Here is a 137,415-nt window from a genome sequence, read left to right on the forward strand (position 1 = left end):
AAAAGCCGATAGATCGAGACCAGGCAAGCAAAAACATCCAATCTTTTGGTGTCACAAGGTTGAGTTTGATATTTCCCCAACAAAATCAAACTCACTAACCATCTATCCAATTACTACAACAGATGTTCGTACTTATGTGTAAATCAATATCTTGGAGATTGAATGAAATTATTTGGGCTAACATTTTTGCTAGTAAAGAATGAAACTTAAGATTATTGTTTGGATCGAAGGTTTAGCTTTATCGGTTCGCTATGATTACCGTCTAAATAATCCTTCAGATTGATGATTCATTAAGCATATATTACCCGAGCCAAATTGAACTACGTGTTGTATTCCGACCGGGGCTAAACAGTTTAGTTAGAGGAGTTGGCAATAGCCATTGACTCAACTAGAAGAACTTGTTGTAGACTTGTTTCTGAACTTTTTAAGTTAGACATGTCTCCCCACTTTGTTCACATAAGGGAAATTCGATTAATGGAGGAAAGCTTTCTCCTTGTTACTTGCTAGTTTGGAAAGTGTCAATCCCTCGTTTAAGGAGATCTCTTACAGCAGACTTGAATCGGTTTTGACTTAGGGAAAAACTTGCTCCGAGTGTTCTTCCAAAGGACATGAGGGGTAAATAGAATACGAAATAATTTTCAAAAAACCCCGCTAAAGCATAGCATGTTTTTCAAAAGAGAAACTTTGACGGACTCACGCGTATCTGTATGATATGCTTGTCAAAAGAAAGTTACTAAAACCCCACATCCCGAAATGTACGATCAGCGTGCATCCGTTAATTTGATGGACCGTCTTCCTAGCAAAACCACGGGTTTTGTCTCTAACACAATGCAGGTGGCAATACGAGTCCGAAACTATCTTTTTCCTACCTTATATTTCATGGGCCGAATGGTAAATGAGTCACCTAAAATTTTTTGAAAATGGGTTCAAATGGGCCCAACAAATGAAATGCCTAATCATGTATGGGCAGCAATGAAGTGTACACATGCCATTTGAAGCCCCTTTCTTATTGCAGCGCATTAACCCATGTCAGGACTTGGCTTTCCCCGTCCTCTCCGTTGATCCCTGCCTGTACCCACTTCTCGCCGCCGGTTTCCGATCAGCTTAAGGGTTCTTGTATATGAACGACATCCGGAGGTTCGTCGTTCGGTTAGCCAATTTTCTTTCGAAGGGCTTTTCTCGCTCTGTGGAGGAGATGGAAGGGGTGGCGCTTGTAAGCGAAAAGGGAGGTGCTTTAGTTTTTCCTAGTCTCAGGGCCTTTTAGGATAGTCACTCCCCTGTTATCAAGATATGATTAAGAAACCCTCCAGCGATCTAGTCTTGCGCCTTGTTTGTGATGTAACGAACGATAAAATTCCATGACATACTGGAAGAACTTTAGCTCGATTAGTCGGGAATTCGGGCTCCGATATTGATCGACAGCAGCTTCGACACCAATTTGGTGCAGGCACGGAAGCGAGCCCCCAGTTAGGAAAAGAAGAAGAAGAACTTGGGTGCTCCCGCCACCCCCATCAAGCCAAATCTGTCGACACGCCCTTTACTATCTCCCACGAGGCTTCTTGAGCTTGAATTCGACAGAGCAAAGCGCTCTTCGAATGAGCTCGGTGGGCTGTTTTGATGTTCAAAGCGATTACTTGTGCCAAGTATTTATCTATACGCTCTCGATTCCATCGCCGCGGCGGCGCCAATGCGGCGGTGGCAGCGAGCGGATCTTGGTGCCTGGCAAGGCCTGTCTGGGGACGTCAGCAATGACATTGGTACTAAAAGTTAGGTGGACCTAATAATGCCATAATGTTTACTAGAGGAAGGAGCACTAAGCTCTTTTATCGTATCTCTAATTTCAACACTTTACATAGTTGCACGCATGACTGGGAGCTCCTCTCCACATCCAAGTTCATCTGAGGGCCGCACTTCGCATTTTCCCTCTGCAAGCACCAACAAATTCAAGGGCTCTCACATGTCCTAAATCGTGTTGTTGGTGCTTCAAGATGAGCACGATCGATGGCCTCTATCTAATGGCCTCCATCGTCGGGGTAGGTAAGAAAGAATTCGATTCGAATTTTTTTTTTATTTAAAGATTTTTCTTGTTTGTCAACATACGAATTTCTTGACATTTACACTTCCATTGAACATGTCATAGAGTAGAAGCGATAAAACGAGCCACGCAGCCTTTTTACAAATCACTTTTATTGTGCTAAGTGGGATGTCGATAAATGCAATCCTTAATTGAATGCGCGTCTTAATGTGATTAGTACATACCCCTTTTTGACACAATTTGATCGATTAGGTGATTTTTTTTTTTTTTTGAAAAGACAAAAGGGAAAAACAAGAACTGGCCATAGTTAAAAGACTTTTTAAGTGAATTGAAGCGAGTCGTTCTTGGAAATTACATTGGCTACAGGCCAAAATTGCAATAATGGAGGAGTAGTGGCCACTGGCTAGTGGCACGCCACTTCCACTTCTCTTCGGCTCTTGCACGTACATAAGAATGTTGTGAGGCGAGGCCCAGAGGGCAGGTTTGGCAGATGCTAAACATCACATTCCATCGGCATGGAAGATCTCTCCACCCGCCACAATAGTCGCTCTCTCACATTCTCCTCACTACTTGCACTAGTCCTCCTGGCCTCCTCCCGGGCTTCACCGTCACAATCATGTGGCACCGGCGCCGCCGCCTCCGCCTTCCCTGCCTCATGCAACCACAGCCGCAGCCTCACTGGCAGCCGCCTCATCGCGGACGACATGGGGTTGGAGTATCTGATCGATTCCCCGCACGTTCCGACCCATATTCTCGCGTCCAATGATTACCCGACCAAAGACGCACTCAACCCAAACGATCCAGCTGGATGCGGTAGGCAACACCCGCCAGGAAAACCTTACCATTGCACTCCCCCACCGAACCCGGCTCCCCCTTGCAGAAGTACATACGACCGGAACTGCCACAAAACATGAAGATCCAAGCATCGTGCGCGTTCAGGTGGTCTCAGGGGTTGATATTGCGGTGAAATTTTAGTTTGCTCGATGAATCTGCGCGTGCTTATGTAAGTCCGGATCATATGACAATACTTTGGTATCTTGATGTTTGCCTATTTAGACCATGGAGGTTCAGGACGAGTTCCAGACGAGCTTTACGGTCCCATCAACGGAAAATCTGGAAAAAAAATTTCGTACTTGGTTCGTTTCCTAAAATTGCTGGTTAAAAAAAAAAAAAAACAAAAAGAGTATGACCGGTAATTTTTTAAATGAATTTACCTGCTACCCCAAAATTTTGCTGGGTGTTGTGAGTAAATTACCGACACTGAAACAAAGTTTACCGCCTTTCCAACGATATGATACGTTACCAACTCCGTTGAATTATTAGAAATATAGTTAGTAATAATATACCAACTGCATAAGGAATTTACCACCATCCAAATAAACTAGTAATTTACCAATGTCTTCCAAGTTTTGCGAGAGTTGCCAGTAAAATATCAGTACTACGAGGAGTTTACAACGTCTCAATAGTATTTAGTAAGTTACCAACCTTTTTAAATATATAATAAATTACCAGCCCAATTATGGAGGGAAAAGTACCAAAAATGTCCTAAACTTATCTTATCGATACCAATTCAATCTTAAACTTTTCAATTGAACTAGTTTAATCCTAAATCATTTTGTGTTGATACCAATTAAATTCATCCAGCCAATTTAGGTCGAAAATTGTTAATGTGGACATTGTTATATAGTTTTTAAACCTCTCAATTCAAAGAAGTAAGTAATTTAATAATTCACCAGGGTGTTGGTAAATTCATAAATGTGTCGGTAGTTTACGAGTCACGCTTGCAAAATTTGAAAGAAGTTGGAAACTTCCTAAATAATTAGGAGGTTAAGGTGCACATAGTAACACTTCTAGAAGGAGATTTATATTTTAGAAGTACTTCTGAAGCGTAACTCCCTTTGGTAAAAGTTTTTACTTCCGAAGTAAATTTTCACTTCTAAAGTTGTTTTCTCCCAATTTGAGAAGTTAAAAAAAATTGCCTCTCAACTCAAGAAGTACTTCTCGCCTCACTCTCTTTTCATTACGTCATCATCCTCTTTTCGATCACGCCCGCCTCCACCCGTAGCCGACCACCGCCCGTCGCCACCCACCGCCTCCTACAACCACCGCCCCCCATCCCCAACCGTTGATCGTCGACCACCGCAGACCTCCACCCATTGCCGCCCGTGACCACTACCGATCATCTCTCCCACCACCCACCGCAAACCTCTACCAAACGCCACCCACGGCCGCCACCCGCCGATCACCCCCCGCCACCAACAGCTGCCGGCCGCAACCATCGCCAACCACCATCCACCACCACCGCCGACCTCCGCCCGCAACAACCACCCTCCCACCAACCGTCGACTACTACGGCCACCGCCCACCCCCCGCCGCCAAGTCACCATCTCTGATTGTCGGAGTAAAAAATACATAATAATTTTTTATTTTTAAAAATTAAATAATATTTTTCGATTGCCGACAATAATTTTTCATGAAAGATTTTGTGTTAATAATGTTTCGGAAGTAAAAATTTTCAATTGTTGCCAAACTAATCTCTCTTATCAGAAATCAATTTCTAGAGCAGAAGTAGAAAAATCAACCTTCGCTTCTGAGTAGAAGTATAAAAATCAACTTCTGATCGGAAGTTCATTTATGAAGCAAAAGTGTTACCATGCGCGCCCTTAGTAAATTCGTTATTGGTTGGTTTGTGATAATCATGACTTGTGAAATTTCAAAAATGTCGGCATGTTAATAATTTGCTGGAATGCCGATTAATTTTGATAAGATGTTGGTAATGTGCTAACAACACTTGTAAAATTTATAAAAACAAAATAGTAATTTACCAAGTCGTTTGTACGGTGGTAAATCCTAATGATGTTGGTAACGAGTTCAAATGCACTAACCGATAACAGTGGACATGCGAGTGCCAGATATAAACCGCTTAGGACATCTTGGGTTTGTCCTGCAAATGATGAACAACTTGAAGAAGATGTCACCCACCATGACATTATACATGCAAGTTAGGAGGAGTTGAGCAACACGAGTAGGTTTTGAGCTATTCCTGAAGTCTAATTAAGCTTAATCACTTTTCTCTATCTTAGCGTATGCCGCATAGCTCTCCCAAATAAAGCAAAGTCGTAAATCGAATTAGCGACTGTCCTAGAGGAGAATAATCACCATTTGTTGCTTGTATAGACTTTAGATTCGGCAATACGTCTCACAATCTTTTTTATCCCATCTTCAGTGAAGCTTAATGTCGTGTTACTAATCAGATGAGAACGTCGAAAATCAAAGAGAGGGAAGGTTCCCTCAACGTGGAGCCGCGGTTTGATTCACCAACCGGGCCTAGAGCGTGAAGAGCTCCCTCGCGTCAGGGTCTCCCCCTCTCATGTGAACATGATCAATGGATTTGATCAAAAGATCGCTGCCTCCGGGGAATTCAGAAGTTGCTAAATGCAATGGCCATAACAAGACCACTCTAGAAGGCCCCCTTATCCTAACCCCTCTCACATTTCACAATCACACAAACATAAGGCCCTAATTCCTCCACATGTAGCCTCCGAACCTTCAAAAATATCTCATGTCGCCGAGCTCGTTTCCCCTTATAGCCGACATTCGAAGAACGAAAAACCATTCCGACTAGAAAACATTGAGGAACATCTTCACAGAGACCTCTTCACAATTCAGTCCCCTCCCCACATCTCTCCTCCACAATCGAAGAAACAACAAAAGACATGGTGAAGAAAGAATTGGAGGTGGTGAAGGGCGTGGACTTGGAGAGGTACATGGGAAGATGGTACGAGATCGCGTCGTTCCCGTCCTTCTTCGTGCCGAAGAACGGCGTGGACACGAGGGCGACGTACACTCTGAACCAGGACGGGACAGTGCAAGTGCTCAACGAGACATGGAGCGACGGCAAGAGAGTGGCCATCGAGGGCACGGCGTATAAGGCGGACCCGAAGAGCGACGAGGCCAAGCTCAAGGTCAAGTTCTTTGTCCCTCCGTTCTTGCCCATCATTCCTGTCGTTGGGAACTACTGGGTGTTGTACCTCGACGATGATTATCAGTATGCTCTCATCGGAGAGCCCACCAGAAAGTACCTCTGGGTATGTCGAACTCTTTTCCGTATTATTTGTCGTTCTCAGGTTCGCAAAAGCAGGACATGTTCGTGTGCGGATGTGTGAGTTTCCTTCTGATAAGGTTTCTGAGTTGTCCTGATGCTTGTCTTCGTGTTTCAGATATTATGTAGGAAGACTCGTCTGGAGGATGAGATTTATGAGATGCTGGTTCAGAAGGCCAAGAACGAAGGCTATGACCCAAGTAAACTCCGCAAGACTCCACAGAGCGACCCTCCGCCTGAAGGAGGTCCCCAAGACAATGGCACTTGGTGGCTCAAGTCCCTTATCGGTAAATAGGAGGCGCTCGGCGAAAGTGGCCTCCCAAACATTCCCCGGAAAATAAAAATAAAAAAAGAGAACCCTGTCTGTCTATGATGTTCTGGAGTTTGTGTGCTGTTAGAAACATGTAATTATAGCTCGTGCCGTGTAAAGTTGCTGTGATCTTTGCAAATGTTGAATTAGTGTTTAAGAATGAGATGAATAAAGATCGCTACGCGAAACTCCCTCTTTTGATGACTGATTTCGTAGGCTACCATCATTTTGATGCACGTCCAATGAGCTTGTTCTAACACACTCGACCACTGCTGAAGAGTCTGATCCATCTCCTATCCTTCTTGGGAAAGCAGGGGAACTCACGGCTGCCCCAGCTGGCACCAGACCACTAGATGGACACTACAAGGACTCATCAGCAAAATTTAATCCAATATGCATTATGCAAAACAAGAGTTACAAGTTCAAAGAAAATTTCAAAGTTGGGATTTGGAGAATAAAGAATCAGACAATAAATTCTTGGCTGGCAAAGTCCTCGCAGATCCGACCAAAAAAAAAAAAAAAAAAGAAGAGTCCTGGCAGTCTTCTCTCTTCTGTTCTTTAGCATGAACTAACAGTTCTTGTGGACTGTGAAGTTAGGAGTGCAAGATGATGCTCCTTTATGAGACCGGTTTTTTTTTTTTTTTGGGTCAATATGAGATTGATTTTAGACAAGGCAGACACCGTATCCATGAAAACCTAAGGAGCAAAGTTCAAGAACATGACCGAAAGGAAAAGAAAATGAGTAGGATCAAAAATGAACCGGCTGGACTGCTCATCACAACAGATCATTGTTTCAGTTGAGTAGTTAACAAGAAAATCAAACACAAATGGATGCCAAACAGCTTTTATACATATCTAAGACAGATTCAGTACACCAAAAACCACGAACCATACGTTTGCACTTATCAAGGCAGCAGAAAGAAGGTATATCACCATGATGGAATACACTGTGCCATATGCTCTACATTCCCCACACAGACATGCATCGACCACTATCGGAACCAAGTTACGTGGTATTCTCTTCAGTCTCCTCAAACCGTTACAGTAATGTGCAGCACTGGTTAGTTTTCTTGGCTTGTTTGTAAAACAACTGTTCCAGGAAACAAAAAGATTACTGCATCAGCAACTAAGTGTGGGTTCTGATACAGGTCGAACAGAAACTGTTACTGCTAAGTAGATCTTCCACCTCAAATTAGAGGCTCAACCAAACTAAGTGTGAAACTCAGATGTAGTATCACACCAATAAACTTCTCTTACATTATTGACACAGCTAATATTGTGATTCCTACCTTACAGTGATCTGTCAGAGATACACTCTAGCACAACAAGTAGTAGTCGCCAAAACGAAACAATTTTTTAGGTAAAAAGCATAGCTCAAGATCTGAGTATAATGGGTAAAGGATAAACTTCACGCCGAATATACCAGCCAAGAATCAAGTCAAAAAGGAGCGGCTATGTTTGAGATTATAAACTCCCAGACTTGATGTGGAAGAGTTATACTGTGGATTCTTCAAACTTTAAGCACACAAATTCGAGATATTTCGATCAAATCCAGCAGAAAATGACATCTGTTGCATTGTGACAGAAGATACTTAGCAGAAAATCTGCCTGCAAGTCGACAGTGGAAATGCATGTTCAGACAGGTAACTGAACACTGGACATGGGCAGAAAGAAATGAGGGTATTGAAACTTATGAATTCATGCTCAATGCAGATTACTAGTGGCAGAGAGAATACTTAAATGGCAAGTTTCTTCTTTCAATCATACATAGTACCTGTGATGATGCACTGAGATCTGAACTCTTCTCAACCAAACTGTCCAGCTTCTCGCCTCGTTCAAGCACGCTATCAATTGTTTTGTGCTGTATCAAAGATCTCAGAGATGAAGGAAAAGTGGAAGGCATACAGGAAAAGCCAAACCAGTCTTATGTAGCTAATGGAACACATTATGTCCTTTGAACATCTACATATGTTCTACGCAGCACTGATCTAAGAACAGGACACAGGACAGCACCCTCAAGGATCTGAAAACACTTTTACAAGGCAATGACATTTGGACATATGCTTAATTTTTCCCAAGGGCCAAAAAAATAAAGGAAACAGATTTAACAACAACTTCTCTAAATTGTAAATTGTAATAGGTATCCCTAAGTTAGCTCTGCAAGTAGATGCAACAATACCATGTATGCCCATAAATTAAACTGGAAGATCCCACTTCAAATTTTCACTACGATGCTACTAACTGAAAATTATGCCAGTTTCTTCACATGCACCATAATGAGATATCAAATTCACATATTTGTATTCCACACGAATTTACTGCAGAGAAATCAACTGTTCTATCACACAGACTAAATCACCAACGCAAAACAACGTCCCAAACTTCCCGATTTTTCTTTTTTTTCCTTCCTTTTTCTAGTGTCCACAGAAAAGCAGTTTTAAATAGAGCAAACTGTAAAAAAACTATGCAATTACATGACCAAACTAATGCTTATGGTCATAGAAGAGTACCTTGGAGGCTCTGATAGGCAGATACCACTTCTATCCAATAATCGATATCAAGGATTTCTTAGCAGACTTATGAGTACCGTAAGGGGAAATTCTCAAGCAAAAACATGCACGCGTGAATATGAGCCCGCATCAGAGTGGCAATTCATGCTTTTTTCGTTGTGTTCGTGTCAATGAGCGTTGCTGTTTCATGTCACTTGGTCGCTTAAATTTTGAACCACAATATAATAGAGAGACAATACTCACAAAAAAGGGGTCAAAACAAGTCATGTCATAGCAATTTTGATTTACTCGTGCTCCTGTAATATGAGATTCAAGTATCTGTCAATGATTTTCCTCATGCTTATGTTGCATTCCCATCCGTGCTTTTGCATTTACCATAATAAATTGCCACCCCAGGAATGTCGATGGAGACATGCATGGGGAGAAAGGGGGACACCTATGAAAATGCATATTACGTACCAGAATGATTTTTGTTTCGTCCAACTCCCTCTGAATTTTCAATAATTTATCAGCCTCAGCTGGATCCTGAAGATACATAGAAGGAAGCAAAAATAATCACAAAAGGAGGACATTGTCTTAAAGCTCCTGCCCAGAACTGCAGGAATAAAGTAAAACTCAAAGGTCCATCAATTTACGTTTCTTAGTATCACTTAATGTGATAGGGGAATGGACAGAACCTGAAATTTATTCAGAGCTTCATTCAAATATGGCCATGATTGAGTGCTATCCGAGTTTGCACTCCTCCATGAATCACCGAAATTCTTATGATACTCATCCAGCACCTGTTCCCAATAAAAGCATACATAATCCTCTTGTATCAATTGAGCAAGATAATAAATCATTGAAAGGTCAGAGAGCAGTTAAGTTTCAACTTTAGACACGCACATTTCTATGGACATGCAAAGATTTCTCTGGCTACAGCATCTGTGCTTAAAACCAAATGACCGGTCTGCTTTAAGTTGTGATCGATAAGTGAGAGTCCTTAAAGCTCCTTCTCCCTTGATTTCTTCAAGATTCATGTAGTCAAGTTTTCAATGAAATTTCTCAATAATCTGAAAAGTCATTAAAGAATTATTTTTTAATTTCTCCACTCAGTCATTTATAAAGGATTCAATTCTAAAGATTGTAATTTTAAGGAAGATTTTGGTACTTTATGTTACTATTAAATCCAATGAATAATAGTAGTCAGTCATCAATCCAGGAATCATTTTAAGTCAAAAAGTTGTCTCGAGTCGTCAGTTAAAAGAGTCCTCCAAGTACTTGAGAGTAATAGTCTTATCCCATCATTTATATTCTAATTCCCAGATGGCACTAATAAGAACAGTCCGGAGTTCTAAGAGTCTATAAGAATCCTCTTATCTGTACATGCAATATATTAGTTTCTCACATGGGCATCCAACAACCTATCCTTTTCAACGGACTGTTTGTAAAGAATATACTAATTTAAGGGGTGCAAAGCTCATGCAACCCTTCGGTTACCAGACTTGAAACGGGATTTCTATCTATCAGCATATTAGTAACGAATCATTAATATGTGCAAGCAGAAAAGGCCTCAAATAAGTAACAAATTGCGGGTTTCTACCTGATTCAGCAGAGAAAATGCACTTCGAACTGGATAATGATCGTCCATGAATCCCAATGCACAAAGGCCATTTCTATTGTAAGCGTGCACCTTGTACTCTGAGAAAAAGTACAGAAAAATGACCAAGCAGATGAGTTCACTGCTCAGACAACTTGCACACAGCATGAAAAGACTTTTGCACCCAGAGAAGATAGTGACCATACGCATATCATGCACAGTTGAATCTAATCAGGCTCTGGCGGCACTACTTCGCACAGATTTATATGCCCAGGAGTCAGAAGCGCACAGACACAAATCTAGTGTCAACTATTAACAGTCTCTTTGTCCAGATAAGGCAATAACACGAGTCATGACCAAATCACACAACGTACGAGAAGTCTACGGGCTCATAATTAGCAATTTACCAATTCAAGTTCGCCTGCTACGCAAATTCAACCTCACGGATTAAACAGGCAACATGCGCTCCTTTCACGCAACGCGATCAAACATCCATCAATCGACATCCAAACACAGCGAGACCTCGGTTTTCATCGGGAATGGAAAACAGTGTCGAATCGAAACGGAATCGAGACTGACCTTCGTGCTGCACGGATTGGCGCTGGCCCGGGGGCGTGCGCCTGGCGACGGTGCGGCCGACGAAGACGATGAACTCCTTGACGCTGGAGCGCTGGAAGAAGCCGAAATGGCTGACGTCGGTGGCGTTGGCCAGGATCACTGGATCGGAGCCGCCGGGATCGCATTTGAGGACCAACAGAGCCGTGATCTTCATCTCTCTCAAAAGCTAATCGAAATCCGCCGATCGATGGAGAAGAAGGATCGCCGAGAATGATTGCGTGCACCGACACGAAATGATAACGCAAGGGAAGAGGAAGACAGAGAATCGGATCCCTTTTTCATTCCCTCCACGAACGCTACCTAATTTTATTTAATTTTCTTTTTTCATTTTTTTGCCTTTTGTTACTCTAATTTCACATTCAAGTAGAAGGTTACCCGCGCTACATACATGTACATTCACACATATACATACATATATATTTGTACATACATGTATTTATTATCAATTGGAAATAAAGAGATAAGTAAATAATATGTATTTTTACTGACCATATAGTTATTTAGATCTTAGGATCAATTCCTTGAAGTTGTGATGAAACATTTCATTTTAAAAAATAATTTCGCACTATTTTAACTTTCAAATTGGGTTTTACTCCATTAAAGTTTCCAAAAAACAAAAAGTAAATAGTAAGTCATATTGAGGTAAATTACCTTTGCTAATCATAAATATTAGTTGCATCCATTCGCTTCTTTGGAGTTCAAATTGAGTTTCCCCATATTAAATTTTTCAAAAAAAAAAATGTATAGATAAGTCATATTAAAGGTAAACTCACAAAACTTTGCATTTTTCCCCTAATTCCTTTCATATTCAGATATCAATCTTCCATCCTTATATTCCCATTCAAATCCTCCTTTCCAAATACCATAAGCACATTCATGTGATTGCTCCCATTGATACCGGAGCTAGTGCATATGATATATCTTGGGATTATTATAGATCATATAACAAGACAAGAGAACCTATGCAAGAAGCCCTAGAGATTTTTCGTCAAACCCGATCATCAATGGACACGAATTCCCAAGATCCATGGGGAGGACCACTTGCTCAAGACCCTTATGCACAGAAGTACATTTGATCTTGTTCCGCAACTGCTTTCCACCAGTCTTTCAGAGAGTTTGTGAGTCTACTGGTAAATTCAAGGAGTACCTCATGCGTATTGTGCTCCGTGAGGTGCCTTGAGGTTAGCCAGGAATGAAACTCTTGAAGTCGATTAGGCCATTTATGGTAGAGAATATCATATAGGGTAAAGTATGCCTTGACAATTCTACAACATAGATAGGCAAAACCTTATATTTTATCAAACATTTTAGGCAAAGAATGTTGTTTTTATTTCTAAAACAAAAGAGCAAAGAGAGAGTTCTAAAGGTAAGTTATGTCTAACTAAATTATAAACCCATTAAATACTCATACTACTTTCAACTTCATCATTCCAAACACATTTACTGAGTATAACTAACTCACCTAGCAACCGAGCTCATCAAATATAAGTTAATAAATGAGTCTATACAAAGGTTTAGGACTTGCGATTGTGAAAAAAAGGTAGAAAACAAACCAAAAATTAGCAAATAAGTAAACGCGCTTCGAGTCACTTGTATTATCTTGTGTGTGTGTGTGTGTGTGATGTGATGTGATTCAATTTCATCGAATAATGTGATTGAAATTTGCAGATGAAAGGAAAATGTGACGGGCATAAATTATAATAGGGCACTAAGAAAAGATATGAATGATAAGCCAATGACCAAATTTTTAATCAATATCCTCCATTTTTTTTTTTTGAAAAAATTGTCAAAAAAGTCATAAATTTATTACATTTATGCCAATTCGGTCTTGATCCTTTCGATTGTGCCAAGTCAATTATAAACATTTTGACAACTTGCGAATTCGATCCTAAACCTTTTAACGCTTTGTTAATCTAGTCCTAAAAATTTTCACCAAAGTAATTCATAAAAAAAAATTAAGACTAAATTGACAAAATTTCAAAAGATTTATGACTAAATTGATATAATAAAAAGATTAAAAACTGAATTTGCAAGTTATCAAAAAGTTATGACTAAATTAATACAATTGTAAGATTTATAACTAGATCGGCGCAATACAATACATTTAAGACTTTATATATATACATATATATATATATATTGGATTGGGGGTTTGGTTTTTTTGTTTGTGGGCGGGCGGGTGGGTTTTGTCAAATTCAATCTAGGCAAGAGTCATCTTGCGAGTAAGCAAACTCTCTCCGGCTAATTAAACAATTCGAGCGCTTTCTCACGATACATTTTGCAACATTTTTTTAACCGAACCACCTAAAATGGACAACATTAACTTTTGTTTTTCCTCTCTTGCTCAATCTCGTTTTGTGCAAAAGCGACGTCGTTCTAGTTACCTTTCTTTCAATTTCGGGGAACGCAATTACTTTCTTAGCCAGCTCATGACAGAAAAAAACCTTCAAGAAACGCAGATTTCTGCAGGGCATCGTCACTCCACTCGTTTTGCATCATCTTCCCCAAATTTCTAAAGTCTAATCTCCTCCTGATGGTGTTGCCGAGAGCTCCAACTCCGGTGACCCTCAAATTCACGCGACAGTTCACCATGTCCGGCGAATGCATCATCGCCGGCTAAAGACCGAGACATATCTGCTGCAAGTAAAAGAGATCTTGGAAACTCCTCTTGAAGCAAATGATAAAAAGATGACCTTTCTAGTCGATGTAAAAGCCCAGAACTCAAACAAAGGGCAATATTTAAAAAAAAATGTGCAGAAAAGAGAACCCAGAATCTGTTAATGTAAAATCAAGACAACCAGAGCTCGAAAATTGAAAAATCAGAGAAGAACTGAGGAAAAAAGTTACCGAGAAAAAACGAAGAAGAGAAGGAACTGAAAATCAGGCACCGGCGAAAAGGGCTGAGAAAGAACCCACCTTCTTCTCACAGTAAAACACAAGACGAACTCGTCGTTAAACAAGATAAGCAGATCTGGGGAAAAAGGGAAATTCGGGGCGAAAATTGTTGGAAGATCGCGAGGCTCAGATTCGCTTAAGATCAGACAACTGAAAGGAACCCCGCCATGGCTGCGACCGGCTCTGGCCGCCCCGCCAAGATACGGCCGGTTCTCGGTGCCTGTCCGGTTCCATTTTCCCTCTCCTCCTTACACGTGCGAATCATCACAGCCTCGTCTCTTTTCTCTTTTGTACGGAACGCAATCTCGTTCGTTTCCACAGCGGAATCCGCAGTCATAGCTGGAGGAGGAGAAGGGCGTGTAGTCGTTTTTTTGGGAAGATGATGACGATGACGACGAAGAAGTTATGGAGCAGGAAGTGTTACCATGCGCGCCCGTACCTTCCTCGGCCTCGGCTTCTTCGTCGACTTTTCCTTTTTTTTTTTTTTTTTGGCTTTGTTTTGGATGGTAGATTATAGATGCAGAAAGATAAATACGTACACATGTGTACAAATAGTAAGTTCAGCAAGAAGGTCGCTGTTAGGGGTCGTGAAATCATCGGCTCCGCCGTCGACCGGAGAGGCGGCGACCACCGCCGACGGCGGGTCGCCCAGCACCCTCTCCGGGGGCAAAGCCTCCTGACACTAATCAGTGTGAGCCTGAGAAAGGCGCTCCATTTTCTACCTGCGGAGCTGTGGGATGGTGGAGGCTGTTATTACTCTTTTGCCCCTTCCTGATGGTACTTTTTCCTGGATTGCACGCAGCCGTGAAGCGGCAATGGTGGCAGGACAAAATGGTGAATTCGTCATCGGAGCTAATAGGGGTGGGGGTCATCTGATATAAGATCGGCGCGTGTATGCTAACGCTACGGTGTTCCCAATAAAATTTTTGCTAATTCCCCCCAAATAAAAAAAAATCTCGATTTTAGGTCCGATTCTGATTTTTCAAATGTTTCAGTCGCCGTCCAACTCTTAAAGTTAAAATGTTCCTGGTGCTGCTCCTGCTGCTTCTTCTTATTCTTCTTCTAATGTACACGACATTCCAAATGAAGTTTTTTTCACTCGCATCCCCTCCCAAATTAGATAATCGTAATGTCTCGCTCTTAAGTAATATTTGTGCATTTTAAGTTAGACAATTTTGGACGAACCCCGTATTTGTTTTTGTTAAATTACAAGTATATGATCCGAGAAAAAGATTTTTTTTTTTTATCAGTAGAAAAAGATGTTGTGTTTCATGTCATTGTTTTTGGATTTTAAAACATCTATACACAGCACAGCTCTCAATTAGGATTGGCTAAAGTAGTTCCCCATGGTATCATGCAAAAAGCTCTGAAAAAACGTTGGTTCGATGAAACCACAACCCTTGTCGAAAGGATCTCATAATTTAAAGTCAATTGCATTCCACACGCAAGAACACCATAATCTTCAAGAAAATGCAAATGTCTGCAGATTCATCACATTTGACCTGCTTCATGTTTTACCCTTTGTTGCTGAAGAGGTTACATACAATAATATGGTCGCTTTACTTTGGATCTGTCTTGCCCGAAATTTCTAATCCCCTCATCAAATAGTTGCAGAGAGCTCCAGCTACAACGAAAATCAAATTCTCGCCACAGTTCACTGTCTCCGGCAAAAGCTTCATTGCCAGCCGAAAACCAATTCATCTGCAAGCAAAGGAATCTTCGAGAAACTCCCTCAAGACAAATGCCATAAGAATATTATTTTGCTTTTTTTTTTTTCCGTTTCCAGTGAACTCTTCAGACTCGATCAATCTGGAAAATCATCCATGGTAGTTTCTGTGGAATCAAGTCAGTGCCAAAGGCAAACTTGGTACCGCAAGCAAACTAAGAGCAGCTAGAGAATGCCGCCTCTGCGGGAGCAGAGAAAGAAGAAAAGAGACGACCTGGGTCCTTTCTTTGTACATGTAGAAACCCAGAACCAAAACATAACTCCAAAACCTAAAAAGATAAAGTTTGAAAAATCATCTACAGAGAAGAGAACCAGAATTTCGCAGAACAAATTCAACACAACCACAGCTTGAACCAGAAAAAGGGCCATAAAAAACCCACCTTTTTGTCACGGTAAAACACAAGAAAGAACTGCTCATTCAGCAAGATCATCAGATCTGGGAAGAACGCAAGAAAGGAAAAGGAAATTCGGCACAAAAATTGTTGGAAGGTGGCGAGGCTCAGATTCGCCTTAGATCAGACAACTGAAAGGAACCCCGCCATGGCTGCGACCGGTTCTGGCCGCCCCGCCAAGATACGGCCGGTTCTCGGTGCCTGCCCGGTTTCATTTTCTCTCTCCTCCGTATTCATGCGAATCATCATGGCCTCTTCTCTTTTCTTTTTTTTTTCACGGACTCTCGTTCCTTTTCACACTGGAATCCACAATCATCGGCGGAGGAGGAGGAGGGTGTTGGTGTGCAAGTTCAGGGATTTTTTTTTTTTTTTTGGTCGGAGGAAGTTCGGAAAAGTCGTCCAAGAAGAAGATGGTGATGATGATTACGAGGACAATGGAAGCGATGCATAAGCAAAAGCAGAAGTATTTCCAACGATGGCAACACCTCTAGAGCTCTAGGGGCGCATGACAACACTTCATTTATAAATACAGATACATACACACACACATCTGAACGCACGAACGCTCGGCCAGAAGCCGACAACGACGACGTATGACGGCGTTCGGCGGTGGTGAAATCATCGGCGCCGCCGTCGACCGGAGAGGGGGGGCGACCAACGCCTACGGCGGGCCACCCAGGACACTCTCCGGGGGCAAAGCCTCCTTCCCACTAATCAGTCAAAGCCTGAGCAGAGGCTCACCATTTTCTTGTCAAGATGTGGGATGCAGTCTTATTACTCTTTTGCCCCTTCCGGACGGTACTATTTGCTGGACTGTCCACGGCCTTGGAATTGGCCATGTCAGGTGTCAGCCAACTTCTGTTCACCCCTTTTTTTGTATTCCATACTTATAGAATTCTCACGTAATTTTGCATTTTCCATTTTTTGTTAGTCATGTCCCTACATACTCATTTTTAATTAGTTTGCAAAATTTTCATCAATCCTCCATTTTTTTATTACGACCAACATCTTAACGGGCATTGACCAAAAAAAAAAAAAAACATGTTAATGGGCAAAATTGGGCCTCAAAACCTTCAAAACCAACTTGTAAATTTGTAATTACTCTGTTTTTTACATTGACCCGATTTGATTAATTAGAGTCGCATCGAGATTTGGCACTCGGATTCATTAAAGAGAAGAAAAGGAGAAACATTCGCCCAAAAAGGAAAACCACAAAAATCATCTTCCCCAAATTTCTAATCGCCTCCTGATGGTGTTGCCTTGCCGGGAGCTCCACCTACGGTGACCATCAAATTCACGCGACAGTTCACCGTCTCCGGCGAATGCATCATCGCCGGCTAAAGACCGAGGCATCTGCAAGTAAAAGAATTCTTGAAAACTCCTTAAAAGCAAATGATAAAAAGATGACCTTTCTTGTCGATTCAAAAGCCCAGAACTCAAACAAAGGGGTAATTTTGAAAAAAAAAAAAACAATGTGCAGAGAAGAGAACCCAGAATCAGTTAATGCAAAATCAAGACAACCACAGCTCGAACAAACGAAAAGGCGAAGAAACTACCCGTTGACGCGAGCGAAAACAGAGGGCAAAAATTACCCAGAGAAAAAAAGAAAAGAAGAACAGAAAATCAGGCACCGACGAAAAGGGCCCGAGAAAGAACCCACCTTCTTGTCCCAGTAAAACGCAGGAAGAACTCGTCATTTAACAAGATAAGCAGATCTTGGGAAAAAGGGTAATTCTGGGAAAGAATTGTTGGAAGATCGCGAGGCTCAGATTCGCTTAAGATCAGACAACTGAAAGGAACCCCGCCATGGCTGCGACCGGTTCTGGCCGCCCCGCCAAGATACGGCCGGTTCTCGGTGCCTGTCCAGTTTCATTTTCCCTCTCCTCCGTGAATGTGCGAATCATCACAGCCTCGTCTCCTTTTTTTCTTTTGTACGCGATCTCGTTCGTTTCCACAGCGGAATCTGCAGTCATAGGAGGAGGAGGAGGAGAAGGGCATGTGGTTGAATGTTTGGGAAGTTCGATGAAGATGACGATGATGAAGTTCGCGAGGAAAATGAAAGCTAAGCAGAAGCAGAAGCATTTCCGCTGATCTTTCACCTTTCTCGGCCTCGGCTTCTTCGTCTTCTTCTTCTTCGTTTTTTTTTTTTTTTTGTTTTGGGATGGTAGATAGATAGACACAGAAAGACATACATGCACACATATGTACACTGGTAAGTTCATCCAGAAGGTTCGTCGTTGGGGGTGGTGAAATCATCGACTCCGCCGTCGACCGGAGAGGGGGCGACCACCACCGACGGCGGGTCACCCAGACCCTCTCCGGGGGCAAAGCCTCCTTTACGTTAATCAGTGAAAACCCGAGAAGGCTCTCCATTTTCTAATACGTAAAGCTGTGGGATGGTGGAGGCTGTTATTACTCTTTTACCCCTTCCTGATGGTATTATTTGCTGGATTGCACATGGCCTTGGAGGGGACGGCGGGTGGCGGCATAATTCGTGTGAGAAAAATGAAATTGGATTGAACGAAGTAACGGGGGCAATTCCGTCATGTGAGATGAGATAGGCTCTTGTATTCTGTTTTTATGTAATTCCAGATAAAATTTGGACTAATTCCCAAAAAAAAAAAAAAAAAAACCTTGATTGTCCAATTTCAATTTTGTCCCTAACTTTTTTCTATCTAACAAAATCCTCAACTTTCATTCTATTCTTAAATTCGTTCACACGTCCAATAATGAAACTGTAACCGGCCTTAACGTTGTAATTTAAGAAACTAGTGCAATTATTGAACGCATGGACAAGTTTGATCTTAGATTGGAAGTTGTTAAAAAAGTTTGGAATGAAAAGTTTGCAAATTCAGAGTCCCATTCTTAAGTTAAATATATGTTTTTAATGTTACTCTTGTTAGGGGTGATTGGTTATAGAATGGGTAAAGTCCAGACCCGGAACCTACCATGTTATAGTCTGGTTCTCATTTTTTGGAATATTAAACCTACCTTATTTTTCTAAAATTTACCCACGTTTTTTCGATCCAATTTTAGGGTCTACCCCATAACCTTTTTTTCGTTTCTTTCTTTTTTTAATTCCATTTTTTATAACAAAATAATATAAGTAACAAAATGGCTCAAAACAAAAGATGATCAACATAAGTTCACATTTGCCAAACATGTGGTCGTATACAATTATAAACGATGGAAAAGTTCAAAAACGTAGCTGCATACAAATATCAACAATAAAAAGTTCGAATATGTAACATAAAACATAAATTATAAACTTCATTGTTCATTCATCAAAATAAAATTTTAAACTCCATTCTCCATTCATCCATAAAAATACTGCTCCAAAGAATAGAAAGAGAGAGGCGACAAAGGATGAAAAAAAAATAATAAATAAGGTGAGACAGAGTTAGACTCGACTTAGAGAAATTATGTTGTTTTTACTATAATTAAGAACCGGTTCCAAAATCGATATGGTTCTTGATTGGATCTTCATTTGAAATCATGAAACGAACCTATTCAAACCAATTCCAAACATTTGGGACCAAGAACCGGACCTATCCACATTGGAATCGAGAATCGGATTGACTTTTCGAGCAATCTAGTCCAATTATCGCTTCTACCATATCCGGTGGCACACTTCTAGATGCTGCTTCTTCTTTTAGTGATCATGACATTCCAAATGAAGTTTTTTTTTTTTTTTATCTCATCCCCTCCCAAATTAGATAATTGTAACATTTTTATCTCGTTCTTAAGATGCTTTTGTGCATTTTAAAGTTGACAGTTTTGAACCAACCTCATGTTTTCTTTCTTCCCCTACATTGCAAGACATGAACCGAGAAAAAGATGTTGTTTATCATGTAATTGTTTCTGAATTTTATAACATCTATAAATAGCACAACTCTCGATTAGGATTGGCTAAAGCACAACTCTATATATAACATCTATTAGTTTTGGGTCGATCTATTTCTCCACAGTATACATGCCAAAAAAAAAAAAAAAATTCTAAAAGCTCTCTTATTCAGATAATTGATTTTTGATATAGTACCAAGCGAAATTAATAGTTTACTCAATAGAAATTACTAGGTGAAATTGTACTGAAAGGATTTTGCACAATTTATGGGTGGCCCAAATTGATTCGACCCTAATCCAACGGTCGTCATTGATCTTAATATGACCTAATCTAATGGTCCTCATTGATCTCAATACGACCTAATCTAACGGTCCTCATTGATCTTAATACGAATAGTTTTTCATATAGATACTAGATAGCAAAGACCCTTTGTGCACCACAGAAAACAAATTATGAGCTATGGAATTGGCTAATTCGTTACGGGAAAAGAGCATTTTAAATCTTGGTCCAAATGATTTCATTACGCCTTTGGGAAAAAAGGATTCAGAAGTCAATCGAAACAATTGAAGGGTTTGGATTCAATTGCATTCCTATTATGTACGTGTCACGGGGTAATTTTCCTTCAAAAGAAAATATCTCCTCAAAGTCAATTACAGGTTATGAAATGCTCAGATATGATCACTTGACTTATTTTTGGACCGTCTTGCCCAAAATGTCTAATGCCCTCTTCGTATTGTTGCAGAGAGCTCCAACTACCATGAAAATCAAAATTCAGGCGACACTTCACCAGCGTCTCCGGCGAAAGCATCGTCGCTGGTCGAAAACCTATTCATCTGCAAGTAAAAACATCTTGAGAACCCTCTTTACCCTCTTCCAGAGATATTTCCGGTGAACCCTTCGGGCTAGAGCAATCTGGAAACTCATCCATGGCAGTTTTTGTCGAGTCAAGTCAGAAATTTTCCGAGTGCAAAGGGAAACTTGGCACCACAGAGTAAGAGCAGTTAGAGAAAGCCCCTTCTGCAGAGCACAGAAAGAAGAAGAGAGACGACCTTGGTCCTTCCTTGTCGACGCAGAAACCCAAAACCCCAACACAACTCAAGAAACCCAAATGACGATAAAGAGAACCCAGAATTTTCGCAGTGCAAAATCAAGACAAACGCAGCTCGAACAAGAAAAAGGGGCTACGGAAGTACCCACTTCTTTGTCACAGCAAAATACAAGGAGAACTCGTCATTCAGTTAAGATAATCAGATCTGGGAAAGTGGAAGAAAGGAAAAGGAAATTCGGGGCAAAAATTGTTGGAAGATGTCGAGGCTCAGATTCACCTTAGATCAGACAACTGAAAGGAACCCCGCCATGGCTGCGACCGGTTCTGGCCGCCCCGCCAAGATACGGTCGGCTCTCGGTGCCTGCCCGGTTTCATTTTCTCTCTCCTCCGTATTCTTGCGAATCATCACGGCCTCTTCTCTTTTTTTTTTTTTTCACGGGTTCTCGTTCTTTTTTCACACTGGAATCCGCAATCAATCGCGGAGGAGGAGGAGGATGTTGGTGTGGAAGTTCAGGGAAGTTGTCCAAGAAAGAACATGATGATGATGATGACGACGATGAAGATTAGGAGGAAAATGAAAGCGAAGCATGAGCAAAAGCAGAAGCATTTCCAATGATCTTTTAGGGCGCGCACGACAACACTTCTGAACTAGCATTTCCAGTTACCTTTCTCGGCCTCGGCTTCTCCTCTTCTTCCTTCTTTTTTTTTTTTCTCTCTTTATCAAAAACAAAGAGACCCGAAAGGCCAAAAACCCGGATCTGGGGGGATTTTGATTAGATGAGTGAGGCTCAGATGTGAATACGCTTCTTTGTCAGGCAAAAAAGAAGAAACTTGGAACCCCGCCATGGCTGCGACGCGCACGAGCTCCAGACGCGGTCGCTATGCCAAGATACGGACGGTTCTCTGAAGCCTGAAGATTGTTTTCTCTTTTCAGTAATCTTCATCGCCTCGCACAGCTTACCTTTTTTTTCTTTGATGTTTGGAGCAAAAGAATGTATCAAACCAGAGAAACGCATCTATCTCTCTGTCTGTATATATATATGTATGCATGCATGTATAAGCCAAGCGTAGATAGCCATGAAAGTGCATCCTTTCGGTCTTCATCCGAAAATGGTAGATGAAAACCCTTTTATCGAAACAAACGGAGCCTGAGTCTGGTACAGTATTTTCCCCGAGAAAAACACAGAGTGCGTGTGTTTGAGCGACCGAGAAGCGAAAGGGAAGAGATCGTCGACTTCGCTGCCGATCGGAGAAGGGGCAAACCTCCGGTCGGAGGCCGCCGTGCCTCTCCGAGAGCAAAGCCGAGTCTGCCTCGGCTTCATAACTCTCTCTCTCTCTCTCTCTCTCTGTCTTTGTTCCGATGTGTGGCATTGCCCATTTTGAGTTCCCAAATCACTGTACCCGAAATTACGAAAACAGCCCCAGCTACAGGAGTGGTTTTGGTGAACGCATGCAAGTTGGTTAGTGTCTCTTTTGAGAAAATCGTACGGTCCTATACCCCTTAGTGTAATTTCGAAACGGACAACCTCAAAAGCCGTGACCTTTCTTCATTTTCAAGGATTCCTCCGTCTCGTGCAGGTCAGAAACCCCACTCAATGTTCCCCACCCGGAGCCCATCAAGCATTTACTACTTCTGGTGTCTTCTTCAAAACAAGAAAGATAATTACTTTTTTTTTTTATGGAAAATGAAGAAAATCTTGTTTTACTTTTGAGTTTTGACAATTGAAGGACAATTTGTTGAAGAAATGATAATTTAACTCTTGAAAGAAAGCGAATCTGTCGATCCCAACAAAAATGGGAAAGAGACAGATGAATCCTCAAGATCCCGACCGCCGATCCAAGATGCCACGACCGGCGAAACAGATCAACCGGCAATCTCGAGGTCTCATACAGAGATCCCCCAAATCTCTGCCCGACCAAAACAGAAAGGTCGGCCAAAAACAAAAGGAGGACACCGCTTGATCTTCGAAGCAAGAAAAAGAACGGATCTTGGAGGCTCAGACAAGAGTTTCATAAATTATCAGGCAAAAACTGGACAAAAGTTGGAACCCCGCCATGGCTGCGACACGCCCCCAGAATCGCCATGCCAAGATACGGACAGTTCTCCAAGAAAAAAAGAAAAGCCTGAATCCGCACAACTCATTCCTCATCGCCTCATCATCACTTTACCTTTATGACATCGAATGTGCGGGGGCGATTTCTCGCGAAGATCGAGCAAATGTTTCTGGTTTCTCCTGCTGCAATGCAGTATTGCTGCGTGTGTATGTATATGTGTGTATGTATGTCTGTAGATACAGAGACAGAGAAGACTTTGGTCAGTATGACTCCCCAGACGGAGAAAGAGGGACAGATCCTTCACTTCACTGCCGATCGGAGAGGGGCAACCGCCGGCCGGCGGCCGCCGTGCCTCCCCGAGAGCAAAACCTCGATCTCCAGTCTCTCGAGTTCCATTATTATTGTTATTATTATCAAGTATTATATGAAGCGAGGTCAGAGAGAGAAAGGCTGAGAAATTGTTAAATGAGTATACATGGCTTTACCCTTTTGAGGTTTGGGCTTATGTAATATGATGGGCTGGGCTTTGTGTAAATTTATATAAATACAAACATTTTCCATTATGTATTGTAACGGGGAATATAAATTAAACCCCGTTTATTACAATTGTCGGGACTACATTTTTTTGGCTTTTGCCATCTATTTTTAGTTCAAGCTCCCTCTTAGAATGAAAAAAAGTTAGGAAATTTGTTCCTCCCAAAATGGGAAGGGGTTGAGGTCATGACTTTAATATGAATGATGGAGTCAATTTCATTAATATATGTTTGTTATATACCGGACTGGGTTGAGATAAGGTTATATACATTCTAATTATGAGAGCGGGTCGCTCATTATCAACTAAGTTTGCCTTACGTTGTGTCTCGACATTTGCTTCTAACGTCATTGCTTTCTTAAAAACAACTTCAAGTTAATATAGAACTCCCAATTTATTTGACTGTCATTTTTTAGAATTCTAATATTGTATTCATGACCTAAAGGTCAATGGACCGTCTTAGGTAGATAGTTTTCTATGGGGCGTAGGACCTTCAAAAGGTAACGGAGGTGTCAAAAGGTTTTCTCTTATCGGATGAAGATTGGCCCTCGAGTGCAAAGGCAGAAGATAGCTTGATTGTAAGACCCATTAGTCGAGTAGGGATGAAAGTTGTTGGCTTTAGCAATCAGACGGCGCAAAGTTCACATCGATTAGAAAGGTTTGGCACATTGAAGACGGCTTTTCGCCATCAAGAGCTATAATATATTTCGAGGATTGAGCTATTTCCCCTTAAAACGATACGTGAGTTGAATTCCCAATGTTGCAAGATTATTATGTAATTTTTTGCATGTTATTACAAATATTATCGAAAGAAAATAATCTAGGAGAGATTTAAATATTGATTTAACAATTTTATCCTTACCAAACAGCGGCATTTGATTTTGGTAACATGAAAATGACTCGAAAGAATCTTGTTGACTTGGAGTCAAAATAAAAGAAGGAAAAGTTAAAGTTTCTCGGACGGCCCAGCCTTTTTCTGAGTAAAAGAATAAATTCTCGCGTTAGCTTTACAATCTGAAAACGAAAAGCAGTCCCAAGCCCGAGGTCTTCGTCTTCCTCCAGCTAGGGTTGCGAATCATTTCCCTCAATCTCTTCCTCCGTCCTCTTCTTCGTTTTCTTTGACAGGATCGCCCGAGAACAAACGCCGCATCCGGCGATCCAAATCGCGGGCGAGCGGGCGATTTCGGCGACCCTGCTATTGAGTTCCCTGGTTGCCACCACTGCAGCAAGTCCGGGATCCTCTTTGCATTTGGCCGTCGCCTTGGTTGGGAGTGTCTTGACTTCCGGAGTAGTGATATTATGGTAAGTATACGCCACACGTCAAACTCGATTATCGTCTGTAGGTTCGCATGAGCAGCTTGATATGTTTCAAGGAGTTACTTAGATGCTCGGTGCTGCGATGATAGGATCACTCCCCCTTTAACGATTCTCTGGAGCTACTCGAAAATTTTTTTGTAGGAAATATGTCTTCTGTCGGAGTGGTTGTCCAGTTTGCAGCTCGTACACACTTTCGAAATCTGCTCTTTGAATGCTCAGATTTTGGAACCATAGGTCAATTAACAACACTTGGCACGATTTAAAGCCCCAATCGGTTTACAGCTTAGGGGAGAGTCTTGCAATCCAAAGGAACTAGCTACTCGTGCTACTAATCTGAATATCTAAAAGAGTCAGCACTGATGGCATTTCGTGGGTATTACACAATTTCTGAATAAGCGTCGGGCATGCTGAATGCTGATGGTTAGCTCTCCGTGGTTTTCCGTGTAGGCGAACAGGCACACTATCATTCTCATGCAGACTTCTCAAAACAGAGCGAGCAGGACTTTCATGGACTACGGCTCAGTGAGTCAAGCTATGGATGGTATGTATGATAGATATTGCAGTGATATTTCTTGATAGTTCTAACTGCCATTGCTCATCCTTTTATTAGATGAAGAAAAGTGAATAACCTTCCACGAGTTTTTTTTGGTATATTTTGCTTTCGCATCATCACAGAATCGGCTTTGTCTTGCCAGCATAGGTGTAGATTTTCTTCCGCAATCTCTTTACGAGCAAAGCACGTGCAAGGGATAAGAAACAATAATTTGATTTCGCTTGTCCTAGGATAGGACAAGGCATTGGCTTTACTTTTGCTAGTACTGGCTTATTTGTAATATGACTCTTTTTGTCATCGTTCATTCATCGGCAACTGATTTAATCAACGAGAAGTTCTGAGACTTGGAAAATCTTTTGTTCATACATTGAATGTCTATCATGCCAAGAGTGTGTATCTGCACTTAGAAGTAGAGCTGTGAGTTTGTTGAAACTTCTGGCAGATGGGTTATCTTCCAGCAAGTTAACAACCCATCAAGATGTTACATATTTCTCATACAAGTCGGAAAGATTAGGCTGAAAGATGCTTGTTAGAGCAGTATGATTTCAGGTTTTGTGTACTTCACTGTTCTAAGTGGTAAGTGGGCGAATTTCGCCATCTTGAGTGAAAAGATAAGAATGGCGGATACCTGATTGAAAGAAGGGTCAAGTTTGATCCATTGGTTGGTGTCTAGCATGGCCTGCCCCAGTATTTGCTACAGCCAAAAGAAATGCATGTAAGGATTTAACATGATTGAGAGCAATGCTTAGTGTCAGCTTCCATGATAGAGCTATATTAATTAAGCTTCCACTTTAACAGTTATGCACTGAGCCATAGTCAGTGGAAATATATAGTTTAAACTCACACAGACGTCCTCAAGGAAAGGGCCAATTCCTCTATTTTTTCTCCCAACCCCCCTCCCAACAGATAAAGAAAATTGAGAACATTTCATGACTGTCTATTTTGGTGCTCAAAAATGTGATTATATTGATGGGTTACTTGAGTTAATATCAGAGATATTAGAGGGTTATTCTATAGTTGAATTCTCTCATCATAGGCATTTTTGTGCAGGTATCTGCGGATTATATGAAAGAAAACTCAAGGAGCTAAATCCTGCCATCAGAAACATCACTTACGATATTGCAGATCTTTACAATTTCATAGATGGTCTCACGGACTTGAGTGCTTTAGTGTATATCTCTCTCTCTCTCTCTCTCTCCCCCACATTGTCTCATGCACACGTGCTGTATGCACCATGCAGTATGGTCTCTCATCTGCCTAAAAAAGGATTGAAAATACTTCTTCTGTTGCTGAATTGGGCTTACCTGCTGAAAAGAATTCAAGGATTTTGCATGGAGCAATAGAAGAATTTTAGCTATTACGATATTGTTGCTCCTTGATTTAAGTTTTCATTTAAATCTCTTTTCCTTATAACTTTAGAGGCAGACTTTCTTTTTGTGCTTGTCTTTTGTTTCACCGCTGTTAAGGGTTTTGCTTGTGGATACTTTACTATGTTGGGCCTTCTTTTAGAAGAACCTTCAATTGTGTGCATTGACTATGTGCTCTGCAATAGAAGTGATTGGTTTAATTTGACTTGTCTTGCTGTCCCCATTTTATCTCTGTGTCAGATTTAACATTCTGCCTCTTTCTCCAAGGAGCACAATGCCGCTTCTATTTCACGAATTTATCTTGAAAATTGTCTTCTTTGAAGACGTGCTGAAGTGCTGGCCACCAGTTAATTCTGAACTTTTGCTAAACTAGGCGAAGTGTTTTCTGGCGGAATACATCCTAGAAAATTTCTCAATTATGTTTACAGAAAGTAATGCAAAGAGGGTTCTGTGAATTTTTATTACTTAACCTCTTATGTTACCAGACTGCATGAGACAGGAACAGTAGATGTTGTGAGAATCCTATTATTTTATGTGATGAGGCCTTATTCTTTTGTCACAATGCTAATGCTCTATTCTTTTTGTTTGAACATGCAGTTACGATCATAATATCCAGGCATATCTGCCCTATGACAGAGAGTGGATTAAGCAACGCACCTTTCAACACCTGAAGAAGCTTGCACGATGAGAGGCTTGCTCCTTTTCGCAAAGCAATATTTGGTAGTCATCCGTGTAATATGTAGAATTTGGCTTCGGCAGAGATGGTCTCTGCATGAAGTTCATGGAAAAGTGTTACCCCAATCACAATTTCCTTTTCGACGGTTTATATCCAAGAATAGCAGGTGATGTGAGATCTGGTTGTTGCCTGAGGAGTTGGACCTTGGATCTGAAGATTGTAGACTTGTATTACTGGAAAAACTATTTTATGTTGTGAGGATACGGTTATCTCTCTCTCTCTCTTTCGGAGACTCCATTTATATGTTATATGTATATCAAGATATGATTGAACCATGTCCTTGGCATTACTGATGCAAAATGGCCTCAGCTCGGGAGAGGAGTATAATGAAGCTGTTCTTGCGGTAACAAGGCACTTAGTCTGCGGCTTGTGGGTGTTTTCGGATTGTCACATAGCTTGTGAGTTTTGCCTCGTCTGTGCTGCGAGCCTACTAGAAGCACCCGTAGTTGTATCCTTCATGCACGTTACTACTCAAGTACTACTTGAACATTCAGATTTTACAGACCAACTAATTGTACTATATCTCTAAATGATCTCTCCCCGCACCTACGATTATGCCAGTAATAGTGGTGATTCCCTCCTTGAACTGATGAAGTTGTCAGGATTATATGAAATGACCTCACTGATCTTATTTTTGGATCACCTATTTATTATCAGCCCCATGTGCAAAAATGAGAGGGTAAATTGTGCACCCTCCCCATACTTTGAGTTCATTACAGCTGTGAAACTGCATATCCCTTTGTACCATGCACGTGTATAGTGACCCTTGTAATAGCTTTTCATTGGTTTCAGGCTTGGAAATCCATGCCCCAAGACAAGTTTAACAAATTTCAAACAAAATCCACTGCCAGGCCCGCTCTTAATCATGAACAAATCAAGATGTTCGATAGAAATCATAAGCGTTGTAATCTGTGAAGCACGTATGCACCAGATAGTCAAAACTTGAGCGGAGCCTGCCGTATATACTTCCACCTCCGCCACATGAGCACTGACGAGAAATCATGTGCTAGATCAATTGCAATGTAATTCAAAACACATTTCATATCACGTTATCTGTATTGTGTTGTCATATAGCTTTGTCATTGCAGAATGAAATAATTGGAATTTAACCCTTTCAGCCCACGGTCAATGTCAATGCATGAATACGCGCTACAGTCCAGCTCCGAAGCCCCCATGTGGAGGTACGCCATATCTGCACAATATTAACATTACCATTATTGTCATGACGGGGAGGAATAATCATTTGCGTAACCATTTCATCAATCAAAACAGAACAGGCCGACCATCTTTAGGATAAGAAAGATGACCAAATTGGGTTACCTAAAAGAGTCGATGTATGTTTCAATAGTCTTCGCATCAATTCCACGTGTGGTAAGAAAATCAGGATAATAGATACACTCAGATCCTGATATGATCTCCTCGCCTGGGACACAAAAATACAAATTAGAACTTTGCAGTTGAATATATTTTTTTTTTTTTGGGGGTCAAAAGTTGAGTATGGTTTGAGTGCAAGGTATCTTGGTCATAAGAGTCATAGGCAACTGTCACAGTCAAAGGTTTCGAGGCTCAAAGGACCATGAATCATCCAAACGGATATCTCTCCTGAGTTCTCTAGAATACTCCTAGGGGCGGGCAATATCGCAAATGTACACTATTCTAAAGTATTCCTTGTAATCCGATTGGCCGATAAGGAGGTGCGCTCTCTTTAATAAATAAGGAGACGCAATCTCTACCATTGGATCCGCGATTGATCAGTTGTAATCGAGAGAATTTTTGATATATATATGGTACCCGTTCCCTCATTTGTATCACCTCGCAAGTTAGCAGAATCCAAAGTTTCTTTTTATAGTTTCTCTTTATAGTTTCTCTCTATAAAGAAAGGAGAGGCCTGAAAATAGCTCTAAACCATTTGAGAGTCAAAGAAGAAATGTCACTTCCATCCAATTCCTCTCAGGCTTTAAAAAATCTCAAGGCTAAATAATCAAGACAAAGGCATGGTTTCCACAACATCAGCGAATTTGCTGAAAGTATAATGCCCCAACCTTTAATAAAAACATCAAATGAATTACTATAGGCAGGATTGTTGTCGCATGGTGGCCTCCGTCACATAAAATTTGGTAAATTAGTCATACCCAAAAATAATTACAACAACAATCAAAACCTAACTTATTACTTCAATCACATCAAAGATTATACAAGTTATTACTTTTTTCTAGAACCAGCTTCCCCAGTTTTCTCTCTGTTTTTGTTTTCAAGTCGCCAAGAAGATCAATCTCAATATCAGCATCCTAATTTCCGAGCAACAAGGGAAAGATTAGCACATGAAGTCTTGTAGGTTTTGAGTCAGACTAACTACTACAAGAGCAGTCACCCACAAACATGTAACTGTTACCAAAAGGGGTGAAACCTCACCTTTAGCATTTGAACCCTTCTTGAAAAGTAAGCCGTGAGGTCTTTTATGCGAACGAGGCCTTTACGAGCATAGGGGACAACCTTGATGCATTTACCAATGCGAAACTCCACCATCCTTACCGTAAACAAACAAGAGAGACACCACCAAATCAGACACTGACAAGGCCAAACGAAAGAGCAAAAGAACGAACTTTGGTTGAAAGAAGAGGGATATCATTGCCGAAGCAATGCCGATTAGGGCTCAAATAGATTGAAGAGCGAATTTATTGTTGACATGAATACAAAGTTGCTTTGACTATAGAGCAACTCCAAAGTTTTTATGAATTAATGCATAGACAATTTTGTGGTGTGAGCAAGTGTTAGATTTATCAAAAGCCTCCTTCACATGTGGAATGATACTAAGTACCTGACCGATGACTCTTCCCCTTCAAAGAAAACTTATGAAATAATAATGATAAATTACGGTAGTTAATTATATTGCCCATGAGTTGCACTATGTTTTGTAAACATTTAGTACTATTCCAAGGATTGCAATAAAAAAATAGATCATATCATAACCCATCGTCTTCCATCATCTTCAAGTTCTTTCTTGCGACTTGAATTGAATGAATCGAATATTGTGACGAACGAGCTGTCAATGTCCTTTATCGGCAAATACACTTCTAGTTCACTGAACTAAACAGAATCACAAGATAATTGCAAAAATACCAAATCTCATTTCAGAAGAGTGCTTCCTAAGCTCAGTTTCAGCAACTAAGCCTACTAAATTCACACACATGTCTGTGTAGGAGTCATAAACAGCAAGGTACGAAGAACTTGGCCGCATGACAGCCAGAGCACCATACTCTTATTTTGTAAGAAATCGGACGATCAGTTACATGGAGATTGGAGACTATAAAAACAAGTCTACAGAAAAAACGGAAATAGACTTTCGCGTTTCTCCTATCCTTTCACTTCTTGCATTACAAAGCTCCACTATGTTTTCAAGCATATGCCACGTTTGCCATCTTTTACGGACCTTTTTGACCAAGTCTTCAAGCAATTATTTAACTTCAAATATAATCTTACCCTTAATCTCTTTTCCCGGGCCGGAGTCGTGTTCACGTTCTTTCGCTTCTCGGGCTTTTGAGTCAAAATCTCAGTAACTGTCGATAAATGGTGGGCTAATCTTCTTTTGCTCGTGCGACCTTATGTTCACGTCTTCCGTACTTTACGAACTCTTGGGCCGTATTTTCAGGAACTTACTCCATCTTTACCTGTCTAAAACTGCTCTCCCGCCAAGAAATTCAAGAAGAGGTTTTTGTCTTCTTTGGCGTTTCTAAAAAATTTCTTTGAATCTTTGGGGGGTTTCCTTTAATTGGCACCCATGTTAGTAGCTCGAACTTGAGGAAAAAAGTCATAAACCTATTGCATTAGTACCAATTCAGTCATAACCCTTTTGCATTGGTGCCAATTTAGTACTAAACTTTTTATTAGTGCCAATGTAGTCATAAACCTTTTGGATTGATGCTGATTCAATCCTAAACATTTTGCATTTGTATCAATTGAGTTAATTCAGTTATTTTTTTGGTCGAAAATCATTGACATATACGTCGGTTGTCCTATCCATGGCATGGGTTAACGCCGACGTGGATATTTTTAATATTATTTATTTTAAATAATTTTTATTTAAAAATATTTAAAAATATCCATGTTAGCGCTAGTTGTGCCATGTAGGACAACCAACGTCCACGTCAGCGATTTTCGGTCAAAATTGATATGATTGACTCAATTGGTACAAATGTAAAAAGTCTTAGGACTAAATTGGCACAAATGTAAAAGGTTGATGACTAAATTGGCACCAATAAAAAATTTAAGATTGAATTGGCACTAATGCAATATGTTTAGGATTTTTTGGACACTTTTCCCCTCAAACTTGTTTACTTGTCTTTGATGTGCTTCTACAACACAACATTATCCTTACTACTTGGACACGTGGATGTTTCTACCTAATAGTATCGATAGCTTGCTTGGCGCCTCCCATCAATCAACACTTATCAGCGTTCTCCTGCATTCTACAAGTGCCTTGTTCGTACTCTATCAAAATGCTTGCCCTCACGTGTTTATCACGTGTGTCGATTTCTCACATTGTAGGCACATGTCTCGACGGGCGGATTATTTTGAGTGCCAACATAACCTAAAAGTATTAATATGCAGTGGTCGCTTTGAGCTCCGCATAAGCTTCGAGTTATTGATAGAGGTGTCAAGATGGGCTGAAAACCCATTTTTAACCCTTATTCAATTAGATGGATCATATGTGGGTTAGTCAAGTTTCAATTAATGGGTTTGAGTTGTAAGCCTAGTTATACTTGGGTAGTAAATAGGTTTGTCTTTAAACTCATTTACAACCCATTTAGCTTATACAAGTTATTAACCGAGTTAATCCATTCATGAGAGGTCATCTTCTTGAACATTTTTTGTAATTTCTTTTAATTTATCAATTTTTTTGATTTTTTTTTAATTATTTCCTTTCTTTATAATTTTTTTCCTATGAAGTCTGGCGAGGCTCACCGGACTTCGAAGAAAAAAATGAAAAATAAAAAAGGAAAAGAAAAGTAAAAAAACAAAATTTTAATTTTTTTTACATTTTTTTAATTATAAAAATTTGTCCATTTAGCATTATAATTTTTTCAAAAAATTTATAAGAAACAAGTTTTCCTAAATTGAATTAAATATATAAGTGTTTTAACAATATGTGTCGGATCAAGTATGGGTTGATAAATTTACATTGCAGTAAATGGGTCATATGCGTCAATTTGAGTCGGACCATTTGTAACCCGACCCAATCTACTCGTTTGAGAGGTCTAATAGTTGAGTAAAACCCGAACATGGACTTTAAGGGTCTGTTTAGTAGTGATTCTGTTCCCAAAAAATGATTCTGATCAAAATCACTTTTTTTGATTTTATTTCTTGGATGATTTTTTAAGAATCAAAACGCGTTTGGTAGCTGTTTAAAATTTTTGTTCCTAGAACAGAAACGCGTTTGGTAGCTGCACAAAATTTCCGTTCCCAATTTTTCATTTAAATCAAATAATTATATAATCACATTTGATGGCAAAGAGGGAAAATAATCAAATAGTGATTATGGAGCAAAAAAAAAAAACGGTAACAAAATTTTCGTTCCCAATTCGTTTGTTGATTTTTCATGAGTATGCGGTCGTTTATATTGTTTGAAAAGTAATTCGTATTACATTTACAGAATTTGTCTAAATCATTTGTTTGTTATTATTTATCGTGACTTTTAGATTGATTACCCAAAAAAAATGAAAGAAAAGCTCCTCATTGTGCAACCGCCTATAGTTTTGCACTCTTGTAATTACACATCGTACAAGCTTACAAGACCTGCAACTCAACTACATTGATTTTTTCTTCACCCGACTCGACAAAATTTTTGTGCGGCTCGAAAAATGGAGAAAAAATGGAGATTTAGTTGACGACGTGGAGGGTTGGGTCCAATCTTTAATAAATAAAAAAAGATAAAAGTTGAAAAAACATAATAGGAAATAAAAAATAAAAATTAATTAGAATAAAAAACTAAAATAGCTAAAAATTTGAAAAAAAATGCGTATTAGAGGTCCCTTAATATAAAAAATAAATTAGATTTAAATTTTTTCTAAAAACTAATTTTTTAAATATAAATTTAAATTTAAATTGAATTTAAGAATAGGCTTAACATTTTACAAAACAAAACTAATTTTTTTTAAAAAAAAAAAGGAGGGGAGGGAGGGGAAGATATGATGGCGAGAATTTTTTTTCAAAATTTTAGCTATTTTCAATCTAATTTTTTTTAAATTATTTTTAAATTATTAAATTAAAAATCTAAATATTTTTTATTTCCCCCATTTCTTAAATTTTTAAATTTTTTAATTAAATTTTCCTTAAATAAAATTTTTAATTTAAGAAAATTAGTTTTAGCAATTTTTAAAATTGAATTTTAATTTATTTTAATTTATGTAAAGTTAAAAATCCACGTGGACTTTTTTAAAAAAATAATACCATTTTATATTAAAATTTTAATTATAAGTATGAGGGATAAGTCATAAATATATTGTGTAAAAAAGTGATCCCCAAAAGTGTTCCAAAACACCGGAATCATCTTTTTTTTGCTTCAAAAGTGGTCCAAAGTGTTCGGGAGAATCAAAATTATTTTTTTCCATTACCAAACATGTTTCTGATTCTTTTTTGTTTATGGGAACAAAAGCGGAGGATCAGAATCACCGCCAAACAAACCCTAACCCTATCGACCTTTTTTCACAAGCTAGATTATATTCCAGGCGCGACATTAATCAACCTCTAAAGTGGCCACTATCATAAGAATGTATCCCCAAGAGGTTTATGTATCTATACTCAACTGTCTTCAACCAAGCAGTGAACCACCGCTCCGGCAATTTCTTCTGTTGCGGGTTTTGATGGGAATCATCGTTGTTCTCGAACTAGAGATGTCGAGGACACATTCAAGGATGTCCGGGATACATTCAAGGACCGCCATGCCCGGTCGCTTTGGGAAGGAAAATCCATTTGTAAAAAGCCATTTTTCAATTCATTTTCAAGCAAAAACCAAAAATCGTTAATATTTTTCTTGAAAAATGAATCGTCAGGAAAAACACAAGCATTGAATCTTCTGTGAAACAAAAAGAGTTCGAAATCTTCGTGTGATTCTTTTGCCATCTTCGTTTGGCAATTGAAAAGGATGCCGAAAGAAACATGACATTCATCACTCAATCACGAGATTAAAATTGGACGCAAAAGGCCATAATCATCAATTTTAGGAGATTATCATGGATATTGATGTAATATAATGTATTTTAAACCATAATTGGAGGTCAAAAGGAGTGTTAAAACTGCTCGAATTGCTCTACGTCATCACATGAACCAAGACCGAGTCTAATCCAAAGATGAAGCAAGGGACAATAATATAAATGGTCTCTTGACTTTGATTCAATGTGCAATATAGTTCATGAATTTTTAATTTGATCAATATGCATCCTAAATTGTAACCCAACGTGGGATGTGATCCATGAGCTTTTAATTTGACCAATATGATTCATGAATTTTTAGAACATATTCAGCTTAATCCCTGAATTAAAAGAAAAAATATTCAATATAGTATTTCCGTTAATTCAAATTCAAGGATGACTTTGAATATTTCCTTATAGTTTAGGGACTAAGTTGAATATGCTCTAAAAGTTCGGGGATCACATTAAACAAATTAAAAGTTCAAGGATCAATTATACATTGGGCCAAAGTTAAGAATTCATATTGATCAAATTAAAATTCATATTGATCAAATTAAAATTTCAGAAATCACATTGCACATTAAGTCAAAATTCAGAGATCATTTTTATAATTGTAAATAATGATTTAACCGTAGACACTACTCATAAAATTTTTAAGGCTTTGTAATCTTCCATAGGTTCTATTGTTTTATAACGTTATATCGGTAAATGAAATTTAGATAAGTGAAATTATTAATACGTACGCTAGTGGGTAATTGAAGAAAAAGTCCCAGCCTTTCTCGATGATGAGCAAATTTATAATGCTTTAAAATCTGGAAACAGAGGAAGAGCCCAAACACGTGAGTTCTTCCTCTTCCTCTTCGGCTTCAGCTGGCTAGGGTTTCGAATCAGTGTCTTCCTTCGTCCTCTTCATTCTTTCTTCTTTCACCAGTCCAATCTCTGGAGAACGTCACACCGGGGCGATCCAGATTGCTCGAATTGCAGGCTGACGGACGATTGTGGGAACCCTGGTTCGGTCCGGCAGTGTGCGCCCAGGGCCTTCCAATTCGTCTTGCCCGCAGTGATATGTGATTTCAGCTGTTCAATGCGAAGATGAGCTCATTCTCCATAACCCGCAAGAAGACGCCTTTCCAGAAGCACCGAGAGGAGGAAGAGGCGAAGAAGAAGGTGACTCTCTACTGAACTCCGTAAACTTTTGAGTTTCCTGTACACGTGGTCGTTCGTTAGTAATCTGGTGTTGTTTACCTGTTTCCTGTTCCTCATCCGAAATTCTCCAGAGGGCTGAAGATGAGACGGCTCGCCTTTACGCTGAATTTGTGGAGTCCTTCCAAGGAGATAATGCACCTGGGTCGAAGGCTTTTGTTCGAGGAGGATTGATCAATCCAAATGATCGAGCGAAGGCTGATTCTGAAGGTGAGCTTGACAGTTTAATCTGGTTTTCACATTTTAGTCACAGAAAACTAGTGTTAAATGTTGTTTTATTACTTATCCATGCGATATAAGTAAATGAATGATTTTTTCATCTAATCTGGGGACAAATTAATAAAAGTATGGGCCTTTTTCATTCATTCACGGATGGCAGGTGAAAAGTCCAAAGATGGGATGCCTGTTCCAAAGAAGGGAAGTAGGTAAACAAGTACTTTTAACTGACCGTGCTACGATCCTCTATTGTTGAAGGCATCATAAGTAGGAAAGACACATGGAGATGACATTATCAATGTCTGCCTTTGTAATTTTTAGGTCCTCAAGTGTAAGAGTATTTATGAGTGACTTGGTTGATGTTATTTGCATTTATATGTAATTTTGTGCTCTTTCCTATGCTTACTGCCTTTTGCTTGTGCTGTTATTAAGTCATATATCTCAAGATTTGATTAGCTCGAACCCTCAGTGTTCAAGAAATAGTTCATGTGGTTGCATGTGAGCTTGACCAGCGCTACCTCTCGCGTTGGTGTCATTCTTGAGGGACTTTGGATTGCTATGATCAATTGCCGTGACTGCGATCTGATTGTGTATTGGCATGTAAAAGACGGGGGTTGATTGTGTTGGCTACTGGCATCACACAATTATTGGGTTAGGAATATCGACATTGAAGTTATTATTACATTATCTCTATTTAAGTATGCATGTGCATATCTAAGATATCTATACTCTTTGTGATATCTATACTGTATTTGGTGCTGTATCTATGGGTATATGTTCCTTGATCATTGGTAGTGTGCTACTTAGTCTCAATAGTTACTGGCATGGTTTAAACAAATACTTGAATTTTGAAGAAAATCTGCACATAGGGGAGAAACTTATTTGGGCCAAAAATGGATAGATGCGCGAGACTATTGAGCTTAAAAACTATTTCCGTCTGCTTTTTTTTTTTTCCTGTTCGAATCTGACATGATTTAGAATCCTTTCCTTGTTTTACTCTTGTACCATGTCCAGTTCTTTGAATAATTAGCCAATTCTAGGAAACTAATGGTTTAGACATTTTTAACAGGGTTCGCATTATTAGAGCTTTGTTTCAATGCTTGATCTGATCTGGAGAGGTTGCTAAGCCTCGAACTTCAGTTTGTTTGTCTTTTGGTGTAGAACTATAATCCATTAGGCTGTTGGCACTGCTACACAAATGTAAAAATTGTAGATATCTATAAAAACCATCCCTGGAACCTTCCTTTTCTGCTGTATTTTACACAAGTAATGATTGTTTACGCTTGCATTTGATTTCCTTTATTACAGCAATCTATGCTCTAGCTGTTGAAACTTGGTAAAATGGTTTAAGGTTAGGACCAATATTAACATAGTCTTTGACGCGGTGGCATGTAGAGAATCTCATTGTAAGTTAATGATGCACTGGTTCCATGTGTTTACTTCTAATAGTTGAATGCATGGTGTAGTATTTTTTTGCACAGTGCTTGATGTGACTTCATAAGCTGGTCAGGTATTTCCAAGTGCTTGATTTGGTTTTAGGACTGCCATTGAGTTTGGAAATTTGAAAATGGTCTGTTACTCTGGGTAGGTGGTGGATGGCAGTGTAGATTTTGTATGGCCTCATTTTCAAATATTAGAGGGCGTATTTTGGAAAAAGTGACTGCAATCTTTGCTTTGCATCCTCTTCTCTATCTAGTTTTGTGAATAATTTTAGATTCAGTCCTGAGCGGGCTTAGTAACCCTTAAATGGTTGGAATTATAGTACTCAAAGTGTAACTATGCGTCGGGTATGGAATGGAAAATATACTTTTGTTTTTGTTTGATTGAAAGAATAATTCCTGTATTTGATAAGAATTTCTTTTAGCTTTGGGCAATCTATGTCTTTCACCATTCTCTCGATGGTAGACACATGCCGTCTTATCTAGGTTTATGTGATGAACTGATGATTTGATGGAGTTGATAGTTAGAAAATGCACATTATGTGTTTAGTTTGCTCTTTCTTAATCGTGTGGTTATTGAACATACTCACTTCTTTCCTGGGAAGGGTTTATGTTACTTGTGCTTAGCAAAAGGAAAAAAAAAAGAAAAAAATAAAAAGAGACATTACTGTGTGGTCCTTTTTCGATGCATCAAGTTCATATGCAAGTGATAGTCTCCTTTCCTTTTGCTTTGCTATTATGCTGATTTTTCGTATTATATTTTGCACTTCAAAAGCTAATTCTAGCTGATGCAGTACACATGGAGAAATTCCCTTGAAATTAATTTTTTAACTGAGTCAGCATCCCACCAACTCCTCACAAATGATGTTGTTATTGTGATCTTCTGTTCTTCTCTTCTGCAATTGTTCTAATAAAGTGACAGAAATGTTTGAGTGGACATAGGTATTGATATATCCTTCTTCTCAGGTATGTTCCTTCTTTCATACCACCTCCTCTTTCATCCAAAGGAAAAGAAACTGAAAAGAAGGTATCTGTTGTGGAGACTCTTTTCGATTTTCTTGATTGTGTTGTTTAATGGACTTGATTTGAATATTCTGCATGAATATCTAATAGTTTTACATTGAACATTTTAGAAAGACGAGGAGAAGGCAAAAGAGAGAGAGAAAGGGAAGTCACGAAACATAGATCATTTCATGGAGGAGCTGAAGCATGAGCAAGAGTTGAGGGAGAGACGGAATCAAGACCGTGAACATTGGCGTGATGGCCGCCACAGTGAAAATTCTGCTGTATGTGCCTTTAATTTTGGATCCACTTTCTGGTTTTCTTTAGCTGCTACAGTAAAATTATCAGGATGGAGTGCGTACAAGAAAGAGGGGGATGAAAAAATTGTGCATTGCTCTCACATTCTTCATATGCTTGTATTTAGCTTGCCATTCTCTTTCTCTTTACAGCCATCTAGCCGATTTGATGAACTGCCTGATGATCTTGATCCAAGTGGAAGGTTTCCTGGATCATTTGATGATGGTGATCCGCAGACAACAAACCTCTATGTTGGTAACCTTTCACCTCAGGTATGATATATCGCCATGAGATGAATTGCTTGAACTTTCTCTGATACTCAGTGCTATATCTGGCTGAAGCTATTAGTGATTTAGCTTATATGTTGTGATAGGTTGATGAGAACTTCCTTTTACGGACTTTTGGAAGATTTGGTCCCATAGCAAGTGTAAAGATAATGTGGCCTCGGACAGAAGAAGAGAGAAGACGGCAGAGAAATTGTGGATTTGTGGCTTTCATGAACAGAGCTGATGCACAGGCTGCAAAGGACGAAATGCAAGGTCCGAAATTTGTAATTCTTGCTTATGATTGGTGTAAGTATGCAGAAGTTAGTATGCTAAGGAGTACGTTTTGGTGCTCTTCTATATGTTCTGTCCCCTTCTGCGCACTTTATTTGGCAAAATAGGACCCCATGGCAGTTTAAACGGCTACACAAGGGCGATCTAAGCGGCCATGGGCAACCTCCTGGACAAATTTGGTTCTGTCACACCACCAAATTGTCAAGTTTCTTTCCTTTAGATGGTGACCTCTTTCTTAAAAAATGACTTCTTCCATCATATAGTTCTTTGCTCCCTCATCTTTAAGTTTTGTTGCGACTATGCAAATGGACTTAAATAAATAAGTGTGCTTTGTATCAACCAGAAGGCTTATAAAGCAAACCAAATGTACCATTGGCAGCTATAACTAACCGTTAAAAGCTCCAGCATCTTCATGACGTATTATACTCTTTTAAAGAGCCTGAAGGCATGTTCATATTTGAGTTAGCTTTAGTATGCTTGGGAAAAGACAGGTTGAGCTTCATAGTTTTGCTGTTTACTAACCTATAATAACAAATTCTTATGCAGGTGTCATTGTTTATGAGTATGAATTGAAGATTGGATGGGGTAAATCCGTGGCTCTCCCATCACAAGCTCTTCCTGCTCCTCCCCCGGGGCACATGGCCATAAGGAGTAAGGAGGTCTGCTTTCTTACTTTTGCTTCAAAAGCAAACTGGTTGATTTGCTTGCTGGAGATTTGGTGCTGATTTTCCTCTTTGAGCTCGTACTTGAAGCCAACATTTTTCTTGACAGAAGTCTTGAAATTACGGAGTAACCTTATAGCTGAAATAGTTGACGAAGGCTGTGAATGAATAACGATATTATTTCATGTTTTACAGGGTGCAACAGTGATTTTGTCTGGTCCATCAGGTCCACCAGTTACCACAGTCCCTACTCAGAACTCCGAGTTGGTATGCTTTCATTATCCTATTCTTCAGTGTAGTTAAATCATTTGCAACTGTTGCGTAGGTCATGTAGGGAACTGCTATGCTCATTTGAGCCCTCTGGTTGTTTCGTACTTCAACATGGGAAAGTGCCTCATCTCCCATGTTCCTCTTTCATGTGATCGATTACGTTTTTTCCCCTTCCCTCCAGTAAAAAGACCAATGGACAATTTTAATCTCTTTTTGTGGTTTAATTTGCTTTTGTTGGCATTTCATGTTTGTAGTCTCTCTTGTATCGGGGTGGATTGTGCGTGCTCTTGACTGTTTCGTTTTATCCTTCTCACAATCAATTTCTTGTCGTGCTTCCTCTTCTGAGTTGGTGAAAACTGGACAGACTTCAAGTATTTTTTGACACTTTGATTTCTCTGCAGGTTTTGACTCCTAATATACCTGATATAACTGTTATTCCACCAGAGGATGATCATCTTCGGCATGTGATTGATACGATGGCCTTATATGTATTGGATGGCGGATGTGCGTTTGAACAGGCTATTATGGAGAGAGGTCGTGGGAATCAACTTTTCGGTTTCTTGTTTGAGCTTGGGTCTAAAGAGCATACCTATTATATCTGGAGGCTTTATTCGTTTGCTCAGGTGAAACTTCTTGATATGGTCTAGTTGGCATATTAAACTGGTGTTGAATTGAGAGGCAAAAGTTAGGCTTCACTTTTCTGCCCAATAGTAGAACTATAGTCATATTCTGTCTCGTTCTATTGCAGGGTGACACTCTTCAAAGATGGCGAACAGAACCTTTCATCATGATTACTGGTAGTGGAAGGTAAACTGCCATAAGTTGTGCTAGTTCATGCTACCACATGACTGCCTGGGATTTTTTGGTTGTTTGAGAGTAATGAACATCCCGGAATTTGATCGCATCATTTGTCTTATTCCCTAGATGGATACCTCCGCCCTTGCCTACTGTCCGAAGTCCTGAACATGAAAAAGAATCTGGCACGACTTTTGCTGCTGGGAGAAGCAGGGTATCATCTTTCTTTCCTGGGTCTCCAATCCTTCTCTCTCTCTCTCTCTCTTCTTTGCTTTGTTTGCATGCATGTAGTGCAATTGAGTGTGCAGGCAAACTGCCTCCTGCTTGTGATTGTCTGAATCCATTGAAAAGATACCTGGAATTGGAATATGTTCATGTTCTGGCGTTCAAAATAGTTCTAAATCTGAAATTGGTCATTGTCATTTTCTTCTCTTTGCAGCGTGTAGAGCCAGAACGTACACTAACTGATTCACAGAGGGATGAATTTGAGGACATGCTGCGTGCATTAACGTTGGAGAGAAACTTGATAAAGGAGGCAATGGGTTTTGCTTTAGACAATGCTGATGCTGCAGGAGAGGTGATACGTGATTTTGATGTTGACTAAGTGATTCATATTTCCTTTTCGTTTTTGACTCTCTGCCTAACTAATTAGTGGGATAAAGATTAATTGTTTATCGTTATTGTGCGGTATATGTGCCTTCAAAGGTCTTCACTCATTACAAAAATGCTGTTAAGTATCAATAACTTTTCAAATGATAATCTGTAAGAATTTCACTTCGTGGCGCATGAGCATACTATTCATTGCGTTCGTATTTTTCTCGAGTTACTTTTTGCTACCTCTTGTTTTTGAACTTGCTACTTTACCTCTGTTTATAGTCATGTATTACCTAAGATGGAGTTAGATATGCATCCTCCCTAGTTTGGAGTGGAGTTCATGATTATACATTTTGACTTGCCTATGATGATTGTTGGAATGCAGGTTGTCGAGGTTTTAACAGAATCTTTAACGCTTAAAGAGACACCTATCCCTACTAAGGTTGCGAGGCTTATGCTGGTTTCCGATGTCCTCCATAATAGTAGTGCTCCCGTAAAGAATGCTTCTGCATACCGCACTAAATTCGAAGCAACACTGCCCGACATAATGGAGAGCTTTAATGATTTGTATCGAAGTATAACTGGAAGGATCACTGCTGAGGCGCTTAAGGTAATTGTTATCGTTGCTTTGAACTTGTTTTTGAGGAAATTCTTGAACAATTCTCTTGGTGTGTTTCTTCGGGTGTTTTGCCTGTGTGATTCCTTTCGAAATCTGCAGGAGCGAGTCCTGAAGGTTTTGCAAGTATGGTCCGACTGGTTTCTGTTTTCTGATGCTTATGTGAATGGATTACGAGCTACTTTTGTGCGATCAAGTAATTCTGGGGTGGTCCCTTTTCACTCTTTATGTGGTGATACTCCTGAAATAGATAAGAAAGCAAACTCAGAAGAGTCAGGTGATGGAGTTAAAGTCAACCAAGATGCTGCTTTAGCAATGGGCAGAGGAGCTGCTACGCAAGAGTTAATGTCTCTTCCCCTCGCTGAGCTTGAAAGACGCTGTAGGCATAATGGATTATCTCTTGTTGGTGGTAGAGAAATGATGGTTGCAAGGTTGTTAAGTCTTGAAGAGGCAGAGAGACAGAGGGGCTATGAGTTAGATGAGGACTTGAAATTTAAGCAGAGTAGTGCGAGCTCTGGGAGGTATTCAAGTGGTCAAAGAGAAAATAATGTTGATGCTGGGCCTGTAGGATGGAATCGTTATGGGGAGGACGAGATGGCTTCAAAAGGAGAAGAATCTGTTACATTGGCTTCAACCATCCCAATTCCACCGCCTGAGCTGAAAGCCTTCACGAGAAAAGAGAAAAACGATCCTGTTTTGCCATCTTCAAAGTGGGCTCGAGAAAATGATGAAAGTGATGATGAACAGGAAAGAGGTTCTAGAGGCCTAGGGTTAGGCTATTCATCATCTGGAAGCGAGAATGCTGGGGATGCTCCTGGTGATGTTGATGGGATTGAGTTGGCGGCTGATTCAAGCATGCCCTTTCAGTCAGACAGCGGAATGAGTGAAGAGCAAAGGTTATCTCTCACCTTAACTAGGTTTGAGGTTCCATTAATAGCTTCTTTTGGAGAACTTGTTCTTGTATGTTTGCTTGAAAAGTCTTACCCTAAGGACCCTGTAACTGTCGATTGTAGACAGCAGCATAGCTTCTCTAGTTAATTTCTTTTACTACCACCAATTTTTTCCTCTGGCAAGTAGAAGATGTGCATCCACAAATAAAATTTAGGAACTGCTGTATGATGCTTAGAGAAGAAAGTAGGTGGATTTGTTTTGGGTACTATGGTGCATTGCTCTTGATAGGTCTTGGTTACATTTACATACCTTGCTTCGATCCATTCGTATTGGTTGATTAACTTCTCCTATAACAGACAAAAACTGAGGCGTCTAGAGGCTGCTTTGATAGAGTATCGTGAATCTCTGGAAGAACGTGGAATAAAAAATGTGGAAGAAATTGAGAAGAAAGTTGCCTTGCACAGGAAACGGCTGGAGGTGGAATATGGGTTATCAGGCTCTAGTGATGATGTTTCTGGGAACAGTAAGTCATAATGTCGATTTTTGCTTTTTTCTGTTTTATCCTCTGAACTGCCAATTAGCCCTTAACATGCATGCGTTCCTTCTCCTTTGCTCTATGTTCTTACTCTACTTGTCATTGTTCTATTGGAGAGAATTTTTGTAAGGATGTTGGGGTATTTGTTGAATATACTTTATTTGGAATAATTTTTTTGTTTTTTGGGGCACTGGTTGTGGATTACACTAGGACAATCAAATGGTATAGTTTTATTAATTGGTTGCTTAACAAGTGCCTTGTACTCTATAATAAAATCCTTATTGCAAAGCGTCCTTTATTGCAACTCCTTTGATTTTGGAAGAGCTACTTCTCTGTCCCCATCTAAAGTTGTCCTGCTTTGTTCACTTCAGGGAGATCTTCATCAGAGAGGAAGGACAGAAGAGACGATTTTCGCGATTCATCCAGAAAACGTCATCGCAGCCGAAGTCACAGCGCTAGTCCACCACGAAGATCATCTAACCGTGACAGAGATGGTAGGATTCATCACTTAGAGAGCGAAAGAAGTAGAGACCGTGAGAAGAGTGGCAGCAGAGAGAGGGATGATCATGACAAGGATAGAGGTAGAGAGCGAGAGCGTGATAGGAGGAGGCGGACGTGATCAATTGGTGATCTACGGGTGAACTGAAAAACGACAGTTTGGCCATTAATTATATGGGCTTGATTTCTGTCACAAAGCTGGAATGCAGAATCCAAGGGCAGTAGAGATAGGACTGCGTTCTCATCCGAGGTTGTTCCATATGTGGTCCATGTACAAGGAAAATGTTCAGTCTCTTTCCCTGCAGTTGTTTTGTTTGAGGAAGAATGGTTTGCCATTGACAATCCTGGTGTAGCCCTGGGATGAGATTATCGCATTTACTAATGAGCACAATTTAGTGAATCGAGTCAAATTTTTGAAATGTAAACTTCGGATGTTCCGTCTTTCCAACTAATGAATTGTTAGGATTCTACTTTTTAGTAGAATTGCTTAACATCTCATTCTTATTACTGCTTCTAATGCCAAAAAGATAATCCGGAGCATAAGAAGGAAACATTCCAATTGAAATTCGAAACCCCAATGTCGAAACGAGTTCTTTCCTGCCCTCGACACATCTTATACTTTGATGCTGGAAATCTCTGATTGTAATGGTAGCCTGTATAGGTATACTCTTATCAGCATGTACTCTATTCCATGTCGATCTGGGAAAACATAAAGGCACTCTTATCGAGTTATACAAATCAGTGCTTAGGCAATATTATCTAGAGCTATAAAGATTGAAAGAAGGTCAGTTCTTGTCACTCGACGGAAAAACAAGGGCAAAAATACGCGTAAAAATGAAAGGAAGTCAACGAGTGGACTTTAGCTTTTGCCGCTGTTGGTATGGAGGCTTCGAGCCTCTTGCCCTTTTAGCTTTCAGATATATCTTGCATAATGCAATTTCATTTCCTCCCGATATATATATATATATATCTATATCTATAGCCAATCACACCACATTAGGAATACCAATGAAGATGGCTACTATGGTATCTTATATCTCAAAAATCTCTCAGTCGATGGCGAATGAAACATGCATCGGTGGAAGGCAGCCTCCGTGAAAACTTATCACACCAATTGGGTGCAGAAAAAACAGACAGAAAGGAGTAAAAAAAGACAATCATAACAACAAAGAATCAAAAGAAGAATCCCGACGACAAAAGACACTCATGCCAGCAAAGAATCAGAAAGGCAATCACGTCAGCGAACCATAATATCGCATTGAATCGCGTATTATGCGGCACTCAAGGTCAATTGCACCGTAAACTAGCATGGACTCTTGCTTGTATCAATATATATTACAATCGTCTTTTAGCGGTCGCACTTGGTGTACTCCGATGCACCGTGAGTTTCTCACATTCATTTGCAATTTGTTAATATCTTATAAGCTACCAATCATGCATATATAGTGAACGGACGAGGAATGCTATTTGGGTGACGTGGTTTAAGTTCACTAGTTTTCATGCATTCTCATTTTTTTCCCTTTTGGTTAAGAGTTGGTAAGTAAAATTTCTTCATCGTTTTTGTCTTCTCTTTTCTTTTTGTTATGAGAGGTGTTGCGTGATTTTCAAAGACTATTGCTTTTATGTCCGATCCTTGAGCTATAGCAGGAATTTATCTCTTGCTATTGTTCTCCTTCTGTCAATCCCAAAACAAAGACTAAAAATTTGGTTCTTGTGAAAATTCTTCAAGTCTAGTATCTCCTGACTGGAACGATCAAATGATGGAACATAAGTCATTGTTTCCAAATGATTTTAAACATGATCATTGAGTTGAAGTCCCAAATTTTACTGGGTTAACTATATACGTATCGCATTTTATAGTTGATTTTATTTAACCAAACACAACAATATACACGTGATATGTGATTATAGCACAAGGGATGATTCTTTTTATATAGTCTCTTGACATGTTCTGCCACACAGCCCCGTTCTTCATCTCAAGTGATTTTCTTGACCCCATTGGCCTGGTCTTGTCTCACTAAAATCTATCATCATGAGCAACCAAAGCTTCAGAAAGCTTCAGCTTCCAAACATAGGCTCGCATCGTTCTATACAAACTGCAGGCAATGGTTAGTATGAGCTTCCCTATCTATTAACATTCCAGATCCTGTTCCTAGCAAAAGTCACCTCCAAAAAATTTTTGAGTATCAACCATTTCTGCCTTCATCTCCCTTAGTTCAGGACCATAAACCACATATAACACTTGAATTGAAGGGCAAGCGAGGACTATGGCCGCAGCTTTCTTAACAACCATTTCTTCCGCAGTGGAGCATCAAGTGCCAAGAAGGTCCTGGCTTTTCTTTCTTCCTCCAAAAGATCGCAAGCATCCAACAGGATGTCGTCGTCTATGTCCGGTATCTCTTGAAGCGCACTAATTGCTCCTTCAATGGTATAGCTCTTCGGCTCTCTCCAATTCACTGAAACAGGTAATTCGTCCACTGTAGCACCTTCATTGTTATTGCCTGAGAGAACTCCCTGCATTTCCTCGGTTCTCTGCAGTTTACTAGCAGGACCATTTTCATGGGATGGCGTGCCTGGTCGTTTTCTCAGTGGATGAGAAATGTGATAATCTGCTGATGGAGATTGAGCATCTGTACATCCAGCATCTCCCTCCAAATTTTGGGCATCGTGTATACATGTTCCGGGGTCCTCACTGATGAAGTTTCCCTCCACCATATTAGAGTAAATCTTGTGTGAACTGTCGTAGCAACATAAAACTTTATCTCTGTATACACAAGCATCTGGATCAACCTGCAAAATTCCACAACTCACAATTAAGTAGCTCAATACCTGTAAATTTCTACAGAAGTTTTCTCTGTTACTAATCATTTTGGCCGGACTGACAACGGTTTCAATTTCTATAAGTTAAACATACTATTCTAATTTTCAGTAGGGATGGTTAGATTTCCTCCCCATAGTTCCTGAATAGAAACCTTTGCATTTCACAATCTTCTGTGCTACATTCCTGAGATTTTTAGCATGAGATCATGCGAAGGACTGGGCCATAATTTGCTAAAAAAGAGATGTGACTAAAGCTGAATCATGGTGGAATGCTGGAACAGGAAGTCAAGTGATTTATATAAAAAAAAAAGAAAAAGGCCGATACGCTCAGAAAGGAACTTGACCTTCATATAAGCCTCCCAAACCTCACCATCTGCAATTAACATCTGCTGCATTTCATCCCATGCAAACCCACCATGACTAAGAAGTTTGCTGATGTCATCATGCTGCTTCATCAAGAACATATAGCGACTTTCTAAATCAGATCTGCCACATTGAAGTCCAAATCTTTTATTGAAAGATGTAATCATCCGAACCCATGCTACATCATCCAACGTCGAACCATTCTTATTCCCTCCATGCCCTATCTCTATCAAAAGGTCAGTAAAATAACGATCCATTTGTTCTGTCCATTCTACCACTGAAGATTCATTCCTCGGGGAGTATAAATGGTTAAGCTCGTCACCTACAAAGAATAAAAGAGGCATCATTTAGAAAATCTGATTTGATGATCCAAGTCATGTCGTGTTATTCTCATCACTAATAAAACATCAACGGTGAACCCACTCCAAATTCCCAAGAATTACGTACCGGCCATCAAGACGGATATTTCACAGCTGGGATCTATACTATCAGCCACACGGTTATATCTTGCATCAGAACTCCTTTCTCCAAAAATCACACAGAGTTTGTGATAGCTCGGGACTGTTCTGACTCTATAAGATCGAGCATCAGGGTGTTCCTATAATGATGCACATAAGAGACTGCATAACAGAAAAAAGACAATCTCATAAAATGAGGATTAAATTCACCTTGATATAAGCATCCCACAACCGATCATCAGCTGTTATCATTTCCTTTGATTCATCCCATGAAAACCCATCCTGTTTGAGAATATTTCTTATTTCATTGAATTGCTTCCTCAAGTATTTGTACCGGTTCTTGAGAACATCTTTCTCATAGTTAGATTGAAAATTTGCATTAAAATGTGCAACCATGACAGTCCAAGCCTGTGTTATAAACGTCTGACCAAGCTTATTTCCTCTGAGAGTCTGGTCCAGTAGCAAGTCAATGAGGTGGCGGTCCATAGGTGGTGTCCAGTACGTCCTTGTGCGGTCACCAGTACAGGATTTGTCTACCAGAAAATCAGAAGATGGGTCATATAGACATCCTACTAGTTACAAAACAAACCATGTACGCATCAATCAGATATTCAAGCCTTTTGATATGTATGAACTACACACAGGGAACAGACCAGAAAAAAATAGAGGCAGGGAATATCAATGAGGTTAGGTGCAACACATTGGCAATTGAAACTAGAAAACAAAATAGGCATAAGAGAAGAAGTAAGCTGTAAGACGACGAAATATAATAAGAGTATCCTTGAGTATTCATATGGAACAAAGAACAAACCTCATAATTACTCTGAAAGATGAGAGAAACTAATCAGAAAAAGATAATCCTTCTCACCAGACTTTCTTCCCGTGTTGTCATCTTCAGGGTTCTTTTGCTGATCAAGTCGACTCTGAGTCCCATTATCACATGCACTGCCGTAAATTAGGACCAGATCATCGTAGTTTGGTAGGACCTTGGTCCTATATGTTCGTGCATGCGGGTTCACCTATAGTCATTGTATGAACATCAATTATTTAAAAAAGAAGAAGAAGCAGTGAAGTAAGGAGAGAGAACCCTGTACTAATCTTGAAGACCGCATACCTTGATATAGGCATCCCAAACATCATCATCAGCAGTGATCATTTGGCGTGTTTTATCCCATGAAAATCCATCTTCTTGGAGAAGAAGGGTGGCATCGGAGTAGTATTTCCACAATTTCTTGTATCTATGCCTCAAAACCCTCTTTCCATACTGAGGACCAATTTTTTCATTGAACAAATGAAGCATATCCGTCCATGCCTGCTTGGTAAATGTATCACCAGACTTGTTGCCTCTCCCTACTTGGTCCAGCATAAGCTCAAGAAAGTATTGGTCCATTGATGGGGTCCACTCTGTCCTTGAACGTTCTTTATTTAATGGCACATGACTGCTTGCCCCATCTACTAAAGCTTGAGATTTAAAAGTTAGTATGAGTTTGACATATTCTACTAGCTGAAACAAGCCGAGAAAATAAACATCACATTGACAAGGCAATCTATTCACCAAGAGATGTTCTGTATTTGCTTAGAAAAATTATGGGATGTCTGGAATTTTTGTGGACTGCAAACTAAAAATTGCAAAACAAAAATACGTGGTATTTAATATTGAGACGAAAGGTTTGTCCAAATCACAAAATAACCAGTCCTAGGCATCCAAAGTTTCCTTGTGATGTTGATAACAGTTTACCCCTTCTAAAAGTAAATCACAACATAAACCATCGTCGCTCCTACACACTAAAAATTGGCCATAATCATGAGGCGTTAAAAAACCAACCCATATTTACTCTCTGGATTTCATCGTCAAAGTCCACATCATGACTTGACCGGCTGTATCTTCCATCGGCGGATGTATATCCATAAATTAAACATAAGTCACTAAAGTTCAGTACTGATTTTGTCTTGTAAGTGCGCGCTTCTGGGTGAACCTGCATCATTTGAATAAAGTTTCAAATCAAGGCATAGACACTTACTAAAAAGTAGCCGAGGTAATTCACCTTGAGATAAGTGTCCCAAGCATAGTCATTAGCAATCACCATCTCACGAGTTTCATCCCAAGAAAATCCATTCTGACCCAGAAGATTCTTTACATCGTTGAATTGCCTCCAGAGATTTGTATAACGAAGTTTGAGAACATCTTTATCATATTGAGATCCAAATTTGGCATTGAATACGGCAAGCATGTCTATCCAGGCTTCCTTATTAAAAGTATGACCAATCCGGTTTCCTCTGTGCATTTGCTCTATCATAAGGTCAACAAAATACCGTTCCATTATAGGTGTCCAATATGTCCTCGAACGATCACTGCTCACAGGGATTTGACTGTCCATTTATCTCCCTAGATATTGGATAGAAAATGAGAAATCTTATTAGAAGCAGAGAGAGGCAGACAGGCATATTTACAAATAAATTTTGAAAACAAGCATGGAGGAGACTGTGGCAAAAGAGTTTACTGTAATAAATCTCTTCTGCGTTAAGCTCTCTTGAAGGCAACCTCAACACAGGATGTTCAGGTGACAAAAGTGTAGTCGTTGTATGGATACAATACACCGAGATGCCTCAGGAAATAAAACCATAGAAGATTGTCCAACAAAATTTTGAGCGATACAAGAATCTTATTCTGGTCTTGTCATCGAAGAAGGCGCATAACTACACTCAGAAGCACATGGTTAAGGAAAATACATAAAAGTTGACTGCTAACCTCCTCCGAGACTACATGGAATTCACAGAACACCAGAACCACACCAACCCATCTTACAAGACATTCATATTTTAGATTGTAATAGCGTCACGAAACTAACAAGGAGAGCTAAGGAAATAAAGGGAAATTCTGCTTGACAAACACTCCGACGCTGCAAATTTTTCTGCTTTTACAGCTATGATAGGAGCATCACACATTGGAAGAACCAACTTTCTCTTAAAGGGGTATCGAGAAAGATTGGATTTTTTTTTTTTCGCACCCGGCAATGGCGAACGTTGAACATACTCAGACATGCAATGGCAAGCACGCGAAGCTTTGTGAATGCTCTGTTTCTTTACCTGTTTGTGACACTGTGGAAGGAGGAGGAAGAGGAGGTGGTGGTGATTGGTGAGTGGCACTTCCGTGGAGTTTGGCGCCTAAAGGAAATCTGCGAAAGCGAAGAAGAGTTAACCCTAATCCGGAATAACACCCCTCGACAGGTGTTTGGTTACAGACGCCATTCTCTCTCTCTCTCAGCTATCCCAAGTCTTTAGGGCATTGAAACAGTGCTGGGCCTGAAGCCCAACATGGAGGATGCATCTGTCAATCCCATATTTCATACTCTTCTTCCCTGTTCACCGTCTATTTCACCATTCAAGATGGAAAAGAACCAAAAAAGGAAAACCATCAAAGGCTTGAATTTTGGAAACCAAACCGAACCAAGATCTAGAATTGACAACGTGTGTCTGTAGATTAGTTGCATACCCACGTGGTAAGGCCATTTCCCCCAACTCATTTTGGGAAAAAATATGTGGACAGATGTGTATAGTTGGCGACAGTATGTAATGCACTAAGCGTTTGGCAAAGAGAAGCGGAACTTGAAAAAAGCAAGCGAAATGCTGTATGTTCGGATTTGAAGGCTTAAGAATGGTTGTTTTGTTTGGCCTGTAGCGGGATCGGAGTTTTCATTGCTGAGGTTAGTAAAATAGACGCTTTATGGAGGCTGATGCTGTGGCTCAGGTTGGAAGGCGCGGAAGCAGAAGCCCAAAACCGTGCGATGCGTGTGGGAGCGTGCACCCGCATGAGAGAGAGAGAGAGAGAGAGAGATCCATCTTCGATACATCAACAATCTGAAAGAAAGCGGATGAAACATTGAAGCCAAATGGACTTTTTCATAATGCTGCTGTGTATTAGTAGTGAGGACAGAGTACACTATACATGAATGAATCCCATAAAGAATACTAAGCACTTAACAGTGACTCTGATGATACTGTCCAAGCAGGGGATGCTCTAAAATTATCTTTGCATCTTTTTCCCATTTTGGGGTTCACCCCAATCACATAAACCTCCGTCTCTCCATCCTTATGTCAACCATCACATGCAATTTGTGTCGATCTCCATAACCACCCTATTGAAAACACCAATCAACAGGCCTTGCTCTAGCAGCAACCTACTACTGACATAAGCGAATCCCTCCGTGAGGAAGTTGGTGCACAACCAATTTCGTCATTGGCTTTGTGGTACAGCATCTTCTGCACGTAGAAGATCATGTAACATTGTGATGCTCGGACAGTCGCCTCATCGACCTCGGTTATCCAAGCATCATCGCATCTGTACCATTGATTTCTTAAGCGCAGATAAGTCACATAGTGTCCAGATTCCAGCATGCCAGAATGTGTAACAACAGCAAAGATCTCATATTCAGCTGAGATATCACATTCATCTCCCTCAAAAGAAAGGATTCTATTCCCAAGCCTCTTTCTGATAATCGAGGAGGACAAGTAGGGGCTCATGTCCAAAGAGAAAGGGAACTGTAAATGCCAATCTATTTTCCTCGATGTTTTCCTTACCAATGAGTGCTCAAACCTTTTTACCTGAAGACACAATGCCAAAGGGAGCCTCCCGATGGACAGTTGTTTCGAAGAATCTTGCCTTTCTTGACAATTTTGGCAGTGAAGTTTCTGGTCCGATCCCAACTTTTCCGGTTTAGTGAAAAGATCCAAACATCCAACAAGGGTGGATGTAGATATGCTTGTGCTTCCATTCAATTTAGAACCTTTATTAGTTGTCTCTGTTGAAAAACAATGACTCGGATCCAAGTGAAGTGAAATGTCCATAAAAGGGTCATAGGTCGTGGAAGTGAATCCACAAGTCAGACAGGTGACATCTGATCTCAACAGGCCAGAAAATACCCTGTGAGCTATACATGAACAATCTCCAGCACCTGAGAAAAAGAAAAGATATTGTTAGTACATGAGATAATACCTAAGCAACTTCATGAAAGTGCTGATTTATCTTCAGATCATTAGACTAAACTTTAGGTAAAGCTTATCTCTGCTTGCCACTAGTAATGTGCAAAACACAGCAGAGAACTTCATATGTGCAGTCCAGGATGTCATGCTAATTACTGCAGATCCAGGAATGTATGTAAGCACTTTCGTAAGACAATGTCCATATGGAATTGACATACATACACATGCACCCAGCTCAGATCCAAGAGCAAATTTAAACCATATGATCAGAAACTTCTTATATTGCCCCCACGATAGAGTGAACAAAATTAGAGAATTGTTAACTAAGAATAACACTACGTATTGATGCTCCCAAATGCTAGTGCAACTCGCATGGATATGCATTATGCACAGAAAAATAACAGATGGTATGACCAATCAAGCATGAGTGCTCAAAACTTCCATACCTTTGTTCATGTCCCTTAGTTTGTTCTCCGTTTCATGGATACCATCCAACAGCGAAATGAAAAACTCATGAGCATCTTGCTGCTCGTAACTAGCTAGATTTGCTGAATGCTGCCACCAGCTTCAAAACAACAGATCCAGTCATCAAACAGTAAACAATCTCATAATTACAACAATGTTAAAGAAAAAGACGCTATACATAAGCTGTGGAATCTGATGAGGAACACATTCGAAACACTACAATCAATCTTTCTAAACCAAAGTTGAACTGATGTATTCACATTCATCACAAAATGGCACCGCTACATTTCATTCAATCAGGGAACTAAATCTCCTCAGAGTGCTGCACACAATCAACGCTTCATCAAAATAACTGATTTTCAGCTTTTATCTTAAGTAAGTTGATTAACCTGATGAGACACAACCAAGAGTACTAATGTGAGGCACAAATGATGATATCACAATCATACACAAACACAAATGGCAAATCTATTTTCAAAGACTGATTCTCTATAAGCTGGAAAATTGAGCTAAATGCAAAGGATATCACCTGGAGATAAGAAGTACACACCTGCACAGAAATTGAGCTGGGCTATATGGGCCTCGATCACCCGAAAACATGGCCGAGAAGATAATGTCAATGTCACAAAGTAAACAGGATCGATCTAACGATCTCTTCTGGCAAGCTCCACGGTTATGCTTATCACTAAGGAAGTAATTCCTCAACGGAGGGGCATGTAACAATGCTTGCAACACAGAATTCATGAAACAGGTGTTCCCCAAATTATTCAATCCTCTCAAACCCATCGGATAACAAGACTTCGCCCTCTGATCTCTCATACAAGACAGCTCCTTCCACTTCTTCAAATCCAAATCTATCGCAGAACTCAATCTCCTCCTCTTACTCGATCTCTCCCCGATACTCTCAAAAGCATTTCTGTGAACTATCAGGTCCTTTTTATACTTACTGATCACAGCTGAGTCAAAATCAGGATCATAGACCTGATCACGACATCTCCCACAGTAAAGCTCGGATCTTTTGACGTCGACAGCTATGTCGTGTCCACAATCGGATTGGGTGTGCAAGAGGGTGTGATCCAAGCAAGAGACGGAAGAGCAAATCAAGCAAAGGTAAAGTCTTTCGTGATACCCATTGCAGAAAAAGCATGTGAGTATCTTCTTATCGGGCATACAAACTATGGTGTTCCCATTTGAGCCAGTTACAAAGTTGTTCCGGAGGGAATCATAGCCAGTCCGACCGTATTTGAGCTTGTAATCAGCCAAGTGATTGCAGGGTTTGGGGACAGAGCATCGAGCTTTGACTGAGCACAGGTCCATAGATAGAGATCCAAATCAGGGTCGTTCGCGAGAAGGATACGCACAGATTAATCGAAAAGGAAAAGGGTATCTTGAAGGTGTAATCTGCGGCGATAATGAACTTCAACAGCGGAGAAAAAAGTACAGAGAGGCGATTGAAACCAAACTAAGAAAGAATGATCCGATATGGATAGGAAGAGTTGAAATGGAATGGATTGGATTGGATTAGAACCGCAGTGTGGAGACTCTGTCGATTTGGGGAGAGAGAAGAGAGATTTCACCAACTGCTGGGGAATGACTTAATGGCGAGGAGAAGAAGGTTCTCTTTTAGATTGGTAGACCGACTTGCCATTCCTCTGTGTCCACACTGATGGAGCAGACCGGCCCTTTTGCTTTCCTTTGTCTCCCACTACAATGTCCAAAGGAAAATGCTTATGACACCTTATTATCGATACCGTATAATCTTAATTGTAAATTCACATATCATCGTCATCTATTTTACATAAAATACTCTTTGATTAAAAGGTCGTGTGGTAAAAAATAACTAACAGTCAAGCTAGCATCTTTCATGTCAAAAACGTTTCGTACCCACATAAAAAACGTCTCGTATCTATGTCACTATCACAGCTAGAAAACACCGATCAAAGTTATGAACACGATATCAAATTCAGAAACTATCAATCTTAGAATTTCAAACCGTGAATCACCGTAAAAATCATTTCTAGGATGAGTTACATGTCTCATGTTTCGGATCCTTTTGGGTATTCGGATCCAATATAAACGAACGCAACACGCATGTTTATCAACGACAGATTTGTACAAGATACTCCAATTTGAGACACTAGTATGTAAACAAAAAGCGCTAAGCTCGTTGAGTGCAAGAGTGCTAGGGCAATTACAAGACCGATAAATAACCTTTTCAGCTTTGTCTGCAATCTATGTGGGATATCAGTAGAAGAGATCGAATTTATAACTTTTGTTTCATTGTTGAATGCTGTCAACTCAATATAATTCGATTGTTTCAACAATGGCAATACAGGTAACCATCGAAGTGCCATATTTCATGAAATTTATGGGCTACAGATTCCGAAAGTTTCGTTGGAAAGAGACTTTAGAGCTCAACCCGATTGTTTCTCATGCCAATTCATGCCTTTTAACTTCAATTCGATATCTCCCTTGGAAAGTACTTGTATCGACTATACGATGTACCACAATGAAGCGTCGCCAAATGCTCAATATATGAGCATTGACGATTAACGGAGCCATGCTGTCACAACGTAATCTATCAGATGGACACCAAGTTGGAGAACAAAATCTGTTGAAAAGGCAAGAATTTGGCAATGGGGAGTCTCTCTCAGGCTTATAGTATGTGAGGCATTGATAAAGGTCCTCCGCGTGAGATGTTGGATTACCAAAAGCTCGAGACAACATTAAAGCTGAACAATCATGATGTCTCAACATGGAATTAATGTGCGGATGTGGATCTAGCTGTTGAAAAAGCAGAAATACAGGCAGTAGCGTCTTAAGTCAGCTCCGGCCAACAGAATCGATGAAGTCCATGTGCCTCATTGCAGAAAGAAACTGGAGATGGCACCATGGCGTAGTGATATTTGACGAATTCTGCACCAAGATGGTCGACCCAAAGTCGCGCGCCACATCTCAACCTCTACACACGCACTAGCAAAGGAGGTGAAACGAAACATTCGCCGCTCGACTTGTCTCAAAAGAAGTGCAATATCAGCAAAAATGATGCATCTCTGAATAAAACAGAAAATTGAAGATCAGAAAATGGATGAAAACAGCCAGAAATAGGCATCGATCGTCTGTAACAGGCAGACCCTTGTGTCGGAAGGCAAAGTCGAAGATGCAGAATTATGGCTCTGATTCGATCAATAAGTGAAAATGAAAAAGTTCATGGGAGATCCACTGAGAAATCAAATTCCAAACAGTCCTTCCATGGTAAAGTCATGTATAAAATACAGTACATGCAAGGGTGAGGTTGCTTACTCATCCATCACAAGAGTATACTGTGAAGGTAGGACATGTCATTGCTTCCCTCCAAATAATTGAACTGAATCAGGTGGAAAAAGTAGACACTAATCTGGCAAGGTTTTGGTTACCAACTCCCAACTCAAGATTTAAAAATGCTGTCAGATCCAACCAAATCAAGACATTGACTCCCAACTCTAGGACCAATCAAATCCCAATTGGACATCTAGCTTACACCCTATCCACAACCGAAACCTCATCATAGGTGCGCCCTTTATGGTAAAATTACTTTCCAGGCGTTCTTGGGGAGGGATCCCCGGACAGGTGAACATTTACTAGGACGAGGGTACCAAAGCATGCTTTGGCTGTATAGTAACAGGGATGTTTGATAATCCTCTTTGGAGCCTCAACAAGAGTATGATCTCCAACCTGGATGATGTACATGAAGATTCTGTCAAGCTCTTAACGCTCCTTGGTCACAGCAATACCTTTACAGGCGTGTGGCACATATCTATACTATCAAGTGTAACAGTCACTGGTCATCCAGTATGTGAGGTTAATGAGAGATCTATGGGAAGCTCCTCTCTTTTCTGGATAATCCCCTCCGACCTCATAGCAAGAATAAGAAAATGAGGTTAATGGCCAATGAATGACTAACTGACACGACTTCAGACAGTGTGCGGACATCTAAGAGTGCTCTTCCCTGAAAGGAGAAAAGACCTGAGCATGGATGGAAAAAACCTTAGCATGGACGGACTGCTGAAATACAGGTGACAGTGTGAGACAATCATTGCTTTTATAAAGAGATGAGGAAGATGAAGAACACAATCGAAGTTCCTCTGAATGAATAGAATCATTCTTTATAGCAGACTAACAGTGACAATAGCTAAAAGGAAGATTAATCCTCCTACCATACTTGTGCAAACTTATCTAAAAAGTTCCCTTTGGCACCTGAGACACTCATTATCATATGGATATGCGAAAGGCCAAATCTAATTTCTCGAGCCGTACGAGGAGAAAACTTCATATACATTTTTGTTCTTGATTCAACACACTTCCACTTTAGTGTCCGAGTAGGAAGATCCAACTAATACGAATCCTATTATATCAATTGAATTGAAGTAATGAGCCGCTCAAGTCTTGGATTAGAACAAATTACTATAATTCATCCCCTCCTATATATGCTTGTGAGAATAATTTGATAAGCCAATGATTTTTTTCCACGACCCCTAGATGCCAAAGGCATCCTTGTGGTGTAATGGGTGCTACTCTCCTATGCGCTATTCATGGTGCTACATGTCACCCCTCTTCCAGGTCCCCGGATCACACACACTTGAACAAGCATGATGCAATAGAACTCATCGATGTATTTGATAGCTTCTCTATGACATAATGGAGCCATTTCTGCTACCAACAGATAGGAATCATACAACATATTGCAATAACAATCTTAGAGCCACAGACCACATAAAAGGGCTTCAAATCTTTCAAAATCCAACAAAATCATTCATCTCGAGCTATACCATTAGTGCCTTTATGATGAGATGCCCAGAATCCCATCGACTACCGACAAAAATCATGATTCACCCGCCTACCGACACGGCGAAAGGATAGCACACTCGGGCACGATCAGACAATGGTGCATGGGAAAGCCTAGACCAGTGCAGAAGACAGTCTACCATACATCACCTTCTTTATTTTCCTACTAGCACAAATCGAAACAGTCGAAAGCCTAAGATTATTACAATCCTTATTCAATATCCATACACGATATCCACGTAATGTCTTGAGACATTTCCAGCATCAAAAGGCACAACAACCTTATAACACCACACGAGTAACTCCAGTAATAACAGGACAAGAGAATACATGATGCGGATTAACTAATTAATCAGAGATTAAGACTTAAGAGGCGACACGACCGACGACAGGGTACTTAGCTTCGAACTTCTTCTCCCAGTCGTTGAGGACGCCGATCTCCTTCTCGGAGAGGCCTTCGAGGGAAGGAGAGACGTCTTCGTCGTTCTTGCTCATCTTGGCAAGAGCCCGGCTTGCGTCTTTGCCCGCGAACATGGCGTACGCCCCGCCGGGGCCGTAGAACGACTTGCCGGTGGTGACGTCGAAGACCCGGCCCTTGATCGCCACGTAGATGGGCTTCGAGGGGTCCGTGCCGTTGAACTGGATCAGCTCGCTCGGTTTGAACTCCATAGCTCGACCTGACGATATGGTATGGCTTTGGTGTGGTAGGAGTGACCCTGTTCTTTAAGGAGAGAGAGTGAGAGATTGCTTGGATCCGTCACCAGTCACCTCATTAAGAAAATTGGGCCCACAGCAAAGAGAAAACTCCACAATGGAGCGGACAACATTATTACCTTTTCTTCTGTGGTCGAAGGACAATATTCTTACCTTAAAAAATATTTTTTTAATATAATAATTAATAAAAAAATATTTTTGTTTAGCAACAACTATTTGAGTCTAAATAATTGACTAAATATTTTCCATTCAATTTTTATCGATAATATATGTGATTATGTTTTAAAAAATATTTTCCTAAATTACCCATTTTTCTGCAAAATGAAGCAATCCAAAAACTCTGATAGTGAATGTATGCTGACATATGGGTCAGGAGCACAGCGACGTGAACACTCTTTGGTTTACGCATTAGGTGCGTGTAGATATTGGCCGCTAGAATTTCATCTATTCTATAGAAAAGCTACAGAAAAGTTGATTCCCACATGTCGTGACTTTCCCTATGACCCAGCCCATTTAAAACCGGATAACATATTTTTTTTCACATAAATAGAAAAGTCTCCCACTTTCTTCTTCTTTTCTTTCAGACCAACACACTGATTTACGAGAGCACTAAGCATTCAGTCACAACTCATTTCAGTTGCGCCGACAAATTTACCATGTTGGAATTCTATTGCCAGAACTCACAAGCCATCATGATCGGCATTTGCCAAGAACCACTCACAAAATGCACACATACCTGTATTTGCTTTTGCTTAGCCCATATATCGTGCTTGCTACAAGATCAATCATATGTTACTAGGAAATCAGAATCTGATGGATGCTTAATAAACTACAGTAATCAGAGTTCAACCATCCTGACAAAAAAGTCTTAAAGAAGTGACAATAGATGAAACAGTGGATGAACCATCATTTTCAGATGGTGCCTTCTTAATGCAAGAGTGGCATTAACTGGGGAACTAAGTTTAGCATCAGTAACCACCAACTCATTTTCTCGACAACTACAGCGATGCTGATGAGACCTTGGTAGATGATCAATCAAGACTGCACCACTCTGCCGAGGACGGATCCAAGGATAACAAAATGGCTAACGGAGAAAAATTCACACCAGCACTTCCTCCCATACTTGGAGATTGATCTCGAAATTGTAGGCACTGTTGCGTTAATGTAGAGGAATGCCCCCACCTGAGTATTCGACCTCCTGAAATACACAAAACATTTTTCACATTAGCCTTCATAACAGACTAATACCATGTAGCAGCCAAAAAGCAAAGGCATATCCTGCAGGAAATTTACATGCCCTTTGGCCATCTATGTTGAGTGATGAATTCATGGTAACATAAATAAGTAGAATAACAAGCTAAGTTTGCAAGAGTCAAATTTTAGGATATTCAAGCCCCAACATTTCTGGGGAAACAAAAAACCAATTCATGTCCTACTGAGTGTCTACTTGGTGTAGCCATGGTTGTGTAGACTGAAGCAATGCCGTGAATTGACATTACTTGTACGTATGGGGAGACATGTTCCAAAATTGCAATATCTCAAGGTTGGGGCAACACAGCTATCTAAAAAAGTATGTAAGCTAATGCAGCTGTGAGAAGTTTGCCCAACACCTCGTGAAAACTACAACACCTCTTTTGCAGCAACCTGCAGTTAGAAAACTGTACCAAACATGCTCTTAGTTAGGTTGCCTATGTGATCCTATGATTCCTACTACACCGGTACATGACAATTAATGTTATGCAAGGCTCCTTACACGAAGGAAATGAATTACAATCTAAAATGTTTTGAACTCCTATCATTTATACAGATATCTCTGCCACTGATTTCCTTTGAACAATACACTAGTTGAACAGACAATACAGGAGAAAGGTCGCAATTCATCCAAAATGAAATTTTCAGCCACAGTTTCCTAAGGAAGTGCAGCTTGCAGAAATAGTAGAATCAAACCTGTGCTGGAGGTAAGGATGATACCCAATCTGATGCGTGTGTAGGAAGTAGGCCAAGTGTATTAAGCTGCCAAGAAGAAACAAATTAACACAAGAAAACATACCCCAGATCTTTCTGTTCTCCAGATCTGCAGGGCCAAGAGAGAAGGACCCTCCTCAAGAAATGCTTCTGTGGGTAGAGGGAAGAAGTCCCTAATGTAAGCATCTCACCTTCCAAACACCAAGTGCTAAACCTCCCAGATTGAGGGCTATATAGAGTAACTTTGGCACAAGAAGTTCAACCTTATTGTCCTTGTATGGCTCAAAAACTGCCATGTGACAGAAAAAGAACTTTCCTGAGTATGACAACCGACTAAAATACAATACAACAAGCAGAATAGGTTAAGAACATTAAGGTCCCCTGCAAAAAGGTCCATCGAACAATCCACTTTCAAAATAGTTCCACAAATCATTCATGGACCTTTATTTATGTACTCAAGCAAACACCAACCAGATATCCACAAGTGTCAATTTGATACCCACACTTTTAGTAGCTTGAACTTGTATTGCTACTGCTTCACCTGCTATTGGATTCATGCCCCTCTGGCAACCATTCACAACCCCAAAAAAGCACCCAAAATAACAAAAAGGAAGGAGGGGAGGGGGGGACTCTGCTCAATTTTTATGACTACAGAGGCACTTCACTTCACAATATAGATGCCAGGGCAGATGAACCCCACCAGATGTTCTCAGGCACCTGACTCACTCTCACAGATTTCCACTAAGTCTCGTAACAATATTATCCAGATCTCCATTTAATTAAGCAATGGTAGCATAGCCAGGATATAATCACAACACATTCAGTGGTCAGAAAACCACATCAGCAACTCGCAAGAAGTTCACCTTTGTGATGCTGTTGGATCTCTAACTTAGCATGCGATTGAAACCTTATACACTCATTTTGGAGGCTATTGTTGTATGTTTTGATCAGGTACCAAACACATATTCAAGCAGATAGTACAATTTTGAGACAAACTAAAAAGAAAAAAACAGAGTCGAGCAGAACTTAAGCAAGATTCATTACTTGTACACCCTGCTAAGCCACAGATGTTAGGGCATCAGTTAATCACGTTCGATAGTCAACGCATCCCCCGGGTCAATGCGAACAAGCAAATGTCTATGCCAATCCACTACTCGAGATTTGTGCACGTTTAGTACTTCTTTCCACGAAGACAATAGATCGTAGTTGCAAATGTAACAGAAGTACTTCAAGCCATTAAAAAACCACAGGCCAATCTATCTACGAGGCATGTACTAAACGGATTCACAAACATGGAAACTTATAAAAGAAGAAGAAGAGGACATATACAGGATTAATACTAGCTATGTCTCAATTTCATGTTGGATTAGCAGTATTCTTCTCAAAGATTAATAGAGAAAAAACACACAATCTAGATCTAAGAGCATGCATCAAGCTAACCAATAAGGAGTGAATCATTCATGATCAGTAATTAGCTTACCCTTTCCAACTCCCTGAAGAGCACTTATTGGCTGCCAAAGGGCTGAAAACGTGATACCAATGCTAAAGAGATGGACAGTGCTTCCAGACATCCACATCATGAACCCCATCATCATCAAATTCTTGAACGGGGCTTGCGCCACCTCCCACGCTTTCTGTTTAGAAATCACAGGAGAACAATTCGCACCTTATCTTATTGATGCTCTGACTGAAACTCTTCCACCACATTGAATTACAACCCCCCCCACCCCCAAAAAAAAAAATAAAAAAAAAAACAACCTTTTGTTTGATTAAATTGTTTAAGACTAAATTACATGGACCTTTATATATCCAAACTATATGTTTTCTACATCCTGATGTTTAAACTGAGAAAAAAGGCCGAAAACGATAAGTATAGTGGTTAGAACTGAATCTTAACACTTACACAGGAAATAGGGGTCAAAACCACGTTCTTCTATATTCTTTGTTACGTTAGCTCAAACATATACAGTTTCAGATCCAAAGATCCTCACAAGACTAGTAATAGCAGTTCCGAAGAGGAAGGAGGAGTACCTGAGCTTTCCAATTAGCTTCAGCGTCCTTCTTTTGTCGAGTGACCGCAGAATCTTCCTGCCAACAAAAGGACAAGGAAAATGATTGAACAAACACCCGAATTCGATGCCCAACCAAACAAATCAAGAACGTGCGAACTCAACCGACGAGCGTACCTGATCGAGAGAGGCGCGAGAGAAACCGAGAGGATCGGGGATGTCGCGAGAGGCGAGCGAAGTCGAATTGTCGGTGAAATCGATCGCCCACCGTCTCCCCATACCCATCACCCCTTTCCCCTTCTCCATCTCCACCTCCTCTTTTCTTGGGTTTGGCTTTCACTTGCTCGCCGCCGGTTTTGGTCGCTCCGCGATCGATATCTGCTGATCTTGCTGGTCTTCTTCCTCTCCTCTTCCGCCCTTATCTCGCTGGTGGCTTTTTCCTCGAAAGAGAACTCAGAGCAGGCCTTTGCCGTTTTTGATAGGCCGAACGGAGAAGACGACGAAGAAATCGTTAAGGCCTTTTCCGGCCCAATACCACCCTCCTTTGTTCTCCCTTATTTTATCTTTTCTGATAAATAAGATTTTAAGATTTTCATTCTAGAAAAAAAAAAATTCATTGGCGAGTTATTTGGCTATTTGTTGAGCAATCAAAGAATAAAAATTTTGAAATTTCCCACGCTTTTGCCGTTACGTGTAAATAATTTTTTCGGAAATCGAGATATTCTCCGCTAAAATTGATTTAAAAAAAAAATGGAGGTTCGTTTATGTTGCCCAGACAGAATTCCGCCCGTTTGCTTTTATTTTTCAGGATAAAGTTGGGTGTACTATTTTTTTTCATATGACAAAACAGATTTTGTTAATTGATGATTCAGATTTGAAATGGGAATTCATGAAACATCGGCACATGTTATGCTATCAAATCAATTGGTACCGGAATTTTTAACAAAGGCTAGTACATAGATGAAAGAGACTGATATTGAAATCCCAAAGTAAAATATAGTATTCTATTAAATTAAAGTCCTTGAAGCTTAAGGCGAGAAGTAGAATCAACTTGGAACTGGAGAATTACATAATGTCCTTTATTTCCTAATGAATAGAAGAGTTTTCAAAGATGATGCTGAGAATCATTGGAATCTACATTTCGATTTTAATGTGTTCCTTTTTTTTTTTTTTTTTTGGGTTTGGGTCTATTTTATCATATTCTATTTTCCAAATCACAGTATGCGCGTTATGTGCTGTATGCAGATTGTGAAACCCTGCTTTCTCACTCATGCGTCCCCATCCCTAACTTTGTTGAGAAGCTGGGAAATCGAACTAACCACCTCCTCCTTCACAAGTGGGAAGGGTGGCCATTGGGGCCAGCGATTTTCTACTGTGTCCTTCGATGATGACATTCTGTGAGAATTTTGTACAAGAGGTTAGATTCTATTTCCCAGGTGAAAGACAAACATGAAATCCAAGAGGCCGGCCTCTTTGTAAGCCTAGCATTGTTTCCAGGTAGGTACGTTAGGATGACCCTGAAGGGTCTGATACCAGGACAAACCTTAAAAGTTCACCTAGTCAAGACAAAGATTTTCCTGCTTCTTCTCATTTAGTTCTTCAGTGTTGAGTGACAAATCTGCCTACAGTTATGATGGAAATGAGCTGTATCGAGCCAACTTGGCAAGTCGAAGCAGGTTCTTGCTGCTCTGCAAATTGCATGTATTAATACCAGGTACAAACCTTAAAAGAGATGAAATGTTCACCTAGTCAAGACAAAGATTTTCCTGCTTCTCCTCATTTAGTTCTTCAGTGTTGAGTGACAAATCTGCCTACGGTTAAGATGGAAATGCGCTTGCGCTACATCAAAGTAACTTGGCAGTAGAAGTAGGTTCTTGCTGCACAGTAAATAGCATGTATCCAATGCTTTTCTCTTTTTATTAGTAGGAGGATAACTCACTCCTCCCTGAAGGATTACACAGACCTACATTATGTATGATTCAGCGATGAATATGAAACCACTACTGTTACAAGGAATCAGTATCGTTGGAAAAATCTACATCATCAAAAAGCTTCTCACCCATGTTTCCATCAAACCATCCAGCCTAAAAGCTGGTCCAGGAGATCAAGCTATGTTGTTTTGTACTGAGGTACGAAGCTTCTTTGCTTGACCAACTCGTGGAGATCATGAACAATCTTGAACACCGCATCAGGCCTAGCCAGCTTCAATGCATTTTGTGACATGGCCTTGAGCTCATCCGCTTTCGGGCCGAACCATTCTGCCACGATGTTGGCTATCTCTTTTGGTGATTTCGAGAACTTTCCAAATCCATTTTCCACAACGTACGGCACATTTCCCACTTCCTGTCATCAGCGAAGTTAAAAATTAGTCGGAGAGGCATTACAGAATTCAGCCAGCAATCATTAGGAAAGTGCAGTGGAGATACACTCCCATAAATGGAGGGAAATAGATTAAGAAAAATTCACATTTTCCAGAAAGGCAAAAGACATAAGCCAGGTTTTCATGGAAAGCCAGGACCCAGCTCAATCCAAATTAGCCTACAGATCATCAACACCATTTGGTCCTCCCACAATGACCAACCATTTTCATGAGCGCTTCACAGTTGTTCCCTCACAAATGAAAACCACCTTAGGGTGCCCTCTCAATCTATTCCCAGTTGGAGCTACTTTCATTCCCTTGGCAGTGGCATGTGCGCACACATATATTTTTCAGTAGTTCCTTTACTCAAAGACAGCATTCTCATCTTTGTCATTAGATAAAAACCACAACGGCTTGGTTTTTTAGCTGCACTGATTTTCTGGAGATAGCTTTCCTTGAGCATGTGATATATCTAATCTCAAAGGTGATCAACTCAGCTTAGTGGCTCTAGAAAAGAGGTGCAAAACATAACATCTGAATGCTATATATAGTTCATGTTGTACAATGATCATCTGTGCCACTTCACAACCTCCAGTTGTTTATTCATAATTACGTCTTATATCCATGGACAACATAACAAACTCGGTAGATCCTTGCACATATTTTGAAAAATTACATATTCACGTTGTAACTTTATATCTAAAGGACAGCGAATTTTTCAGAAGAAAGTTTCAGCTCTCACTTTCATGATTCATTTGTCTACATAGAAATGCTACACCTATTCTGTGAAGTGACACGTTCCTTGGAGAGGACAATTGGGTACAACTTGTATCACCCACAATATGCACACAAATAAATCTAAAATGAGGATTCTTTGAAATGGTACTAAACTGAAAGAGGGCAAAAAGAACATTTTACTTCAAACCAAGAATTACCTGCCCTGCTATATAATTATTAAGAATGATAGGGAGACCTCGAATCATCGCCTCTGCAATGGTCCCAGGGCCCGCCTGAGAAGACACTTATCAGTAGACAGTTAACATACAACATGGGAATCACACGTTCAATGGTCCTAATAGGTTTACCTTTGTAATGATGCAATCACAAGCACCCATGCATTCCTCCATTTTGGTGACAAACCCCTTCACCTGGATAAACACATGGAAGAACAGAAGCATGCCAGTTAATTCATATTTCTTTCATTCTCAACAATCTTATTACTTGACTTTCTGCATAAGCATTGCAATCTTTGAAGTCATATTAACAGTGAACAAAAGCATCCACTGGTAGCATATAAAAAGGGAAAAGGGAAAGAAAAATGCAAAATTAAGCTTGCAGAAGGACATAGAAATAAGTCAAATTTGATGGACATTATTAGAAAATCAAAACCAGATATCCTTCATTTCAAAAATTAGATGTAAAAAGTTAAAAAAAAACAATCAGAGGCAGCTCTCATAGCATGTGAGGTTCATTTGCCTGATAGAAGTATGGCTACAAGCATGAAAAATGATGGTAAAAGTATGCTATGTTAGTATTTTCCTTTCAATTGTACGCAGGAAGCAACACATTGACAAAGGCAGATGTGATTGGGGCTGTAGTAGTGACTTCAAGGATAGACCCATCAAATACCTGAACAGGAATCTTCCAATCAATTGAAAGCAATCTATTGGCGAGCTTTTTGTTGCGGCCGCAAATAACAAGGATCTGACCAATTGGCTTCATAAGATCCTCATCATACAATGCATCACCTAGTGCACGAGCAGTGGCTTCAATTGGACCCATTCCTTCTCCTCCTCCCATCAACATGACAGCTGGAAGATCCTCATCCATACCCAGTTCTCTCCTTAGTTCATCCTATCATCAGAAATTGAAAATGGAGCTTAAGGTACATGGATCTTCCACAGGAATCAAAATTGTAGCGAAGCGGTTTAATGAAAAAGGCATGTACTCAACCCAATTTCAATTGATTGGTCATAGTTTAAAAAGAACAATAGCATATAATCAAAGTTCACAACTCCATTCTAATGTCAACAAATGCCCGTGCCGGAGCACATTCATATATGAATGTTCCTAAAATAATTAAATGCCATAATAAATTTTCTAAGACACAATCCAGATCCATAATATAATTACAGCTCCAGCTAAAAATGCTACATATCTGTCAAGGAGATAAGACAGCTTAACATATGGAACCAAGTCACCAACCTTTGGCCGGACAGGCTTAACGAATGAAGGTCTCACAGGAAGGCCATACACCTTAATCTGTGAAGGCTGCAATCCAGCTTTCAAGGCCCTCTTTGCTACCTCTGCTGAAGGGCAGTAACATCTAGTCACAAGCTTATGGAACCTGGGCATGGAGAAATCCAAATCAGAACCACACTGAAAATCTGAATTAACAAGAGCAACAATGTTTGACAGACCATGTAGGATGGCAAGTGCTTAAATCTGTGACAACCGTGGTAAAAACGATCTTCTTTAGAAGACCCTTCGCCCTTAGAATACGAAGCGGAACATGTTGCATAAGTGGATGCACACTAATAATAATATCAGGTTGGTACTTCATTAGTCCTTTGGCAACCTCTCTGCAAATAAGCAACAGGATAAGATGAGTATTCATCATTGTCACGACAGAGCCACAAAAGAACATATAATTAAATCAATAGAACCACTTTGCTAACATTATGCGAGCATTTGAAAAACAAAACAAATGTTTTGTCGTAATACATAACTGCTTGATCACCAAGCACATCTGATTATTGTTCTTCTCTTCTTTAACTGAGTTTGAACAGGTTTCCCTTGACATTCCAAGCCAAATAGGACTCCTCATTTGTGAGAAGTGACTTTGAGATCTGTCTTTGGTTACCATAATTCAGCCACATATTCAAGTTAACTGGCAGCAAATGATTCTATCAACTGACAGGACATGCTCTAAATGTAATTAACCTTGTCATCTTTAAAGAAAGATAATCCATGTTGTATATTTGTATTTGAAAGAAAGAGGTTGATCTCATTGATTCTATCATGATACAATCCTCTTCCTGCTGAGCACTTGCTCTCGTCCATACAGCCCTTGTAGCAGTACTTTCGAGCCGTAGTACAAGTTCCTCTATGGACAGTTGCAGGATAAGTCTTCTCATTCCCACTGCAAGTCACAGCCCCGGGGTAATAATAAGTCCTATTGTAAGCCATTGGCCGGCCTGTAGAAGTTGCGTCGGACAATGGGAGGATCCTCTTTAATTGATCTATTAATTTTGACCATCTTTCTTTGAAGACTTGCAACGAGTTACTTCAGCCAATGGTGACTGAATTATGGTAACCAAATAAACTAGTGCCGATTTTTATATAAACCTTTCTACTCTAGCTGATAAATGCAGTGGTAAAATTCGATTTACAATGCATCTTGCATAAACAACTCAGATGAAATTGGAGAGAAGCGGATATAGGAGAACTACTGTGCCTTACTTCTATGAAGCCAAAGAGTAGGACTACGAGACTTAATGACAAAATAAATTCCGCTAAAAGAATGCCATTTATATATTAAAGTGTGCATAAACGTGAATTCAATGTGGTAAACATATTAGCTACCATAGTTGCAGAAAATAAACCAACAGAAACTTGAGGTACATCCATAAAAGCAAAAGCTTGCAAGGCCGTAGTTACTAGTTCTACTCCTAGTACATCTAGATTTGGGCTTTCCCTGAGTATGAACAATATCTGCACATGCCTAGTAGTAGTGGCACCAAAGGCTCAGCAAGAGTAAGTTTTAGCACATATGAAAGAGATAAAGAGGGATAAAGTTGACGAAGGGAAGATTGGCAGCACATGCCTATGACAGAAGCTCACCGAGCTATAAAGGTTGAAGTTGCAGCAAAGTTCGATTGATGAATAATTCTTGGAGCACTAGCATAATAGGTCATCTTCCACAAGGGCCCGTGTTTCACTAAGAAGTTGTAGCTTCTAGGTAACTGGTTAAATGGCCAAGGTGTATGGTCTGCCCACAAATCAGTAACAAAAACCTGCAATAAGAACCTTTTAAACACAACATATTTTATCAACTAATCTGCCATTTGCGACACACATCACTTTCGCCAAAACTCATTTTGGTCCATGAATTTGCAAGTCAATGGAAGATTGTGGATATGAAGAGAGGAGAAAAACATAAAAACTTCTGTCCGCTTTTGACTTAAATCCCAAATGCAGCTTTTGTTGTCACAAAAGGATCTTTATTTCTTCTGTTTCCATCAGACATACGAAGTGCCCGCCACCTTGTTGAGCATTAGCCAAAATCTATAGTTGATTTTGGACCTCAGACTTGAAGACAAAAATCTAGAATCATGTCACTTCAGCAACTACTATACTCCAACAAAATGAATCTCATGTGTATGCTAAACTCCCATGATTTATTAGCCATATGTTTATCAACACTTTCCATGTAATAACTTAATCCAAATAAAATCATTGTAAGCAGAATTATATTTAACATTAACAGGAATAAACTTGACATGGCGTAACCTTTTTCCTATCATGGACTAGGGACAAAATTAGCCGGATGAGTGCATTAGCTTCACACCCGCTTATTCAGGACAAACAAGAAGTTGAGGCATTGTTCATGATCCCTCAGCAACCAAACAAAATCTGAATAATGAAACTAAGTCCTATGAGTTAATCCGCCAATATTGACCCAACCCGCTTATTCAGGACAAACAAGAAGTTTATCAGGCAAGGCATTGTTCGTGATCCCTTGGCAACCAAACAAAATCTGAATAATGAAACTAAGTCCTATGAGTTAATCCGCCAATACAAACCCAACCCGCTTATTCGGGACAAACAAGAAATTGATCAGGCAAGGCATTGTTCATGATCCCTCCGCAACCAAACAAAATCTGAATATTGAAACTAAGTCCTAAAAGTTAATCCACCGATACTGACCTGATAATCATCCCCAAATTCTTCATGAAAAGCTGCCTTGATAGCCTCTGCAGAAGCCCGATGGCCGCCGCCAGTATCACTCATTAAAATGAGAACTTTCTTAGGGGTATCAGCCTCAACACCATTGACATGTACCCCATCATCCACCAAAACACCGCAGCCATCATATCTCAACCCATTATCACAATCCCCATTATTACTACTATCGCCATTGCCGTTACCTGAATTAACCTGAACGGAAGCAAACCCAATTGGTATCCTCTCACAATGGAACCTAATAGCCTTATCGAAGTCGCTCAGGAACCTGCGAATGCTCGAAGCACTGCCTCTGGTGCTCAAACTCAAGGAAGAACAAAACTTTGGCCTCTTAGAACCGATCGAACCGTCAAAGTAGAGATAGTTAGACAAAAACGAAGGGTACCCTCCAGAATTTAAAGGGCGCGAGTTTGAGTTGAGCGCGAAGCGACCCAAGTGGGACACCAAATCAGAGAGAACACCGGGTTCTTGATGAACCGTCGAAGGGTGACTCATGGTCGGTCTTTCCAGCGATCCAACAGGCGTCAAAGCAGTAGCTTTTTCACTTGGGTTGATCAGTCCATGGTGGTCTTTATCAAATGGGAATTAGCCAAAGGCACGGAGAAATTGAGTGGAAGCGCGGTGGAGACCGAAAAAGAAGAGGGTCAAGCGAACGGAGGGATTTTTATAACTGGGACTTCAAGTTCAAGAAGAGAGTGAAATGACAGGAGGAAAAGAAAATTCAGCGAGGGGTTTGCAACCACAGAGAGAGGATTTAGGGGGAGAGAGCGAGAGAGAGCACATTCTGGGAATTGATGAGAAAAAAGAACACCTTTATTTAAGTGGGAGGTTGAGGAGCAACCAAGGCAAAAAGCAAAGAGCAAGATCAAAGAGCAGGCCGAATCGTGTAATGGATTGGGTTTGGTTGCGTTTTGGCTGGTATAGTCTTTTTGAGCCATTCAAAACTTATGTCTGAATTTTGGTGAGGGAGCCACCACAGTCTCGTCTCGGCCGTGGGAGCGAATGGGTGCACGCCAGGTCAGACACCGGCTTCTTTGGTCATTTCGACGAATGATGAAAATGAAGACGATGAGCAACGCGAAACGTTTTCTTGGTGTCTGATCGAATGAAGGTGGTGCGATTTTTGTTGCGCTTAATTATCACTTTCGGCCGGTCTGAAAATGAACCGACAGTGGAGAAAGAATGAATTCAATGCTCATGAACATCTCGCTCCGAGTGATGGACGTGTGACTTTCCGTTAAGAAGTTCAAAGGGAAAGGAAAAGTAGCTTTTGCCAACCATGTGTTCTGGCTTTTATTGGGAATTTTTGCAATCACCGACCTCGATATTGAATTTTCACAATGACCCGGTTGCTTGGAAGGTGGCGAGACCGGGTCGAGAGACTGGTCCGAATCCATTGGACACATGAGCCTAGCTTTGAACTCGACTCAAACTTGAAAGATGATCTTGTAAACCCAACTCATTCACATGCAAAACAAGGAGAAAGAAAAATCCGATCCAAACTCGATACAAACATGGATCCTCTTGCATGATGTTTTTCATTTCAATGATCAAATAAACAAGCAACACAAAATGATATTGTTCGAGCTCAACATTGGCGGTACTTTATTGACCTTTTTTTTTTTGTCCATGCGGTGTCGGACTCAATGTGGAAGGGGGAAAATTTTAAATAAGGGCCTAGTGTGCCCTCATTTTCTCAAATAAATACATGAAGTATATTTTATTTCAAATGAAGATTTAAAGTGCCCTCATTATTTCAAAGAAGGGTCCGATCAAGGGCATTTTCGTCATTTATTTTTTAAAAATAAGATTTATTTCAGATCTTTATTTGAAACAAAATACACTTCAGACCTTTATTTGAGAAAATGGAGCATTTCAAACTTTTATTTGAAATTTTCCTATGTGAAAGGTATGTCATTGTTAGGTAAAAGGGAAGTTCCAAGAATAACAAGTGACAGACTAAAGGTGCTTTTATACATCCTCGGTTCGTTAAAGCATACATTCTTTTGGTTTCTAGATTTGATTCGAGAGAGTTTTCCATAGTCATCTGCTTCAATAGGCCTAAGACTCCAATCCAGAAAGGCTATAAAGAACCAATCAGCATTAGGTCAACTCTTCCCCAGTCATGGTCATACGGTCGCGCTCTTGGACCCATCTCTTTTCTTCGAAGATGAATGCGCACATCGCCTGCTGATCCTTGACCAGCCAATAGTTTGGGAGAGTTAGGGTAAAAATTCTATATTTGTATTGAACAGAGCATCATGTGGTGCACGTTCCATGGACAGTGACTTGCAATTCGTGGGGATGTTTGAAAATCTAGAATGGGAAGGCTCACCGTCCATCGCATGGTCAAACGGAATTTGGCCTCTTGTCCACCGTCCAAAGGTTCTAAATTGTCGACCCTAGTTTTCATATATTTACTTAGAAAGAGTGATTTTCCTTTGCATGATAAGAGAATAAAACGAGACTCACGACCTCGTATCTTGCTTCTTTTAGTAGAAAAAGGGAAATGAAAGTTAATGAAGGCAAGTAATTGAGAGTCGAGACGCTCCTTTTGCTTTTGCTCTCTTGGAAACAGAAATAAACGAACGTCATAATCAAGAGATTGCTGAGGTCTCATTTTGATGAAATTAGCTCAAATAGGCATAATGACATTTCAAGTGTCAATATCTATGTACGACGCTCATTTTGATGTCAATATTTTTTTTTATCACTTAAATGTCAAATTGAAAAAAAAAATCGATCACTTTAGTGTCAATGGCGAGAAATTCTGGTCATCTCACCGGAGTTGACACTTAAATAATCGTTTTTAAAAAAAAATTGACTTTTAAGTGATCCAAATACCGATCCCTTTAGTACCAAATCGGAGAAAAAACGATCACTTTAGTGCCAAAGGCAAGAAATTCCGGCAACTTCACCAGAGTTGGCACTTAAATAATTGTTTTTAAAAAATATTGGTACTTAAGTGATAAAAAAATATTGCCATTAAAGTGAGCGTCGTACACAAATATTAGCACTTGAAGTGTCCTTTTAGCAATTGCTATATTTTAGAATATGTTGTATATAAGAAGTGTCAAATTCTTTTTCCTTTTTAATTATTATTATTATTTTATTTTTTAAAATTCTAATTTTTTACTTTTTTTTCTAATTTTTATATTTTCTTTTTTCTTCTTCTTCAGTCGATGAGCTCACCTCCGGCCAAAGAAGAGGGGAAAAGAAAAAAGGAAAAAAAAAGAAAAGAAAAAAAGAAAAGAGGGAAACAATGAAAAAAAATTAAATTTAAAATTAACAAATAAAATCAAATCCGTTTTTCCATATCGAATGGTGAAAAACATTTTCAGCTCATTTTCAAATTTCAGTCAAACACCGAAAAATATTGTCATCTTCTTGAAAAATGACTTTTTGAAAATACCTCATTTTTTCGTGAAACGAACGGAGTCTTGTTAGTGTCAATATGTAGAGATTTTCTTCTTGCTGATTTTATTTTTTTTTTTTGTAGGTGGAGTTAGTGGTTGGGGGAAGCTTTGCCAAAGTTTCCATGAATGATGTCCTCGAGTGGATTTGGACCACTTCAATGTGGCTGGGTCTGCATTCCACTATCCCATTCCTTTTTTAAGTCTCCAATGAAGATATGAAATAATAATAGTGGGCTTGAATCCATTGCCCAAATTCCGACCCAAAAAAATAAAAAATAAATTCCCATTGCCCAAACCTTTCAGCGATGGGCGTTGACTCCGGAGCTTCACTTAGAGGAAGGTGGAACAGTCCTTTATACAAGAAGTAATGTCACCCAAATCCAAAAGGGCAAAAAAGATTTGGCATAGCTTACATTCCAAGCGTGCAAATCTATATTATCTTTATGGAGTCACTTTCCGAGAAATAATTTTTCTAAATTTTGTACTATGCACAGTCCTTGTGAAGAAAATTGTACATCAACTATGCGAATTCACGACATATGTCATTGGCAACAACTTTCGGAATCATACCCGATACATGTCATGCATCTAACGCGGTACGAGTAGATTTTTATGGGTTGGAATGAGCAACCAGGGGGACTACTTTGTCGTAGCATTAGATTGTGCAAGAACGAGGAATCCTGGCTTGGATATTTGGTTCGGACATCGTGAATTTGCGACGGACATCGAGCAAATCCAATCTCAAAGCCCAAATTGAAGAAGTCCAAGATGGGCTGTGAAATGCGTGAGCAAAAAGCCCGAATTGTGGAAAAGAAAGATCGTCACCCGCAAAAAGCTTTGATTTTTCTCGGCGGTCCGGACAAACGTGATCCCGCGGACAACGTTTGCGGCCGCTCGCGGTTAAATCTTCTTTCTTCCGCAAGGAGAAACTAGCAAACATTCGTTAGGATTTCGCCTCGTTCGCCCACTGGAATCGTCCAAGCAAACCGCCGAAAGAGTCCTCAAATTTTGTTGCTATTCTCCGCTACAAATCGCCTTCCTCGAGCAAATTCTTCGGATTTCTTAGAGACCCGAATGATGAGCTGCGCCTGCTGTTGTAGTTGCAGACCCTTGAGTGTGCCCAAGTCATCCGTAGGTTGTGGGAGTTCACAAGCCCGTCGAAATGCCGTCGGCGTGATTTCACCTCACGGTTCGACGGGGAGGGGTAAGAGGTCTAGGTTCGTTGGCGTGAGAGCTTCAATGGTGGATTCGTCTGAGAGCTCCTCTGATTTCGTGAAGCGCATGGAGCAGGCCTGGTTGATTTCTCAGGTACCCTTTGGTTTTGTATGTCTTGATCGAGAATTCTTGTATGCCGGTATGTCTCTGTGTATGAACTTTTTGCGTTTATTGTTTGAATTTTTAGATTGATTGGGCATGTTAATTATGGGCCTTTGGTGTAAGATTGAATTTGTTGAGTAGAATATATCTCATCTTTTCTATGCTTGCTCAACTTTTTTGGATGCTACAATTGAGTGGGAATATCTTTCCATTGCATATTTCCTGGAAGATGTTAGAATAAGTCGGGATCCCTTACGTTTAGTCAAATTAATATCCTCATGAGCATGCTGAGACAATGAATTGAATTGACTGACTGCATGGGATGAATTGAGGATCGAGTCAACTCAAAATTGTTGTTTTTATTGCTTAGTGAGTAGTCTTAGTTGCGTAAATGTGGAACTTTTATTGTGGAGTATTGCTATGGTCTCCGGATGTGTAAGGGATGTGTTGGTGGTGTCTAGTGTGTTGAAGAATATTAAATATGTAAGAGGGCAACGCTGTATTAGCATTTAGCATGAGCAATTCTTAGTATGTTCGTTCATGTTGATGTCCTGGAGGAAGAGCTGTTCTATCGGCATCGAATTACCCTTGCATGAAGCCACATCTTGCTTTGCTCGAGCAGAAACCTCCTCAATAGAAGACCGGAAACTCCTTATCTCTTTGCTCCTCATAGATCCTGCTATGACAAGCTCTTCTTCGTTCACTTTGTAAGTTAGCAGTTGCTGGCAAGAATGCTTGAAGAACTGTTTAATGTTTCTCGAACACCATCTTTTCACTGCTGTTGCAGCACTACACGGTACATATAGCCATGACTCATACAAACATTTTATGATAGAAGAGAGCTGTCTTCTAATCTAACTTTGAATGGCCCTCGATGTATCTGTGAACAAGGTCATAGTTCCGGTCTCTTGTTTGTTTCACCAGCTAATTGCACATCATTTAATTGCTTGAGATTGGTTTTTGCACTTCAGGGTTACGCCATTTAATTATGCTTCTTGGACTTAGGGGATTCTACTTTTACTCTTTTGGCTTCATTTGTGCCCTTTTTTTGGATGAAAAATATCATAGGCTGAACTTGCTGCTTTCGGATATACTACATGCAGTAAAAATGTTACAAACTTGGTTGGACATTGGGTTCTTTCGGGAACACTTTTATTTGTGAGGGGCAAGGGATGCATTTTGTTAAAGAAGACTAGTACTCCATAACATTCAAAGCATATTAGAAACAAGTTTTCTGTGAGAAAGTTTGCTATATGTAAGAAAATGAGCTTAAAGCTTTTCTCGTTCTTTGGATGTTAGAGGATTTGATGGTTTATCTGAACAAATGCCGCTAAATGGGGTTATGGTGTTTCTTAATAGTTAATCAGATACATGTGATGTTTGACAGAATATAAGGACGAACAATGTCACCTTCAGACCTTATAATGTTGTTCAATAATGCATGCAGCAACCTAGGCCGGTAGCTTGTTCCTCTTGCAACTCAAAGGGGCATGTGGAATGCAAATGGTGTGCAGGTACCGGTTTCTTCATCCTTGGAGACAACATGCTCTGCCAAGTCCCTTCAAGAAACACAAGCTGCGTCATATGTGCTGGAAAGGTAAGTGCATGGCTTGATTCAAAAAACGCTTATGTTACATAATCTACTTCATGCAATCTATTATGGAGGGATAGTCAAGTACAGTTCTTAAGGGTGTGATCATGAACTTTATAGGGTTCAACGTGCTGCTCAGACTGTAAGGGGACGGGGTTTCGAGCCAAGTGGTTGGGAGAGCCTACCACTTCGAAGTAGTGATGTGCTACTTGGCGAATGTACCGTGGCTTTGTAAACTACCTCAGCTGTACCCTTTTATCTGTTTTATTTTCCCTTTTCGGTCTAAATTCAGATAGTTACGACACAATTTCATTGCTTCAAGAGCACACCATTCGTTTCGGGTTTCACACAGACGTGTATCCTGTAACACATTTCTTTGCAAGATCAGATGTATTATTCTTTCTCAGCGAATTCATTGTTGCCGGTGAATGGCCTGAAAAATTTGTCTTGGAGATTGAAACTGAAATTCTGTGTACCAGTGTGTGGAGCCTCTCAAGTAAAAGTGCTCATGTGGTGCGGACAAGCATAGATGATATGTTGGTGTAGGATCAGAATTCTGAATGAGGCATTGTGTTATCTTTCTTTAGAGGATGGATCGTGTGCCGGCTTCACATGATTTCTGAGCTCATGTAGAGGCATCTCCTGTGGACTTGCATGCTGTTGATTTCATCTCCCATTGAAAAATCATAGAGTTACCTCATGGGGAGTTAGCCGCACCCACCTTGAGCATTTCGAAATTCCAACAGTGCTCTCAATATCGTTACTAATTGGAGGTCATATCGGGCCACATATAAAAAGGAGAACTTTGGCACATTTTTGTGATGTTTACCATGACATAAGGTGGCACGCCTAAGAAGTAGCATAGAACGTACCTCATTTTTGCTTCTTGCAAATTGGATCCGTGAGACTTTAAAGGAACATTGTCAATTGTTCTAAAAGTCTAAACTTTAAATGAAGATGTGATTTACTATTTAAATATTTTAACTTTGGCCTAAGCATGAAAATACGTAATTGGGATGGCAAATAGGGATCTGAAAAGATTTAAAGTGAGGATCTTCCGATCTCATGAAATACTGTGAGATTGTTGTCAATTATTCTAAAAGCTTAAGCTTTTCAACGAATAACCTAGTTCAATATTTAATCTTTTAACAGGATGGAAAAATAAGGTATACAAAGCATCTTTAGCTGGCGCATTTACATTTTCAATGAGATAAACACGAAAGCATCAAACTTCTCCATCTAACATATCAAGATTGCAATGCATCATTTAGCGCAACCAACGTAAAACATAAAATCAAATGCCGTCTTCAAAATTTTCGTCACAAAAAAGAAACAAACTCTCACATTCTCTTATCATACTAATGGTAAAAGAATTTAAGTCTTCATAAATGGACGGCATGCCGATTAATATGAAACAGAAAGAACCTCGTCCCGACAATGTATCGTTGGTGCATTGAGACTACAAGAAGCTAAAAACAACGTCGTGTCAAGTTGTGTCGGTTTTTGACCCAAAAAAAAAAAAAAATTGTGTCGGTTGATGCCATCCTTGTCCAGAATGATTCTGAGTGTTAGAATTATAAGAAGGCAATGCCGATTCTTCTAAACATATTGCTCAGAAGCAGAAATCCGAAAACCATGGCATTTAATTTGGATTCATGTCATCAGCAGTTTCCATACAACTAGTTCCTGGCGCTCTATCAAGTAATGTCTCCACAATAAGCCGTTGTGATTATCTTCTTAACCCTTTGTGGGTTTCTTGATCTGGTCAACTCTCATGTGGGAAAGCTTGGCAATGCAACCATCTCATTTGTGATTGGAGGGCCACGGCGTTTGGTATAGAATTTGTAGGTGACGATTAAAAGGTCTTTAATTACGATGACTTGGGAAAGACCGTGGGAGATCAAGCATTCTTGGCCCACTTGATAATTTGAGCGAAATTCAAAAGCTGAGGGGCAAAAAAAAAAAAAACCAACTTCAGGAAAGGTGCGAAAGAAATAAATTATTTAAGGGTTCGTTGGCCGTCTCGTTATTAGGAGTGGGCGGTTTCAGATTCTGTGCGGGTTTCATCTTGAAACTAAAACCTAACCGTCGGAATATGTTCTTCATTTTCCGGAACCTGGAACCTATTATACGTACCTTGTAACCTGGAATCTATTCACTGCAATCTTTCAATTAAGAATCTGGAACTTGGAACCTTTAATGACCGTCATTTACTGCTACAAGCTATTGACCACAATCTATATTTAGATATACAATATAAAACACAACAAAATAAAAGTCTCAGTCATAAATATCGCAAAAAATGAAAAGTTCGGACAAGTAGTTCCAAATTATACACTCATCATTGAACGCTATGGAATACCGCGGGATCACACGAAGAGATACATAAAAAAAAAAAAATACAAAAACTTGTTACATGTTACATTATAGGTTTCGGGTTCCACCTACCCGTAACTTGAAACCTACCCGTTAAACTTGAGAAACCTACCATGCATATCTTGGAACTTGGAACCAGAAAAGTGTTGGGAAAAAAAATTGATATTTGCTGAGAAAGCCCCGGATAATTTTCCCACTACTGCTTTCGTGAGAATTAAATAGGATAAAAATATCGATAGAAAGTTATAAAGATAAAGAATAGAGAACACCAGAATTTTAACGTGGAAACCCCTCCAATGTGAAGGGAAAAACCACAGGACGGTAGTCCACTCCAAACCCAAGCTTCCACTATAGCAAATAATGGGATTACAACTTCACCCGAAGGTGGATCTCCCACTTTAATTTGTGGATCTAGATCTCTCACAAATTAGATAACTTGCTCAAAGAAAAACTTTCTTGGAAGAGTAAGAACTGTTTCTTCCGCTACGCTCCGAACTTCTTGCTGCAATATTATCTATTGAGAACGACTCCTATTTATAGGAGTAGATGCAATCTCAATTGCACAATTTGAAAGATCCCTTTGATAATCTTCCGATTCCGTAAGATTTTGGAAGATTATTTTATCTCCTAAGTTTTCCTGAATTCGTATCACTTGGAAGATCACATCTGATCATCTCCCGATATCTCTTGATTTTGTACGACTTGGAAGATTGCTTTGATTTTCCTCTCGATATCCCTTGATATTTTTTTCTTTTTCTTTTTCTCCCTTTTTTTTTCTTTTTCTTTTACGTCATCTACTACACATATTTTACATTGTCCTCTCTAATTGTGAGGGACTCAACAAAAAGTTTCCCACCAGTCTAATTCCGGGTTTCGGGTTCTATCTTGAAATCATGATCACCCCTACTTGTTATGGAAAATGATGAAAAAAAAAAGAATTCAGCCGATCTGATCATAAGACAAACTTTAATTCCTCTCAAGCTTTTTATGTCTAGGCCGAAACAACCTAGCTCTCAAAAGGACTTCATTAGTGCTTATACAAAGGTGTTATGCTGATTGTCGTATTACAACTTAGTCAAATTGTTTACAGTTTATCGAAGTTTTCATTGAGAAACAAGAATGACGGTACCTTCTCAGTGAAAACAACGTACTTGACTATGTAAACGACACCGCATTAGTCTTTTACAAGGTATGCTCGTCATTTCTACCTTTTATCTATTATTTTTACGCGAACCTCCTAGATTGCATTCAGTTATCTGATGAAATCAGCTACCATTGATTTCTATTTTCCACATTTGAGTTGCATTTAATACGGGTCAAACAAGGACGTTCATCCTAATCCAAGCTTTAATGAATTAGTGATGGTTTTTTTCCTCAGAAACTCATTTTCCTCAAGTCTTACTCGAGAGATCGAACGAACAATCAATTATTACTTAATAATAGCTTATGTTTACAACATAAGTCACGGAAAAACACTCACTCGATCCAGAAGGTCACAATCCATCCTTTGAATGAAGAGCTTTCTTGGCAGAATGTCATACCCGATATTATGGCACTGATGTGCGATCACTCCAATTAGGGACAAACCCTGAAGTTTGACGTCCGATTGAACCACTGGCATGCCAAGCATGTTTGGCTTTACTTGGAAAAACATGTTGTCTATGCCGAGGACTAGTTCAGCCCCGCTTTCGAAATGGAACGTCACGACCGGAAACTGTTGTAGATCCTTCGGCATCGATCGTCCCCACATAGCATAAGAACTCCAGATTGTGCCCGTATTTCGCCCGACGTAGGGGTGGGTCAAGCAACCTTCGAACTTCATTCTCTAGTGGACATGCCCATCTCCCTTAAGCCACATCAGTCCCGATCCTGAGTCTTAAGGCAACTCCGCCATGTCCGGAAGGCGCTCTTTTGAATTCTCCAGGATCGATCTTTAGCCTTGTCTCGCCGATGCTTATGCCTTGGATGTTCACGTAATATGACCCCCATACATGTCGAGGGTTGTGGAATGGCCTTCGAGCACTGAATCATCCTCGACGATGAGTTGATTATACTGATACTGCGGGTCATGAATGTCGCCTATGCAAATGGAAAAACGAACCTACCTGTTGAACAAGAGATGCGTAATAATGGTAACTTAACCCTAATATGCCCGTTACTTGCCCATTGATGTTGCCCTTATTCTCATGACCGCACCCAATCACTCTAATTGATATTACCATTGTTTCCTCATCAGATGTCTCGAAAGTCACGTTTTCATAATCAAGGTTACCACGTGTGCCGATTCTGTCAACATATGAAAAATGATAAGTACAATATTCCTTATCTCTATAACACCCGTTAGTAGAACGAGCACATGTGGTGGAGTTGCAACATATATTGGAATACAACAAGGATTTGGCGGGATCGAAGAGAGGAATGGGTTGTTTGAAGTAGGAGATGCAGGGTTTGCACTGAAACCAGAAGAGGTTGCTTCCGGTGTCGATAAGTAAGAGCTATGGTACCATGTTTATTTAAGTAACTTACGAACTTTTATTTGATTAAGTCATAAATTTTTTTTGTGTTACCCACTCTTATTTAAATTACATACTAATGCTTGTTTGCTGATTTTATTTCAATTTACTAACTTTTTCTTATACTTTGTTAAGTTCTATTTACATTGCCTACCAATTTTCGAAGTTTACCAACTTTATTTAGAAAACTACCAACCTCAATTAGAGTGATAGCCAACTAATTTTGCGTTGCAGCTCTTATTTGAGTTTGTTATAAAATGTTTAATTGTTTCTTTTTTATTGTTAATTTAACTTAAGCTTGACAAAATAAAAGTTTCTCTTATCTTTTAACAATTTTTAATTACCTTTGTTACCAACAACTTAATTTACCAACTGAATATGAAGTTACCGACATTTATTTGTTTGACTTGTTAAATAATCTTCAATTAAGTTACCACTTGTTTGGGGTTACCAACGCTTTCTTTGGTTGGTTACTAACTTCTATTCTATGACATATTCTGTTAAGTGACCACTTTTTTAATTTGTCCTGCTTACCAACTTTTCAGTTTGCCAAATTTTTAAAGAAATTACCAAGCTTAAGTAGAGTGATTACCAACTTTTCTCTGATTAAGTTATACCAACTTTTTTTTTTTTTTGTCATAATTACCAAAGTTTATTCGACTTTTTAAGATTACTAGCTCCTCATATTAGTGACTCAAAACTCATCCTATCTTTTACCCATGTCTTAAATTGACCCATTATTAACTGAAATTATGAACCCTATTGTGTGACTTATCAATCTTTCCCTAATTAAGTTACAAACTAGTTTTGGATTACCATCTTTGCTTTAATTTGCTAACCAATGTTACAATGATATTCTTCATATATTACCAACTTTTCTATTAAGGGCCTACATGATAACCATTCTCATTCTCTCGATTCTCATTCGATGCGAAAAAACCGATTCCGGTTCAAATGAATTTTTTAATTTCATTCTTGAATGAGTTTTAGAGAATCAGAACGTGTTTGATAACTGCACAAAATTTATGTTTCAAAAAAATGATTCTTTCCCTATTTTTTTTCATTTAAGTCAAATAACTATGCGGTTAACTTATAAAATTTCATCCTAAATTAAAGACTAATTTTCAATGCACACTCAAATAATTTAAAATACATTATTTTTTAGCATGTCATGAATGAAATACAAATTTTAATACATGATGTTTAAAGTTCTTTAAATGTTGCGTTTTCTAAATACATAGAAACATAGAAACATCTTGTGACGCACGGCTATCGGTATGCATGTTGGATGCCCTCATCCTCTGCAATATTCTTTGTAGGAGAGTGAAATCTATGAAATTTAGGCCCAACTTTATGAAAATAAGGTCAAACTAGCATAATCTAAGCTTTTTCTATTTTTTAGAATTTTCTAAATTTTTTGTTATTTTTTTTAAATTTTTATTTATTTATTTTTTATTTTTATTAGGTAGAGGGGAAAAAATGACGAGAAAATTACAAGGAAAAAGTGAGAGATGTGAGACTTCATTCTGTTTGCTATTTTCAAAAGTCATTCTTTTTTCCGAAGCAACTTTTTTTTGCTTCTGGATTTTACTCTAAAACCGATTCTGATTCTCAAAAATTGATTCTAAGAACGTAATCAGAATCAGAATTATTTACGTTACCAAACATCATTCTCATTTTTTACTGTTCCGGGATGAGAATCGGAGAATGAGAATGGTTACCATGCAGGCCCTAAGTAGCCACTTTTATTTGTCTTGCTTACCAAACCTTTTGGACAATTTAGTTACCAGCTAATTTTGCATTACTTACTTTTATTTGTCAAGAAAAGACGATCATAAAAAGAAAAATAAACTTGGTAAATAACCCAAAATGAGAATTGGCAACCCAAATCTTAGTAACTTAAGTGGAGAAAATTTGGTGAGTTACTCTAATTAATTCTGGTAATTTGTAAAAGGAGCTGGTAAATTTCAGGTTGCCAAGAAAGAAAAATAAACGGGTGTACACGGCAAGAAAAATTAGCAGTAAAAAGTAAATAAATTAGAAAGAGTTGGTAACCGAATATTTGGTGCTAGTTAAATGGGAAAGATGGTGAATCGCGCTAATTAAGGTTGGTAATCTCTAAAAGAGTTGACGAATTTAAGAGGTTGATATATCGAAAGCAAAGAAAAGTTGATAATTCACTTGAAAGGTAGCATGTTTATAACAGATTAGTTATTGGTACGTAACTCAGACATCATTTAATAATTCAATTTGACAAAAGTTGGTAAGTCAATTTTGTTTAGGTTTGAAATTGCACATAACAATTAGTAGGGGAAATTACCAAAAAAGTCCTAAACCTATTGCAATTGTGTCAATTTAGTCCTAAACTTTTTTTTTTTGTTGATTCAGTCCTAAACCATTTGCAATTGTGTCATTTCAGTCCATCCGGCGAATTTTGACCGGTCGGTGCTGACGTGGATGCCGGTTGGCCGGTGGGCGATCGATTTTTTTAATATTTTTTTGATTTTGATTTTTTCCTTTTTTTTTGCCCCCTCCCTTCCCCACCTCCAACCGATCACCGAATCGCCTCGCTTGGCGACGGTGAGGTCGGCCCTCGCCATGGCTAGGCGAGGCTTGGCCTCTCCGGCCGCGCCTCTAGCCGATCACCGGATTGTGGCGACCGGCTAGAGGTGGGAAGCAGAAAAAAAGAAGAAGAAAAAACACAAAATTATAAAAAAAAATCATAAAAAAATTCAAAAAAATGTTAAAATATTTGGTTGTCGGCCAGCCAAAATTCGCCGGATGGACTGAAATGGCATAATTGCAAAAGATTTAGGACTGAATTGACGAAAAGAAAAAGTTTAGGATTGAAATGGCACAATTGCAATAGGTTTAAGACTTTTTTGGTAATTTTCTCGAAATTAGTAAATTCTAAAAATAACATGTGCAAAGTCAATACAGAAATTGATGATTTATAAACTATAAAAAATGGTTGGTGATTTCATAAAAGTATTGATGCCAACGAAATACTTGAGAAAAAGGTCGTTGGTTTTTTTTTCTTTTTTTCTTTTTTATGAACAATTTACCATGAAGGTGCCACATGCTTCATGCAATATTCGATTCGAGGTATAACTACTCTGCATCACCTGTAACTTGAAGGTGTGAGATAAGCGAGCTCATCATCACAATCTCATTAAAATGCTACAATGGGGACATTTTTACCTAGGGGGTATGCTGCAGGTAGACAACACATTAGGGATGGTCTAAAGGTTGGCTCCCTACGTGAATTAAACTCGTAACCTTGAAAAGATAGACGATCCCTTTATCACTAGACCAACAACTTTAACGTATTAATTGACTTCTTATTATTTGAACACAATTTATCCACAAAGGAAAAGAAACTTTTTCTTTCTCAAAAGATTTTCACTCAAGAAAATGCGGTCTAAATCGATAACGTATAGTAGGATATGTTTTACTCACATGTGATCATACGAGTGATTCAAGAATACCAGAGTCAATCCTTTGGAAGAAAATGTAGCCCTGTCTGATGACATACCCTATGTTATAGGACTATTGTGCCATTACTCCGATCATCGATATGCCATTGTGTTCGCGAGTTAACTGAAGGACGGACATGCACAGGGCGTTCTCTTTAAATGGGAACAACATGATGTTGCTGGCTAAACCGAGTTGCGTGCTGCCAGAGAATTGCAAGGTGACGACCGGGTATCCTGTCAAATCTCTCTCCACGCTCCCTGCGTAGCACAAGAAGTGCGGATCACTCACCCTGTTCATAATTCCCGCCGTCAAACGCTCGACCTCGTCTCGCAACGGAACGTGCCCCTCTTCTTTCAGGTACGTGAAGGTGGTTCCCGCATCTATGATCACTCCTCCTTCACCGAAAGGCCCTCTATGGAATGCGCCGGGGTCAATCGGTAGCGTCTTCTCTCCGACACTTATATCTTGGATGTTCACGTGGTAGAGATTGTCAGGCAGCAGGGTCGTAGAATCGCCTTCCATGATCACGTCCCCCACGATGAGTTGATTGTATTGATACTGCGGGTCGGGCTTGTTGCCGATGCAGTAGGAAAATTTGGAGCCTCATTGTCTAACCAGCGTTGGGAACGTGCCATAACCTTTGTGGTACTTGGCAATCTTGTTTTTTACATACTTTTGTGATCTTGTTTTTTTGAATACTTTTCCATATTTACGTTTATCGTCATAAGCAATTTAAGTGCAAATTTCATGAAGCAGTATCACTGAGCTTATGTTCAATCCATCTTTACATGATCAGCACCACTATGGAGCAATCTAAGGGTTATTCAAACTTCTTTCATAAGCTAATTTAAGTGCAAATTGCCTATTAAGCTTATATTCTTTCTTAAGGATCTTGCAAATGTCTTCAAGTTCCACGAAATAAATAGACTAATTATGGATTATATATGATCTATATTCATTTTATTAGTTATGCTATATAGATTGACTTTATAGTGATAAGATGTAATTATTTCATTTAATTGAAAAAATTAGAAAGAGAAATTGTTCCCAAGAATCAAAATTTTGTGCAATTACCAAACGCGTTCTAATTCTCTAAAACTCGTCCATGAAACAAAATAAAAAAATCAATTATGAATAGAATTGATTTTTTTGAATTAGATTCTTTGCTAAATACACCCTTAATAATTGAAATAGGATTGGGTTGTTCTTATTTTGATGGACATTCTTCGGTTCCATGTTATTTGTACTCTTGGATTCTTTGTTATACGTGCATTTCTTTTTTCTTGGGACGAGTTTTATTACATCTTATCGATCCTCTTGCTCATTTGTACATGTATCAAACGGGGGGGGTGGGTCGGATCGGGTTGGGTTTAGGTTCGGTTTCAACCTATTTTCATACAGTACAAACTTAACCACTCACACCGACCCATATTACTTAAATACTTATATGTTCAATCAAATCATGGAATATTTTTTTATAATTTATTAAGAAAAATGATATTGTTAAAACACCGTTATGCATTTGAAATTTTTTATTTTATTAATTTATTAAAAAAATATTATTTATGATCTACTTTTAAAAAATAGTATTTATTTTTTAGAAAAGGATTTTTTTTATTTTTTATTTTTTATATTTTTTTCATTTTTCTCTGGCGGCGGTAGATGGCGATCTAGTGGCAGCGGTCGGGGGTGGTGGGTGGAAAAACAATTTTTGCATTTAATTTATTAAATGTGGTCCATTGACTTTTGATACATATTTCATTTAGTCCTTGGACTATATAAAAATGTACATTGTTATTCCTAAGGGATTAAATTAAACATGTATAAAAAATCAAGAGACCACATTTAATAAATTAAAAGTTCATAGACGACATAGTATATAGGATTAAAACTTAGGAACGTTTAGAGATCACATTATACATTGAGTCAAAGTTTATAATCATGTATGTCCTTCAAGCTATTTTCTCCACATAGAAAAAAAACTAAATCTGTAAAATCATCGAAAATCTAGACAGCCAAATAGAGGTGGCCACGGGCCGGTTTGGGCTCGAAATTGGACTAAGTCAAACCCGTAACTAGCCCGATGACCAAGCCCCGCCGATTCCAAACCGAAACCGACCCATGCCATAGGGGCTGGTTATGGGTCCCCATTTCATTGAACCAACAAACTAGCCGGTACAATACAAAAATAAAATAAAATAAAAAAGGGGAAAGAGTCGTGTGACTGTTGCCTTGCAATGGTCATACTTCCCCCCCTTTTCTTTCTTATTTAATTTATAAATTCTATCTAATTATTATAAATACCCCTTTCTATCTTTCATTTTTTCTCACAATTTCTCTCAAATTTTCTCAATCCGCTCAATTTCTTTGAATTCTCTCAATCAACTCAATTCTCTCAATTTTTTGAATCCTCTTTCCGCTCAATTCTCTCAAAAAATGGCAAGTGAAAGCAGAACTAGTGACGCAGGAAAGAACAAGATGGGGAAATCCGATTATCCTCATGATCCTCATGATTTTGCAGATTGTGGATTCGATGTTGATGATATCAACATTATTCCCAATGTGAAGCACGTCCCAACGCAAAAAAGTCTTTATTCTCTTGCCGGTATGAAAGAAATGTCAACAACAAATGTACCGGAACCGGAGGTTACATCCGACATATAGGAGCACTTCACGAAGAATGAAAGATTTGATTTAGGCTGAAAAAAGTATGAGGTAACTTATAAACATTGTAGGGCAACATACAAATATATAGGTGGACAAGGCTATGGAACATTCAAACGGCATCTTAGGGCGAAACATCCAACCCAAGCGGGAATTGACACCAGGCAACAACAAATTTTCGGGTACGTCAATCCTAACACTGCTTGTTTATTTTGTTATAATGAAAAAACTTATAAAGAAGAATTAATTAGATGTATTGCCGTTGAACATTTATCATTTAATTTTGGTGAAAATTTTGGTTTTAATCATTTTATACAAACCGCATGTACTCCACAAGTAAAACCTATTTCGAGAAATACATTTAAACGCCAAGTTTTTTTATCTTTATAAAAGAGGAAAAAAAGATTTACAAAACCTTTTTATGAATTTTAATGGACGTGTGCATATAGGTAGCAACATTTAGAGTAATCATTGACAAACTCATTCTTATATATGGGTGTCATATGCCATTAGATAGATGATGATTGAAACATTCAAAAAAGAGTTATTGCATTTAGAGTTTTTGATGATAGACATACGGCAAATAATATTTATAGAATAATTATGCAAGTTTTAGAAGAATATTATTTGCTTAATAAAATTTTTCAGTTGGTTTTGATAATGCCGCGACAAATACCGCTTCAATTCCCGAGTTAGAAAAGATTTGTAAATCCGTTTTTGGTGGACAATTTTTTCAGATTACATGTGCTTGTCATATTTTAAATTTATGTGTGCAAGATGGTTTAAAAAATTTTGATGTTTTTCTCAACCTAATAAAAATAACAGTTCAATTTTTATGGAAACATCTCCACATCATGAAAGAATGGGGCAAATTTTGTAAAATACATGGAAGAAAAGGAAAAAAATTTTCAAGAGATATTCCAACTCGTTGAAATTCTACGTACTAGTTATTTAATCAATTTTTGCATATAAAGATTTATTATGTGCATTTATTTTGGATAATGTTCCTTAAATTAATTTATACTCACAAGAGTGAGATATTTGCAAAAAAAAAAAAAATAGATTTTTTAAAAGTTTTTAATTATGCAACTTATACTTTATTCGGTATTTATTATCCTATTATGCATTTATTTTTAATATAGTGTATTAATATTGTTGGTATTTTTGAAGAACATGAAAAATATGATCAATTAGGTTAGACTATTATAGCAATGCGAACAAAATAGCTACATTAATATACCGAAATTTCTCTTATTTATTTGGTTGCTTCTGTTTTCAATCCATGTATTCAATTAGATTGTTTAGGTGATTATTTGACTACGTATTATGAATGTTTACATTTGATTGAAATGGTAAATGTTAGAGCTATACAAACAGTGGTTAAAAACGCAATAATAAAATTATATAATGAATTTTGTAGTAAATATAATCTAGGTGATAGTGGATCTTCCCAACCTAGTGACATACAAAGCGGGAACCTATTTAAAATCAGTAGAGGGCACAAACTTCTGATGAATAGGCAAAAATAAAATAAAATAAAAGGGAGCAATAAGAAATATTTCTAAAATAGAGACCTATTTAACCGTTTCTTTTGAGTTTGGTGAATCTGAAGTGGCACGGATTTCACAATTTTAGATTGGTAAAAGAGGCATTCAACCAAATTTTCAATTTTTGCTCTCATCGCAAAACAGGTTTTAGCAACCCCTTATTTATTTAGCGATGGATGCAACATTTTAGATGACCGACATTCAAGATTAGCTCTAGATTTGGTAGAGGCTCAAGCTTGTATCAATGATTGGACAAAACTCAATATCGACAACAAGAGATAGATCGCAGCAATGAATCGAAATTCTTTTATGATGGAGATAACACCACCATAAGTATTGATATTGAAACGGATAGCGACAATTGACGATGATGATAAGTATGAGGTTATCAAAGCTAAAAAAACTACATAAACTTTGATTCTTTTGTCCTCAAGAAAATATGTAGATACTTAATGATAATTTATTAAGTTCAAGCCCTTTCCTCTTCTTTTTTCCCCTCAAATTTGATTACAATTTACAATTTGATTATAATTTGTATTTGATATTTTATTATTTCATAATTTTATAATTCATAATTTTTTTATTTCCTAATTCATTATTTAAAAATTAAATTTAAAAATCATAATAGGAACCGAAATCGGTGGTTCTATTTTCGATTTTGAACCGGAACCGGGCTTTGTACCTTCCCGTAACCGCCCCTTAAGGTTCTGATTTCGGTTCCCCCATGGCCACGAATCGGAACTACCGGTTTGTGAACCGGAACCGGCCAGTTCCGCCTATGGCCATGACTATCGCAAAAAAATTGAAAAACGTTAATCACATTAAAATTGCGGAGACCTCAATGTGTGCATGGCAACACCTCTGCTTAAGAAATTAACTTCTAATCAGAACTTGATTTTTCTACTTCTACTTCTGAGTAGAAGTTGATTTTTGATTAGAGAAAAACGTTTGTGTTTGTTAACGGTTGAAAATTTCTACCTATGAAAAGTTATTAACACAAAATCTTTTACGAAAAATTATTTTCGATGGCTAAAAAATTTCTACTTCATTTTAAAAAATTTTAAATTTCTTTAAAAAATAATTAAAAAATATGATTTATTTTTTAAAAAATTATTATTTATTTTTTACTTTAGTGGCCGAAGACTATAACCCAACGGCGGCGGTGGTAGCGGTGGCATGTAGTAGCGGGCAATCGGCTATTGGTGGTGGTAATCGACAAAGGTCGGTGGTGGGTGGCAATAGCGAAGGCATGATTGTGAGAGGCGCATGAAAATGAAAAAAAGTCAAAGTGATAAAGATATTGATATTGAGAGATTTCTACTTCTGAAAGAAAAGTAACTATTTTTTTAACTTTTGAAATTGGCTCAAAAACAATTTCAAAAGTAGAAATTTACTTTAGAAATAAATATGATATTGCGGAATCAAATGGATTTTTGCTCCATAAATATTTCTTGAGCATAAATTCATTCTCAGGAGACCATTCGTGCCCTAGACGGCCCGTCGTTTCGTTCCTTTCTCCGTCGTCTGGCAATCCCTATGCTGGTGTTGAGTTCCATTTCATCCTCTCCAGAGGACTGACAAGGCAAAGCAAAAGCAAATGGCGAACGAGGAAGAAGAGAGAGTTCTAGAGATTCAGCTGGAGCTTCAATTGCAGGAGCAGAGAGACTCTCTTTCTTCACTCAAGGAAGCCCTTGTCTCTGACCCTGCCAATCCCGAGATCCTCGCCGTCCGTCCCCTTCTCCCTCGTTCATCTTCTTGGTCCTGTTTTTTCCTTTTCGAGCGCCATTTTTTGGTCCTTGGAATGGATCTCCTTCGGGTTTTTGAAAGCTTCTTATTCGCGTTCGATTGTTTATTGGCTAATATGCGTCTTGGCAAGTTGCTTGTAATCTGGGCCAGTTTATTTTGTGTACTCTATTGCTTTGCTTGTAATGTTTGATTGGTGCTGAGATTTGGGAAAGCTGCTGAGAACCCTAAGTAATGATTTAGAACATTTTTGGAAGAGACGCTTAAGAAAACTGAGAGTAACCCGGGAGCTATTGAATTATGTTGAGGTAGTATTATGTTGGCAGAGTAATGATCAGCTTATTTCTAGTTGCGAATTACAGATGGTTTTTGCATTTTGAGTTTTGTTCATATTGTACAAGGATACTTCTTGTTTGGTTCTAGTTTCTGCTGCATCAGTGAATCCTGCATTGGTGGTTGATACTTTGTGATGAAATTTGCATGTCTATGCATGTAAGGTCCTCATCAATAGAAAGTCAGTGCTAGTGGTATTTTCTTTTCGTGCGCATCCCAACATACTCTGCTTCCCCAGGTTCATGAAGAGCTGGTTTTGGCAATAAGAGATGCGGAGGAAGGGCTATTTCATCTTAAACGTGCACGTTTGTTACGGGAAGTTGATTCAGTGGCACAGAAGTCAGATTCTGCTGTTGAGGATGTTAAGGTGGAGTCTTTGGATCCAAATGATGTTGAAGCTGAGCCTCTGGAGGAGCAAAGGTACTCCATTGGGTCAAAATGTCGATTTCGCCACAGCGATGGTCGCTGGTATAATGGTCAGATAGTTGGATTGGAGGGTTCACAGTTGGCCAAAATCTCTTTCCTCATGCCGACCACTGAAAATATGCTGGTCAGTGCAGCTTTCTTTCTTTTCACCCCCATTACAATATGCATAGGCTTATGTATTTCGTTCATTTTAGCAAAATCAATTTTGGACAACTAAAAAAAATACGATTAGTAGTTCATGTCACGATTGAAGTCCTTGATTGAGATCCTGATAGTGATTTTAGCTTGGCCAGTCTGCCCTTGCCCTAATGTAGACTAGTAGGCTGTGAGAATGACATTGTAGGCGCTTCCGTTTTAAGATAATTCAAGCTGGTTAACTGCTGTCACTGGCCACAGTATGAAAGCAATGGGGGATTCTTAACCTAGCCTCTGAGTATCTTACGTGAAAAGTTCTTGAGCAAAATGTTTTTCTTATTTAGATCACATAAAACCAACTAATTGATTGTGAAGAATAAAGGGAAGCAAACTTCCATATGAGCAAATGTGGATAAATAAGACAGAGAGCATTAACCATACGTCAAAGCTATTGCACAACCTGTATAATCTTTGGGATACACAATATTATATTTGTACATTTTGTTCATTCCCTCTGTGCATGAAAGTTTGCTGCCGTTTTTTCGATCTTTGTGCAAATGGAAGTAACAGCCACTCTAGGTAGTGTTTCACCAGAAAGAAAATGAATTCTATCCTATCTCTTCTTTATCATTTATTGTGAGGGACTCCACAATTTGTTGTGCTTTTGTGACCTGTATTGTTTGGATCAGGTTGTACTATGAATAAAACTAGTTAGGTAAATGGAATATCTTGCCCACATCAAATCCTAAACATGATAAAAGTACATTAATTTGAATGAGAATATGGGCCAATTCCCAGTCCTGGTGAAATGTCTAGTGCTTCTTAACTTTTCTGAGGCTTTTGAATAACCTTTCCTGTTCATTGCGAAGATTATGATGTTAGGCACTGGTTGGAGATTCTATTAGCACCCAACTTGAAGTTCTTACTGGGAATATGCATGTCTTTTTATTGGACCTGACACTATTCTAATAACTGTGTTAATGATTCTCTCTTTTAGGTGTCTTCTCTATAAGTTTTCCTTTGACCTATCTATACAGCTTTCGGATGAAATATTTGCATGTTCTTTGGCAGATGTGCCAAAAGAACAATCTTTCATGTTTGCTCGACCGTGATTTGTGTCACATAGCGGATCAAAAGCTCTCAATTATGGTGTGAAATTTGACTAGTTATTATGAAACCACTAATGCTAGGCCACCAAAGTGCAGATATGCAAGTTCTTTCTACAGCAACGATGTCGGTTTGGTACTAGCTGCCGCTTATCACATGGTATGTTGCAACTAAAGGAACAAACACAACCTGCAAAGTGTCTGGAAGAATCATAAATATCCCATGTTTTCACCACAGATTCTTGTCACCATAGTCATCAGCATTTGTCTGGCAGTTTTTCCATGTTGCTTTTGGCAAGATATATAGTTCCTTCTCTTACCTTGTAGCTTTATCTTGTCCCACATACGGTACCAATATAAGCCCTGATAATCCATTACTTCTTTTTTGAGAGCATTTCCTACCTGACATATATGTATGTCTCAGGAGTAGATGTTCCATTATCATCCTTAAAGAAATTTGTCCCAACAAGTTGGGAGCAGTCATTGGTGGGGTCCAGTATATGGGCAACATCAGAGAGTAAAGCTGGTGTATGGAGAGAAGCTGAGCTTGAATCATGGGATGATGAATGTGGTCTTGGACAAGTTGTTTTCCGGGATGATGGAAGCTCTGCAAAGCTTGGCATGGATTATATAGCTCTATCTGAATACGCGGAAATCAGCGATGAAGAAGAGAGTGATTCAAGCTCAGAGCAATCTTACTCTAGTGACTATGAAGAAGAGGACCCTCAATGTCTAGGATTTCTTGAAAGTGCTGCAAATCAGAGGGGCATCCAGACAGAAACTGCCATTTTTGCTAAGTGGGAGAATCACACACGCGGAATAGCATCCAAGATGATGGCCAACATGGGCTATTGTGAAGGGATGGGTTTAGGCAGATCTGGGCAAGGAATGGTTGAACCCATTCCCGTGAAAGTCCTTCCACAAAAACAATCACTAGATGAGGCCCTAAAGTCTAATGAACACAACAAAGATCATGAAAGTCGGGCAAAGAAGCGCAGCAGAGGTGGAAAAAAGAAACGTGAGAAGAAGTTTGCTGCGGCAGCTCGGGCAGCAAAGGATGAAGAAGAAAGGAGACCAGATGTCTTTAGTCTGATCAATACACAACTTGCAATGCATGGGGAGGCGTTGAATGGTAAGTCTGCAAAGAAGCAGCAACTTAAAGATCCTGGGGAGAAGAAAATAGATAGGCAGGCTCTTGTTGCTTATGATGACGAGGTGAAGGAATTGCGAATGCGAGTGGAGAAGCTTGAAGAGATGGTCGTTAGGAACAAGAATGACAAGGTAGTGAGTGAGGCGGCCATGAGGAAGTTGGCTGAAACTCGCAAAGCTTTGGCTGAGGCTGAGGCAGCTCATGCTTCTGCATCTCATGCGATTATGTCCAAGGAGAAAGAAAAGAAATGGCTGAAGTTTTGATATCAGATACTGTGTTCTTGTATACTGCTTTTGTAATATGCTCTGTAAGATGTGGATTTGAAGGTTGGCCATGGTGCTTGTATTCATGCATCAAGGAGAGCTCGTCTTTTCCCCTCTTGAGAATGATTTATTCAGGTATATTCATCAAACTAATGATTAGATGATTATACACCTTTCTGCAGTGGTAAAATTTGATGAGAGACATGATCTGGCTACTGTTGGATGGTACAATTACAAAATCCTGCAAGAATACCCCGTAAAATCTGTGGAACCGGCAGGGGTCGAGTATATTCTGAATGGGCAGACCATAACGGTTGCGAACAGAAAATCAAGCAATTGCAATTTGCGAAGGTATCATTGTCAAAGGAAGAGCATTTCATTCAATATTCAACTAGATACAAATTTGCTACACCAACTACATTTTATATGAAAGTATTTCCTGCCATCCTGAAATACCTGGAAGCATAACGTGCAACGATCAAGGACTCACAATCTCCGGTGAGTCCTGACGAAGTTTGTAGTATTCATAGCAATAGCTGTCGAACACACATAAACTCCACCAAAGCATGCCGTTGCTGCCGCCAAGAGTATCACCTTCCACTGTCTAGCAGACGCTAAAATAGCCAATGCAGTCAATGCAGCAGCCAAAGCAAAAAGCCCATTCTTCCAAGCTTCAAACGCTTTCACAGCATTTCTGCATCCTTTGCAGTGAATCACATGCCTGAAGTATCTGTTGGCCCAATTAGGAGCGTGCATTGTCCCAACACCTCCCTTGGCAGGTGAGGACGCAGAGACTCTGGCGACTAAACCAGCCGGCGCGTGTTCCACCACAGCAGGCTCCTTCGGCAAGGAAATGGTGCTGTGCCCAAAATGATAAGGCATTCCGTGCCCCACTTTGTCCATCCACTTCCTGTACTCGGCTACCCATGTGTCTGAGGACCTCAAGCTAAGGTAGAGCTGCTTTGTGGGAACCTTTTCTCTTATCAAAACTTCATTTTGCGATGAAAGAAATCCCATATCTTGCTCGAATACTTTACTCGCATTCTGGTGGAAGTACCATTTAGGGAAGACTTTAGCCAAAGGAGATCTCATCGTCCCTCCAAACCTGACAATAAGCATGGACTTCCCTTGACCAGTTGGCCTACAGAGGAATAGACCAGTGAAGTAGTGTTTTACTCCATTCTTGTCGATGATTTCTCTATTGTTTTGAAGAACACATGGTGCTTCAAAGCGCAAAAAGTTGGGTAGTGACTCATCTTTCTCTTTACCCCACCATCCTGCAAATCCTCGGTCCGTCCGTTCAGTTACTTGGAAACATAGTGGTTGGGCATCTTCCCTTTTTGCTGTCCAATCTGTTCTATCATGTGAAATTGGGATATGGGCTGGATCCATAAGGTTCTCCAGAAGTATGGAATGATCGTAAGGAAGCTCGTGGGTAGTTGAAGTGTCTTGAAACCCCGGCCTTGCAAAATTCTCGAACCAAGGTATCTTGCTGAAGTTTGGCGGTGTCTTCAGAGACATCCACACCCACACAACTCCTTGAGAATCCCTCACCTCATATGTCTTAACACAAGCAGATCGTGGAATTTTCGCATCCGCCGGCAGCTGTAACATTAGTAAAGACACATTACTTTCATTTTCCATCAGTGGGGAGTGTGGTAAATCCATTTATTGGAACAAAAGAGCTAGGTCAATATAAACAAGGACCAACCTGAGGTATCTTGACACATTTTCCCTCGCCCTCGAACTGCCAACCATGGTACAAACATTCCAATCTCCCATCAATCAGCTGACCTTCTGATAGCTTTGCCAGCCTGAAGAAGGGATTCGCCATCAAAAGGTTTGAACACCAACAACCACCATGTAAGTTAAGTGAAAACCCCTATCCTCATAAGGAGATGTAAGTTGACACTAAAGCCTGTGAAACCCGGAAACACTTTCCTCGAACTGTAATGAACACAGGATCTTCAAGCGATCTATGAAAATCTAGCTCAGCTAGATTGTTAAGACAGGAAATGCAGGAGCTTGTTCCCCACTTAATAGCTATAAGTTCTATCTCGAGAGGCGATGCAGATGAGAAAGGGAGGCCAGGACGAACACAAAAACAGCTCACTTCCCAACCTCTTTGCATTTTAAGAACCACGGTACAGCTAGAATATCCGAGTTAGCACAATCGATTAAATACTTCAAACAAGCTACACCACTCATGGATGATCAATTGATCATCGCTCTTCCCTTCTTCTCGTGATAAGAGGGAGAAGATTCAAAGTTTATCTCCTTCTGTCCTGTCCAGTAACCGGGACAGGGGCCCGTCGCAAAGCCCGAGAGACCAAATCGATAAACTTGATTACACCCATCAATCAAGCTCAGAGAATGTCAAACACCCACACAAATACAAATAATATACGATCAGGCCGGCCCTGAAAAAGGACGGCGTTACCTGTGGGGACAGCGATCTTCGTAACACCTGAGCAAGCCGTCGCCGTCTCGGTAGAGGACGAGCTGCTTGTCGAACACGGTGAGGCCCAACGGGGCGTCGTCGGGGACGTCGTTGGTGAGGTAGAGAGGGTACCATTCCTCCGTCCAATCGTAGTCCGCCACGACCCTCTCCCCACTCCGCTCCTCCTCGCTGGCGGGGCCCACAAGGACCTGCGCATCCTCGTCCTCAAGCGAAGGAGCAGCGTCCCTGAAGCCCGTCGAGACCGCGTGAAGTCTGAGGTTGGGGGTGGGTCTTAAAGGGAGGGAGGACTTGAGAGGTGTTGGTGGGGTGAGAGAGAGCTTGGGTTTGTTGTTGTTGGTGGAGGAGGAGGAGGGGAACCATAAGGGGGGAGTGGAGGAGAGACATGGGCATGGGCATGGGCATGGACGTGGAATGAAGAAGATGCGAGAGCCAAGGAGCGGGGGAGAGGGAAAGGATGGCAGGTGAAGGAGTGAAGACGAAGCTGCCATGCCATGGGAAGGAGTTGAAAAGTAGACAGGACAAGGTTGGGGGAGGAGTGAAAGGAAAGGAGATCGGTCGGTCGGTCGGTCGGTCGTTCGTCTTTTGCTTGGAGGATCGTCGCACTTCTCTCCTCCACACAAAATTTTCGGCACTTGCCGTTTCTACTAGACTCGCTCTTGTCTCTTTGTTGCCTTCTCTTTTCTTACAAAATGCTTACCCAACACAAATTACTGAAAGATAAAAACTACATTAATAGATGAGATATCATTGTTTCTGTAGTCGCTTTAATTGCTTTTGTGGCGCAGAGTGCACTTTCTAATTAAGAACGCGGAATATCCGAACGTCGCCTAGAATTTCATGAATTATTGAGAATTATGTTGAATCGCTGCAAGTTTCCTAATTCGTCATTTCGAGGCCAGTCGAATTGATGGAATAAGAAGATGTTGCTAATCCTGTCGCGATGATCATGGGTTCCTCTTTCGAGCTCGAGCAAAGAGACTTAGACGCATTCACTTGTCCAATTTGACAACCATGATTCATGTTCTAATGCTACACAAGGATTACAAGCCCATCGAAATAATCACATAATTGGTTTCCGAACTTTTGATTTATTAAATGTGATCCCTAGATTTTAATCAACGTGCAATGTCGTCCTTGAAATTTTAATCTGTTCAATGCATTCCCTGAACTTTTAGTAATATAGTCCATAGTCTAAATGAAAATATTTAATATTACCTTTCCATTGATTCAATTTCAAAGACAATAAGTGATGGTTGGATTGAACATGTATCAATTGTTAAGGGATCGCATATAATAAATTAAAAATTCAGGGTCGACATTATACATTGATCAAAAATTTCAAGGATGAAATTGTATATTTGGCCAAAATTTAGGGACCACTTGCGTCATCTTTCCAACTATTAAACAAGAACGTTGGATGATGTCAAATTAACATTGGAATGGAAAAGAATTTGAATTCATTTTGGGCCTTTGTATTGGCCCCTCAAGAAGGATGGAAGCCCAATCAGGAAACAAGGCGAAGCTCGCTTCCATCCGCCGTTTCACCTCAACCGGGCGGCGGGCAGCAGATGCTTCAGTTCTCCGAAAGCCGGCATCGACGACGGTGATTTGGTGATACCCAGCTTAAACCCTAGACCCCCGTTCGCCTGTGAATCCTGGTGATATCACAAATTCTCGATGAAGATAGCCGTCGAAGGTTGTATGCATGGAGACCTCGACAACGTCTACAAGACCCTTCAGTACATCGAACGTCAGCGCAACATCAAGGTCGACCTTCTCCTCTGTTGCGGCGACTTTCAGGTAGCTTCGACGCTCTCCCTCGCATGCGAGATGCGACCATTGTCAGTTTGTGTCCTGTCGTGATGTCAATTTGATGCCCGATTCCGAGTTCAGTTGAAAATTCGCACTCTGCTTAGCTCCGTAGAAAATTGGCTTCTTTTGGCGTAGACAAGTTCTATTCTTGAAGATGGAAGTACTTGAATTTATCTTTAGCTGAAGAGACAATAACCTGATACCATATCAATGATGGATGTTCTGGATTTGGGAATGAGAGAGATTTGGAGAGCTTGAATGTGCCCAGGAAGTATCGGGCAATGAACTCGTTTTGGAAGTACTTTTCCGGGGAGCAGGTTGCGCCTGTTCCAACTATATTCATTGGCGGGAATCATGAAGCTTCCAATTACTTGTGGGAATTGTGAGTGGATTCTTTTCTCGAATTTCTGGTCTTGTAGAACATTTTTGGTGTCTTCCTTCTTTTTACCGTGAAATCTTTCATTGTTAATGTCCTGAAGTTTGCAATGTGTGAAGTGTTGCAAAGGGGCAGTTCCCTTTAGAATTTGTTTAATTGAAGCTCACTCATTTCAGTTGCTCTGTCTGTCTAATTGCATGTGCAACTAAAAGTGGCACCTGTACTGACATATATGGTATTTCCTACGTTTGGAGGCCTTCAGTCTTGTCTTTATGTAACTTTTAAGTGTATGGCTGATTGTATTTCCGCTGGTTGGCTTGTTGGTTTCACTTCTTCACTTTCAGGCAATTCTTAGTGGATTTGTTGTTTTTCTAGGTACTATGGAGGATGGGCAGCACCTAACATATACTTCTTGGGGTTTGCTGGGGTGGTCAAGTTTGGGAACATCCGTATTGGTGGACTCTCCGGAATTTATAATGCACGTCATTATCGTTTAGGTTAGTTTTTCTTTGATCAATTTTATTGAAACTAGATGACAGATTGGTGCAGCACTTGTTCACTCACTCCAGTGATCTTGGTACATGCATTGCATCTGCCGTCCGAATGAAGTAGGCCCTTCAATGGAGAGTTTAAACAATGTTGCATAGAGCGTGTAGTAGTACCCATATACATATGGATGCTCTTTACAATCTAATCAAGATAGTGTTTTGTGGACAGGACACTATGAAAGGCCTCCTTATAACGAGAACACTATCAGGTCTGTTTACCATGTTCGTGAGTATGACGTGCACAAACTTATGCAAGTTGAGGAACGAATCGACATTTTTCTTTCCCATGATTGGCCTCTTGGCATCACTGACTGTGGAAACTCTAAGAAACTCATTCAGCAGAAGCCATTTTTCGAGAAAGAGGTAACAAGAAATATTTGATAGCGATGCCACTATGATTTAACAGGCCTTGAAGATTACTCTCTCTCTGGAGAATTTGCTTTCCAGATTTTTCAAAAGACTCTTGGAAATAAGGCTGCGGCTCAACTGCTGGAGGAGTTAAAGCCCACTTACTGGTTTTCTGCCCATCTACACTGCCAATTTGCTGCTTCTGTTCAACACGGTGTAGATGGTCCAGTGACCAATTTTCTTGCTCTTGATAAGTGCCTGCCAGGCCGCAAGTTTTTACAGGTATGATCTCGTCTTTGATCAATTTTACCGAGCTCTGAAGTTGAAGCTGATGTTGCTTTGTTATTAGATCGTTGATATTGAGTCAGAGTCTGGACCCCATGAGATTTTGTATGACGAGGAATGGCTGGCAATAACGCGGAAGTTTCATTCTGTCTTTCCTTTGACCACTAAAAGTGCAGATTTTGGGTTTGTAAATGTGCATGTCACTCTATTTCTTTGCATAGCCCTCCCATGTGGGCAAGCATCATCGCATATATGTAATGACTAGCTGGTGAATCAATATAACAGGTCTGTTCAACTTGACATGCAAGATTGTCGACAATGGGTCAGGAGCAGACTTCAAGAGAGAGGTGCTCGACCTTTTGAATTTGAAAGGACAGTTCCATGTCACAATCCCTCTCAACCCTCTTCTAATGGTTCACCAGGTAGGAGTTTTGAGGTCACCAATATGACTCCTCTTTGATTTCTCCAACTTCTTTCTGTACACTAAGAATAGCTGTCCATGCGTTTTTATGTGGTAGCTTGGTCTGAATGCAATTGTATTGTGTTGGATAATTGCTAAAAAATATATATATATTAAGCAGTGGTTTATTGGATTATGATTTTACATTGAAACTGTTGAGCTAATGCAGCTAGATTAAAATGATTTGATATTTTGAGAGTTTTTTTTTTTTGGACTTCTTGAGTTGAGCTGTTATCATCAATATGCGATTCTTTCATGGAGATATGCGTGGTTCAGGACACTTTGATTGCAGAGCCAGTATTTTCTTCTGAAAGTTAAGGAATGGCTTATTCTTCAACAAGATGTCTCCGTGATACATGTACTAAGTACAATGGCTGAGAATTTTGCAGTGATTGTCACATTTTACAAATGCCAAGGCTTTTGTCTGCTGCAGTGTAGTCTGTATTGCAAAAAGGCACATTGCTTTATCTATGCTATTTATTTGGTTGTGTTGGAGCTGTATTTCCTTGTATGAACAAGCCCTGTTCAAACCTGTAGTCTACTGTTGTTTGCTATCACCACCAACTAAGGGGCATTAATTTATGGTAACCAAGCAAATGTGATTGAGCTTTCACAAATTATGCTGACCCTTGGCATGATTACATGTACGTTCTACTCCAGCATTGCCTCGAAACCCTCAGACAGAATCATTATTGCAACTACTGGAGCTTCCTTACCTCCTTGATGTCACATCAGAATCAAGGGATCCAATCAGCAGTCCCGCTTCAATGATCTACCAAGGTAACCATGCTGTTAGCTTATGTGTTTATAACATGGACTGCTCTGTTCGACCTGAGAGACATATTTTAAATATTTTCTACTCAGTCTCAGTGTACATAAGCTAGGCCACGCTGTTTAGCGGCTCTCAATAAATCTAATTGAGTTGTTTACATGTCATAGGTTCTTTGGGGGCTGATAACGAAGAAATTCCTATTGATGACATTGATGAATTAGAAGAGCTTGAAGAAGATAATGTCAAGACTGAGGATGAATAGCCATGAAGATCATGAGTATCTGCTAATTTAAGTCCTCTGTGGAAGTAGTTTACTGCTGGCCTCTCATGCCTGGGATCCGCGTATCAGCAGTAATGGGTTATAAACTGCGGTTCTTTCTACCCTCGTTGACCACTGAGGTTCGCCAGCCCAAAGAAAGGGAAAAAGGTATCATGAGAAAGGGAAAAAGATATCATGAGAGGGCCTGTATTGTGTAGGTTGACAACTTGCCATTTGCTTCACATCAATGTTCATAGTTAACTTCTTATTGAATTTTCTAACTTTTACCAGCCAACCTTCACTATGAAGTGATCTATATGTACTAATTATTGTCTGGAAGTTAGCGTTATAACTTGCAGTTTGCCATCGATATGATGTTTGTACGGATGATGTGAGTTATCCTATATCCGGCCAGAAGGGAGAGACAGCTATCTTTATGACTGTCATGCAAACGAACAGGTGACAGATCAATTTTGTGCAGATCCAGACTGAGAAAGGAATTCATAAAACCTGAGCCTCATCAGGATGTGAACTTTATGGAGCCAAAACCCCAGAAGCGCTGGACTTATTTTGATTAAGGTCTTTACTCAACCATTCAAGCAAGTCATGGCCCATGGGGAAGAGCACACAGCACAAGACTGTAAATGAGCCTGTGTTGCCATTGGCCCTTTGCCAGATCAGAAACCATATGTCTCATGCATGCAAGCGTAGCTCTTTCAAACTGATCATATTAAAAAGTGTCCCTGGCATAGATAATAAATCAGTACCTGCACAATTGATAATGAAGTCAATCTAGGTGAGGGAAAAGGGAAAAATGAAAGTAAAAACCAGAAAGAAAGAATGATGACTCGGCAAAGAAGGTGGCTTCACAGTTGCATTTTGGCAGGTAAATAACTAAGACTGTCAGCCGGCAACGGTTTGCATTCATCGCTCAGAATAACGAGTCCTACTCTACTCATGTATGCTCTACTAACTACACCTCCAGATTCTGAGGACTCTCCGCCCTTTTAGTTGATAGAACTTTTTCAGGGACGAGCAAGTCATAATGATTTTTCTCTCTGTTTTCATTCATTCTTTGATGTCCTGCGGTGGATTTATTCAAATTAGCCTTAGCAACGTACCCTCTTGAGTCAAGCAATAGAATTTTCATTGAACTGGCAGATTCGTTGAAGCTGTCGTCTTGCAAGTGCAACAGGCCATTCAATTGACCTTGTAAAATGAACGCCCACATGACAGTGAATGGCAGCTTTGTATTACGATCCAAAAAGGACTCTAGGGCAAAAAGCACAGGCAATCTTGGACAGTGCCCCTCGTTAACAAGACCCAGATATCTCTTGCCAATACTGCTACATTATTATGCAGTTGAGACCGAGACCGGATGTTGCCAGAGCTCTTGACTAAAGGGGGTAGATAAAGGTGGAGGAACAGAGAAAGAGAATGCAAATGGCACAAGATCCTCCACAACCTAGGCGTGCTCCGTTATGTTGTAGAAGCAGACAGAGTGTTTTAATGCTTGCAGAGTTGTCCTCTCTTCTCCAGTGTGCAAAATTTGGATTCCGGGGTAGGCTCACATGTTCATCTTTCTATAAGTTGTCAATGCATGGTGACCCCAAGAACCATCTACCTTCTGACATCACCCAATTTATTAAATGCTGCTTTAAATGATGATAAAAATCAATTTCCTCTTTTACTCCGAATGAGTTGTTTTCAGCAGCTCTCATCAGTGATAATTTCTGTGCAGAATTCACCTGAAAGCTTCATGGAGACCAGAGTTTTCAATTTGAATCCTCTCGTTTGTCTCGTCGTCTTCCTAGCTCATGTGGTTGCTTCTTCCGCTCAGCTGTCTTTTGGGTTCTATGCAGCTTCATGTCCTACTGCTGAATTCATAGTCAGGAACACAGTGAGATCAGCTTCTTCCAGTGACGCCACAATCCCTGGGAAGCTCCTTCGCTTGCTCTTTCACGACTGCTTCGTGGAGGTTAGTCTTCTTCTCTTTATTGCTCACTTTGGAAAGACAGATTCTTGTAATCTTGAAACTAGTGCAAGGAATGTACTTCATGCCTCCTAGTGTCAAATGGACAGCTTCGCATAAGGGTTCTCTGTGGTAGGACTGAACAGTGAACTTTAATGGGTTCCTGCAGAAGGAAATTTAAGCCAAGTTCGACTCATGTCTGTTGAATCTGGGGAGATTCCTTTTCAGCCATAGCAATTTAGAAGCTCAAGAGAGCGATTCGTATGTTCCTTTGCTTCTAATGTTAGGCCCAGCAAAAAAGATCTCATGAACTTTATTGGAAGTCCTGAAGAAGTAAGAAATATTTCTGAGGTCATAATGGATGAATTATCCGAAACTAAAGAAATAGTGACAGTCATTTCATATACTGACAGGTTTAGTTTCTCCAAGCAATCTAGATACCTAAATGCAAAGAGAAGTCTCTCCATCCATTGTCGTGGTTGAGATTATTCACTAGCAAATTTTCCTGTACGCGGTCTTGCTGACACTTTATGACTTCTCTCGAGTCTGTCTCCTAAACTTGAGCCAAGAAATTATGCCCGTTTCTTAAGTGACTATAATTTCAAAATCTAATTGACTGGTTACCATGATATGGTAGTAGGGTTGCGATGCATCTGTGCTTATACGAGGAAATGGAACGGAGCAAAGCGATCCAGCTAATACATCACTTGGAGGATTTTCTGTCATAGACTCAGCTAAAAGGGTTTTAGAATTATTCTGTCCAGGAACCGTTTCTTGCGCCGACATAATTGCATTAGCTGCCAGAGATGCTGTTGAACTGGTAATGCAAATTCTCAATACTACCTTTTTCCTTTCCACCTTATCAAGTACAAAACTCTTGCACTTAATTATGGATGCTTCAATGCAGACTGGAGGACCTGCAGTTCAGATTCCAACAGGTAGGAAAGATGGGAGAGTTTCTGCAGCTTCAAATGTAAGACCCAACACCGTGGACACGACCTTTACAATCGATGAGATGATTAGACTCTTCTCATCTAAGGGGCTGTCCTTGATTGATCTTGTCACTCTGTCAGGTATAACTGGAATATATCAGCTCCAAATAGCAAAACATGGCCAAGAAGGGTTAGTAGTACAAGCATCAAGTTTGGAAAATTTCCCTAAGAGTAGCTGTTAACAAAAATATAGATTTTTTTGTCATTTCCTTTTTAACGAAACCATCATGACAATGCAAAAGACTTTTCTCCTTACAGTTGGAATCAGGTGAATAAAACATTCCCAGGTACTTGCATGCCCCTGACCAACGGGAAAGGAAACTGTTTCAAGTCAACAGGAAATTTTAGGATTGATGGGTCAACGAAAAAGTTAGCATTGTAGACAACAAATCACTTATGCAAATTTAGTTTCCAGTTCATGAAATAGAGGAAGTAAGGTTTAGTTTTACAGACAAGACCATTGGAGCCTCCATGGTCTACTGTTGGTAACATCATGTGCTTTGAGGTGACAGGTGCACATACCATAGGAGCGGCTCACTGCAGTGCATTCAGAGACAGATTCCGAGCAGACTCCAAGGGAAAGCTCTTGCTAGTTGACTCATCCCTCGACATGACTTATGCAGAGGAACTCATGACACAGTGCCCTGCGGGTGCTAGTCCTTCCATTACAGTTAATAACGACCCTGATACTTCCTTGTCATTCGACAATCAGTACTACCGAAATCTATTGTTGCAGAAGGGGCTATTTCAGTCAGATTCCGTATTGATAAAAGATAACAGAACGAGGGAGCAAGTAGAGAATTTCGCAAATGACCAGGACAGTTTCTTCGCAAGCTGGGTTCAGTCATTCTTGAAGCTCAGTGCAGTTGAAGTAAAAACAGGCAGTGCCGGGGAGGTGAGACAATCTTGCTCAGTTACTAACAGATGAAAATGAAAGGTTTTTGAGTTTTTTTTCTCTTTCACTTTCTCGGACACAAATTAAGAAAAATGTAATTGCTTGTAGTCCTCTGTCTAGAGCTTCTCTCTCTTGAAGATAGTCCTATTATTCTTAGAGTCAGTTGCCAGAAAGTTCGTATAGCCACAGGATCTTGCTTTTTAGAAGTTTCAAGTGTGCTTGGTTTTACCTAAAATCTAGTTCGTGTGATGAGAGAGCAATCTTTCTCTAGAGTCCAAAAAATCATTCCATATCTTGTCACTTTCAATATCAGACGAGGGAGAATTTCCAAACCATGCTGAACTGCACAATTACAGATGCAATGCTCTTGTAAACTAGTCCAACTCCAGAAGTCAACTAAAGTTTACTTAGTAAGAAAAGTGAATCAAGAGATATGCAAGTGGAAAATGGAGTTTCTAGTCCGAAATCAAGCCGATCACCTTTAATCTCTGCTAGGCTCTACCGTCTAATTCATCCTTAAGGGAGTCTAGTCTGTGACTTCATTTTCATCTCAGGGTTAGCTCTATCTATTAAAGCTAGACACATCAAGTTTTCTTTAAATGAATGATAGGTTTGACTAGGGTTTGACTTGCAGCTGTTTAACACAATCAGATCGTCTGCTACGATTCGCCGATGTTTTCCCGCATGAACATCTGATGGCTCTATCCTAATAAAGTCCTTGCCTCAACAGAAGTAATCTAATCCACAACTTCACAAGACATGATTGCATTCCATTAGTATTCCAGCATGCGGTGGCAATAATGGACCTTAAACTAATGCACGAAAGAGACCTTAACGTGTGAACAAGGGGAAGGATCTGTCCGAATTAAAAGATTCCAGGCTTCAGAAGACTATAGAAAGTGAATATACTCGAGCAAGCTTTTGAAAAAGAAGGAAAGAAAACTCGACAGCTGCCAATTGACCGCGTCTTCATCTGTCTGTTGCCTCTTCTTCTTGAAGGAGTGGTTTCCTATTCTAGGAGGGTCTTTGAAAACATCTGTGTAATCCTTCTCCTCGTATTGACTGCTGTTGAATACTTAGAATCAGAATAGCTGTGAACATGCATAACAAGAGCAAATGAAAAATTAGCTGATTCCTATGATGTGAACCCACCACCTAATCCCATTTGATTGATCTTTGTCGGTCACTCAAGCAAAGCATGATTGAGTGAATTAAAATGGAAAAATGGGGACCATGGGAAAAAGAAAGTGAACCCTTTTTCTGTTTTTTCTCTTCTTTCTTTTTTTCTCATTCTTGTTTTAAGTGTGAATATGTTGAAACTCATATCAATTTGGGGAGGCTGTTAACCTGTCAATTCTCTGCCTGTCTCCCTTCATCCTGTTGATTCCAGCTTTCTCCACCACCCACTTGATTGAACTGCACAAGTTAGGTCTCTGCAGATGAAGATAAGCGAAAGAATCTTCTTCTTCTTCTTCTTCTTCTTTTTCTTTTCTCTCTCTCTCTCTCCCACATACACACGGATTCACATCCAAACATAGATTGCAGGTTCTGGTCATCTCTAATCCCAACATGGGTCCACGCGTAGAACAAGATTCCAGAGCAACATGAAATGCTTGGAAGGTCCACCACTAAGCCCAACTCTGGACTAAATTGTTGCTGGCTTTATCCGGCCATGAAAATGATGGGGAGGCCTTGTTTCGTTTTTCATCCTAGAAAAGAAACCAGTTTCAGACTTACATAATGGAGGAAGATAGATCTGTGGGCTTTGCACTCAAGAGACTCCAAGTGGGTATAGAGTGGCATTTGCATGAACAAAATGCTAGGAAAGTCAGTTGTGGAAGAACCATGCCTAATGGACGACCAAAATACGTGTGGTTGGTTCAGGATCACTCCCACTTCCAATAATTTTTTATTCCCCTTGTGGTCTTGCGTGGAGCCAATAATGTTCTTTCGTGCTCTGTATTTGCGGGTTCAATAATGTGCAGCAGGAAATCATGTTAAGCAAGGGTCTTCTTTGTGATTGGACAAAGGATGTGAAATCTTGGGCCACTTCAAATTTCCATTGGGAGCTCGAAAAATCTCATGGGTAGAGATTGGAAAATCTCGTTTCGGCTTTTATGGGTGCGAGCCATTTGTGTCCAATCTCTGCCCTAGAATGGCTTCTTTGTGGTGAGAAAGTGACTATCTTGAATAATTCAATCCAATTAAGCAAGTAGTGATCGTGTGGTTAGAATAACTAAGCAGCTTCTTATTGAAAAATGAGCAACGAAGAAGGTTTTCAGTTCACTTCAGGGATTACTGCAGAACATGAAATGATGGTCAATCCACTGATGGGTTAGGCACTTGATGAGATTATCTAGGACCATGGTTGCTTCACGAACAAAGAGCATGGTGGTTCCATGCCAGCTAAAAATGTCGGATGAAACCTCAAAATCCTACTATGTCGTGTCTTATTGTTCGGTGCTAGTGTTGTTTACTCCACGCCATGCATATTCCAGAGGCCTATCTCCTAATATTTTTCTTCTTCTTTTTTGGCCTATAGTCTCAATTTGAACTATGTAAGTACCTAAATGGACCCAATTCCAACACAGATCAGCCAAACATGCATTGGTTGCATCATCCTAGAAGCATTATGGGACGGGAGGAAAAGCAACTTTATTTTTGGTGGAAAGGGGGAAAAGCAACTTTACAAAGCCAAAGGCCAGGAAAAAGTACCAAAAAAGCCATACACATATTGTATTTGTATCAATTTGATCAATTTAGTCATAAAACATTTTGCATTGGTACTAATTCACTTCATTCAGCCAATTTTAGCCCAAAAATCGCCGACGTGGATGCCGGCAATCTTACATGACGCCGTAATGTCTACGTCGGTGCTGGCCGTGCTACATAGGACAGCTGGCGTCTACGTGAGCTATTTCCGGCCAGAATTGGCCGGATAGACGGGCTGAATAGACCGAATTAGTTCCGATGCAAAAGGTTTAGGATTAAATTGGTCCAATTGAAAGGTTTAGTACTAAATTGGTATCAATGCAATATGTTTAGGACTATTTTGTACTTTTCCCTCAAAGGCTATGTCGTCTCGAAGTCCACTATGGTTTCATTAAATATATCATGTGGAACCACCATTGATCCTTGATATGAGAGCGAGTAAGAGGACGAGAATTTAGGCTAAGAATATTAATGTTTATAATGTATGTTGCAATCCCATATATGGAGATCAATTATGCTGCTAAAACTTAGGTTATCTATGTGGATTAGGCAATAATGCATGAAATATAATGACAGCAACCCTGTTGTCCTAATGGAACAAAGTCATCGTGGTGGGGTTGCTTGCTGAGTTAGTGCGAGCATGTCAAGTGCTCCAGAATATGATAGGCACAGTATGGTAGGGATGAAATACAGGTTTTAACAAGAAAAGACAATAACAATAATGATAATTACTACAGTAAATTAGGAATGTGGGTGGGGGGGTGGGGAAAGCAAGAGCTGCCAATGATGGAGGTGACGTGTGGGTGAAGAAAATATTAACCAGGCATTGAGTTGGGTTTGTAGGGGATGTGGCCTCCTTAAAAAAAGCTTATAAAGGCAAACCAAAGATACCAACATCTCATCAGAATCTTGTGCTTTTGAACTGAGTAAAGAGAGAGGGAGAGGGAGAGCAGCACAGCAGGGAGAGCAAGCAAGAATGGCGACTGATTGGGTGTTGCATCGTTCGACATCCATTAATTTTCTGAGTTTTGTGGTTGTGCTGAGCTCTCTTTTGCTCGGCTGCATCTGCTCTTCTTCTCCTGATGATGCTCATCACACCATTCGAGTCAGCTCTCTCCTGCCCGAGCCTTCTTGCAAAACCTCCCTCGCCCCTCAACAAGGTCTCTCTCTCCCCCTCTCTCTCTCTCAGAGTTCGTGTGGTTATTAAGCTTTTTGCAGCTTTTCTTGGGTGGGGTGACGGGAGATTCTAGGAATTTTGCTTGCCTTGTCTGTGCCTTTTACTATCGAGACATCTATCACACTCCGCAGGTTCGATCTTAGAGAGGGTGGTGAGCGACGATCCAAGTAACCAGCTACCGTCACGTAAGAGTCCATAGCAAATTCATTTTCACTTAGTTCATAGGGGGAAGACGAGCCCCAAGCACTTCCCAACAAAAGTTAAAAAACCTTTGGACATTATGTGTTCATAAGGGTGACAAATACCCGTTCAGAAGCTTTCTTATATGAAACGATTCATGGTGTTGTTATAATACATGTATTTCTTACACGCATCTCACTGCTCTTTCGTGCTAGGCTAGTAGAGTCATCGATGAAGGATCGGACGTGATGTCGTACTCACGAAAAGCTTTCCAATTTTGAGAATTGAAAATTGCCCTCTTAATTTTCAAAGAAAAAGAAAAGGAATAAGCACTTTGGTGTCAATGTCAATCATGAGAGTCGAAAGAATAATTAATCCGTGTTCGTCCAAATTGAAAGGAGAAAATGAAATAAGATGTATCGTCTTTTTGACTCGGTCCTAACAAAAAAGTCGGTCGGAGGGTAAAGAGTATATGCTTAATCAATTTCCAAATCTTTCAATTAATTTGCTAATTCTCTTGGCCAATCGGGGGTCATACTAGGACTATTTCGGTGCCTACTTTCTGTGGTCAGCCTCAGTAAACGAAGTCTGCTGCCTGTAGACCTCACCTCGCCAAGCGCCTACTACTTCCAATTTTCATCTCCCAAGCCGGGAAATTCAATGTTGGCCGCACAGCCGCAATGATCAGTCGGCAGGTTTTAGTGGAACATGCCTGCCCTTCAACATCAAATTGATATTTACAGCGACTGTGGTTTCCGTATGTATTAATCTGATCCCATGTGGTTCTTGTTCTGTTCCTTTCGTTGCGGAAACGGCCAAATTTGGTGCAATCTCGATGTTATTCGATAGGTACGTTCACGGACCGGCGTTCTCCTTGCACGGAAAAAAAAGATTTTGAAAGTCGATCTAGACAAGGAGTAACAATCGGATATAGGTCCATTCCAAGAATTCAACACATTCCTGTCCTTTTCACAGAGCAAAAAACAGTCCATGTGAGTAAACAATAGCTTCCATTGGACAGCTGCAGAAGAAACACTTTAGCTAGATGCTTTCTTGGAGGAATTATAGGACTCTTGCTACCTAGTAATATTCAAAGAACAAGTTCACATATGATGTGTCCCACGTTTAAGCCCGAAAGGCCTTTCACTGTCGTTCTGAAAACGAATGAACAAGTAGCAGAAAGAAGAAGAACAACAAGAAGAGAGAAACCACCTGTGCGACCAATTGAAACTTCTTATGGCTCGAGTTCGCTAACCGTCGGTCGGAGGAAAAATGCTTCCCAGACGGCCGACTTGATCGTCGAGAGCCTATGGGTCGGTGTACATTTAGAGAATCGCGTTCTGTTGGATTCTTTGCCGTCTGTGTCCCGGCAACACCAAGTCCAATAGGTCATCTGATTTAGGTTGTCTGGCAAACATGTGTTCGTTTAACTTTAATCACAATAGGAAGCTTCCCCACTGCATGTGATTTGTTCATTGTATGTACTCATCTCTTCCTCAGCTGATGACAAAAGATCATCGCTAAGAGTGGTCCACAAGCACGGCCCATGCTCCCAACTGGTACAGGACAAAGCAGATGCACCAACCCATGATGAAATCCTCCTCCGAGATCAATCAAGGGTCAAGTCGATTCAATCGAGGTTCACCAAAATCACCAGTACCAGTACCAGTACCAGCACCAGCAAGACCGATCGCGTAGGGGACTCGAAGGCTGATCTTCCCGTTCAATCGGGCAGCACGATCGGCGCCGGCAATTACATAGTGACCGTGGGCCTCGGCACACCGAAAAAGGACCTGTCACTCATTTTTGACACGGGTAGCGACCTCACTTGGACCCAGTGCGAGCCGTGCATCAAATACTGCTACAAGCAAAAGGAGCCAACTTTTAACCCTTCAGTGTCAGCATCCTATACGAACATCACTTGTACCTCCTCAGTCTGCTCTGACCTCATTTCTGCCACAGGTAACGTTTTTTCACAATCTAATGAAAATTGGGTTATCAGAGAAAATTCAACTATCTTGAAAGTTAAATGGAAAAGGAACAAATTTTGTTGGCATGAGACAAGAATGTGGTTAACGAAACGAGCTCCGATCGCTGAAGTGAAAGCTTAAAAAATGATCTTAGCCCTCTAAATCTTAACAGAACTCTGGAAGACTTATAACAAGTTTAGGACTGCATCTCTCCGATGAATTTTAAGAAACTTTGCTTCTACATCTTTCTGTGCAGGCAGCACACCGGGGTGCTCGGCATCGACATGTGTCTACGGCATACAATATGGAGACTCCTCGTACTCAGTCGGGTTCTTCGGAAAAGAGAAATTGACACTGACGTCCACAGATGCGTTTGACAATTTTTTATTTGGTTGTGGCCAGAACAACCGTGGCCTCTTCGGCGGGGCCGCGGGTCTGCTTGGACTCGGCCGAGACAAAGTCTCTGTAGTGCAACAAACCGGCACCAAGTACGGCAAGTATTTTTCGTATTGCCTACCGTCGTCATCTAGCTCCACTGGACACTTGACCTTTGGCAAAGGCCGTGGAGTACCTAGTTCCGTAAAATTCACACCCTTGGCTACAATCCCGCAAGGTAATAACTTTTACGGTATCAACATAGAAGGAATAAGCGTTGCCGGGACTAAACTATCGATCTCCTCAAGTATCTTCAGTAACGCCCCTGGGATCATAGACTCGGGCACCGTGATCACTCGCTTGCCACCCACCGCATACAGTGCACTCTCTAGCGCTTTCAAGAAACTGATGTCAAAATATCCGACGGCACCCGCTCTTTCGATCCTAGACACCTGCTATGACCTCAGCAAGTATAGCACGGTGGCAATACCGAAAGTCAGCTTCATTTTTAGCGGCGGGACTAACGTCAACTTGGACCCTTCAGGAATATTGTACGCTGCGAAGGCATCGCAGGTCTGCCTGGCATTTGCTGGGAATGGGGACGACACGGACGTTCTGATATATGGGAATGTGCAGCAGCAGAGTTTCGAGGTGGTGTACGATGTCGCTGGAATGAAGCTTGGGTTCGGTCCAAATGGTTGTGCCTGAAAATGAGCTGGTGATGGGGAGAATCCCTGCACTAGCTCTTGATGTTTGCTGATGATTACAAAGAAAGGTAGTAGAGTAAGATTTTAGAATAATGATCCCGCATGCCGAAAGAACGCGGTGTACAGATTGTTGTTGTAAGCTAAGAATCTGGTTTGGCTTTCATATTATATGTAGGTGCAATCAAGATTGTCCAGATTAAAAGCAAATAGAGGAAAATGAGTGAAAGGAAGACACTGTTACAATCAATTTGATTGCTATGTAAGACGCTGTTGATCATCAATATGACGAGCCACACAGCTTCAAGATTTGCATAAATCAGAGAGCTGAAGCTTTGTGCTATCACCGCCCATCTTGCTTCTCTAATCTGAATTTGGTCATGTTGTGTTGGTCGTTTCTTGGAATCTTCTGCTCAGGTGTTCTTCTTGCGACCAATGTGAACTGAGGGCTAAAAGACGAATCTCAGAGCTAGTTGGTTTCATGTGGGAAAGCACTTGCGAAGAGATAGCGCACCAGCTGCTTTAAGATTCAGTGGTTGAAACAGAAAAGACGAGTTCCCAAAGCAGTTTTGCCCATTTTTGTAAGCCTTTGATGTCATGCTGATGTCCTTTTTCTCGCCCATTAGTCCTCGTGAATGGCCCATTATCAATGTGAAAGGCCATCAGTTAGACAGGAGGATGTCTATATCAGTCGGTTAAATTCGATTTCTTTGGTGAAAACGACGAGTATACATAAAGAATGGAGTGGAAAAAGGAAAAGAAAATGACTTGTCTAGTTGAAACAAGTTGGCAACTGGCGGTGGATGGCACGTCATCTTGAATCGACCTTGTCATATCTCGATTTGAAATCCATCGAATGAAACCATGATGATATATGTAGGATTTATTCACTGTGGACTGTGGAAGTTTTCAAATTCGATCCGTGCTCAGCTTCGTGTAAACCTTGGAACTTCAAACGGATGGACTCCTGGTAATTTAGCAAGTAATTCTAAGATACAGAACGGTTTACAAACTAAATTAACAGCTCCAGTTTTAGATCTCTCCCACTGAACTGCATCTTGCTTTGGGCAGCAGAGCGGACAGCCCTTGTTGTCCGAGTGGACGTAAGCATGATGAGAAGATGACTAATAGCCGACTAGGACGGTAAAGACCCACCAGTCACCACTAGCTAACTTTTATGATCCACGAGGACATTGCAGATTTGAATTGAGTTGGGTTCTTAAAAGGGACCTAAGTTAGTGCAAGCATTCATATATTGGAGAATCTGGAAATGGTGAGGCTGGCCCACTTTCTAACTTCTATGGAAAGTCCCACGATTCAGTTCATCACCTACTTCTTCAGGTGGGTTTTCAGCTGCAGAATCGGTTGATGGACCGGTACCGGTTGAATCGTTGCAGATAGCCCAATTAGGCTCTACTGAGGCAGACTCTTACCTCACAATCATGTGGGCTTTCAGTTGAGGTGAAACTCGCCTCGTTTTGTTGCGGGCTTTCTTGAGCTGTTAGTCGTTACCCTGTTAAGATGGGACTGAATCAAATTCATATCATGATACTTGCTGCATTGAATGTTTTAGCAGGCTCTGATCGACCACTCGACGTAATTCAAGCACTAAACCGAGTGGACATACACAATGCTGTAACTTTCCGTATGGCGGTTTTAGATCACAGTGAACTAAACCCGACATATCACTTTGGAATCCATCGAAATGGTTCTTCGATCAACATATTGTGAATACCCGGGTAATAGCAGTACACAGTTATAAAAAGGCTTGGAACCCAATTCTTTTTTAGGCCGATTCATGTGCTCTAAAACATGATGACTTTGTGCTCTCGGTGTAGCAATACCAGCACATGGCGCTACAAAGCAGCGGCTCCTGCTTCTTGGTTGTCAATGGAATAATACAACTTTCTCAAGAAATATACACCATACATTAGTTGTTGCTTCTTCCTATTCAAAGTAGGGGGGCGAAAGAAAAGTGAAACAAGAAGGAAGTCTTGCAGAATTTGGACTAAGCCTTTTTTGGCCCGGTGATGGCGGCGTGTGCATGCATCTGAATATTGCCAACCGCATGATGACAAGCAGAAAACTCAGAAAAAACGAATCAATATAACAATGCCAAACATGATTGTCGTATAAGAATAATATTGGAATTGCCTACGGATTTGTCATGTGAGCCCAGCCAAAGTGGCCATCGCACTTGAGTTGGGGGGGGGAGGGGGATCAATCATCTGTCTGAGTTCGTACAATTGGCTGCTAGTCGAGAATTCGTAGACTTTCTCCGCCATCGTTTGAAAGCTACCATGTAACATTTGATGAACAGAGTAACCGGAACGATTATGCAAAAGAGAAGGAAAAGCTGTATCCTATTGCCTTCGTGAATCAACCAGCGTGAAACATGATAACACTCTTTTATCCGAATTTGATTTATACACTTTAACCATGTTTTAAGGAAATGGAAACTAACTGTGTTATGTAAACAGTTCAGTCATGCCAGGGAAATGCACTTTATGGAACGGTTCCACAAATACCTGCTCCCCCTAGAATAATCATCAACTAGCCGACTAGTGATCAGTGAACTACCACCGCCTTCCCAAGAGAAAAAATACTCCAGAAATGAAACCCCCAATGATTCGAGTTAGTCTGAATTCGCAGATTATCATGATCGAGAGCACATTACTAACTTTCTCACGCCTCAATATCTAAATGTTGAAGGTTGCAATGGGAGCCACGAAGTCAGCCAGAGCTCTTTGCCGGAAAATTGATCCAGACCATGACAAACAGGTGTCAGTGCTTCCCGCTCCGACTTGCCCTCTAATGCTTCAGTTGACAGTAGAATGTAACAGTAATAAAAAGGTTGGGATGGAAGGGGGGGTTCCAGGAGGGTTTTAAACAAGAGTTGCTGTTACTAACTGCGTGCTTGATGACTGTCGGTCATCGTCTAATCATGCAATGCCCCACGCCATGTACCAAGAACGGGACAAGAAACTGTTGAAAAGCAGTGCAATGATTTCAGGAAAAATGGAGGTCCATGGACACCAAAATGCACAACCTGAGCCCACCAAATTTCCAAGACGCTTTCACTTCCCAGAAGCTCCGATTCCCAATTTCATAGAACCACCATCTACAAATCAAGTCTGGTGCTTTTTGGGACATCAAGCAGAAAAAGGCTCCTTCCTAAAAGAGGCACACGACTCAGATGGGCAGACATCATCAATCTGGGTCGTCCCATCCCAGAATAAGCACACGACGGACCTCACCCGCACAAAGGAAACGTCAATCTTGTCAAAAAGACATACTCTCTTCTCTTCTTACACTTCCTCGTTTTCTCCAGATTATTGATAAACAAACAAAAAGCGTTGCATCATCAAAAACAAGGATGCTAGGAACAAGTGAGCTTTTCCAGAAGCAGAACTGGCCAATGTTATTTCTCGCAATAAAAATGAGATTCAACTATCTACAAATATCAGTGCTCCCCCTCAATTGAAAAGGGTCAATCCAATTTCACATCAGGTGTTTTTTCTTCTTATTTTCTTGTTTTAGCATCAAGTCAGCGGCAGAGGACGATTAACTTGAACGCGGACTGAATTGAGAGCAGAGTGAATTGAGGGCTTGAAGGAAAAGGAATTTCACCTCTGCAGTAATCTTCTCCTTCGCCCTCTGAATCAATCCTCATCGTCCTCGTCCTCGTCCGCGGAAGTATGGTGGTTCACCCTAGCGAACCCGTGCCCGCGCGCGTGAGGCTGCGGCTGCGGCTGCGTGTGGGGAGTGTCCACCACGTGCACCGACGACATTTCCATCTGGCACACTCTGACGGCGCCGATCAGCTTCTCCGGCAGCTCGTCCTCCGCCTGGGCCTCCACCACGAAGCCCATGTCGATGGTCACGCTCGTCACGTACCCCAATGCGAGGTGCAGGATCGCGTTCGCGATCTTCGAGCTCGCGATGTCGACGTCGATCTCGAAGTAGTTCTCTCCTCGGTAGTAGTTACACGTCAACGCCTTGCCCAGCAGGCACGCGCTGTAGTTGCCGACCGCCTTCTTGACTATCCACGGCCCCTTGACGATCCGGTTCACGATCTTGAACCGGCTGTTGCGGAAGCTGTCGTCCTCGTTGACGAAACGGTAGAGGAGCGAGCCGGCGGGGATGGGTTCCTCGGCGACGAAGTAGAATACGGCGCTGTGCTGGTCCTTGCCGGGGACCTGGAGGTTGACGGCGAAGATGAAGGACTTGAGGGAGCGGCCACGGGACTGGGCCTTGCGGAGCGCCTGCGCGACGCGGTTGTCGGGGCGGGCAAGTACGTTGTCCAGCTTGGCGGGGGATCTGAGCCAGTCCATGCCAGCGGGGGAGAGGAGGTAGTCGCCGGAGGGGGACTTGTGGCGGTTGCGCAAGTAGGTCTTGGACCGAAGAGAGAAGACGTCGCCGGGAGGGGAGGCCCAGCCGTTGGTGCCAGTGTGGAGGTCCACGCGGCGGAGGGACCCGCCGTGGATGGACTCGGCGATCCAGGAGCGGTCGGGGGAGCCGGATCTGGAGCATTCGGCGGAGTGGTCGGGGTCGGAGCCCAGGCGGTGGTGCTTGGTGGTGCACATTCTCTCTCTCTCCGCCCCCCCGAAAACTAGAGAGAGAAGGCAATAGCGATGGGAAGCGCGTGTAGGGCAGAGAGAGGATGGGAAGCCGGGGAATCAGACTGGAGTGGATAGTGAGGTGAGGTGAGACAGAGATTGGGGTTTGGTGATGTATCGTTGCGGTACGTGGAGGAGACACCCCTCGCTTTTCATAAAAACTACGAAATTGCCCTTCCTCTGGACAATTTCGTGCATTTCATTTCTTAACTTATGCTAATTAGACGAAAAAAAAGATTGGTTGGCAACATCCACCGTTAATTAATCACCACCGTATCAATTCGAAAGATGATAAGTACAAGGTTTTAGGCTGAAGCGGACTTTTGCAATTTCTTGAAAGTCAATCTTTTATTCTATTATCCTCCACAATGAATAACTTAAATTTGACGAAATCTCCCCCATGTTATAGAATGCATTTGAGAAATCTCTTATCTGTGTGCACAAATCAACTTTAAGAGGATAGAAGACGGTGATTATTACAATTTATGCCTATTGTTTTGTTTGTTGTTGAAGAGAAAAGGGACCCCAAATACGTCAAAGAACTAAGAATACGCGCAAGTTTCGCTAAAACATATCGACTTCCCTTAAGAGCTAGGCCTTCCTTTTGCAACAGTAGCGTGAGACTAAAAACGCTCTTTTGGCCTCATGTTATGGTGCTTGACCACCCTCATTCACCTGTTGTCTATTACCTTGATATTTAGCTGTCGATTTGTCTCTATCTTTTGAGTCACTTTTTTAACCTAATTCTCGATTAACCCATCAATCCTCACCATTTGCCAGTCACAATGATTGGATTATTTTGATATGTGTAAAAAAAGTAAGTACAATAATTAAGATTGTTTCTTTTGTTTGCTGCAGAAAGGGGACCCTAAATTTGCCATATAACTATCTAAGAACACGCCGATTTTGCTCTCAACAAGCATCGATATATATCCAATCTTAAAAAAAAAAAAAGGCATGGATATACCAATATATATAACTAAGTTTGGAAAACATTTTTGATATGTAGGACACATGCAGCCGCTCCTATGCCATCTAAAAGTACATCCCTTCCCTCGAGAATTAGGCATTCTTTCTGGCAATAGTGCCATGGGATCAAAACTACACTTTTGACCTTGGATTTACCATCGCATAGGGTGATGTGTGTCGATGCTACATGTCAAACCATAGGAGTCGTACATGGCGTGCTACAGCTGAACCTACGAAACCAAAAAAAAAAAAAAAAGGAAATTCCTAATCCCGTGATGCATAATCCATTATACAGCTCAACCTCATCCGCGAGTGGCAGCTTACGTAGATTCTCGAACAAAGGAATGGCAAAAATGCCCAGCTCTTGTTTTTTTTCTTGGGAGGGGGGGTTGTCTGTGTGGGGGTCGAGCGGAATCTTAACGGGGACGACCACTTTTCGCGTACTCGTTGACTCCCGTTGATGTTGACGATCAAGATGGGGACACGTAGCCGAATAAAGACATAAAAGACGAACGAATCCAACCAACATCTTCGTTTAACCAAAAACTATGGGGGAATAGCCCCCACATCGCGTCATCCGTCGGCGTCGACATGCCCCCTCTTTGCAAATTTGGGCGGTGGGTTTGCAGAGAACCCCACCACAAGCGGCGCCGCTGGAGACAACTGAGAGAACGCCGACAACGATGACGACAGAAGCCACAATTAGATACGTAATTCGTCCACAGATGTCAGCAAATTAAGTGATGTAAATTGTCCCACAAGAAAGAAAGGAGAAACGCAAAAAATAAATAGGAAATTGTGAAATTACATGCCATTTCTCCAATATCTTTTTCTATTTTCTTTTTGGGACGTGTCGATTTCGCGTGATAAGATCAAAGTCCATGCCCATGCTTGGAATGAAGTGCAAGAGAGAGTGCGCAGCCTTTGCCACCATTTTGATTTTTCTTAAAGGCTAAGGATGGGGAAGGAGAAAAGCATTGCCTAACAATGGACTTTCCGTCTCTTCCACCATTAGACTCCCACGAAAAGATCACTTTGCTCTGCTACTGTGGAAAGGTGGACCACATTGCTGGCAACGACTATTCCTCTACTATTAAAGTTTTGCCCAGCTCTTAATTGTAAAGGAAAAAATAAAAAATATATATCCTTGCCAAGTGAAATACTCTGTTTTCATTTGGATCAACTGAATGTGCAGACAAGACAAGACCAACTAAAACAAAATGTGCGGACAAGATAATGGTAATTTGTCAAAATCACTTTAGTGAGCATAGTTCATACGGTCAGCATCCTACCAACACAAGCATTTTCCACATCCAACCAACAGCTTGAGGCTGTCTAATGCAAAAGTCAGAGCCCCGAAAGAAAACTTCCTTCACTCACGAAAAAATATGCAATGTCAGCTGGATGGCTGGTTGCAAAGGTAAAACAGAATGACACCAGACAAATTGCTTCCAATACACCAGCCACTCATTAACCATCTACCTAACACGAATGAAACCTGGAAGTCCAAAGTACTCTGTACAAAGTAAGAGCAACGGCTTTGAGCGTAATCAGAAGGTATGATGTAAGAAAACATGTGTGAAAAGTTCTTGCCCCAAATATCTAGCAATACATCCTTTGGATTTTCCCCTAGATGGATCATCCTTGAACTGTAAACTTCCTGCGCATAATTAGAGTACTGTTAGGTTCCTCATAACTGCAAGCGGACTGTCTATCTGTTTAGTGTATGATAAAAACTCTAGTGTGAGCCCACCAAAAAAGCACAGAAGGAACCATCATCTTCCGAAATGTATACATTTGGATTAGAAAGCTGAAAGTCAATCTTACAAATTCATTTCCAGCCTCTCAGAGACACAAAACGTAGTATATCTAGATCATGTTGTCATATGGTTGCTAACCACCATGATAAATAGGATGGTAAAGCCACAACACTTATCTAGGAAAAGAAATAAAAAGACAGCAAGCACATGATGCAAAGATCTACTATGCTAAGGCTGTACATAATGCAGATAACTGCCCAAATTGGTCTATTATGTAGAGGTAATACAAGATGAGCACTTTTATGAGAAACACTGTCACCAACTTTGAGACCAAAAGGTTTAAATTCCTTAAAAAACACACACACACACACACACATAAAGAGTTCAGGAAGTCCATAGCCAAATGGGATTTAAACATTCAGAGCAGGATAGAAAACACAATTACTGGACAAATTGGCCAAAGCAATGCACCTAGGAGAACCAGAAAAAGGCCGGCTACACTTAAGAGACTGAGGAAGTATTTCTCATTTTCATATCCATTATTTCGCAGTACAACATGGCAAAAGCAGTTTACATGCATAAAGAATGAACAGAAGATGTCCTTTACAAGTTAGTCAGCATTGCAGAATGTCTCTGCTAGTTATATTACAAAAGGAAAAAAAAAAATGAGAATCAAACAAATTGCAAACCAAGAAAAGGAGATAGTGATTGAAGTCAAGCTCCCAGTAGCTTCAATAGTTCCCTCAAGTCACCCCAAAAACAGGGGGAAATAAACTTTTACCACCACTAGGACTGCAAAAAAGAGGCTTTCCCCTCTCTTCTCCTCCCTCGAGAACAAGCAGGTAAATTCTTGATTGTGAGAAAGCAATTCTAGCAGGCCTCTAAGTATTTTGCATCAATACGTGGCCAATGAGAAGAGAAGGAGCAGATTAAACTGCGTTTGTTAAAACATATTTAATGCATCCTAATCTAGCATGTAATTAATTTACTTCCCACCACAATCATCATATTCCCCTGCGACTTTCACCCGAACCAAAGCTACTTCAAAGCCATTAAATCAGATTGGTCAACTACACAATCAATATAATTGTATCTGCAAAAACTGCCCTTCCTACTATTATACACTTAAAATAAACAAAAGTATCACTCAGATAGGAAGTAATGGACCCTTCGGCTTGTGGGCATTTCTGGCCCCTCCCAAGTGTTTATAAAAATTCTTAGGGTGCATTTTTTCCGCAGAAAGTGGATGTTTCGAGAAACATTTTCCTAAAAATACTCGTCTGTATCCTCCACAAAAATGAACGAACAAAGAATATTTCCATCAATCATGATAATGTTTAGACATAAATCGTTGTCAACAATGACAACATTTTTCATTGACTAACTATTTCAAACAAGCGATTATTTTAAGAAAAAATATTTTAAGAAAAATATTGTCCAAATCAAGCCAAACAAGCGATTATTTTAAGAAAAATATTTTCCAGGTCATTCATATTCCACGAAACAAACAGACCTTAATGTGTAATCACCCACTTGGCACTCTTCCAATTCTCCACAACGAATCATAATCCAGTGAATCTGTTGTCAACCCTCAGATGTGCCTTCTCAATAGCACCTAGGCACCTATGAAACCTTGTCCAATTCTCGATAAAATATCATAACCCTAGTTTCCAGATGTTTGATGAAATTCCTGATGGGCAATCTTCAACCTTAACACTCTTACAACTCTTCATCAGATAATATTAAGCCCTTGCAACTAATGTTGATCCTTAGTAGTGCCTTCTCAAAAGCACTCAGGCACTCTAACTTTGTTATAGCACAATAGGAAGATCACCGCAGATTTGCAACAGTCAGAATAAGATTCTCCACAAGATAAGCTTATTGATCGGAGCAAATATCTGTCCACATGAACTAGTTGTAGAAATTGCTTTCACTGACCGAAACAAACAATTGTCGACATGGCAGGATTACATTCCTCTTTCAACTTCTAACAACTCCAAACAATGGCAACAGCAGCACCGTGCTAATCTTCCTTCTAAGATTTATTTTCAACACTTCCAACATTATCAACAAAATGCATGGACTATATGACAGCGAACGTCGCAAAATCGCAACGAGAATACGTTCCATCATCATGAACAGGAAAACAGGTCCGATCATGACAGAGCAACTCGCGGAACAAATCAGGGTTTTCGGCAAACCTTCGCTGTCACTAGCAAATGGCCAAGTTCTTCAGTGAGCCTTTCTTCTCTGAGGTTGCTTCTCTGTAGCCAATCTGTATATCCAGTATACCTTAGGGACGAACAATTCAGAAGCCAAAGCATCAACAACACTTGAATGTCGGGGTTGAAATGCGAAAGAAGAAACGGAAAATGGAAAGAAAGAAAGGATGTGGGGTTAAGAGAGTACCAAAGCGAAGACGTGAGCAGCTATTAGAAGAACCACCAAGTAAGGCGCTGCTTCTATGATCCACGGCCTCGAAGACGTTTGCTGGTTTGCCATTGGAAACAGACGATGCTCCGGCAAATCGAAGCTCCAAATCCGCCTTAGGGTTTTTGCAAATTTCAGTGACTTCGTCGGCCAAGGGATTTGCCAATCCGGCGAAGAGAGCGCGGGGTCGTCGGGATCTGCTCTCGGCGGGAAGAACGGTATTCGAGCTCAACAGCTGGGGAGTCGCTGTGGGAGCGACCCGTACACGATGAGCATAACCTCCTCCCTTTTTTTTTTTTACCCTTTCTTTTTGCTTTTTCCCCTAAATTGGCCCTAGCGAAGCTTAGCCCGACATATTTTCCAAATTTTCAGTCACTATTTTTTTTTCTTTATTTGTCGAGAAGTAAGTAGTGTTCTAAAACACTCTATTTAATTCCATTTATAGATAATATTAGATGGATCGTTAGACAATTATTTTAGAGAAAATGACATATATAATCCATAAACTTTCACCCAATATGTAATGTGATCTCTGAACTTTTAATTTGACCAATATGGTCTCTAAACTTTAACTCAATGTGTAATGTAATTCCTAAAATTTTAATTTGTTCAATATGATCTCTAAAATTTTAATTTGATCAATATGTTCACAAACTTTCAATACATTATATAGGTTTTAAAATAAAAAAATGATAATTAAAAGTTCATGAACTATATTATATATTGGACTAAAGTTTAGGAAAAATATTGGTCAAATTAATAGTTCATGGACCACATTACATATCGAGTCAAAGTTCATGGACTATTTATGTCATTTTCTTAACATTATATGGATGAGTTATACTTATTTGAATATTTATTTAATTTTTTCAAGTTTTATTATTTTAGTATAGTGATTCTCAATCTGTGTTGCGAATTAAAATAGTGATATAATGTGTTTAACTAATTATAAAATTTCAAAAGAATTCTTTTTTAGTTATAAAAGTTTTAAAAGAAAAAATATTTTTTTTAAACCTTTAGGTGCAATTCCAAATGAAAAGTAAATTTTTGTATCTTATTGGTGAAACAAAATACTTGAAATTCAATGGACCCTTTATTTTCTTCGTTTTTTTCTTGTGAAAATTGCCCAACGATTTTTTATATATTTTTTCAGTAGTAATTTTGGGTACTATTGCATGTAACTTAGGCTTAGCGGTTCTAGAACCATCAATAATTGGTGAACCCATGGATCCATTTGCAACTTCTTTGGTAAATTATGAGAGAAAGCACGTGTTAGTTAGGATTATATTTTTATCTTTCACCGAATATATTTTAGAAACTAAATTTCATTTCCTACATATTTTTAAACTTTTCGAAAACGTTTTGGATGTATTATCGTCGATGCGGACTTGCGAATCAATTCAAAAAAATATAAATGTTCTTTCTTATTTCAAAACACATTTGTTATTTTTCAATTTCAGTCCATTTCTTCATCCAATAATTGTATGAAAAAAGGTAAAATTCTCCTAACGCACACATGCTGAGGCAACCAAAACATCGCCGGCGAGAGGAGGCGGCTCGGTTACCCCCGTGAGGTGCCAGGTAGGCTCAAATCGTGAGACGTGGCAGTTTTCTCATTCTCAATCAGATCTCTCTCCCTCTTTACCGGAACCTGGCGCTTCACTCATTCTCCTGAGGCAATTCATCGAACAAGTGCCGTGCACGTAACGAAATCGCGAAGCTCACTCCAATGGCTTCTCATCCCGAATCAAGCTCATGAGCTCTGTCTTTGCACGCGTCGGCCGCGGCCGCCGCAATGTCGCACTTCTCTCCAGGGGTAATCTCCTACTCTCCGCTCTCACTTCCCTCTGTTCGCTTCCGACCACACGCTGGAGCTCAAACGGAGCCTCCAAGGCTTCGTAGATTGATGCTAATTCTTCACCTTTTTGTGCTGGTGGTAGACGTTCTGGATCAGGAGTTGTGTGGTTTTAGCTGAACTACTTGTCCCTTGGAACGCTGATTGCAATTGCATGTTGTGCTATAGCGGTTTGATCACGTTAGTCCGTTGTTGTCTAATGGGTGTTCACTCCTAGGGGCGTTTCATCTATTGAGCGACTTACATGTATTCATAAATCGAATGATCGTCTTCGTATTAATTCGCTAAGTTTGCTTATGCAATCATATTATTTAGGATCTACATACCGGCATGGCTTGCTTTTTCCTCCATTTCCATCAGAGGGGTGTTGATAGTTTGAACTGACTTAGTGCTGAGACATTCGTTTGATAGGCTGCCGGTGGAGAATCCATGTTTCACTTGTTCCTGGTTAGACAATAAGTAGTTATGGGTATTCCAATGTGCACACCGCTCCTTAAGAAATGGTACTTGAGATGTCTTCTAGGGCTGGTGTTTGCTACAAAGTTCCTCATTCTAATGGGTTGAGATAGTTAAAATGGCTCAATTTTGTGGATTTGCATTACGACAACTGTATTATCAGTTTATCACTGGTAGTGTTCCACATGCTATTGTGTTGGAGGAAGAGCAAATCTTCTGTTGCTTTTAGTGAAGTTAATTTTAAGCATGCATGGATACTGTTGCCTACATTGATCGTCCCATCCCATGAGGAAATAACGTTATATCCTTGCATTTTCGATTTTGCGATTGCCTAGCAGGTTTATGCCGTCATAATGGAACTGAGAGCCCGGTGGGAAACCTTATATTAATCGGTAGCACAAAGGACATTGGAATTTCAACAAGACAAGAAATCTGTTTCCTGCAGTTATTGTCACGGCGATATTCGTGAGTAAAATGTTTATCTTGAGTAGTTGGACTTTAGATTGATAATGATCATATGCCCCATAAAACGAATTACTCACACCTATCACCACTATGTCTGTGAAGGTCCTCTGCAGGATTTACCAGCGTGCATGGTGAAAGGCCGTCTGCTGAGTACGCAAAATGGAGGAAAGAATCATTGGAAAGTGAATTTGACCATGCTCTTGGAACGTATAGCTCCAGAAGCTTCTCTGCAGTTTATCGATTCGGTCCCTTTTTAGCTTTGTACAGAGCAACAATTATTTCATTCCACGTGTTGCAGATAACCATTTGGCAGTTTTTTGTGCAAGACATGAAGAAACGAGCTGTTAAGGTATTGTCACTATGACTTAACACCTATGCTTAGGCCCTACTATGTGGCAAACTGGGCACTTTTGTTATTGGAATGGTCTATTAGCACTGACTATAAAATCTAAGATGCTTTATTTTGGCCGATCTGGACTAGAGATTTCTGCATCTTTGCTAGTCTTGATGTTATCATGCTTAGAGTAAGTTTACTTTGCATGGGCTGGGGTGTTACATGGTAAATTTTAAAGCTTTGGATTTATGAGATATTAATGGTTTTGTTTGTCTGAACTTCTTTGCTTTCTTCCTAGTCATATCTGATTTTTTATGGTATTTTTGTGTAATTCCTGCAGTTTCGCGAAACTCTTATACGCTTGGGTCCATTTTATATCAAGGCAAGTCTTTTCCACCCGATCTCCATGCTTGTTCGTGTAGAATCGGTTCTCGCTAGTCATAACTTCGCGACATGTGGTTGGCTGAAGTCTTATGTTTAACCTTGTACAGCTTGGTCAAGCTCTGAGCACTAGACCAGATATTTTGCCCTTAATATATTGTCAGGAGCTAGCTAAATTACAGGTAAGTAGCCTTTCTTTCTTTTACAATATTCTTTCTAATTGTAAACTGTGGAAATTGTTCCAGATTTCGATGATTCACTAGAAGCTGATCATAGTACAGCTGAAATTTCCTTTTGTGCTAGGATCAAATACCACCCTTTTCAACTTCTGTTGCCATTAAATCTATTGAGACCCAATTGGGAGTTCCTATTTCAAAGATTTTTGCGGACATCAGTCCAGAGCCAATTGCAGCAGCATCTTTAGGGCAGGTGTACAAAGGTCAAATAATCACTTCTATGAATGGAAAGATAATATATCTGCTTCTCTGTTGCTTGGTGTTCTTTCTCCGAACTAGACTTTAACATTTCCATCTCTCTTTGTTGTGCCAAGTCCTGCAGCTCACCTTCCTTCTGGAGAGCTGGTTGCTGTTAAAGTACAAAGGCCTGGAATGACGCTTTCATTGACCCTTGATGCTCTTCTATTTAATATGATTGGTGGTCAGTTGAAGAGGTTTGCAAAGGCGCGCAAAGATCTTTTAGTAGCAGTTAATGAAATGGTGAGCATTTTCGTGCAAACCTCTGAAAATTCCTCTGACTTTCTTGCTAGTTTCTGTTTCTTTACTAGACATATTAATGCTGGATATCCAACATTGTGAGAGTTGGTCATCTTTCCAAAAACATTTTCAAGGTTAGTCTGGAAATGCACAATCGAACTATGCAGCAATGCCATTATCTGACTTTCTGGATCTTCCCACCAGTTGTTGGGCACTCTCTGACTCTATTTTCCCTAGTGTCCAGGACAAACTTCTTTGCTATTAGTTTTCATTGGGGGAGGGTGGGCTATGCATATGGTCAGTGGGGCAGGCAAATATTAATTTCAAGGTTTGGTGTGATTTTGGGTGTAGCTCGTCTACACTGAGTAGAACTTCTAAGCAGGGGTAAATGTATTCATCAAGTAGTTTCTTTCTGCATGGACTGGTGTGAACGCAGTCAGGTGCATCTTCTCCTTGGACAGACTCAAAACTTTTCTATGAAGCAGTTATTATATCAAATAGAGTACTTGTAGTCGAGCGTCTTCATTTTCTTCTTAGTAAAATTTCGTGGCAATGTCTGAAGTTGGAAATCTTACTGTTTGACTATGCTGATGAATGCTAATCCCTGCTCCCCTTGATACCCTAGAGATGGTTATATTATATGAAATTTCTGCTGGACTAAGTTATACATGTATGGCTCTTCATGATCGCACTTGCTATTGCATTAGTTGTTTCAGACATTCTGAGGGTAGAATATTTTTTTTTTTTTTGTTCATTTGTTCAGTGCCAATTCTAATTCATGCAACACTAAGACATGAAAAGATAGGCATTTCTCATAGCATTCGACACAAGACATGAAGTGGGTTCATATTGTGATGATTTGGATATCTCAGATTTTGTGATATACATTAATTTCTATTGGTGGGCGGCTATGTTACAGTGTCCAAAATACTGATGTCAATTGGGAGCATGCACTTTCTTGGCCTTTTTTTGTTTTTCTATACGTATGAATTCCCATTTGCGTTATATTTTATCAAGGACGTGGTATATTCTCTACTTATTGACAGGTTAGACACATGTTCGATGAAATTGATTATGTTCTGGAGGGGAAAAATGCAGAACGCTTTGCTTCTCTCTATGGTTCCGTCCAATGTGAGTCTATATGCCATATATTCAATAAGCAAAAAATATCCTGGAGCTGTAGTATATGTACTTTGAAGTATCCCCAGAATATTTTCTGATACGTGTACGTCCATAGTTCAATTATGGCTCATTTCAGGATGATTTATGATTGGATCTGTCAATAACTTAATTGTTTATGGTCGCATGATGTTCTTCTTTCAATAGTTTCATAATGTTTCTTATAAGTACTAATTTTTCTTTAATAATAGAGTCATTCTTGCAAATTCTGGATATTTATTCCTGAAGTGTGCAATATCCATACTAGAAACATTCTTTGCAGTATCCTTTGCCAGATAGCTGGGACTTTTGCAAAATGAACACCACTTTCCGTTGACAAAAAGCAATTCCACCTCTCTCTCCCTCTCTCTATCTATCTATAAGAATGGATGGCTAAATGCATGTGTCTGATTTGGAACGATATTGTAGCTATGGACAATCTTCTGTTGGTGCACTGATTAAAACTTTTTCATGATAGTTGATGACCAGAACATGCAATCAAAAGCTGCAATGAGGGATACCAAATGCAAAAATACTAACTTGGTCAAGGTTCCAAAAATATATTGGGATTTTACTCGCAAAGCTGTTCTGACAATGGAATGGATAGATGGAATTAAACTCACAGATGATACTAGCCTGAAGGAAGCTTCTTTAAACAGAAGGAAACTCATTGATCAGGTGGAAAAAGAATACCTTGTCATTTTTTACAGGGCCATAGTCCAACTTTTTATGTGTGTCTATTCGCTGGCATCGTCTAGATATTGTTGTTATTCACATTGAATGGAAAGACAGTGCCCATTTTTTCGCTTGAGCTCATTGAATGATTCCTGAAAGTCGCCTAATTTGTAGTGTGCTTTATAGGGATTATACTGCTCATTAAGACAGTTGCTTGAAGTTGGATTTTTCCATGCCGACCCACATCCCGGGAACCTTGTTGCAACTCCCAGTGGTTCTCTCGCCTATTTTGATTTTGGCATGATGGGAGACATTCCTCGCCATTATCGTGTTGGACTAATTCAAGTGGTATGAGCATTCCCTTACTGCACTTGCGATTTAGCATTGCTCTTTTCCTATCAAGGTAATGCAAGTTTATATTGTTTTGGAAGAATCAGAAAAATTTGTCAGCCGGGACTCAAATATACACAATGCCCCCAGAACATGGTGATTGCAGTTTTCCTGGAAATGGATCCCATAAACTGACAATAAACTCCCCCCAACCAGTGCGCAAAAGAAGTTAAAACGAAAAGGAATTAAGAAAAGTTACAACCAGGCTGCATGGCTGGCACCATATGATCTGCATATTCACACGCTCTCTCCTGTAAACAAGTTGCCTGTGTAGCAGTTGTGAGCATCCTGCATCATTTTACCTGAGTGTTGTCATATGTAATGTGCTGATTCGACTTGTTGATCATTTTCTCTCCTTTCCAGCTTGTGCACTTCGTTAATCGTGACTCTTTGGGTCTAGCAAATGACTTTCTTTCTTTGGGATTCCTTCCTGAAGGGGTTGATGTACAAGCAGTTTCAGATGCATTAAAAGCATCCTTTGGTGGTGAGGGTACCAGACAATCTCAAGATTTTCAGGTTTACTCTATTAGCTGCTACAAGTTTTACTTTTTACAAGTTCGGCCATTTTTGCAGATGCCTGTTTTCATATCAAATAGCCAGGTCATTTGATCTGTTTCTGCATTCGGGAGAAAGCATCTAGGTTTTCATGTTCATAAAATTGCTCAGAAATACTGCAATGAATGAAACAATAGGAGTTTGTTGCTAGGTAGCTGACCAAATTGGTTCGTCTTGTTCATATGAAACCTATCACTAAAATATTACTAGAGCAGGATAGGACCAAATGCTGCAAAACAGCCTTTCCCTAAGATATGAAATGGAAACTGTTACTCGCAGATAAGTTTTGTGAACATGTGTCTAGAAGTGAGCAAGGAATATCTTTTCTTCTTCTGTACAGAACTTTGTGCGCTGATAAATTGTGCACAATTGATTAATGCCACTAATTAGCTGATGTAATTTGCTCCCGGTGGTTCATTCTGGGTAATTCTTTGATGAAAACCATGTGTCAACTAGAATTTGATTGATGCTTTTCCTGTCCATATTGACAACCCTCTGATTTAGCCTCATGTCAAGAAGTGGAGCAGAATGATCATGTGTGCTTTTGTGGGTGCACGAGGAAGTATTTCACGCGCATTTTTGTGTCTTATGAAATGAGAAGAAATCATAAAAGACCTAATTGTGAGAAGAAATCATAAAAGACCCAATTGTGTATGCTTACTGTTAATTGTAGTTTCTGATCGAGACGTAAGTAAAATTTGTTGAAGCTGCTGATCAATCCCTTTGGCTTTTGCTACGATCTAACCAAAAAGTGTCGCATAGATGTTATGGACCCTTACTGCACAATATGGATGAAACTAAACTGTGAATTACTGTTGTTTTGATTGCAGGGAATAATGAATCAGCTGTATGATGTCATGTACGAATTTAATTTTTCACTCCCACCAGACTATGCCTTGGTGATAAGAGCTCTAGGATCACTAGAAGGGACCGCAAAACTTCTAGACCCTGATTTTAAAGTTGTTGAGAGTGCTTACCCTTTTGTCATTGGGAGGCTTCTGGCAGACCCCAATCCTGATATGAGAACAATTTTGCGGCAACTTGTTATTCGGAATGATGGATCTATAAGATGGAATCGGTTGGAGCGACTGGTGGGCCGTTTTTCCTTGTCCCTTTTTTTTTTATCTTGCTTATCTAGAGGACATGATTGCATATTGTCGGAAATGTGTACTTTTTTCTCCAGTTGCATCTGAATGTGAAATTCTTCCATGGTACATGTATCACTTGACATATGTTTTATTGGGAATGTGAATCCTTGGGCGTACATTCTAGTCAGGCTGCTGTCGCTTACTCTGAGTTACTAGAGTGAGACACACATTGCCGCATCTATTTGCAATTATATGAACAATTTGCAACCTGAAATATCACCTGTAACTGAATGTTTGTCTGGTGAATCTGTTTTAGTTTCTGAGACAATATGCTGCATATGGTCTGTGTAATGGTCAAGAAATCCTCAGGCTGTTTGGGACAATTATATAGACCTTGATTCTGTCATCGTGTCATTGCTCTTGTGAATCCTTGCTTGCTTGTGCTTGCTAATTGCTGTCCAACCTTGCTGAAATTTGGATGGCCTTTCTCTCGTTTCAGATTGTGGCAATATCTGAACAGGCATCTGAGTCTGCAGAGGACTCCAACACCAGAGAAAGCTCAAACCCTCTGGGCTGGAAATCTTTCGACATGCGTGCTGTTGTTGCTGCTACTGAGGATCTTTTGCTATTCATCCTCTCTGAAAAGGGTCTGAGGGTGCGCATTTTCCTCCTTCGGGACATAATTGAAGCAGCAGATACCTTTCTACTGAATCAAGTACTAGGTTGGACATCGCCATATGAGAAGGTTGAAGCTGTAAAAAATTCAGACTCGGAGGTTTGCAAAAAAAAATTGTGTGTTTTGGGAGGTAGAGAACATGTGGGTATCATATTCATAAGAAGAAGCTTACCGATTTGTGATATATGTATTTGCAGGCTCAGTCTATGGTAGCAAGGGTAGCTCTTGGATTCCGATCTCTTGGACAAGCAGTGAATATGGCCCCTGAAGTGTGGTCGGCCATGTTTCTTCGAATGGTATTGAAGCCAGAGTTTCGTACATTTATTTTAGACATGCTATCTACTTTATTAATTCATTTGAGTCATAAAGCACCAGAGACTTACTGGATTTGTATGTCTCAACTGATTCATAAATTGGTTGACAACCCTCGTTGAGTTATAGCTTGAAACAAAGCTTCTTCCCTGCCAATTCTTCTTTTGGTTCCCTCCCTATCCGTCATGCAAATTTCCGTGCCAGAGTGGAGTTGTATTTGGTTCTGCAATAACTATGACCGTGTCCGACATTGGTCTACCTTTTTTTTTTTTGTTTTTTGGTGAAAACATTGGTCTACTCTAATACAGTGACTAAAGTAGATAAATTACCTGAAAGAAACCTCTAATTGGTTGGCCTAGGCCACATTTCATGCATTAAACAGCTCAACATGTCTGTGCATATGCCTGGTTTCCTGTGTCCTTTTGAGGAGTTGTTTCGGATGCAACAACAAAAAATGCAATTCTAGATAAGTCTCATCATTACCTCAAAGCACAAACTAGTAATGAGAACTGGATTGGCTGTGCTGCCACTAAGCCAAGTTCAAGCTCCCTCCCCCCCTCCCCCCAAAAAATGGAAAAAGAAAAAGAAAGAAAAGGCAAAACTTAGCCAAGTTCAAACAGGAGAAAGTAGAAGCAGATTTCCAATGAGAGAGGACTCAGATACAAATAATAATTGCTTCGTCGGCAAGGCCATCAGGCCGTTACGAATGGCGAGCGAACAAACAATTTGTCGTCATCGTCCTCCTCCTCTCATATGAACAGAAAAGGAAAGTGTACTAAACATGCAAAGAGTGAAGAAGTATTGTGCAGGTAGGAAAGACTACTCTTGGCAACTCAATGCTTGCAGAGTTTCAGCAAGGACGGAAAGACGGGGGCTCATGTTGCCTTCTCTGCAATTGGAAGAGGCGAGTGAATGATTTTCCTTGAGCTTGAGTCGGAGCCTTTTTATAACGCTGAATAACAATGTCAGGCTTCCAAGTCAGTGCTTACGTCGTGGTCAGAATAATAGAAAAAGGCCAAGGTGGTCTGCATACTTTCTGCCTTGCTCTCCAAGGCTTTCGAGTATTCTTTCCGAGAGTTATATGGCACACATGCATTAGGTTGCCACTGTACCTGTTGGGACAAACCGCTAAATAAAGGGTTAAAGAAAAAAGATTTGAAAACTCTGCAAGACTTGCGAGGTCTGACATATGGGGACCATCCAGCCAAAGGAAGAGAAATTTGAATAGCTTTGAGGACAGAGCTGCACTTAGAATATTATGCATCTGTTGGAAACTAAGGGCTGGTCATGATTAGGACTCAAGTTGGATGCTTTGCTGATCTATAATTATTATAGTTTCTTTCTTGATCATCACGGTTTGCATCATTAATGAAGACTTGTTTCCTGGCCACTTTGACCCACTAGTCCAGAGGCATCAGGATTCAGACAAGCTTTGCCTATAGGTCTCCGCAAGGACTTGGGCAAGATTGAGCCCACAATCTTCCACAAAACGCAATGTTCAGGCTTCAAGCGAGTCTTAGAGTTTTCAGTTTATATTGTCATCAACACAACAAGAGGAGAGGCATCTGTGCTAGAGTTAGGTCAATGTGGAATTTCATTTATCTTGCCGAATGATTTCCCTTTTCTAATAACACGATACAGTGTCATTAGTGAGATTCACAATGATGCTGTATGTTAAAAATTTCATGAACACATGAGCTTGTGTAAGAATAACAATGATGCACATGGTTTTTCTTTGATATAAAAAATCTCATTAAAGGGATTACATCGAATTCCGCGGGTGTAATTTGCAACATTCTTAGTCACGCAGTAAAATCTACTTATCATTACTGTCATTCAGTGAATGGACCCATTACTGCCACGTCATTATAGTGTGAATACTTTTACCTGAAAGACAAACAGTTGTAGAATCACCAACCTTTTTCCTGCCGCCATATCTTGTTAAGACAAAACTAAGGATGTCCATGAAGAAGAGCATGCAGCACACTAGCCTTTGAGTGAAAGTGGGTCCGAATGAATATGCTAATAGACTCAGACTTGGGCTCCCTTTTGACGATCTTCCCCGATGAATGTATCGAGCTTCTATTGCGCATTCCCAATAGATGGTGTTAGAGTTGATAGTTGATTGGTGGCCTACTCTCAATATGTATAGGTATTTGATGAACATCTCGAGGAAAAAATATGGTAACTAACGCGGTTTCCGGGCAGTTGAGTGTCGCGATGTATCAACGCGGGTCCGACGGTAGACTTCATGATTCGGTTTAGAGAAAGAGACCAATGATGAAGTTGGGCGTTGGAGATTCAAGTTGAGATAAGTTGATGCAAAATGATTACTTGAATTAAGGAGATCAAATCTAATACTAATGCTTACACATGTTGAGATTGTTGAGATGCACGTGTGAATTGTATTAGAGAAGACTCACATCGGAGAATTGATGTGGTGTGTAGTAATTAATATATCCAAGTTGGCCCATAACTCATTGGCTTAAGTTTTTGAGTGAATATGAGTCCTACTGAATATGTTAATAGGTTTGGACTCGAGCTTTCTCTTGACGATCTCACCCGGTTATCTAAGAAATAAAATTGTAATTGTGTCAATTCAACCATAAACATTTTCACTTTGTGCTACGTAGCACAGTTATTGCTGACGTGGACGATCTTTATTAACAGGGTCCAGCTAAGCTAACGGTACCGTCACGGTGGATTCTGCGTCACAAGGTCTCCTTGGCAAGTAACCTGCAACCAGCAAGGTCATAAAGTTGGAGAGTTGACCATGGAGAAGTAGATTTAACCAATATTTTATTCTTTTTTTGGTCAAAACTAATGTTTTATACAATGAGCAAATAATACCCCAGAAGTTATTCCAAAAAACAGTGAATCAGTAATGTAGTTTACTATATTTGATCACAAGACAGTGATTAGGACATGATAAAATAAGTTAGCGTATATAATGTAAGCAATTGTCATAATCTATTTTTTTATTTGATAAAACATCAAATATCATATCGGATATAGTCACACGAATAAAAAGAAAAAGAAAAAGAAAAAGAAAAAGAAAAAGAAATCAAAGTCTTATTTACTAGCATCAAACCGGGAGAAATGAGAAATCACATGTGCTTAACTCGGCTCGACTATTGTGAAATGGACATGACAAAAACTGTTGACCTTTGCTTTGATAAAAACTTAAGCCTAGCAGAGGAAAACTCCATGTAAGTACGGCTTTATAACCACGCATTTTAATCGATTTGGTATTATACAACCAACCATGTCATAAACATGGCAAACTATATTGAGATCTATATCTCAATTTTAATCTCGACCTGCACCAGCGACCACCGTTGGCTACTTGTTATCAATAATAACTGTTTGTTTTGGCCATCTGTCAGCGAGACGAGACCACCACGACAATGGTCAAATCCTCGATGAATCGCACCTTTAGGATTGTTTTTGGATTCGCATGAACAAAACATTTTCAGAATAAAGAATTAGGGATGAGTGAACCTTAAGAACATGAATTTCTTCTTCTTTACATACAAAATTTAAATTTTATATGCTTCCATAAATGAATAAGAAGAAGCTTTGTTACCAAATTGCACTCTAATATATTTTAAGGGCGGGGGAACAACAACTGGAAACGGTTTTGCTCTTCGATATTTAAGAATCACTGTCAATATCTCGATGTAGGTCTAAGATAATCCTTTGTTCCACACAGATCTCCTTAAAGCCGTAAGACCATGTATGGATGCCGATGTCAGCCTAATGCCTAAAGGTCAAGGAAGTTTATGACCTGATGACAGGGGAGCGGGCACCAGAAGCCCCGGTGAACGGTAGCCATTGCAGAGTGGAACCATACAGTACCAGACACGAGATAGATCTTCCAAAGAACAAGACTTTTTTTCAAATAATTCAATTTATTTTGCCTTTTCTTTGGGAAAATTCATATTGTAAACAAAAAAGTTCACATTTCGTAAAATTCTGCACTTCTAACACAAATTGAAAATTCTTCGTATATTGTCCTAACTACAACATCAAGAAGTTCATTGTTGCACATGGTTATAATAGTAGTTTCGTCGTATATCGTCTCGAAATACTTGAAAATTTTGAAATGTCAAATATTGAAGTGTGCAATTAGTCCGTTAATGAATTATTGAAGGGTACAATTGTTTAGACAAAAAGAAAACGGAAAAATTGTAAATTTTGCAAGTAAAAAAATTAATGAAATCCCAGGCGGTGGGATTTGTTGCAAAATCCCACCGGAAAATGGACACTGTCCCCCCCAAACCAAGAACGAAAACGGAAGCCTTTCGATTCACTCCCCGTTCTCTCAACAATAAAGCTCGCCCTCGAGCCCTAGGCGAGTCGGTCGGGTCTTTCCCTGTTGTTCTGTTCCCCCTCCCCCCCAAAAAAAAAAGGAAACCAAACAAGCAAGTTATCCAGTTTCCTAGGAAAATTATGAGGTCAAGACTAGGGGTGTCAAAAAAGTCCGAGCTGGCCCGGTCCTAAAATTCACCCTAATTTTCGGGCCGGCTTAGTACTGTTAGGATCGGGCCGGCCCGATTCCGACTTTTTTTTCTTTCATTCATGTTTTCTTTTTAATTTATCTTATTTTCAATTTTATTTTTTATATTCTTTCATTCGACGGACATATCAAATGATTTTAATTCAAAAAAAGAAAAGAAAGAAAAGAAACCGACTCGACCCAACCCCGCCCGAAAAGGGTTCGGGCCGGGTTCGGTTTGGTACTGTTCGATTTCGGGCCAGGCCGATACCCGGTCCGACCCGACCCATTGACACCCCTAGTCAAGATCGCACCGTTACTCTTGATAGAGTAACGGTGGAGTCAGCTAATCTTTTTCCTTATTAATATTGTTTTCCTTTTCTTTTTATTTTTTTCTTTATTTTTCTTTTTTGGGTTTTTTGTTTTTTTCCTCAACAGCCGGCGAGGGTCACCGCTGGGGAGGGCCGCGACGTCCTCGTATTAAAGAAAGAACACTCGGGCATAAGAAAGTAATTATTTAGAGTCATAGAGAGGACTACACATCGGGTAATGGTAAATACGGATCAAGCTGGATCCCCTACAATATGGCAGCAACAGCTGTCGTCGTCGACGCATCCGCCATTAATGGACATCCCATACTTCTCGACGCAGGTTTCCACGCACGTCTCCTTCGAGCAGTCCGGGACACGAATGGAGGGGTACTCACACTTCTGTGCCTCCCCTACCCTCACCCCTGCAATTTGCGTTTACACAGAATGTAAACATTTTGATTAAAAAAGAGAGCACTTTGTACATCAACGGAGCGATGTGCTTGAAGTCGAAGAGAGAGATGGTCGATGAAAGATCAGACACCCACATGAGAAAACCAGCAAAGCAATGGTGAGGACATAGAAGAGGAGAGGAGAACAAGGCACAGTCTTCATCTTCGTCTTCGTCTTCGTCTTCGAGGGTTGGTTTGTCCGTGAGACTTGATGTAAGACTTGATGCTTTTTTATACTCTGGATTCTCTACATGTCATGAAGTATGGGGAAAAGTCTAAAAAAAAATCCTAAGTGCCCTTTTTTTTTTTTTTTTTTTTCAAATAAAGGCACGAAGTGGACTTTTTTTCAAATAAGGACTTGAAGTGTAATCATTGTCTCAAAGAAGGGTATGAAGTGGCTATAATTGTTTTAAATAAGGGCCTCACCTAGTTGGCCGGCCAAATTTTCCGGCCGATAAAGGCAGTTTTTGTAAAAGTAAAAATTAATCTAATTTTTTTGTGTGTGATTCGACAATAAATTCTCAAATCACACACAAATCTGCCACTTAAAGTTTCTTTGGTTTTTTTTTTTTACTTTTTTTTTAAAATCTCTAAAAAAAAAGAAAATGGAAAAAATAAGTTAAAATAGTAAATGACTAAAATGCCCCTAACTAAAGCAACTCA

General features: G+C 40.0%; 17 protein-coding genes and 2 long non-coding RNA genes across 30 annotated transcripts; 10 read left to right on the forward strand and 9 right to left on the reverse strand.

Moving 5' to 3' along the window:
- The first annotated feature begins 5,611 nt into the window (after positions 1 to 5,611).
- LOC115750964 (temperature-induced lipocalin-1-like) lies at positions 5,612 to 6,649 on the forward strand. Its single transcript, XM_030688599.2, has 2 exons — positions 5,612 to 6,123; positions 6,256 to 6,649. Exons 1-2 carry the CDS (start codon positions 5,752 to 5,754, stop codon positions 6,430 to 6,432), a joined length of 549 nt encoding a protein of 182 aa, XP_030544459.1. The 5' UTR covers positions 5,612 to 5,751; the 3' UTR covers positions 6,433 to 6,649.
- Positions 6,650 to 7,190: 541 nt separating this feature from the next.
- Positions 7,191 to 11,442, reverse strand: LOC115750963 (VAMP-like protein YKT61). The gene is made up of 6 exons (XM_030688598.2): positions 11,116 to 11,442; positions 10,540 to 10,637; positions 9,635 to 9,739; positions 9,417 to 9,482; positions 8,222 to 8,308; positions 7,191 to 7,537 (listed from the first exon to the last, which is right to left on the reverse strand). Exons 1-6 carry the CDS (start codon positions 11,306 to 11,308, stop codon positions 7,487 to 7,489), a joined length of 600 nt encoding a protein of 199 aa, XP_030544458.1. The 5' UTR covers positions 11,309 to 11,442; the 3' UTR covers positions 7,191 to 7,486.
- A 9,470-nt stretch (positions 11,443 to 20,912) lies between these two features.
- Positions 20,913 to 21,449, forward strand: LOC125314738. The gene is made up of 2 exons (XR_007198173.1): positions 20,913 to 21,214; positions 21,250 to 21,449. It is a non-coding gene; the product is annotated as an uncharacterized LOC125314738 (long non-coding RNA).
- Positions 21,450 to 24,629: 3,180 nt separating this feature from the next.
- Positions 24,630 to 27,734, forward strand: LOC115750965 (enhancer of rudimentary homolog). The gene is made up of 4 exons (XM_030688600.2): positions 24,630 to 24,948; positions 25,411 to 25,504; positions 26,567 to 26,687; positions 27,481 to 27,734. The coding sequence occupies exons 1-4, from the start codon at positions 24,946 to 24,948 to the stop codon at positions 27,569 to 27,571; spliced, it is 309 nt and encodes a 102-aa protein (XP_030544460.1). The 5' UTR covers positions 24,630 to 24,945; the 3' UTR covers positions 27,572 to 27,734.
- A 7,882-nt stretch (positions 27,735 to 35,616) lies between these two features.
- Positions 35,617 to 44,857, forward strand: LOC115750957 (protein RRC1). Of its 3 annotated transcripts, XM_030688586.2 has the most exons (17): positions 35,617 to 35,973; positions 36,084 to 36,219; positions 36,389 to 36,434; positions 38,631 to 38,691; positions 38,798 to 38,950; positions 39,116 to 39,235; positions 39,337 to 39,502; positions 40,067 to 40,179; positions 40,378 to 40,449; positions 40,854 to 41,075; positions 41,201 to 41,259; positions 41,377 to 41,461; positions 41,687 to 41,824; positions 42,227 to 42,451; positions 42,560 to 43,353; positions 43,705 to 43,871; positions 44,255 to 44,857. In XM_030688586.2, the coding sequence occupies exons 1-17, from the start codon at positions 35,899 to 35,901 to the stop codon at positions 44,500 to 44,502; spliced, it is 2,880 nt and encodes a 959-aa protein (XP_030544446.1). In that variant the 5' UTR covers positions 35,617 to 35,898; the 3' UTR covers positions 44,503 to 44,857. The 3 variants fall into 3 exon arrangements, with proteins under 3 accessions (XP_030544446.1, XP_030544445.1, XP_030544447.1); XM_030688585.2 differs by having other exon boundaries at positions 42,227 to 43,353; XM_030688587.2 differs by lacking the exons at positions 35,617 to 35,973; positions 36,389 to 36,434 and having other exon boundaries at positions 36,083 to 36,219; positions 42,227 to 43,353.
- Positions 44,858 to 45,845: 988 nt separating this feature from the next.
- LOC125314605 lies at positions 45,846 to 68,633 on the forward strand. The gene is made up of 3 exons (XR_007198086.1): positions 45,846 to 45,857; positions 49,955 to 49,958; positions 68,298 to 68,633. It is a non-coding gene; the product is annotated as an uncharacterized LOC125314605 (long non-coding RNA).
- LOC115750959 (L10-interacting MYB domain-containing protein) lies at positions 46,454 to 51,779 on the reverse strand. 7 transcript variants are annotated; one of them, XM_030688590.2, is made up of 9 exons: positions 51,110 to 51,779; positions 50,068 to 50,408; positions 49,848 to 49,998; positions 49,137 to 49,474; positions 48,891 to 49,041; positions 48,233 to 48,558; positions 48,012 to 48,162; positions 47,546 to 47,886; positions 46,454 to 47,171 (listed from the first exon to the last, which is right to left on the reverse strand). In XM_030688590.2, exons 2-9 carry the CDS (start codon positions 50,398 to 50,400, stop codon positions 46,647 to 46,649), a joined length of 2,316 nt encoding a protein of 771 aa, XP_030544450.1. In that variant the 5' UTR covers positions 50,401 to 50,408; positions 51,110 to 51,779; the 3' UTR covers positions 46,454 to 46,646. The 7 variants fall into 7 exon arrangements, with proteins under 7 accessions (XP_030544450.1, XP_030544449.1, XP_030544448.1 ...); XM_030688589.2 differs by having other exon boundaries at positions 48,233 to 48,555; positions 49,137 to 49,477; XM_030688588.2 differs by having other exon boundaries at positions 49,137 to 49,477.
- On the reverse strand, positions 51,903 to 55,128 carry LOC115750962 (ubiquitin C-terminal hydrolase 22). The gene is made up of 3 exons (XM_030688596.2): positions 54,018 to 55,128; positions 53,449 to 53,567; positions 51,903 to 52,974 (listed from the first exon to the last, which is right to left on the reverse strand). Exons 1-3 carry the CDS (start codon positions 54,782 to 54,784, stop codon positions 52,190 to 52,192), a joined length of 1,671 nt encoding a protein of 556 aa, XP_030544456.1. The 5' UTR covers positions 54,785 to 55,128; the 3' UTR covers positions 51,903 to 52,189.
- Positions 58,413 to 59,029, reverse strand: LOC115750966 (probable steroid-binding protein 3). The gene has a single exon (XM_030688602.2). It carries the CDS (start codon positions 58,958 to 58,960, stop codon positions 58,658 to 58,660), a length of 303 nt encoding a protein of 100 aa, XP_030544462.1. The 5' UTR covers positions 58,961 to 59,029; the 3' UTR covers positions 58,413 to 58,657.
- Positions 59,798 to 63,441, reverse strand: LOC115750979 (ER membrane protein complex subunit 4). Its single transcript, XM_030688618.2, has 6 exons — positions 63,157 to 63,441; positions 63,002 to 63,058; positions 62,451 to 62,604; positions 61,162 to 61,259; positions 60,953 to 61,018; positions 59,798 to 60,203 (listed from the first exon to the last, which is right to left on the reverse strand). Exons 1-6 carry the CDS (start codon positions 63,283 to 63,285, stop codon positions 60,165 to 60,167), a joined length of 543 nt encoding a protein of 180 aa, XP_030544478.1. The 5' UTR covers positions 63,286 to 63,441; the 3' UTR covers positions 59,798 to 60,164.
- LOC115750978 (monogalactosyldiacylglycerol synthase, chloroplastic) lies at positions 64,876 to 71,206 on the reverse strand. Its single transcript, XM_030688617.2, has 8 exons — positions 70,268 to 71,206; positions 69,182 to 69,354; positions 67,759 to 67,920; positions 67,544 to 67,685; positions 66,968 to 67,192; positions 66,424 to 66,486; positions 66,274 to 66,348; positions 64,876 to 65,322 (listed from the first exon to the last, which is right to left on the reverse strand). Exons 1-8 carry the CDS (start codon positions 70,796 to 70,798, stop codon positions 65,089 to 65,091), a joined length of 1,605 nt encoding a protein of 534 aa, XP_030544477.2. The 5' UTR covers positions 70,799 to 71,206; the 3' UTR covers positions 64,876 to 65,088.
- A 3,337-nt stretch (positions 71,207 to 74,543) lies between these two features.
- On the forward strand, positions 74,544 to 77,279 carry LOC115751048. 3 transcript variants are annotated; one of them, XM_048278179.1, is made up of 3 exons: positions 74,544 to 75,027; positions 76,484 to 76,633; positions 77,107 to 77,142. In XM_048278179.1, exons 1-3 carry the CDS (start codon positions 74,794 to 74,796, stop codon positions 77,125 to 77,127), a joined length of 405 nt encoding a protein of 134 aa, XP_048134136.1. In that variant the 5' UTR covers positions 74,544 to 74,793; the 3' UTR covers positions 77,128 to 77,142. The 3 variants fall into 3 exon arrangements, with proteins under 3 accessions (XP_048134136.1, XP_048134137.1, XP_030544599.1); XM_048278180.1 differs by lacking the exon at positions 77,107 to 77,142 and adding an exon at positions 77,174 to 77,279 and having other exon boundaries at positions 74,545 to 75,027; XM_030688739.2 differs by lacking the exon at positions 77,107 to 77,142 and adding an exon at positions 76,748 to 77,068 and having other exon boundaries at positions 74,557 to 75,027.
- A 13,403-nt stretch (positions 77,280 to 90,682) lies between these two features.
- On the forward strand, positions 90,683 to 94,527 carry LOC115750977 (zinc finger CCCH domain-containing protein 18). Its single transcript, XM_030688616.2, has 4 exons — positions 90,683 to 90,930; positions 91,519 to 91,830; positions 93,047 to 93,107; positions 93,372 to 94,527. The coding sequence occupies exons 1-4, from the start codon at positions 90,802 to 90,804 to the stop codon at positions 94,358 to 94,360; spliced, it is 1,491 nt and encodes a 496-aa protein (XP_030544476.2). The 5' UTR covers positions 90,683 to 90,801; the 3' UTR covers positions 94,361 to 94,527.
- Positions 94,528 to 94,717: 190 nt separating this feature from the next.
- LOC115750976 (protein TIC 55, chloroplastic) lies at positions 94,718 to 97,334 on the reverse strand. The gene is made up of 3 exons (XM_030688615.2): positions 96,801 to 97,334; positions 96,072 to 96,174; positions 94,718 to 95,965 (listed from the first exon to the last, which is right to left on the reverse strand). The coding sequence occupies exons 1-3, from the start codon at positions 97,307 to 97,309 to the stop codon at positions 94,847 to 94,849; spliced, it is 1,731 nt and encodes a 576-aa protein (XP_030544475.2). The 5' UTR covers positions 97,310 to 97,334; the 3' UTR covers positions 94,718 to 94,846.
- Positions 97,335 to 98,305: 971 nt separating this feature from the next.
- On the forward strand, positions 98,306 to 106,116 carry LOC115750992. Its single transcript, XM_048278066.1, has 13 exons — positions 98,306 to 98,622; positions 98,856 to 99,015; positions 99,385 to 99,506; positions 99,727 to 99,920; positions 100,005 to 100,187; positions 100,255 to 100,373; positions 100,476 to 100,612; positions 101,311 to 101,430; positions 101,590 to 101,683; positions 103,221 to 103,659; positions 104,294 to 104,473; positions 104,561 to 104,726; positions 105,158 to 106,116. Exons 1-13 carry the CDS (start codon positions 98,499 to 98,501, stop codon positions 105,571 to 105,573), a joined length of 2,454 nt encoding a protein of 817 aa, XP_048134023.1. The 5' UTR covers positions 98,306 to 98,498; the 3' UTR covers positions 105,574 to 106,116.
- A 3,017-nt stretch (positions 106,117 to 109,133) lies between these two features.
- LOC115751045 (aspartyl protease family protein At5g10770-like) lies at positions 109,134 to 112,836 on the forward strand. The gene is made up of 3 exons (XM_030688736.2): positions 109,134 to 109,412; positions 111,110 to 111,571; positions 111,836 to 112,836. The coding sequence occupies exons 1-3, from the start codon at positions 109,229 to 109,231 to the stop codon at positions 112,660 to 112,662; spliced, it is 1,473 nt and encodes a 490-aa protein (XP_030544596.1). The 5' UTR covers positions 109,134 to 109,228; the 3' UTR covers positions 112,663 to 112,836.
- Positions 112,837 to 115,963: 3,127 nt separating this feature from the next.
- Positions 115,964 to 128,167, reverse strand: LOC115751046 (protein ENHANCED DISEASE RESISTANCE 2-like). Its single transcript, XM_030688738.2, has 2 exons — positions 128,152 to 128,167; positions 115,964 to 117,253 (listed from the first exon to the last, which is right to left on the reverse strand). Exon 2 carries the CDS (start codon positions 117,242 to 117,244, stop codon positions 116,321 to 116,323), a length of 924 nt encoding a protein of 307 aa, XP_030544598.1. The 5' UTR covers positions 117,245 to 117,253; positions 128,152 to 128,167; the 3' UTR covers positions 115,964 to 116,320.
- Positions 119,470 to 123,662, reverse strand: LOC115750993. The gene is made up of 4 exons (XM_030688640.1): positions 123,606 to 123,662; positions 122,416 to 122,758; positions 122,208 to 122,281; positions 119,470 to 119,906 (listed from the first exon to the last, which is right to left on the reverse strand). Exons 1-4 carry the CDS (start codon positions 123,660 to 123,662, stop codon positions 119,643 to 119,645), a joined length of 738 nt encoding a protein of 245 aa, XP_030544500.1. The 3' UTR covers positions 119,470 to 119,642.
- LOC115751044 (uncharacterized protein sll0005) lies at positions 123,958 to 131,625 on the forward strand. Of its 2 annotated transcripts, none has more exons than XM_030688734.2 (14): positions 123,958 to 124,252; positions 125,083 to 125,212; positions 125,315 to 125,561; positions 125,887 to 125,928; positions 126,038 to 126,109; positions 126,231 to 126,366; positions 126,486 to 126,643; positions 127,687 to 127,771; positions 128,277 to 128,476; positions 128,660 to 128,821; positions 129,227 to 129,379; positions 130,249 to 130,509; positions 131,006 to 131,281; positions 131,380 to 131,625. In XM_030688734.2, exons 1-14 carry the CDS (start codon positions 124,192 to 124,194, stop codon positions 131,614 to 131,616), a joined length of 2,220 nt encoding a protein of 739 aa, XP_030544594.1. In that variant the 5' UTR covers positions 123,958 to 124,191; the 3' UTR covers positions 131,617 to 131,625. The 2 variants fall into 2 exon arrangements, with proteins under 2 accessions (XP_030544594.1, XP_030544595.1); XM_030688735.2 differs by having other exon boundaries at positions 123,959 to 124,252; positions 125,086 to 125,212.
- Positions 131,626 to 137,415: the final 5,790 nt, after the last annotated feature.

The sequence above is a fragment of the Rhodamnia argentea genome, chromosome 4, assembly GCF_020921035.1.
Source record: "Rhodamnia argentea isolate NSW1041297 chromosome 4, ASM2092103v1, whole genome shotgun sequence".
Classification (NCBI taxonomy): domain Eukaryota; kingdom Viridiplantae; phylum Streptophyta; class Magnoliopsida; order Myrtales; family Myrtaceae; genus Rhodamnia; species Rhodamnia argentea.

Bases quoted from the DNA above. Each gene is read 5' to 3' on its own strand.
- LOC115750964 (XM_030688599.2), top strand. From the start codon at position 5,752: ATGGTGAAGAAAGAATTGGAGGTGGTGAAGGGCGTGGACTTGGAGAGG. The intron at 6,124-6,255 runs GTATGTCGAACT...TTCGTGTTTCAG, and splicing joins CCACCAGAAAGTACCTCTGG to ATATTATGTAGGAAGACTCG.
- LOC115750963 (XM_030688598.2), bottom strand. From the start codon at position 11,308: ATGAAGATCACGGCTCTGTTGGTCCTCAAATGCGATCCCGGCGGCTCC. The intron at 8,309-9,416 runs GTACGTAATATG...TCTTTGATACAG, and splicing joins ACGAAACAAAAATCATTCTG to CACAAAACAATTGATAGCGT. The intron at 7,538-8,221 runs GTACTATGTATG...TTCCTGGAACAG, and splicing joins ATCTCAGTGCATCATCACAG to TTGTTTTACAAACAAGCCAA.
- LOC115750965 (XM_030688600.2), top strand. The intron at 25,505-26,566 runs GTATGTATGATA...ATTTTTGTGCAG, and splicing joins AGTGAGTCAAGCTATGGATG to GTATCTGCGGATTATATGAA. The intron at 26,688-27,480 runs GTATATCTCTCT...TTGAACATGCAG, and splicing joins ACGGACTTGAGTGCTTTAGT to TTACGATCATAATATCCAGG.
- LOC115750957 (XM_030688585.2), top strand. From the start codon at position 35,899: ATGAGCTCATTCTCCATAACCCGCAAGAAGACGCCTTTCCAGAAGCAC. The intron at 40,450-40,853 runs GTATGCTTTCAT...ATTTCTCTGCAG, and splicing joins CTACTCAGAACTCCGAGTTG to GTTTTGACTCCTAATATACC. The intron at 41,462-41,686 runs GTATCATCTTTC...TTCTCTTTGCAG, and splicing joins TTGCTGCTGGGAGAAGCAGG to CGTGTAGAGCCAGAACGTAC.
- LOC115750959 (XM_030688588.2), bottom strand. From the start codon at position 50,400: ATGGACAGTCAAATCCCTGTGAGCAGTGATCGTTCGAGGACATATTGG. The intron at 49,999-50,067 runs GTGAATTACCTC...CAAATGATGCAG, and splicing joins CTTGGGACACTTATCTCAAG to GTTCACCCAGAAGCGCGCAC. The intron at 49,478-49,847 runs GTTGGTTTTTTA...CTCAAGCTTTAG, and splicing joins AATCCAGAGAGTAAATATGG to TAGATGGGGCAAGCAGTCAT.
- LOC115750962 (XM_030688596.2), bottom strand. From the start codon at position 54,784: ATGGACCTGTGCTCAGTCAAAGCTCGATGCTCTGTCCCCAAACCCTGC. The intron at 53,568-54,017 runs GTGTGTACTTCT...GTTGTTTTGAAG, and splicing joins CCAGCTCAATTTCTGTGCAG to CTGGTGGCAGCATTCAGCAA. The intron at 52,975-53,448 runs GTATGGAAGTTT...TCTTTTTCTCAG, and splicing joins ACTAAGGGACATGAACAAAG to GTGCTGGAGATTGTTCATGT.
- LOC115750966 (XM_030688602.2), bottom strand. From the start codon at position 58,960: ATGGAGTTCAAACCGAGCGAGCTGATCCAGTTCAACGGCACGGACCCC.
- LOC115750979 (XM_030688618.2), bottom strand. From the start codon at position 63,285: ATGGAGAAGGGGAAAGGGGTGATGGGTATGGGGAGACGGTGGGCGATC. The intron at 62,605-63,001 runs GTACTCCTCCTT...ATTTCTAAACAG, and splicing joins AAGCTAATTGGAAAGCTCAG to AAAGCGTGGGAGGTGGCGCA. The intron at 61,019-61,161 runs GTGAGATGCTTA...TCTTCTTGGCAG, and splicing joins TAGCACTTGGTGTTTGGAAG to CTTAATACACTTGGCCTACT.
- LOC115750978 (XM_030688617.2), bottom strand. From the start codon at position 70,798: ATGAGTCACCCTTCGACGGTTCATCAAGAACCCGGTGTTCTCTCTGAT. The intron at 67,686-67,758 runs GTCTGTCAAACA...CTCCATGCCCAG, and splicing joins AGCACTTGCCATCCTACATG to GTTCCATAAGCTTGTGACTA. The intron at 66,349-66,423 runs GTAAACCTATTA...GTGTCTTCTCAG, and splicing joins GTGATTGCATCATTACAAAG to GCGGGCCCTGGGACCATTGC.
- LOC115751048 (XM_030688739.2), top strand. From the start codon at position 74,794: ATGATGAGCTGCGCCTGCTGTTGTAGTTGCAGACCCTTGAGTGTGCCC. The intron at 75,028-76,483 runs GTACCCTTTGGT...TAATGCATGCAG, and splicing joins AGGCCTGGTTGATTTCTCAG to CAACCTAGGCCGGTAGCTTG. The intron at 76,634-76,747 runs GTAAGTGCATGG...TGAACTTTATAG, and splicing joins GCGTCATATGTGCTGGAAAG to GGTTCAACGTGCTGCTCAGA.
- LOC115750977 (XM_030688616.2), top strand. From the start codon at position 90,802: ATGGCGAACGAGGAAGAAGAGAGAGTTCTAGAGATTCAGCTGGAGCTT. The intron at 90,931-91,518 runs GTCCGTCCCCTT...CTGCTTCCCCAG, and splicing joins CCAATCCCGAGATCCTCGCC to GTTCATGAAGAGCTGGTTTT. The intron at 93,108-93,371 runs GTATGTTGCAAC...TGTATGTCTCAG, and splicing joins TAGCTGCCGCTTATCACATG to GAGTAGATGTTCCATTATCA.
- LOC115750976 (XM_030688615.2), bottom strand. From the start codon at position 97,309: ATGGCAGCTTCGTCTTCACTCCTTCACCTGCCATCCTTTCCCTCTCCC. The intron at 96,175-96,800 runs GTAACGCCGTCC...TCCCTTCTTCAG, and splicing joins GAAGATCGCTGTCCCCACAG to GCTGGCAAAGCTATCAGAAG. The intron at 95,966-96,071 runs GTTGGTCCTTGT...CTAATGTTACAG, and splicing joins AATGTGTCAAGATACCTCAG to CTGCCGGCGGATGCGAAAAT.
- LOC115750992 (XM_048278066.1), top strand. From the start codon at position 98,499: ATGAAGATAGCCGTCGAAGGTTGTATGCATGGAGACCTCGACAACGTC. The intron at 98,623-98,855 runs TAGCTTCGACGC...ATGATGGATGTT, and splicing joins CTGTTGCGGCGACTTTCAGG to CTGGATTTGGGAATGAGAGA. The intron at 101,684-103,220 runs GCCATGAAGATC...TCTCTTCTCCAG, and splicing joins GTCAAGACTGAGGATGAATA to TGTGCAAAATTTGGATTCCG.
- LOC115751045 (XM_030688736.2), top strand. From the start codon at position 109,229: ATGGCGACTGATTGGGTGTTGCATCGTTCGACATCCATTAATTTTCTG. The intron at 109,413-111,109 runs GTCTCTCTCTCC...TCTCTTCCTCAG, and splicing joins CTCCCTCGCCCCTCAACAAG to CTGATGACAAAAGATCATCG. The intron at 111,572-111,835 runs GTAACGTTTTTT...CTTTCTGTGCAG, and splicing joins TGACCTCATTTCTGCCACAG to GCAGCACACCGGGGTGCTCG.
- LOC115751046 (XM_030688738.2), bottom strand. From the start codon at position 117,244: ATGTGCACCACCAAGCACCACCGCCTGGGCTCCGACCCCGACCACTCC.
- LOC115750993 (XM_030688640.1), bottom strand. From the start codon at position 123,662: ATGGGTTCACCAATTATTGATGGTTCTAGAACCGCTAAGCCTAAGTTA. The intron at 122,759-123,605 runs GTACCCAAAATT...GGGCCAATTTAG, and splicing joins AGCCTAAGTTACATGCAATA to GGGAAAAAGCAAAAAGAAAG. The intron at 119,907-122,207 runs GTTTGCCGAAAA...AATTATGCGCAG, and splicing joins ATTTGCTAGTGACAGCGAAG to GAAGTTTACAGTTCAAGGAT.
- LOC115751044 (XM_030688734.2), top strand. From the start codon at position 124,192: ATGAGCTCTGTCTTTGCACGCGTCGGCCGCGGCCGCCGCAATGTCGCA. The intron at 126,644-127,686 runs GTGAGCATTTTC...ACTTATTGACAG, and splicing joins TAGTAGCAGTTAATGAAATG to GTTAGACACATGTTCGATGA. The intron at 131,282-131,379 runs GTTTGCAAAAAA...ATGTATTTGCAG, and splicing joins TAAAAAATTCAGACTCGGAG to GCTCAGTCTATGGTAGCAAG.